Source organism: Salvia splendens, chromosome 14, assembly GCF_004379255.2.
Source record: "Salvia splendens isolate huo1 chromosome 14, SspV2, whole genome shotgun sequence".
NCBI classification, from domain to species: domain Eukaryota; kingdom Viridiplantae; phylum Streptophyta; class Magnoliopsida; order Lamiales; family Lamiaceae; genus Salvia; species Salvia splendens.
The window spans coordinates 30,897,800-31,025,470 of record NC_056045.1 but is presented as its reverse complement, the minus strand read 5'-3'; the positions used below and the strand labels follow the sequence as shown (position 1 = coordinate 31,025,470).

General features: G+C 37.7%; 20 protein-coding genes, 1 non-coding gene and 1 pseudogene across 38 annotated transcripts; 7 read left to right on the top strand and 15 right to left on the bottom strand.

The window, feature by feature from the left end:
• Window positions 1–5,863: 5,863 nt before the first annotated feature.
• LOC121765368 (protein ASYMMETRIC LEAVES 2-like) lies at window positions 5,864–8,543 on the bottom strand. 2 transcript variants are annotated; one of them, XM_042161492.1, is made up of 2 exons: window positions 7,943–8,543; window positions 5,864–6,623 (listed from the first exon to the last, which is right to left on the bottom strand). In XM_042161492.1, the coding sequence occupies exon 2, from the start codon at window positions 6,601–6,603 to the stop codon at window positions 5,998–6,000; it is 606 nt and encodes a 201-aa protein (XP_042017426.1). In that variant the 5' UTR covers window positions 6,604–6,623; window positions 7,943–8,543; the 3' UTR covers window positions 5,864–5,997. The 2 variants fall into 2 exon arrangements, with proteins under 2 accessions (XP_042017426.1, XP_042017427.1); XM_042161493.1 differs by lacking the exon at window positions 7,943–8,543 and adding an exon at window positions 7,794–7,933.
• A 3,574-nt stretch (window positions 8,544–12,117) lies between these two features.
• Window positions 12,118–26,875, bottom strand: LOC121765356 (brefeldin A-inhibited guanine nucleotide-exchange protein 5-like). The gene is made up of 34 exons (XM_042161472.1): window positions 26,716–26,875; window positions 26,426–26,634; window positions 25,084–25,159; window positions 24,112–24,364; window positions 23,690–23,811; window positions 23,549–23,607; window positions 22,862–22,919; window positions 22,667–22,751; window positions 22,354–22,545; window positions 22,158–22,216; window positions 21,904–21,973; window positions 21,750–21,818; window positions 21,412–21,534; window positions 21,268–21,321; window positions 21,060–21,142; window positions 20,772–20,868; window positions 20,594–20,692; window positions 20,253–20,453; window positions 20,023–20,133; window positions 19,754–19,938; window positions 18,393–19,016; window positions 17,535–17,952; window positions 16,740–16,979; window positions 16,539–16,662; window positions 16,297–16,445; window positions 15,840–16,196; window positions 15,123–15,289; window positions 14,674–14,924; window positions 14,399–14,574; window positions 13,728–13,847; window positions 13,409–13,545; window positions 13,062–13,323; window positions 12,715–12,810; window positions 12,118–12,588 (listed from the first exon to the last, which is right to left on the bottom strand). The coding sequence occupies exons 2-34, from the start codon at window positions 26,535–26,537 to the stop codon at window positions 12,520–12,522; spliced, it is 5,298 nt and encodes a 1,765-aa protein (XP_042017406.1). The 5' UTR covers window positions 26,538–26,634; window positions 26,716–26,875; the 3' UTR covers window positions 12,118–12,519.
• Window positions 26,876–28,160: 1,285 nt separating this feature from the next.
• On the top strand, window positions 28,161–33,655 carry LOC121765362 (sterol 3-beta-glucosyltransferase UGT80A2-like). Of its 5 annotated transcripts, none has more exons than XM_042161481.1 (14): window positions 28,161–28,561; window positions 29,675–29,847; window positions 29,929–30,168; window positions 30,322–30,433; window positions 30,971–31,141; window positions 31,323–31,386; window positions 31,519–31,576; window positions 31,650–31,827; window positions 31,942–32,072; window positions 32,362–32,464; window positions 32,529–32,605; window positions 32,743–32,790; window positions 32,872–33,021; window positions 33,256–33,655. In XM_042161481.1, the coding sequence occupies exons 1-14, from the start codon at window positions 28,420–28,422 to the stop codon at window positions 33,433–33,435; spliced, it is 1,827 nt and encodes a 608-aa protein (XP_042017415.1). In that variant the 5' UTR covers window positions 28,161–28,419; the 3' UTR covers window positions 33,436–33,655. The 5 variants fall into 5 exon arrangements, with proteins under 5 accessions (XP_042017415.1, XP_042017419.1, XP_042017416.1 ...); XM_042161485.1 differs by having other exon boundaries at window positions 28,435–28,561; window positions 29,688–29,847; XM_042161482.1 differs by lacking the exon at window positions 28,161–28,561 and adding an exon at window positions 29,322–29,507 and having other exon boundaries at window positions 29,688–29,847.
• Window positions 33,656–34,090: 435 nt separating this feature from the next.
• On the bottom strand, window positions 34,091–36,937 carry LOC121766120 (probable UDP-arabinopyranose mutase 5). Of its 2 annotated transcripts, XM_042162462.1 has the most exons (3): window positions 36,644–36,937; window positions 35,474–35,603; window positions 34,091–35,399 (listed from the first exon to the last, which is right to left on the bottom strand). In XM_042162462.1, the coding sequence occupies exon 3, from the start codon at window positions 35,310–35,312 to the stop codon at window positions 34,266–34,268; it is 1,047 nt and encodes a 348-aa protein (XP_042018396.1). In that variant the 5' UTR covers window positions 35,313–35,399; window positions 35,474–35,603; window positions 36,644–36,937; the 3' UTR covers window positions 34,091–34,265. The 2 variants fall into 2 exon arrangements, with proteins under 2 accessions (XP_042018396.1, XP_042018397.1); XM_042162463.1 differs by lacking the exon at window positions 35,474–35,603.
• A 734-nt stretch (window positions 36,938–37,671) lies between these two features.
• LOC121764772 (probable serine/threonine-protein kinase PBL25) lies at window positions 37,672–40,473 on the bottom strand. The gene is made up of 5 exons (XM_042160795.1): window positions 40,120–40,473; window positions 39,619–39,812; window positions 39,364–39,547; window positions 38,894–39,282; window positions 37,672–38,652 (listed from the first exon to the last, which is right to left on the bottom strand). The coding sequence occupies exons 1-5, from the start codon at window positions 40,238–40,240 to the stop codon at window positions 37,996–37,998; spliced, it is 1,545 nt and encodes a 514-aa protein (XP_042016729.1). The 5' UTR covers window positions 40,241–40,473; the 3' UTR covers window positions 37,672–37,995.
• Window positions 40,474–41,013: 540 nt separating this feature from the next.
• On the bottom strand, window positions 41,014–43,886 carry LOC121764547 (annotated as a pseudogene).
• An 896-nt stretch (window positions 43,887–44,782) lies between these two features.
• LOC121763397 (U-box domain-containing protein 9-like) lies at window positions 44,783–47,248 on the bottom strand. The gene is made up of 2 exons (XM_042159407.1): window positions 46,857–47,248; window positions 44,783–46,029 (listed from the first exon to the last, which is right to left on the bottom strand). Exons 1-2 carry the CDS (start codon window positions 47,139–47,141, stop codon window positions 44,962–44,964), a joined length of 1,353 nt encoding a protein of 450 aa, XP_042015341.1. The 5' UTR covers window positions 47,142–47,248; the 3' UTR covers window positions 44,783–44,961.
• Window positions 47,249–55,061: 7,813 nt separating this feature from the next.
• LOC121765177 (putative late blight resistance protein homolog R1C-3) lies at window positions 55,062–63,456 on the bottom strand. 4 transcript variants are annotated; one of them, XM_042161222.1, is made up of 9 exons: window positions 63,247–63,456; window positions 61,390–62,761; window positions 58,063–58,535; window positions 57,860–57,892; window positions 57,244–57,500; window positions 56,607–56,683; window positions 56,384–56,515; window positions 55,867–56,247; window positions 55,062–55,445 (listed from the first exon to the last, which is right to left on the bottom strand). In XM_042161222.1, exons 2-3 carry the CDS (start codon window positions 62,566–62,568, stop codon window positions 58,395–58,397), a joined length of 1,320 nt encoding a protein of 439 aa, XP_042017156.1. In that variant the 5' UTR covers window positions 62,569–62,761; window positions 63,247–63,456; the 3' UTR covers window positions 55,062–55,445; window positions 55,867–56,247; window positions 56,384–56,515; window positions 56,607–56,683; window positions 57,244–57,500; window positions 57,860–57,892; window positions 58,063–58,394. The 4 variants fall into 4 exon arrangements, with proteins under 4 accessions (XP_042017156.1, XP_042017158.1, XP_042017159.1 ...); XM_042161224.1 differs by lacking the exon at window positions 58,063–58,535 and having other exon boundaries at window positions 63,247–63,455; XM_042161225.1 differs by lacking the exons at window positions 61,390–62,761; window positions 63,247–63,456 and adding an exon at window positions 60,007–60,182 and having other exon boundaries at window positions 58,063–59,911.
• On the bottom strand, window positions 55,979–57,450 carry LOC121764546 (nucleolin-like). Its single transcript, XM_042160555.1, has 4 exons — window positions 57,389–57,450; window positions 56,607–56,683; window positions 56,393–56,515; window positions 55,979–56,247 (listed from the first exon to the last, which is right to left on the bottom strand). The coding sequence occupies exons 1-4, from the start codon at window positions 57,448–57,450 to the stop codon at window positions 55,979–55,981; spliced, it is 531 nt and encodes a 176-aa protein (XP_042016489.1).
• Window positions 63,457–67,009: 3,553 nt separating the features above from the next.
• LOC121764545 lies at window positions 67,010–68,875 on the top strand. Its single transcript, XM_042160554.1, has one exon. The coding sequence runs from the start codon at window positions 67,010–67,012 to the stop codon at window positions 68,873–68,875; it is 1,866 nt and encodes a 621-aa protein (XP_042016488.1).
• LOC121766215 lies at window positions 67,022–67,128 on the bottom strand. The gene has a single exon (XR_006042944.1). It is a non-coding gene; the product is annotated as a small nucleolar RNA R71 (small nucleolar RNA).
• Window positions 68,876–77,627: 8,752 nt separating the features above from the next.
• Window positions 77,628–80,271, top strand: LOC121764767 (probable RNA-binding protein ARP1). 4 transcript variants are annotated; one of them, XM_042160790.1, is made up of 5 exons: window positions 77,628–77,859; window positions 77,961–78,123; window positions 78,219–78,418; window positions 79,221–79,452; window positions 79,930–80,271. In XM_042160790.1, exons 1-5 carry the CDS (start codon window positions 77,671–77,673, stop codon window positions 79,953–79,955), a joined length of 810 nt encoding a protein of 269 aa, XP_042016724.1. In that variant the 5' UTR covers window positions 77,628–77,670; the 3' UTR covers window positions 79,956–80,271. The 4 variants fall into 4 exon arrangements, with proteins under 4 accessions (XP_042016724.1, XP_042016727.1, XP_042016723.1 ...); XM_042160793.1 differs by having other exon boundaries at window positions 79,906–80,271; XM_042160789.1 differs by having other exon boundaries at window positions 79,218–79,452.
• Window positions 80,272–84,027: 3,756 nt separating this feature from the next.
• On the top strand, window positions 84,028–85,629 carry LOC121765941. The gene is made up of 2 exons (XM_042162239.1): window positions 84,028–84,348; window positions 85,344–85,629. The coding sequence occupies exons 1-2, from the start codon at window positions 84,130–84,132 to the stop codon at window positions 85,455–85,457; spliced, it is 333 nt and encodes a 110-aa protein (XP_042018173.1). The 5' UTR covers window positions 84,028–84,129; the 3' UTR covers window positions 85,458–85,629.
• A 121-nt stretch (window positions 85,630–85,750) lies between these two features.
• On the bottom strand, window positions 85,751–87,431 carry LOC121765940. Its single transcript, XM_042162238.1, has 3 exons — window positions 87,089–87,431; window positions 86,096–86,429; window positions 85,751–85,922 (listed from the first exon to the last, which is right to left on the bottom strand). The coding sequence occupies exons 1-3, from the start codon at window positions 87,391–87,393 to the stop codon at window positions 85,857–85,859; spliced, it is 705 nt and encodes a 234-aa protein (XP_042018172.1). The 5' UTR covers window positions 87,394–87,431; the 3' UTR covers window positions 85,751–85,856.
• Window positions 87,432–91,211: 3,780 nt separating this feature from the next.
• On the top strand, window positions 91,212–92,821 carry LOC121764004 (LOB domain-containing protein 1-like). Its single transcript, XM_042160099.1, has 2 exons — window positions 91,212–91,422; window positions 92,324–92,821. Exons 1-2 carry the CDS (start codon window positions 91,237–91,239, stop codon window positions 92,654–92,656), a joined length of 519 nt encoding a protein of 172 aa, XP_042016033.1. The 5' UTR covers window positions 91,212–91,236; the 3' UTR covers window positions 92,657–92,821.
• An 867-nt stretch (window positions 92,822–93,688) lies between these two features.
• Window positions 93,689–97,159, bottom strand: LOC121764003 (calcium-binding mitochondrial carrier protein SCaMC-1-like). Its single transcript, XM_042160098.1, has 7 exons — window positions 96,300–97,159; window positions 95,292–95,709; window positions 95,051–95,192; window positions 94,763–94,881; window positions 94,600–94,678; window positions 94,284–94,517; window positions 93,689–94,131 (listed from the first exon to the last, which is right to left on the bottom strand). The coding sequence occupies exons 1-7, from the start codon at window positions 96,748–96,750 to the stop codon at window positions 93,838–93,840; spliced, it is 1,737 nt and encodes a 578-aa protein (XP_042016032.1). The 5' UTR covers window positions 96,751–97,159; the 3' UTR covers window positions 93,689–93,837.
• Window positions 97,160–97,968: 809 nt separating this feature from the next.
• On the bottom strand, window positions 97,969–99,618 carry LOC121763650 (F-box/kelch-repeat protein At3g23880-like). Its single transcript, XM_042159715.1, has one exon. It carries the CDS (start codon window positions 99,357–99,359, stop codon window positions 98,193–98,195), a length of 1,167 nt encoding a protein of 388 aa, XP_042015649.1. The 5' UTR covers window positions 99,360–99,618; the 3' UTR covers window positions 97,969–98,192.
• An 819-nt stretch (window positions 99,619–100,437) lies between these two features.
• LOC121765832 (protein IQ-DOMAIN 1-like) lies at window positions 100,438–102,927 on the bottom strand. Of its 3 annotated transcripts, none has more exons than XM_042162088.1 (6): window positions 102,667–102,927; window positions 102,298–102,437; window positions 101,858–102,199; window positions 101,479–101,706; window positions 101,276–101,395; window positions 100,438–101,184 (listed from the first exon to the last, which is right to left on the bottom strand). In XM_042162088.1, exons 2-6 carry the CDS (start codon window positions 102,370–102,372, stop codon window positions 100,603–100,605), a joined length of 1,347 nt encoding a protein of 448 aa, XP_042018022.1. In that variant the 5' UTR covers window positions 102,373–102,437; window positions 102,667–102,927; the 3' UTR covers window positions 100,438–100,602. The 3 variants fall into 3 exon arrangements, with proteins under 3 accessions (XP_042018022.1, XP_042018023.1, XP_042018021.1); XM_042162089.1 differs by having other exon boundaries at window positions 102,704–102,927; XM_042162087.1 differs by having other exon boundaries at window positions 102,298–102,927.
• A 920-nt stretch (window positions 102,928–103,847) lies between these two features.
• LOC121763368 (protein PHOSPHATE STARVATION RESPONSE 1-like) lies at window positions 103,848–108,472 on the bottom strand. 4 transcript variants are annotated; one of them, XM_042159374.1, is made up of 8 exons: window positions 108,209–108,472; window positions 106,004–106,680; window positions 105,725–105,923; window positions 105,521–105,637; window positions 105,361–105,418; window positions 105,142–105,211; window positions 104,425–104,770; window positions 103,848–104,222 (listed from the first exon to the last, which is right to left on the bottom strand). In XM_042159374.1, the coding sequence occupies exons 2-7, from the start codon at window positions 106,553–106,555 to the stop codon at window positions 104,435–104,437; spliced, it is 1,332 nt and encodes a 443-aa protein (XP_042015308.1). In that variant the 5' UTR covers window positions 106,556–106,680; window positions 108,209–108,472; the 3' UTR covers window positions 103,848–104,222; window positions 104,425–104,434. The 4 variants fall into 4 exon arrangements, with proteins under 4 accessions (XP_042015308.1, XP_042015307.1, XP_042015310.1 ...); XM_042159373.1 differs by lacking the exon at window positions 103,848–104,222 and having other exon boundaries at window positions 104,252–104,770; XM_042159376.1 differs by lacking the exons at window positions 103,848–104,222; window positions 108,209–108,472 and adding an exon at window positions 108,035–108,131 and having other exon boundaries at window positions 104,252–104,770.
• Window positions 108,473–113,950: 5,478 nt separating this feature from the next.
• On the top strand, window positions 113,951–115,030 carry LOC121764544. The gene has a single exon (XM_042160553.1). It carries the CDS (start codon window positions 113,951–113,953, stop codon window positions 115,028–115,030), a length of 1,080 nt encoding a protein of 359 aa, XP_042016487.1.
• A 1,809-nt stretch (window positions 115,031–116,839) lies between these two features.
• On the top strand, window positions 116,840–120,459 carry LOC121763435. The gene is made up of 2 exons (XM_042159445.1): window positions 116,840–117,181; window positions 118,499–120,459. Exons 1-2 carry the CDS (start codon window positions 117,070–117,072, stop codon window positions 120,082–120,084), a joined length of 1,698 nt encoding a protein of 565 aa, XP_042015379.1. The 5' UTR covers window positions 116,840–117,069; the 3' UTR covers window positions 120,085–120,459.
• Window positions 120,460–120,609: 150 nt separating this feature from the next.
• LOC121764543 (protein CHROMATIN REMODELING 20-like) lies at window positions 120,610–126,489 on the bottom strand (the record flags this gene model as incomplete). Its single annotated transcript, XM_042160552.1, has 22 exons — window positions 120,610–121,103; window positions 121,256–121,597; window positions 121,681–121,884; window positions 121,965–122,191; window positions 122,280–122,329; window positions 122,416–122,530; window positions 122,610–122,904; window positions 122,988–123,043; window positions 123,130–123,279; window positions 123,365–123,506; window positions 123,590–123,756; window positions 123,993–124,112; window positions 124,220–124,405; window positions 124,469–124,553; window positions 124,634–124,890; window positions 124,987–125,064; window positions 125,148–125,261; window positions 125,424–125,631; window positions 125,718–125,908; window positions 126,061–126,153; window positions 126,239–126,334; window positions 126,415–126,489. Coding segments are annotated over 22 exons (3,642 nt in total), but the record flags the coding sequence as incomplete, so codon positions are not given.
• Between the last annotated feature and the right edge of the window lie 1,182 nt (window positions 126,490–127,671).

Here is a 127,671-nt window from a genome sequence, read left to right as displayed (position 1 = left end):
GAGTATCATCTAGTATTACATAATTTACTGTATTATTTAAAAAAATTTATTTACAAAAAAAATCTAACTAAAATTAAAACATAAATTATTTCTATGATAACTATTGATAAGTATTTTAATTTATCATTCTAATTAAATTTAAAATAGTTATGAATTAAATGAAAATATAAAATAAATATATTATATAGTAGACTATAGGTCAATTTTGGTCCTTAACATATTGCGATTTTTTTATTTTGGTCCAAAACATTATCTTTTGAATTATTCGGTCTCTCACAAATAAAAACGGGTCACATTTGATCCATTTTGGACGGTTCCGTCAAATTTGACGGAAATTCCCCCCTCCAGCATCTCCGCCATACCATCACCTTCGGTCCTCCTCCACCCTCTTTCTATCTCTGTCATGTCCTTCTCTCGCTCTTTTCTTCTCAATTAGAAGTTCCAAATTGAAACACGGCCTTCTCGGTGTCATCCCCCTCTGCCTCAGAATCGATTTCGTGGCACCCTCATTTCTCCTCGGACATGCCGGCTTCCGACTCCCGGTGGTCTGCCGCTGCTGCTCACAGTCAAGTCGTCGTCTCGCCTCCTTTCCCTCTCCCTCACCCTCGACCCCTCCATCGACCACCTCTCCTTCGCCCTCGCCGTCGTCCAGGCACCCTCAGCTACGGCTGCCTCCCCGCCGCAGTTCCACCTCCTCCTCTCAAATCGTGGCTGCGGCAACACCGGAAGGCGTCGTCGTCGCTAATTTCGCTGGAGATGAAATCGATCGGATACACCCCCGATTGCGGCACCTGCAATTACCTATTTCTGACTCTTTTGAAAATCGGTCAATTTGGGGAAGCGGTGGAGGTGTTGAAGGGGATGGGGAGGGCGGGATGCGTCCCCGATTGAGACAGCTACCGGGGATTGATTGTTGTGTTGAGCGAGGCCAGGAAGGTGGACGCCGTGGCGGAGGTGGTGAGGGAGATGATGTAAGGAGGGGGTGAGGCTGAGGGATGAGACGGTGACAACGGTGGGTGAGGCTGAGGGATGATGGAAGGTGGACGCCGTGGCGGAGGTGGTGAGGGAGGTTTGGGTTTAAGGTTTCCTTCAAATTTGACGGAACCGTCCAAAATGGACCAAATGTGACCCGTTTTTATTTGTGAGGGACCGAATAATTCAAAAGATAATATTTTGGACCAAAATAAAAAAAAAACGCAATATGTTAAGGACCAAAATGGGTCTTTAGTCCATATAGTAATAAAAATGAGAAAGACTAAAACACCCTTGGAATAACATTTAGGTTAAAAGTAAGGGAGAAAAGGGCATAAAAGACTCGAAATAGTGAAAAAGGGGTTTGAAATGATATTATTCCCATGCACATAGCGGCCCATTCTCAGCATATATACCGGCTGGATTATGAATTTTCTTAAATTCCAATGCCATTCTGTTACAAATTTTATTAAATTTCCGAAAAATAGAATGTAGAGTAATAAATATAGTCAAAATTTGTTAGTGATAGAATTAGCATGTGGTGGTGGTGCACATGAGAAATTAATATTTGGACATATTGAGACAAAAGAAAAGAAAAGAAAAGAATAAAGAAGAATTATATAGTGAGATGGGGGAGTATATTTATGAGTGGGGGCAGAGGAAGGTGCATGGTGTTGGCACTGTCCAATAAATGCAGACTGAATGGGGCAAAACGGATGTAAGTAAATAGTTTGCATAGGATGTAATGTCATGTCTCTTTTCTTTTTTTTTTCTTTTTTTTTCTTTGGTATGTATGTATGTATATGTGGAGAGAAAGGGGAGGGGAAGGGAAGGGAAGAGATGAATAGAAGAGAGAGAGAGAGAGACTGCAATTGCAAATTTACAATAGCAAATTTATTATTACAATGCAATGGAAAAAGGAAAAGGAAATGAAATGCAGAAGCGTCACAGAGGGACAACCCGAAATAAATGCTACTACTTTTGCCTTTTGGGGGTTTGGCTTCGTAAGGCGTGCTTCTGTCGGGATATCCCCCTACCCTTCAAACCGTCCCTTTCACTTCATCTTCAACTTCAAATCATGCACACACCCACACACCTCTCTCTCTCTCTCTCTCTCTCTACACTCACATTTATTAATTCAATATGCTGATTTTCCTTATGCCCTTTATTAATTCACTATTATCAATATTTTTGGCTTTTATTGTCTATACATATCTCACTAATTTTATCAATATCCATTGTATAAATCGGGATGAACGATGCAAGTGGACATCAACCCCAATCTTTACCATTGAAGGTTGAAGCGAAACTGTTACACTATAGGGTCGGCCAGATCCAAATGTCAAATTTAATATACTTAATCGATCCCACTTGAATTCATGTTCACAATATGAATTAGTCGAGTTGGGTTGAGGTATGTGGTTCTGTGGATCTATTCGCTTCTTTTAAGGCATCATACTCAGCAATTTCTCACCGCCTAGTCCCAAACAACAATACCTTCTCGCTCTGCCTCGTGTATTTACTTAGGACAACCTAATCTTCTCTTGAAAAGTTAGGTTTGATAAATTTAGACTTATAAAAATGTTTTCTTGTGTGTTAAAATATCATGTTGTATTTTCTTTTTGATGAATAAGAATGATATCAAATCATCTAAAATTGAACTTTTATAAAATTATATCCCAATATAACATATGGTATTAATTTTTTACTTTAATTTCAATTTTGTAATATTTTTAATTTTGTACTTGTTCTGAAGAATTTATTGTACTATCAAATTAGTGTATATAATTATTCTTTTAGAATTAATTGTCACTCTTTATTAGATTAAAAAATTATTACTATCGTTGATAAATTTAAGGACAAGCCATGACAAATGAGACACAAAACTAGGATATAATCTCATCCATTTTTTCTCCCCATTCTCTTTAATTATTTTGTTGGGTTGGGGCCCCGACTTTGGTTTAGATTTTTATCAACACATTTGAATTGTATTTGTATCAAACATTAGATATATGTGTGACATTTGAGCTACCACATATAGTCTCGATCAATTATTGCACGTAGATATATAGCTGCAATAATTCACGGTGACATGCATTTAGTATATTAGCTTAGTGGTTAATATTAATGGATACTTAATCGTTACATATAATAATTTTTTTACTAGTATTATCTTTTTCCAATGGAGAAAATTTTAAATAGGGAAAATCATTATTGGACGAATAACGAATTAATGCTCATCAACTTCATCAATTGGTCGGTATTAGGAAGTACTTGATCAATTAATACATCCAATCAAACAATAATTACACTGTTAAACACATAACAAACTGAATGAAACCATTTAAAGGAAAATAATTGATAAAAGCCCAAGAAAAACGAGTAATATATGAACAAGTAGAAATTGGTCCCCTACATACTAAAAAACAGGTAATTTAAAGCTACCCAATATATAATTAGTACTCTACTATACTTTTAACTAATAAATTCTACTTGGCAGTTTAGTGGTATTAATTTATATGGTATGGTTAATAATTTCGTAAAATTGTCGAATATCTCTTATATGCTTTTGTTTCACGCTCTTAATCGAAATTTCCGATTTTTCAATAAAAGAAAAGGAAAGAACAATTTAGCAAAGTGGAAGAGCCAAAATCTTCTCTCTCCTTTTCTCTTCAGTAACATTCGCTGACCTAACATAATAATAACACCAACCACCTATATACAAAATGGACTCTTCATGTTTGCTCTCTTTTAATTCCTTCTGATCATAAATCAGATCAATGAAACTCGTGCACCAATAATATACACACATATATATATATTCATATATGCAAGATTCACATGGGTTGGGGGTCAACTGACCTCGCTATGATCCAAGAGGGCCGGAAAACTCTGTTAAATTCCCGTCTTTTGAACTCACCTCTCCACCCCTTTAAGTTGAGGTTCACTCCCGCACTTCGTAGGGCTTCCATTGCCAATGAGACCAATTGGCGACGACCTTCTTCACTTTGTATGATCACACAAATTTCATTTATAGGATCATTCAATATGTACACATGTGTGTGTAAAAACTATTGCCTTTAAAAGAATTATCCATCCTAGTTTTATATGAATTCTCTGTCTATATAACTCTGACAAAATATATAAATTAAGTTAAAAAAATAGGAACCAAGAAAAAAAGTGAAGGATAATATACAGTAACACATACTCCATAAAGTTTATGTGGGACTCAAAATCATTGAGAAAATAACTATTTGGAACAAAAATGCTTAGAAAAGGACCAAAATCAAAATGGCCCCCTACATCCTATATATATGGCCATACTTGCATTTTTCTTCCAAACTAATTAATTATTATTGTAATAATCATAATTTTCAATATATATTTCGAAATAGTATTTACAAAAGTTCCCTCCCGTGTTTTTCCAACCTTAATTATGTATTGTGATCATCATAATTTAGAAAATATAAAATATTTGCTAATTAAAGCTCATTATTCATGTTATCTATATATACTTTTCATTTTAATGTATAGATATATAGATATATATGAAGTATGAGAAAAAAAACGCAGAACACACAGTGGGAAGCAGGTGGCAAGAAAGAAAACAACGCTATGTGAAGAATTAATGTCTTGAACATAATGGGTTGAAATAAATAAATGCTAGTACATGATTAATAGTCCATGTAAATAATTATAAATATGTACATATGTGAAAAAACACAGAACACACAGTAGGAAAGAAACAAATACAAAGATGAAGCCTGAGCAGTACCTGATGTACATGCATAGGAGAGTCCCACTGTCAAACGCATTTAAAGTTGAGGCTATCATTGCACGGCTACGTCATCATTGTCCATCCATATTTTTTTTAAAAACCATTTTTTAATTGGTGTTACTACCATTTTCTATTCTTTTCAAATTAATTACTACTCCTACACATATGTACAATACTCTAATTATTACTACTGTGTAAATTCTTTTTCTAAGATTTGATGATGAGCTGAGTGCATGGATGTCTTAATACTAGTAATTAATTATGGATGTATTTATCTTGTTGATCATGGGATAATTAATAAAAGGGATTTATTATGTGGTTTTATATTTTAGTTGAGGATTTTCAAGCTTCTTGAATTATACCCACAATGTACAGTTATTATTTAATTACGAGTATAATTTCTAAATTGCATTTGCTTTAATGTTTCGTTACTGTATCTTCTTACGGTTATATTTAATAAATTATATTTATAATAAAGAAAATTAAACTAATATGCATTTCGTGATCATTTTGACTCAAGAGTGTACTATAAATATAATACATGATGGGGGAAATTAAATAAACTAATTTCTTATCGTTGAAGAGCATTAAATTTTGTAGTCACGTCTAGTTGTTAGGGTCTCATAATGAGAGATTGGGTATCTCAATGATGCCATTTATTTCCTAACAGTTTCAAGACAAAAATTCCGAATTTTGAACAATAGTTAATGAGCCATAACAAAATAACATAGTGTAGATAATATTCTCTTCTAAAATTATTAAAAACCAATAATATTTTCAGATGGCAATTTCATCTATATGTATTGTATAGTAGTATTTAAATTAATTTTCTTGCATCATACATTGTCTATAAGAACATTTTTTAATTGTTTCATAGTATCATACTATATGTATCTCAAATATTGCTCATATTGTTATAACTATAAATTAAACATAATATACACATGAATTTTGAATTTCATGTTTTAAAAAATACAAAACAAAATTCCTAAATATCATAAACAAAAAAATAATGTCACTATCAATACGTAGTAACCAAGACAAAGATATCACAAAAAAATAATAATAATAATAATAATTAAGTTCAGAAAATACACAAAAAAACAGCAACAATTAATAAAAATAAAACTTAGTTCATGTGATTTCCTTTACCTCTATATTAATAATAATAATAATAATATAACTAACATTCCTCTCTCATAAAATCCTCAACAACAAAAAAAAACATTATCCAAACCCTAATTAATTTAAGACGGCTCGACCGGCGTGCGCCTCCCATCCGTCGCCGGCCCCGCGGCCCTCGACTGCTGGAACCCCCCGAGCTGCCCGATGCTGGCCGACATGTTCATGGAGAGGAGGCTGCTGGCGTCGTAGCCGCTCCCGCCGTCAAACGCCCTGATCATCTGCTGGTTGGTGACCGGAAAGAGCTGGTGGTGGAAGTGGTGGTGGTCTCGGGCGAGGTTGGTAATCCCCTGGTGGTGGTGGAGGAGTCCGTGGCCGGAGATGCCCAAATTCTGGTATTTGGAGAGCTCGGATTTGGCGCAGCTGAGGTCCATCTGGAGCTGGCGGAGCTGGTGCTGCAGGAGGGAGATCACCCCCACGCACCCGTACACCGGGTCGCGGAGGCGCATGTCCGCCTCGTACGCGAGGGAGTTCACTGCGTCCTCGCGCTGGTGGGGCTGGAGCTCGTTGAGGAGCTTTGTCACGTTGCTGGCGCCGAATACCTTGTGCACGTTGGCGAATTTCTGCGGCTGGTCGGGCGGGAAGTAGGGCGCGAAGACGCACTCGGGGAGGCATTTGCGCCGCAGGAACTTGCACGCCGCGCAGGGCGAGGTTGTTGAGGAGGATGCCATTTCTTCTCTTTCTTTTTCAGCTATATGAAAAAAAAATGTGTTTTATGGAAAATTAAAAAGAAAAAAAGGTGTCGATATGATAAATTGGTAAAGCACGAGATGATAATAATGTTACGCCGTTTTGTGAGTGAAGGAGAAATAGGTAATAAACATAGTGGTGAAATTGATCAATTTTGAGGGAAATTGACAAAACTAGGTAGTTTGTGATGAGATAATTAAAGACGGAAGGACAAATTATAATACAATTGATGGAGTATAAGATGAAAGGTTGAAATGAAGACCTAGTTGCTAAAATTCATGAATTTGGAAAAAAGAAATTACAGTGTTGTTTCAGAGCGTTATTGAAGCAGACAGCTTTTAATTTAAGACATAAAATTAGCTTGACCACCAAATCATTGACAGCTTTTAATAGGTAAAATCAATAAAGTTGATTGAAATCAAACATGGAACACAAAAACAACACACAGATTTTTTAAAAAAGAAACTATATCTGGAAATTGAAATCCCATATACCTGCCCTATATTTTCTACGCCTCCTAGGATCTGTCAATTCTTTCATCCATATAATTCCATTTAATCAATCAATACATTCATAAATACATACATACATATATATGCAGAGAGAGAAATGGACAAATAGAGAGGGGTAAGTAATTATGTTTATACCTATATTTCCTCCTGTTCAGGGCTGGTGATTTGTGACAAAATATAGATAGTAAACACACAAGAAATTTTGAATTGCAGATTGTTGAAATCTCAAACACATTTGGGAGAGTAAAAGATTTCATTTTTATTAGTATGTGGGAGTGTTAAAGATTTCATTTTTATGAGTGGGCTTCTCTCAAAAAATAAACCAGAACCCTACTCAAGATTTTCATCATGCTATTTCTTGATTGAGAGAGAATTGGAGAGAGAGAAAGAGGGGGAAGCTAGCTAGTGTTTTAGGGTTCTATTTTAGTACCTAAATACATAAAAAAAAAAAGTGGAAGAAGAAAGTAAGATTTTGGAATTGGATCTCGTGAAAGTGAAGTTTTTTTCGTTTTCTTTATATATTAATTTTGCTATGCCACTGATATCAATGTTAGTCTTTTGTAAACAGATCTTGCTTAGATCTCATCCAATTTTCACATGTGAGTGAGTGACTAATAGCCAAAATCTTCACACATACAAAGAGGTGACTTCAAAATTACCTGTGAAAATGAGACTTTTGAGAAAAGCCAGTTGTTTCCTCTACTGGGATTGTATTATATTTTGTCACACACACACACATATACGTATATGTAGTGAAAAAGAAGCAAGAAAAAGGAGAGAATGTGAAAAGGGATATGAAATAGTATACCTAGGCAGAATAAAAGTTGTTGACAACCCGTCTCTCTCTCTCTTTCTTCTTCTTCTTCTTTGACAAATCTAACGTGCCTCGATTTCTGCGGTCAAAGATCACTTTTTTCAATTCTTTTTTTCTTTCACCCCTCTTTTGACAAAACAGATCGAATTCTAGAGTGAGAGAGAAATTGTGATGAGTGATAGTAGTTGTTTTTGTGGATAATGAAATGATGATATAATCCTTTTAATGGGGGTGCAAAAAGGGCGTTTCTTTGAGGTGCAATCTTGAAATGTGAAGTGCATATAAAGATGGTGTTTCGGAAGAGAAGGAAGAGAGAGAGTGTGTTGTTAGCTAATCTATATATATATATATATATAGAGAGAGAGAGAGAGGAGAGAGAGGGAGGTGAAGGCGGAGGAAATTCCCCCAAGGCCAGAGGCTATGGAAATGGGGGAGAAAAGGCAGAAAAGTGAAGTGAAAATGTTGCTAAGAGAGTGGAAACTTATAGCATTAGGGAAATATCACTCACTCTCTAATAGTGTAGTAGTGTGTGTGAAAATGTGTGTGTGTGTGTATGTATCACCCTGAAATTGGAAGAAGCTTGTGAAAATTGAATTATTGTAATGCAGAAGGTGGGTGGGTTGGGGGGGGGGGGGGTAAGGGGAAGGAAGAAGGTATAAGTATAATCACTATGACTATCTTACAGAATTCAGAGTGCAGAGATTTGAGAGCGAGTTGTCTAGTGTCGTGACATGACCTTTCCTTTTAATTCTTTTTAATTTTTTGTGTTTTTTGATGTTGTAATAATCTTGGGGTGGGGGAGTTAATATTTATGGGATAATTCCCATAGTTTTAGGGTCATCTGCCCTATCCCTAATTGGCTATTTATGGTAGTCAAGTTTTGATGCTAAGCTATCTCATTTTAGGGTTTCTAGCGTGTGCTTTTTTTTGGTTTAAAAAAAGGTGTTCTGAATCCGCCTTCGGCGAAATTGGATTAATCCTGCTCGACCGGGCTTGCGGATTAAGGACGAAAGTCTCACAGCGGGTGGTGGGGTTTGAACCCGTGACCTCAAAGTCACCACAGCTCCGCGCTCCCAACTGCGCTACAACCCGTTGGTGTATTTGATGATGTATTTTAGAAGATGTATTTGATGTGTTACATGTTACTAGTATTTGAGAGTATATATTTTGAGCACTATTTTTATATATCGTACATTTTATTTTTTTCAATTGCTTTTAGTGCCTCATAAATTGTGACCATGAACATGAGACTACAAGTTTGTGGTTTTTGTAGGCAGTGCATCTAGCCTAATGATTCTGTAGGCATGTGTATGTATAAATTTAACGGATGCTATATGTCATTATTTTTTTTGGTAAAAAGATTCATTATCTAAAAAAATTGTAATAATTGAAAAATGATAAAAAAAATTATTAAAAAGATGTAAAAAATACTTTAAAAAATATGAATGCATTACAAATATAAAATATATAAAAAAATCAAATATATAAAAAAGAATTAAGCTTTATAATAGAGTGAATATGGTTAAATTCCATTATGTGTGTTCTTGATCTTCAAATTTATATCATTCAATATCTTATATTTCTAACATTAGTATAAAATATACGTGTAGGTTTGTATTAGTTGCATTACCAAAGTGTGTCATGTAATGGTTACACACAAGTAAAGGCTTTAACACTTTAGTTGGCAGTTGACAGAAAAATACTACTACTAGTTATAACTTTGAAAGCACAAAATTGGCCCTTAATTAACCTACAACTTAGGTCTTGCACTATATTCCTACCCATATTTATTAAAAAAGGCTTAATATTTTATATAATTCTTGAGTTTCTTGGACATGTACGATTAACTCCTTGATAATTATGCTACATATGTACGTTACATAGCTGCATTACTAAAGCAAAATCAATGTAATTTTAGTTTGTGGAGTAATTATTATGAGATAGGAGTCTTTAATAACATAAATAGCTTTCAAGATCTTTGGTACGTGAGTAATTCTAGTTTTTCGGATTAATTTCTTTATGTTATTGAGCCTTTTAAAATCAAATAATTTTGTTTAGAAATATTATACTGTGTTTCACGATTAATGCGTTATTGACTAAGTTTAATTAATTAATTATAAATATGGATTATAATATTATGATCAGCTTTAATCAAACAACATGTGAAAAATAGTAAGCTCTTTATATTTTTGCAAATTTGTAATCATATTAATTTATAATGACAGAATTTGATTTGTACGAATCAATTATCGGACAATAATTGTATGACCCACTTAAGGCTTGCAAATCATATTATTCCTTTTATTTATCGATAAAAACAATAACAGAAAACATGGGGTGGATATAAAAATAATTAATCAGATCGAATGAGATGATAGAAAAATACCTTTTTAATTGTTGAATTTACATACTCTTATTTAACACGCCTTTCATACATGAATAGGAGGATGGATTTATATTAGAGTAATCCCTCCATCCTATAAAAATATGAGCGATTAATATGGCATGAGAATTAAAACAAAATTGGTAAAGTAAAAGAGAGGATGATAAGAGTAGTTAAAGTAGTGTTAGTGCATAGTAAGATCCGCATGATTAGTGTATAATGGTAGTATAAGTTGTAAATAAGTTGATTTATATGTGTTACTCCCTCCGTTTCATAGTAATGGAGACGTTTCTTTTTGGCACGGAGATTAAGAAAATTGTGTTAGGTGAATTAAGTAAAGGGAGAATAAAGTGGAAAATGATAAAGGTAGAGAGATGAAGAGAGCATAAAGTAAGAGAGAGTAAAGTAGGTGTGGAGAAATGTGTTGACTTTTACTAAAAAATGAAATGACTATATTATTATGGAACGTACTAAAATGACAAAATGACTCTATTACTAATGAACGGAAGGAGTATAAATTATGATAACTTTCCAGAAATGGAATGCACATATTTTTGTGGGGCGGATGAAAATTGAAATTGCACATATTTTTATGGTACGATAGAAGTATTTTTAAGTATACACTTTTGATAAACGAATATGACTTCTATAGCTGTATTCTAACCCTAGTACCACATCAAACTAATTTGTAGTTGCGTATAATATGTAACTAATTAAAAAGATTCTAATACTATTTTTGCAGAATAAAAATAAAAAGGTCAAACTCAAATAATTAAATATTGTCGTCCAATTTATTTTCAGCCTAGCTAAGTCCACCTTAATATATAGGGTAGTTATATTTCCTAGAATTTAGGTTAAATTCAAGTGCTGTAGCATGTAGCAGCTTGACTGGTCAAATATATTTGTATTGGACCAATCGAATACTCTGCAGTCAGAATTATTTAGACAATTCAATTTTAAATGCTCTTCTTTTAATAAATGTATTTATGTATTTTTTTTAGACGTTAAGTGTTAAATATGTTAGCTTCAATGAATGGGTTTTGAAACTTAAATGAATAAAGCTACTCAATCACAATGTAATTAATTATAATGAAAATAACTTTCAATTCATTTATTTATTACTCTTTTCATAAGAGAGTGCCAAGAGCTGTCATGATAGAGATTGGACTTCGTGCGTCGGTCAATCCTCAATTAATTACATTCTAGTATTTCCAGTGAGAATTTTATTTTTTTGGCCTATTGTAGTGTTTGAATCGCTGGAACAATTATGTTTAATTTAATGGATTAGATAAGATTAGTCTCATAATATGTTACTCATATAGATGGTCTTGGTCGGAGACTTAATCTCGAGATAATGCCGTCAGATTAGCCATACATAGTAAATGTTGGATTGCTTCCTGTGACAAGACTAATCTTGAATAATCTTCATCAAATTCAATCTCAAAAAATGTCACACTAATTTGATCTCGAGTAATTGAACAACTTTGCGGCCTGAGTCACTGTTACTGAATAGGCCCGGCCCATGTTTGTAATAGAGCTTCAAGTGCATAGGCCCAAAATCTAATTTTGTGCAGAAAATAAATCACAAATTGAGATGGTAAGTGTGTGTGTGTGTGTGTGTGTGTGTGTGTGTGTGTGTGTGTGTGTGTGAGAGAGAGAGAGAGAGAGAGAGAGAGAGAGAGAGAGAGAGAGAGAGAGAGCATCACAAAACAATCGTTTAAATCTCCTTATAAACGTTTTTTTGTAACTTAATAATTACAGCATCACAGTATAAACAACATCAAAATGATAATAGATGTACTTTATAAAGAAATCAGCCGGAAATTGTGTAGAGCAGAGTGCTATTTTTCATCATTCTACAAAATTATACAAATGAGAGTCAAAATAGGTATAACATAAAAAATGAGGCGATAGTATGTATCTAACTCCGATTTCTTCCAAAACTATTTAGAGTGCAGACACAACCAACATACAAGCCGAAATATTGAAGCAAAATAAGCCGCAAAGAAAAATCCATCAGAGACGAGGAGACAACCCTCTGATCTTTATCTACAACAAGAACCGCACACCTTGGAAAGGATCGGTAAGGCACCACGAACTTACATATGAGGAAAGGGCTCGTTGCACGAATGCTAGAACACTGATAATAGCATCAAACTGTAGGGACTAGACAATTGATATCGCTCTTTTAGCTGGCTGGTAGAAGCGTTCCCAATTGCATCTTGAAAAGATCAGTGATGGCACCACGAACTTCCATCTGTAAAAGGGAATTTTTTTTTTGTTAATAAGCTTGGCAGACATTGTTGGGCACAAGACACTGAATATCACCTCTCTCTCTCTCACACACACACACACACTTCAGAACTAGCAAAGCTCAATTTACCCGGTCACAGCAGACAAGTTTCGTAATCAAAGGATAGAAGTCTCTCAGGTGACTTCTGAAAACCCGCGCATTCATTTCACACATTCCTTGCAGGACCTGGAATACGATTAATCAAGCTCAGTATGTGGCAGTTTGAAAACCTATCACCTTGGAGGGTGATATATAAAAATCCTCAAATGAATTTGAACACTGTTTGAGACATATTGAACACATGATAAGTAATAAAAACTCATTTTTCAAGATATAGGCACCGATATTGTTGACCAGCCTCTTCGAGAACTAAATGCAAGAAGCCGTTACATTGACAGGCATATTTCCTCGCATCTTATACATTACACATGACATACCTTGATAATGACTGGAGATCGAAGTTCTAGAACTCTATGAACATCCATGTTAGATGCCTCCTCCATGCTAGCCAGAAATTCAGATGCCTCTCTCAGCACCTGCTCACAAAAAGACACAAGCTTTCCTTCGGCAATTATTTCAATTTCATCTTCTTTGATAGCTTCCTCTTTTTGCATATCAGCTGCAGATGTCGTCTTTTGTAGGATATCCAAATAGATACAAGTTCCAGCCAACTCTTGACGGAGAAGATTCAGTGGTGGTCTATTCAGGAAAATTCACACATTAATGGATCTGACCAACTTAAGGAATGACATTTATTTTTGAAGTTGAGGCACAATCAACCAACCTTTCTGCAGGAATTTGGTGCATTCGCAATTTGAGATTACTAAAAGAATTGTAAGAGGCAGCAAAATCCAAGATAGAGAACAAAATCTCCATAATGGCGATCTTATGCTGCATATTCAACTTGTTCCAGAACTTTTTCTGCAAGGTTAACATTTATAAGGATAAGGACTTGATGATACTTCACAATTTTGCAAGTCTGCTAGAGGATATAGCATTAAGCAATTGATACAGAAGCACAGTAGAATTAAAAAATCAATGGCAATGAAGAATAAGGACATCATTATTCTAAAATAGAATGCTCATGAAACAGATTGTAATACCTGAATACTATCGATTGCACCTAACAATAACAACTGTGTGACACATTTACTCCTAATTTTTCCGAAGATAGGACTTTCTTCGTCATCTCTGGAATCGGACTCCGTAATAGAATCAGGAAGCTGCAGGTCATGAAAAAAAAGTCAAAGCCAGATATTTATCGTTTAAAGTGTCCACAAGTAAAAAGGATTCAGTACCAAGATGATGCAATTTTCATTTATTTGGAAAGCTGATACAATCCAGATAGCACCAAATAGCAGCAGAGTTGGTATTTGGCAATTTTGTGGGAAATGGGTAACGAAAGACAACAATAACTCATGATATACCAGGTTACTGATAACTTGAGCACACAATCTTCAAAGTAAGAAATAGGCTTGTAATGGAAATCTTGGTAGAAGAGTTAATTGTGATCAGTAATATTCCATTGCATTAATGAGTTTGTGACCAAGTGGCATTAACCATAAAGATCTATGTCATGACTTATGAATACAAACAGAACAAATATGTTCTATGCTCCATTTTCTTAATTTAATAAGTTGTAACTTCTTTGAAGTAGAACCAAGATATGCTTACTTACAAGCCCCTATAAGATATATTGCCAAGAGCACTCAGTTATCAAATGACACGTAACTACATGCATACCTATAATAAAAACTATAGGTGCAATACCAACCTTGGATGGAGAAGACGGTTGTGATACATCTGGTGTATGGTTATTTGCTTTTGAGGTAAAACTTCTAATAAATAGGTTATCCATCATATTTCCCATGATCTTTTGTCCTAGTGTTTGATTCCTTTGAATGACTCCACCATCAGTAGGTCTGGTTCGTCCAGAGGGTGACGCTGTGCCTACAGAAAGCCATGTCAAACATTCAGCTTCTGATACAGGTAATATGCCATCTCCATATGGTTATCTAAGAAAAACAATATACACTTCAAGATGCAAACCTTCAGATCCTTCCATATCCATCGCTCGCACTATTTCTTGATTGGGTTCCCTTGGAATTCCATTAGCACTGGAATCTCTTCCAATCATATTCCCATTTTCATAGACAGCATCATGATGGTTGGATAAATAATTACCAATAGGTACTCGTGAAGGGCTGTCTAAGTCTCTTATCAATACGTTATGATGCTTGGTGTTCTCGAAACCCACATTATTGAGAAGCTCAAGGGGTTGAGTAGTGTACGAAGCATCCCTGATTAAAATCAACGAATACATACCAAAATACCATCATCAATAGAAGGAATGGAGTTGACAAATTATCAATCCATGTTTGACCATCTATTTATATGTGAGAGCAGTGGGCTACATGTGTATGTGTATGTATAATTGTGTATGTGTGCATGCGTTTTCATTTGTTACGGAAAGAGAGGGAAATAGAATGTATGTGCACCTTATACTTTTTAACAAAGTATCCCAGTCATTATCACTGAACTGATGACCTCCAACTTCAATAAGATGCACTAATGCACCCAGAGATATTGAGACTACTGACTGATCTGTTTTCTTGGCACAATCCAACAGTAAGCTCAGCAGTGGAGGCAGCATAAAACAGACATCCTACATATAAAAGATCTCAATTGTCACAAAACTGTCATAGATAAGGAAAAACTTTATAATTAATAACATAAACCGACCGAAGTATGGACAGATAGGGGACAAGGTGGCCAACCAATCCGAAACAAAAGAAAACTCTATTTTCTGTCATTTATTAGAAAAAAAAAAACCCAGAAATTCACTATTGCTGGAGATTCACAATGCTACTTTAATCGTAAATCCTCCCACATCGAATTATTTTCATTGATTCTCTTACTTTTCAACTGAATTGACCAGCAGAATACACAAGAAGCAGATACATTCACACGGTTCACTTCATAAAAAACATAATCTTCATTGCATGGGTGGCATTTCAGATTAACAAACCTATTTAAGTTACCACATGATTAAATTCAGCATCGGACAGTAACTTGTTAATCACTAACAAACATAGAAATAATACACAGATAGATTTCTTAGAAAAATAAGCATAAATTTAGGTCCGTGTAGGAAAACAAGACAGACACCACAATATAGAAATAATATTTTCAACTGTTTATTGTACACAGGCTACCTTGTAGAAGGTGTTGAAAAGATTGCATAACAACTGTAGTGAATGAACGATGCTTTCTCGAATCCATTCATCCCCAGATGACATAGAGCTCTCTTTTCCAGTATATCTCACGTTATCAAAGATGGGAAACAAAACCCGATGAAATATATTCTCCCAAAACGAAGATGAGAATTTGCTGCCTCTTTCATTGAGCAAATCAAATAAAACCTCTAGTGCGCAATTTCTGACCTCTGCTCTTGGATCCGAAGTCAGATCAGAGAGACCAGCCAGCATAGGGAACCAGTAATGCTCAGTAACATCACAAGTTTCATCTGCAGTTGCATCAATAGGTTTCAGAGCACCTCCCGGTATAAGGCCCTAGTACAAGAAAAGATATAAGCAATAAAATATTGTCTGTAAGGCCAAAGGGGAGAAAAAGAGGACTCTCATGACCAAATATGTATATTATATGGTGTACCTCTGCAAGGCGATCTTCACAAATGCGGAGCAGAGCAATGGCCTTCAAACTTATACGATGGGATGTTTTATTATTGGCAAATCCAATCAGGCAGTTGACACAATCCATAAAGCAATCCCCAACAACCTGATCGAAGTGTTCCAGTACAACTGCACCATTACTCAGAGTCAGATGACTTGTTGAAAAAAAAAATAGAACTGTACTGTAATTTCAATATAAATAATGGAAAATAGAGTTCCCACCTTGCTCCACATTCTCAAATGCACTTTCAACTATGGGTTCCAAGTCATCATCCGCAGCAGCAGTGAAAATCATGAAAACACTCCGCCAACCGGATTTTATGCTTCCCACTTTTGATTTTATCATCTGTTACCCCGCAAAAAAATGTTCATACCAAACAGCAGTAAAGCTAAAAAAGACACAAAGAAGATAAGCAGACATACTTGAACAATGCAATCAACTATAAGCCTCCGTATAGAATCACTTCTGCTACTCCGAATGAGAACCACAAATGGCTTTAAGATATCATTCTGGAAAGTGAAGTTTGCAAGTTCTGCACGCTCCAAATATTTCATAGCTAGTTGCCGAAGAGAATCAATGGCATACATGGCAACTTTTTCATCAGGATGGCTCCCAGCAAATATAAAATGATGGGACAAGACGGACCAAATTCTAGCCCAAACCTGCATATATTAAGTAAATTAAAATGGTTACAGAGACGAATTAAAAAAAGTTACGTGCAAAGCTGTAATTGGGCAGCAACTGTGGAACTTTATCAGTTACCATATGATATGGTTACATTCTTGAGATGGTGAGAAACAAGCTGATATTGATGGAAGTACTCCAGATGGAAACTCAGAAAGTTTGGACTCTCAGAGTGCTTAAGATGAGAATGTATAATGCTTAGTATAGCAGACAAAACATGGATGCTGATTGTTTACAACTGCATAGGAGTATAGGACATAACAAATTGCATTTCCACACTATTTTTCTTTCAAGAACGGTGTTTCAAGTTATCACCTTAGCCAGTTCTATTAAGGTCAGAATTATGCTGTGCGGACAGGATAATATTAGCATGCTGATACAAAGCATCCAGATACTGAAGATATTACTGAACAAGTGGATAGTATCATAGATAAGTAAACTAATATGGATAAGTAATACCCAGAAAGAGTTCAGTTGACCCAACAAAGTAGCAACTACAAGACAAAAGTAAGTGAAGTAGGTGAAAAAATTACCATGCGTATACGAGCCATATTGTAATAGCTAATTTCAACAACTTTTTGCAAGCTAAAAACACGAGCTGGAATCTGTTTCAATTCTTCTGCAGATACACTACACAGGGCAGTAAAAAACTCCACTACTGTCTCACTGGGCAATTTGACACTATTAACAAACACTTGCTCAGTTGGTTTTCCAGATAGCTCTCTCAGAGATTGAATAATAGCATCCCTAGAGATCTGATTTGATCCTTGCATAATAGTTGCAGTCATAGCAGGCCATGATACTGCATACTCAAGCCGGGAAATGCATTCTAGAATGGCAAACCAAGAGTCTTGGAAGGCATAGAGCTCTGTATCACATAAAGCAAGTAGAGTGCGGAGAGCTTCCACATTTTTACCAAGCATATCTCTTGGTGCATGCAAGAAATTATACCTACAATTCATTTTCAGAAGCATTAGCCCATGCTTAACAAACCCTTTAATGCCAAATTGCATAGTAGAAATAATACAGGTGGTTACAAAGTTAAGAAACTTCATGGTTAAGACAACTTGTTCAGCAGCTTATCGCATAGCCAAAATCTAGCAGCTTTTCTTAACAGACATGTACAGCCTCATATTATTCGATAGCAAATTCATCTGTTATCAAAATCTGTGTTTGCTGCATGAGGGTGTGGTCTCCAAGTTGCACATCTGTGCGCATGGCAATTGGTGACTTATAGAAATGATATATTTCCAATATAAAGAGAGTAAGCATGACAAATTCATAAGAAGAAAAAAAGATCCCTGCATAGAATATAAAAAGATTTAAAAGAATCTAAGAAATTACAAGTCACAATCTACAAGCTGAGAAATTCATTGTAAATTAAGAATTACCTAATCAAAGATGTCAAAAAGGCATAGCGCATGGTGTCCATTCCAAGAACATGTGTAATATGTATACCTTCCTTGAATCCCTCCATACAAAGGCTAACCCTGGGCTTGTTATCTATCTCACCCATGGTAACAGCAAAAGTAGCAAGTAACGGCCATCCAACAGCTTCAACCATGAGCTGCACAAGTTCAATTCTTTGTGAAGTGTAAAAGACACCTCTTTTTCCTCCATTATCCTTTATTATAGCCTGAATTTGCTTTAAAACTGCATCATTCTCAGGCTTAGGGCCAGTTGAAGAGCTTATTTTGGGTATGGCCAGATTGAGAATATTGATGAGACCTCTGTCTTCAGCTTCCAGTTTTTGCTTACTGTTTTTCAAAACTCCAGCAGAATCATCTTTCATTTTTATTTCTTCCTTAACAATGGAATCATATAACTCTTCCAGGAGTTCTGGAGAAGCAGATTCCTCGGAATTATTCATGGTATTCATCCGTACAAAATCAGTTTTAGACATTTTTGGCCAAACCATTGGGTTATGAGCATCGGTGTTCAGCATTATAACAGCATAAGCAAGGACATATGCGGTGTCTGCATTCTTGAATATATCAGGATTGTCTGCACAGTAGCTGTCAAAAACAATGCAAGGTCAATACTAGCTCCTACTAACTCGGTGCAATTTCAATGTGGAAATGCAATATGTCAATACGTGGAATATGAATAAATCATTCTTAAAAATAAATCAGTTTCTGTAATTAAAACTAATAATTTCCAATCAAAGAGCAGTCCTGATGTTCTCAATCAGGTTAATTAAGTAATTAGAAGCATTAGTTAACATTTAAGGCTGTAATGAAACATCAAAAAAGCAACCTAGTGGCAGTGAATTAGAACCATGAATTTGCAAAAATGTTCTTTCAACATAAGTGAAATAACAAAATGATTTGATCCTAAATATATTTTGTATAACTCTCTCAACATTCACCATTAGGCATGTAGAATTATTAAAGGTTTCTTGCAAAAGAGATCTTTCTACTGTTTTACTAAAAATGGGGGTGGCATGAAAATTATATTTAAACACAAATTGGAAATAACAGGAAAGATTCTTGGAACTGAACATGCAATGCTTTTTTATCTAATGGGATCAGTTAAAATGTAAGCATGCCGAGCATCGATTAAGTAAAAAGAAGAGCACCAAATAAGTGTGTCAATATGCATATGTCGGGGCACCAAGGAAAACCCATGCGCTTGTGAGACGGCACTATCTTGACTTTTTTTTTTGTGTTTGAAGAACTTCTCCTTTGGCAGGAGGACCACATGCATGGTTTATGCTTCTAAACAGGAAAATGGAGCAACAGAAAGTACGTACCGCTCTGCAAATTTTTCCATTATGCGGTCAATTTTCTGAGCTTCCCCTGGAAGTCGAAACCCTTTAAGGAACTCGCGGATTGCAACGTCAAACTTCATAGAAGAGAAGTTCATGTAATCCACATATGCATGCATAACAGCAAGTGGAAACTCCTCATGCTGACCTAAGTAATCCCCAAGCATGGCCTGGAAGTACGAAACAATTAGATACCTCTCTGCAAACTTTTAACCCATAGAATCACAAATTCCAAAAGAATAACATGATTCCACCTTGTCCAAATTAGGAGTATCTCGCAGAAACTGAGCAACTGCAGCTGGAGTTTTTTCCACCAATCCACTGGATATTAAATGTTGTATTCCCTTACCTGGATGTCGATTGAACTGTGGAAGTTCAACACGAACAATTAGCGGCTAGTAAAAGAGCTCTATATTTCTGAGACATCACTGCTCATACAAATGACCTCATCTAACAGAAACAAAATAATAGCATGTTAAGACACCTCAGAGACCACAGCTTCAATGGTGGATTTATGAGCCTTCAGCTTCTCAAAGTTGCTTGATGGATCTTCCCTAGTTTTTGATTCATCAGATCCTTTAGTTGAAACTTCTTCCTCAAAAGACTCCTTGCCCTTATTCTGCTTGTCCGACTCTCTGTGAGACTTTTCCCAGACCACCAATGATTTAAGAACATTCACGAGACCCTAAAATCATCAACAATAACAATCAGCAAACTTGAATCAGTGATGTTAAAGACAAAATTCCCATTATTAACTTAGAAACAAGCAAACATACACACACGGTACCACAAGGCCTCAAAATGATCTGTAAGGCCCAAACATACCTGTATAGAAGATGTTTTTATGGATCCTATCTGGGTTGTGGTGGGAGCCTTTGGATCGACATTTTGAGTACCTTGAGCAATTTTGGATAAGGTGGCAATCTAAACGAGAAGAGATCATAGAGTTAGGTACATGGCATAAACTATAAAAAGTTATACTATTTTCACGACATAAACATACTGTTCTTTCAAACAAATTTGGTGCTTCAAGATCACAGTCGTAATTCACGTATAGGTCAACAAGCATCTGAGAATCCTTGCACACTTTCTCCAACATCCTGGCAATTAGAATGGATGAAAAAATGTTAGCATTTATAATAGAACTTCTAAAATCAAAATGCTAGGCTATTATATGTCAAAGTAGTCATCATCTGGGTAAAGATGCCAACTTAAAACTAAAAAAGCTCCCTGATTAAACAAATTATGATCATGATAGAAAACTAAAATTGCTTAAAAAAGAAAATCATACCTAAGAACAGTAAATTTCTGGTTAAGATCTGAGCCATCCAAGGAGCGCAGAATAATCACAGGAAAGAAAACCCCAATTTCAGCCTGAAATGATGAAATCCGCTCAAATAGGTTCGAGTGAAAAGCAATCCTTCTTTATATATATATATTGATTGGAAAACTATTGTATCTGTACTTACAATTAGAAGAAACAAATAAACCAGTCATACCTTGAGACTTTCTCTAAACTGCAACAAAAGAACAGCAAAAATTCCCGTTGCATACTGCAGTGGGACAGGGACAAACCTATTAGTACTGCAAAACACATTTCAACATAGAAAATAAAAAATTTCAGAAATAAACAACTACAATACCTGAAATATTACAGGAGACTGTGACACTGACGCCCGCAACAATGCATATGAAAGGTGAGCTCTGATCGAGTCAATAAATTGAAAATTTCTTGAGAATGAGTTACTAACACCTTCCAGCAATCCCTGGATCCATTGTAAAAAGCACATATAAATCATAAACTAACACGATACCCCCTTATCCTGATTTTTATTGCAGGCTATCGGTAGAGAAAATCACTGTTGCTTTAAACTAAAAAATCCAGGCAATACATATTCACTGTGCAGTATGCATTAACAAGTACTCCCTCCCACAAAAATAGGGACAGAAAATCAATGTACAGAAGATCAGCAGAACTGACCTGCAGAAGCTCCAAAGACAGAATGCGTGTTTTGATAGTAACTTCATCATTATCCTCCCTCATGCCCATCTGCAAACATCTTGTATAATTTGATCACTCTGGTGGTATAGACAACTTGGAACTATAAAATATTGAAGATGATAGAAACACGAACCTTACAAAGTGTACGGAAAAGGAGTAAAGCATCGCGTTGTCCAACACTCATGTTCTCTTGGACCATCCCTCTAACAAAATAACCCTTTTAAGTTGCAGAATTGAAATGTTCTAAGTAATGTATAGAAGATGCAGATAAATAATCAAGGTTGCTCACTGCAAGCCCCTGTCTGAGGGTTCATATAGTGAACAAATTGGACAATTATACAGCTTGTCTTCAAACTATAAAACATCAACTTTGGTATGTCACCCTACCTTGTGGCCTTTGCACTGTCTTCAAGGTTCACAGCCTTCTCAAGAACAGCCTCTAAACCCTACACCAGAAAATTAGTATAACACATATGAATCTGATAGAAGCTCGGAAACTGGAAACAGTAACATGCAAAATCTTTGGTGAGAGAAAATGAAGGTTTGTATTGGCAGGTAAAGAGTAATATGAGTACCAGCCTACCTTTATATCAGTGCCATCTGCAAGATTCTGCATTTCTTGAACAGAAGCAACAGCCGTACTATTTATCTGTTTCATGGATAGTGTTTCACCCAAAGTAATAGTTGGCTCATTATGATCTCTGGATGACACTTCTTCAACCACTGTCTTTGACTCATCCTCAGAGTTAGCTACTGCAGTCTCATTTAAAGACACCTGCATCACCAAAGAGAAATTATCTACAATAAACAAATACTTCTTCTCCATCTCGTCCATAATGTGGAAAGTTAAATAAAACAAAAAAGACAAAGATCCAGGAGAAACTTCTGCTGCATACCACATCTGCTTCCATCCGTCGAAAAATTATACTGAGCATCTGGGTTAGCATGGCTTTTGATGTTGCTTGGTTTATAGGACTCTTGCTAAAGAATTATACATAAAAAAAATGTCATGGTCACTGTATAATGGATCAAATGGAATTGTGATAATGGTCACTTTGGAATTGTGATAATGGTCACATCTAAAAGCATACCTATGAAGAGCAATGTTGTAGCATATTTTGATGACTGCCAACAGCAGTTCCCCATGGACTGCAAAAAAACAGATCCAACTAAATACAATGAAACATAAAAACCTGTTTCTTAATTAACAATAGATTACAGTGAATCAGGTAGACCTTTACAAAAGAATCTTCGCATTAGAGGTCAAACATAAACATAGACATGAGTCAGGGTTGAAAGTGAACACGAGTATTCAAACTGTTTCGTGATTCCTTTTTGGAATGTTGAAATAAAGATTGAGTGGTCCACGCACTGACCTGTATTATCTATCAAGGCTATTCCAATATAATTTAAATAACCAAAGAACCAAATGGGGGGGGGGGGGGGAGTGAAGCTGGGGTAAAGAATAAGATACAACAAATACGAGGGGTTCAAAGATAGAAGAAAGGAGAAACCAGCACCAACTCAAGCTCTTTGAAAATAAAATATTTGAAGCTATGACTGTTGGAGCAATGTCTAACAATTAGACCACCAATTTATATCACATCCCTTAATTTCGGCAAGACAAGAACAACAATGAGTTACTTAATATTGTTCTTATTGTTAAAGGGGAAGAATATACCACAAAGTTCATGCTTAATTTTCCAGAGCTCAGCAGACGAAAATATGCAATGATGGGTAAAAACTACACAATAAGAAAAACAATTAAATCGACATACCTCGCAACTTTGTTGATGCGACAGCAGTTAGAAGCACTTTCAACACTTGAAGAGTGGTACTGCATTTGTATTTCCTCATAGGTTATACTCAGAAAATGCCAAAGGTTCAGACAATCAGTTTAAATCACCTAACTAGCATACCTGTCAGGTGATGAATTATCCACAGTCCTGCAGACCATGTTGAAAATGTCTGTAAATAACTGTGCATCTTTTCCACCATCAAGACCAGGATCACCTTCTAGGTGGTTGTATTCGATGAGTTTCTATATTGAGATGAGAGGAAAAGGAAAGTGCATGAAGCATGATTTCTAGCTGCTTGTAATACATAGAGCATGGCATTCATGATTAATAAGACAAGATATAAAAATGGGATCATATTTCTTCTTTTTTCATTTAGAGGACGTAAAATGCCAAATAACATGCCTACAGCTGAAATATAGAAAAGCTCATTGTATATGTAATGTAGAAACGAAAATACAAGAGACACAAGCAGTGGCAGTATTAATTTGTACTCTAAATGGGACTTAAGTAAGTCGACAATTATGCAGAAAATGACAACATACATGAAGGCAATCCAATGCAAGCTCCACGACTTTAGTGTTTTTGGTTTCAAAAGCAAGCCTTAGTGGATTCAGAACAAGCTCAGCCTCAGTTCCAGATAAAGTATGTCCTGCATTTGCCAAGACCATCCTGACCGATACATTACTGCTTGTAGTTCTTCCAACAGGTTCTATCTCCTCAACAGAAGATGGAGTTGTATTCGACTGCTTAGTTCCCAGCTCAGATTCTTCAGCCCCAGTATCAGACTCAGAAGAACTATCCAACAAGTTTATTGCAAAAAATATTTAACCATATAAGAATTGATTAAGAGGCAGTACTGGAAAAAAGGAATTTTATTCATCATATTAGTTTACATTCAATGCAGTAAAACGAAGTTGATACTTGCAACATTAAGATCCATGACCATGAAAGTACTTCTGCTTCATCTAGTTTAAACTCTAGAATAAAAGTAAGAAACCATGCTCTCATCACTGAAACACATATCTACTCATTTCTAAACAAATTGAACATGTTATCAGGATAAATATTTGATGATTGACACAGAATAGAGGAGGTCTCAATCGACTTTCCATGCTTATCCAATACTATAACTGTATAAATTCATAATTTGGCTTATGTCTACGCCACACAGTACATGGAGAGATATATGACATCTAATTCTTCCTTCACATTAGAGAAACAAAAGAAAACAAGTTATAATGCCCAGTGTGTATGTATGTAGATATGTCATGACAGCATCTACATTGGTTTCAGTACTCTGTTATTTCCATCATAACTAAATGTATGTTGTGCCATTCTAAGACAGCATATCCTTATTATCTCTCCCTCTCTCTCTGCTTTCAGCTCCCACAGTACAATTGACACATGGTTAATTCACTTATTCTATGCTAAGTATTATTTACGATAAGTTGGAAGAAAGTTCAAATTTGACATAATAAAGAGCATATAGATTATTCTCACAGTAGTTAAAACACCTTTTCTTGGAAGTTGCTGGTTGAGCTTCATTGGTCTCACCAGTGTTTGATTGTTGATCAGATTCCTTCCCATTGTCTGAAATTTAAAGCACATGAAACAATGACCATAACGTTTTAGTCTCTAAAGAGAGTAATACATTTAAAAGAGTAGAGACAAAAATTATAATCCCGTGCATCTAGTTGTTTAAACATAACTGTACTCTGAAAAAAAATATATTGATTAAAGAATCAACAGAAGCCAATAACCATATCTTCTCTGTACTAACATACCATCATTAATTTCCCACCAAAAGCAAAATAGGACGTACTTGCACAGCAAAGCTCCAAAAAGGAAAATGCAAAAATTGGATTGCAGAAAAGAAATGGGAAGGTGATGATTGTAATGCGCCCACCAACTCAAGATAAGGAAACCCACGAAAAGGGAATGGTCGTTTGTTCTTCATCCTACAGCTAACTTTTTCCTTCTCCCACACATGATAAAACATCAAAACCTCAGATCGCCCATCCATCACATCATTCTTTAATAAAACTTTGTATCCATATCATCAAAGAAACAAATCCGTCTCTCACATACATCCTCGTATCCCCAAAGAACCCAAAATACTTTTCACACTAATCAAATTTTATGTAGTTGTCTATTAGGTTATCACTGATACCCACAAGACCCTGCATACTTCAGATGCTTTGGTTGCACAAGAACATGGAAACCCTGTCGAAAAGTACTAATCTTCTTTCATATGAGTGTTGAGATATTAAACCAACTCTAAAGTTAGGTAACCATCACCATAAAATGTGTGTGATTATATCCTTATGGACTATATTCCCATGATTGTAATTTGTAAGTAAGTACACAGCCATCCGTTATTTAGCCCCACACACTGAAAACTCACACAGCCATCTAGCCCCCTCCAATCATGTTAGTTTATTTCTCAGTGTTACCTATACTTAACAGACATTGCCAACTACATAAGTATTTACAATCATAATAACCCAGCTTATAAATTAATAGCTTCCGGCAGAACCATGGGAAACCACACTACAATCAAAATATTCGATTATAAGTCCTCCTTTAAGTAATCAAACCAGTATATCCGAGACACGAGTGAACTCACTTAAAAGCAATCCATTTGAAACTTCAATTTTAAATCCAGTTCCAAACAAATTCTATAATGCGATAACTAAGAAAACTCAAGCAACAAACAGAACTACATTCAGTCAACCGGCCATCAGAAGCTGCTCCCCCCTCCACTCACTAACAAACTAAAACAACAGACACTCGATAAAAACAGCATCAAATTCCAAACTACTGCAGAAACGATCCAAGCTCTTCACATGAACTCACCTATATAAGCCTGAATGGCGGCCTGCAGATCAGTGTACTTCCTGAGAGCACACTCCTTGAGCATCGACTCAAATGCTCGCGTCACGAATCCACCCGCTGCGGCCCCCGCCATTTCTTCAGCTCAACTCAGTTCAACTCAATCCCCTGCCAAAAGAGCACAATAATTTGTCGCCGGATCGGTCCGGATCAGTGGCGGAGAACTGCCAGCACTGAATCACGCCAGTCGATGTGAGATCTCAGCTCGAACAACTAAAATTGAATGAAGTAATCGGGAAGAGTGCCGATTTTACCTCGTTTTGCTCGCGAACCGGAGATAGCGTATTTATCTTCACTAACAGCAAATCAGAGATCTGCCATGGGAGAATTAAGAGTGAGAGAGTGTGTGTTGGGAGAGAGAGGGAGAGAGATCTGTTAACCGATAATGCGCCTTTCGTTTTAGATTCGGCTGCGATATAAGTCGTGTTGTTTCAACTTTTTCTGGAAGCAACTTTGGCTTTTCTACTTGAGAAAATACTTTGCATTAGTTATTAGTAATTAATTGGCTAATTAATATTCTATTCCTTTTTTAAAAATAAGCTTGTCAAAGTTTTATGAACGTGATTAATTAATATTATTAATAGGATTTTATTAAGTAGTTTTATGGAGAGGATTTGATTCTAAATTAGGAAGTTCTATGTAAATCGAATTTCAATTGTTGGAATATATTAATATACAGTAATACATTTTGGTCAACTTTGACTCTGGATAGTTTGTTATATTTTAATAATAAGTGATAAATACATTAAAAAAAATTCAAATTTTAGTTGTGCGATTTGTTTTGTTATAATGGGTGGGGATTGAGCACTAGCTAAGGTAGTTATGACATTTTCATTATAAATTGTTATTTAAAATTTAAATATTCAAATAGACCGACCAACTTTATACTTATGTTAGAACAATTTGTGAGTGATGTATTTGCAATGTTTTATACTTGCAAATTTGAATAAATATCATGCCACTTGCATTACACTAACCCTTTTTAATAGGTCAATTACACATTTGATTCAATTGAAAGGTTCAAATATCGAGCTACTTTTTTTTAATTTCGCGTAAGTGAATAGTATGAACATGTAGTGATATAAAAATATACTGCTAGAATTCAAATCTCAATTGAGTAGTGATCAAGTTTGCATGGGCCAGCCCATATAAATGGGACGTTACATTTGCAACAAATAGCAACAATATGTTGAATCTTTGAAATATTGCAACAAATAACTATAGAAGCCTGGAGATGGTGTTGTTACTTGTTACAGTTGGTGGCCAACTTGTCCTCGGGAAAAATAACTCAATTATTTTAAAACTTTTCAAAATATATAAATGACTCTATTAACATTGAACAATTGAATATAAGAAATATATGGCGCGGAATTCAAATCCGAACATGAATAATAAGTTTAAGCTTATTTGATGATAATACGAATATTTTAAGCATTAAATAACGTTATACTCCGCACTACATAGTACTAGATTATACTCTGTTACTATATTTTTTAAATATATTCAGTTAAATATTCAATCGATATGGAGTAATATTTTTCATTAAGACACAATTAATGGAACATTCAAATCGTGAAATTTTCATTTTGATCTGTAATAAAATTTGTAAAATTGACGTGACATAATCGACACTTGGATAGCGACACGTGTGCAATTTGTAAATCCAAAGGCACCGACTTTCTTCACATCCAAACAACAAGAATCAAACCACCTTCAACAAACAACACAAGAATCAAACTTTCTTCAACTCATATGCATTATAAAACAATTCTCGAAAGCAAAAAGAAGAAGGCATTAGCACGTTTCCGGGCCAGGCCAACCCCACATTTTCCACTTTACTCCCATTTGCATGCATGAAAAAATGGCCAAGGCATCCTCTTTTTTCGAGTGAATGAAGGATAAAAAGTGTTGTTTTCCCCAAAAAAACTGAAGTTTCAGGGTTGAATTCTGGAGCTGTAATGGCGGAGGTTCCTGTCGACTTTGAGGTGGAGATAGAGAGAGATAATGGAGATGGGAGAGAGGGCAATGGAGCTGATGGATTGAAGAAGAGTGAGGGCAGCAATGGGGTTTCGAGGGATCATTGCAGGTTGAGATATTCAGGTAATACTCATTGTTTCAGAGAAGAAGATGATTTTTTGGCTGAGATTTTGTCTAGGGATTTTGTTTGTGTTTTGGGATGTACAACTTGCCGAAGCTCAGGGTACAATGCCTGTTGAGTGTTGAGTATATGTATCCCCTGCTACTTTTATTCTTGAATTTCTTGAGTTTTTAGATGATTTATTCAATTAATCATAGATATTAGCATTGTTTAGGAGTTGAGACCAGGCTTAAAGGTATTTAGTTAGGGGTAGTTTGTGACTATGGGATTACGTCTCTAAGGCGTTTTCAAGCCAGAGATTTTTAACTTTATTTTCGTATACAATCAAAGGGGACAAGTTGGCTATTTATAATGGAAAAAATGGCTCTAATCCGAGCGAATGTGTGGACTAGATGTTCAGTACTTTCAGACTCCATAAGTTAGCGTTAGCTCGTTGTCACTTAGCTTCGGGTGACTTGCAAAAGCTGGACTACCCCGAATTATTGACCATTTCCTGTGACGCAAGAAAAGTTTCATGAATTTCACATTTTGGGGATTTTGTAAACCTATTGGCTGCTAGTGATTTAAGTCTACTTTGGAAGCTATTAATGCAAGCTATTAATGGCATTGAATTAGATGGAAACTGAAATCATGAATAACTTTTAAGAAGACTTTCCCTTTTTAAAGAGTCCACATGGTCTGTGCTGGTTATTGTACTACTTCAATCCTATTAGTAGTTGCAATACCAGAAATATGAAGGTAGGTGTAACTGTATTGCTATCACCATAGGCCGGTTTTAGGCCTTGAACGGTATGTGAGATGAGGGTATAGTGAAAAGGACTAGACAGTCTCAAGAAATTGAGGGGAATGGGTGTTTTCAATAATGGAGATGCTGCATATTAGGGATTTGGAGCTGACACTTCATTTTATGCTGTATAATCATTCATGGCCACGAAATCGTTTGGAACTGTATTATTGTAATTTATATATCCTGAAATTTTCTTGAATTCCTTCATTTTGAGTTATAGATTACTGCAAAATATCCCATTTTATTTTCTTAGTTTTTTTTTGTGCGCTGTGTTTGAATGAGTTTTTTGTGCATCCATTTCCTGTTATGTCTGATCTGCATTGCTTAGGATCGGTTGACAGGAATCTTCGCAGACAGAAATCTGGACGTATGGAGAAGTTGGCAGAACAGCATTCAGATCCCACGTCCAGTCAGCTTAGCAAAATTGAGAAAAAGAAACATGAGCACACTATAGTCTTGGCAAAACAGTTTTTCGATAAAAACGTGCTTTCTAAAAAGAAGGTTGATTCTTGATTGTGATATGAGATTTTTGTGATATCTTATTTCATATTTTAATTTCAACCATTCAAAAATATTTGACAGCTCAAAATGTTGAATCGGCTGGCCACCGTTCAAAAAGACGGAACTGTAAAACTTGACGTTCCCGGAGACATTAGTGTTAGCAACCAACATCTTGATTTTGGTACCAAAGAAACGTATTGTGGAGATGGAGATAAAGAAGCTGGAGATGCAATATTGCTACCTCCTCTTCAGATTGTAATGCTAATCGTTGGGACAAGGGGAGACGTGCAACCGTTTGTTGCCATTGGAAAACGGTTACAGGTGCTGGAAAGATTCTCTTACTATGCATGTCTCCATACGAGTTCTTACCTCAACCATTCTTCTAGCTTATAGTTTATTAATTTCATCTATTTTTCTCCATATTTCCCCCGTAGAAGTTGCCTTTGAACAATTGACGCTGGATTTTTTTGGCAGGCAGATGGTCATAGGGTTCGACTTGCCACTCACTCGAATTTCAAGGACTTTGTGTCGACATCTGGATTGGAATTTTATCCTCTCGGTGGAGACCCGAAAGTCCTTGCTGCTTGTGAGTTCTTGATTAGGAATATATTCATTTCTCGCCTTTCTCATTATCGGCTCTGTTGGTTGGGGCTGCTCCTTTTCTTCTGATCAAAGTTAACTTCTCAACAGCAGTATGCTAATAAGGCTGAACTTTTATATGAATAAAAACTAGAGGATTTGAAGATAATTTTACTCGTCCAAAAACCGTTGGCTTCAGATCATAATCAGATAAGGGTGTTGCGTTCAAACTAGAATTCTTTTGGCTTACTTCTTAAAACACGAGAATTTTAGGTGGGATCTGGAAAATTTTGCCCGTCAAGCATAGCAGAAAATGCAGACAAGAAATCAACAAATCTGATTTATTTTTGCAGTCTTATACATGCAAACTAGATAGTTTGACCAAATGCTTATCCAAGACTCGTCGTTTTTACATCAGGCAATCAGGATTTAGAACTACCTCATGTTGATGAAAAATCAGAGGAGCTTGACTTTGTCTCCAAGTTGTTTATGATGGATGGTTTTCGTATCAACTAGTAACGTACACTTGTATTCATTTTTGCAGACATGGTCAAGAATAAAGGCTTCTTGCCATCGGGACCTTCTGAAATACATATTCAAAGAAGCCAGATAAAAGAAATCATTTTCTCCCTGCACCAAGCATGTCAGGCTCCCGATCCCGATACCGATATCCCTTTCAAGGCAAATGCGATAATTGCCAACCCTCCTGCATATGGTAAGATACAACGCATATCCCATTCAGTTTAGTCTCATTTATTTTTTCTTGGATACAGATAAACTGTTCAGGCTTGTTAACTTGGATTGAGTCGATGATGCTTTGGTTACAATGATTCTCATTTCTCACAACACATTTGAAAGGCATATTTATCTTATCAAGTGCAGAACTTCTTTCTCAGGACACACGCATGTTTCCGAGGCACTTGATGTACCGCTGCACATAATTTTCACTATGCCATGGACGTAAGTGTGTCGTGCATTTCTTTATCCTCAGCTCCCTTCATTCTAGCAGTTATGTTGCACCAAGTGTGGGAGGTCATTCCGGAAATTATCGATATATGATTCACTGTATTTTTCCCCCATGCTTGCACACAGACCAACAAGTGAATTTCCACATCCTCTTTCTCGTGTAAAGCAACCGGTTGCATATAAAGTGAGCTAGTAGATCATATACCTTCCTACTGATCCGACACAATATCACAAACTAATTGGCTTTTTTCTTGCAGTTGTCCTATCAAATTGTCGATGGTTTAATCTGGCTGGGAATACGTGATATGATAAACGAGTTCAGGAAGAAAGAGCTAAAGTTGAGGCCAATTACATATCTAAGCAATTCGCATAGTTCTCCTCCTGACATTCCTTATGCATACATTTGGAGTCCCCACCTGGTTCCTCAGCCAAAAGGCCAGTTCTCGCTTTCTCTATTCTCTATGCATATGTTTGGAGTGGAGACTTTGTTTTTATAATACTCAGCCAAAATGCCATGTGTGTATCTTGCTTATCTCTCTGAGACTGCAGACTGGGGGCCGAAGATTGATGTGGTGGGCTTTTGTTTCCTCGACCTTGCTTCAAATTACGTACCTCCAGATTCACTAGTGAATTGGCTTAATAATGGTAAAAAGCCTATCTACATTGGATTTGGAAGTCTTGTAAGTCTCTATCATGTTGTTTTCTGTTTATTTTGGTTTTTGCATTCTAAGGAAAGAGGACTGCCATATTGCACGTCCATTTTGTCATTTTCTCGTCAGTTTAATGGTCGATTTCTTGGCTTCTAGCAAAGCAATGCCCTTGGTTCAGTCATTGTTCAGCTTATTGAGGGCTGGGGCCGTTTGAGATCGCTTATCTAAAATTATTCAAGAAATTATGCTTAGTTCTCGAATTCTCATGTTTATTACTAGCTAATATCTATCAAAACTCCTCTGTTTTTCTGTCTGTCAGCCTGTGGAAGAGCCTGAAAAAATGACTCAGATAATTGTTCGAGCTCTTGAAATCACCGAACAGCGTGGCATCATTAACAAAGGCTGGGGCGGCTTGGGAAACTGTATGTTCTCTTTATGTTCCCATAAACAAAATGATCTTGTCTGATATTTATCTTTTTCTCTCAGTGGCAGAGACGAAAGACTTCGTCTACTTACTGGATAACTGCCCCCACGATTGGTTGTTTACTCGATGTGCAGCTGTGGTAAGTAATTTCATCTAAGTTTCTGCATTGCTCCCATCTTCCCAATTTGCATATGTTGTGGCTCTCCCAGATCGTTGGTGCATATTGATGGCACGACCCTAGGCTATCTAATTTGGCTTTTGTTTCGCGTATTGAAGGTTCACCACGGAGGTGCTGGAACAACGGCTGCTGGTCTTAAAGCTGCTGTAATTGCATTCTTTCTCACATTACTCGAGAATTCGTGCATTTGCTATTCTTTCTTATATGCTTTTCTTACTGCCTCGTAGTGCCCAACTACGGTTATACCATTCTTCGGAGACCAACCATTTTGGGAAGAGCAGGTGCATGCCAGAGGAGTGGGTCCTGAACCAATCCCCGTCGACCAATTCACCTTGGAAAAATTGGTTTCCGCCATCCGGTTCATGCTAGATCCCGAGGTATCAAGAATTATTCTCCGTTTACTGTAGTATCTAATTTCGCGAATCTTGATGGTTTGTCATGCGCCACTAGATAACCACGCCAGGCATATTCGATTAGATTTTTGTTTATAAGCCAAAAAGTATAACTGATTAACTTAGTTGGTAAAGTGACGACCTTATGATTGAAAAATCCTTGTTCGAATCATACAAAAGTGAACCGATCCATTCCAAACAATGTGTCGTTTGGCGCAGGTCAAAAGGCAGGCTGAAGAACTTGCTAGAGCGATGGAACACGAAGACGGTGTTACAGGAGCTGTGCAAGCTTTCTATAAACATTTTCCACGCGAGAGTTTGGAGGCGAAGCCTGAGAAGCCCCATCCTCGTTCTCGCTCGTTTCCTTTCAGGAGTTGCTTCAGTTGTTCGACCACCTGATGCACCTCACGCGAATTGTCCCAGCTTCACACATGAGAGATTATGATTGCAAATAGTGCTTCATCTGCTCGTGCTCGTTGGCAGTAGGCGGAGTTCTTATAAACGTGAACATTATTGAAAAATCGAGGCTGCCTTTCACTAGCTATGGATACGATGCCAGTGTTATTGATGATGAAATAAATATTGTCTGGAAATAGTATGTCTTTGTTGATTATGAATGGCCATATTTCTACTACACCAAAACTAATCTTATTTTTTTATTTTTGAATAAAAAATATCTATCCTTAGGTTTATATTAAATCAAAATAATTTTTTAAAAAATTTTGTGAGTAAAAAATGCATAGTATAGAGAATATTGTTTCTAAGTTTGAGTTTTGTGTAAATAGTGGAAGGAAAATCATATTTGATGTGACATTTATACTAAAATGGGTTTGAGTTTAGCGTAGCTTCCCCTTCTAATATAACTAGTTCAGAATTACTTTTGAAAACTAAAAATAAGCTAGTTCAAATTGAAATTCTGCTGTGAAAATTTTGACTATGCAATATTAAAATAAGAAAGAATAATCGCTACATTTTTTTTTGTCATGACTTAAAAAAAAAGTGGTGTTTAGTGTATGAAGTGGAGTATTTAAAATACATATAAGAGGTAATAAAATAAGAAACAATAAAGAGTAATTTTTTGACATAAGAAGAAATGAGTTATTTAGGTTGGGACATCCTTCAACAGTGGAAAACTAACATCATTATCCCAGTACCTCAAATAAAACAGAGTTCAATTCATCGACACAGACACAAACACAAACTCCGAGCAATGGAACCACATACCACAACTACTGACCTCGCACCCTCTTCCACAGCTTCATCCACTCCACCATAGTCGCCGCAGCGCTCACGAACTTCGGATTCACAGACCCCAGCCGCTCCTTCACTGCCGCAGCAATCTCCGCCACGCAGTCCTCCGCCGTCACAGACGTCTCAGACAGCCTCAGCGACTGGAAGAACGGGACGACGTCCTCCATAAGCTTCACCCCTTCCCACTCCTTCTTCAAGCTCTCTATAGCGTTGCCTCGCTCCTGTCTCCACACGTACGGGATCCCACTCTTCACGCCGAGCCTCAGGTGGTCGCAGATGACCTTAACGCACATCCCGGTCCATATATCCTCCACTGTTTCCCACCTCAGGTTCCCCTCCTTCGCCAGCCTAAATGCCGGCGTCAGTGCAGGCCCCACCAGCTCAGCGTTGAAAGCAATGTTAATCCCGCTCACCGGCAGCATAGACCTTGCTGGCACTGTCAGAACTGCATCGACGTACCGAGTATTCTTCAACGAAGGCTTCAGTGCCTGCGTAGGTGCATCAAAGTCGGCCAGGTTGAGCCACAGCCCGCACGAGAGGCCGCATTCTACTCCACTTCGTAAACTGAAAGGGTAGCCACGGACAAAATCAGCCCCCTCGCAGTAAGGATCGTAGAGAGTGTTGAAGAAGAAAGGAGTGGCTGGGGTCGAGAGATTGATGATATGCTGCGATATCGGATCAATCAACTCCCCGCTGCTGTTCTTGGCAGGGACACAGTCATCATCAACCGAGATGATGTATTTCTTACGCGACACAAGATAGCCAAAGTAGCGGCAAGCATAGCCAGCGAAAGAAATACTACCCGCTGACAAGCCAACAACTCTATCAATGTCGGACTTCGTATAGACGTGCAGGTTGAATCCACCAGGAATCTTGAGTTCCTCTTTTAGTTCGGGATCCTTGACGACTATTAGGTGGAAATTTGAAAAGAACGGTCTCCATGCTTCCATGAATGATGTGAGATCAGACTGAATAGCGCCAATGACAATGTCCACCTCGTCATTTTTAATGGTAACCTCAGACATGTTTCAGGATTCTAGTAGAGCAACAATCGAAGCAATATCTCAGGTAAAGGCTAATTTTCAGCTTTCCTCAAAATCTCTCAGAGCATCCTGCCAGGATCCGGGAGATAAATAAATGCACCAATTGAAATCAAAGGGCATGATTTATTGATGAGATAACTCACTAGTTGGAAGAACAGGAACCAGAGGTTGTCGGATATTAAGTGACTCAATGAAAGAAAGGACTTCTTCTTTACCCGTTGCGATGAATAACTTCAAAATCTTCTCATTCAATTTTCCAGCTATTAATATCCTCTACCAATTAAAAATAAGTTTTAGCCAAGATGGTAGAAATCAGATGATCACGCATAAATGTTTTATACATTAAACTCGACAAAGAAGAAAGTCATCATAGGTTCCATTATCGGATTCATCGAGTTGTTTCTCAACACTTTCCAAAAAGTTGATTATACCAATCAGGAGCCAGAGATGGTGAGTGATAGAAAAGAAAATAATACACACATTACACACAGCCGTACATGAGCTTGAGAACTGAGGCTATTTCCTATCATGTTATGCATCAATAACTCTCGACTTCTACCAGACTCATTGCTGATGTATCAGAGCAAGTAGAATTAAGTCGCAATGGAACAAAAGATACGAGAAATGTAAATCTGAACTTTGGCTAGTCAACACATGCACTACACAAGCATACACTCCCGAGATTTCTTAGCAAAATCTCATCACATTTTCAAGAAATAACAAAGGGACAGCAATGTACACACACCAAACATTTCTAGTCGCACGCCACATGTTATTTCAGTGAGTGTTTCAACACAATACTTAGAAATTCTTTAGATCATAAATAACCATTTCAGCAGTTCTAGCTCTAGAATTTCAAGAATGATCATAAAAATCATTGAGCTAACCTAACCAATTTGATGCTTTGCATTTCAACATCACTACTCTTTGAAGCAGAATTCGTAGCTCAAAAAATAATTATTCTTATTGCTATTAAAAATTTAAAACCACCACAGATAACAATATTCCACAGCTCAAAATCAAATTTCACCTTAAGCTAACTTCATCAGCATAATCAAATCCATTTCCATTCCTTCCTAATAATCTTATTTAACTAAAAATCCCAATAAATACTCAAAACAATCCTCACAACAATTAGACCCAAATTCATACACACACATACAGAAAATGATCAGCAAAACTCAACACACAAAACTAACATCCAAAACACTTCCATCTAAAAAAACCCCCCAAAAAGATCAAATTTTTATTTCTTCGGAATATCAAAAAACGCAACGCAGATACACGAAATCCGGACAGATCATACACAATACCTCGAAGAGATCAAGAAGAATATGCTCGGGGACGAAGGAGAGATCGGAAATTAGAGAGAAATTAAGGACAGCAGAGTCAATTGCGAGTGAAAGAAGAGTGGGCGGATTTCTCATTCATATACCGATTCTCCGTCTCTTGCGCTCTCAGTTTAATCGGGCTTTGATTATAAAAGATATGGCTTGAGGGAGAATTAAAGGTGCCATGTTTTCACCGTCACCCTCATGAATCGACAGATCTGTAAGAAAAAATCAAGAAAATGTTGAATATTGGGCCGACCAAAGCAAACAACATACGGAGTAGTATTTTTATTATATAATCGTATTAAATAAAACTAATAGGAGTATTAGAAAATGGTGGTGTTGAGTATGTTGACATATGATGTAAGTAGAGTAGATTTATTCATTTTTTGATAAGAAAAAAAATGTTACCACTGTCAATGAATAAGGTAATCTATATTTGGCAAAATATAATGTAATGTTATTTTTAAAAATAAATTTGGCGTACATGTATTTATGTATATGGTTAGACAAAATTTCATGTTATTGTGTAATTATAAGTGGTGCATTTGCACTATTAATTAATTACTAGTATAAATACACGTATTGACTGTGGAAAAATATTGTGAACTTTGATCCACATTAAAATCTATGGTATGGGAAAATTTATTGTTCAATTTTATTAATTTGATTTTATCACCTAGTAAGTACACAAATTATCGAATAGTTACTTTAGATTTAAGACCCCTCACAATACGGTCGGACCCGGATGTCGGGGACCCTTAGAGTTGGGGTTTCAACCTTTTTTGTACGAAGACTTGATACACTAAAATAATGTTTATAGTATATGTTTTGGAGATTTATAATTTAATTATACAGAAGTATATATGTGTTTAAATTTGATTGTTTGTGCAGTTAATTTTCAGTGACATTATAAATATACACATGACACGATTTTTCAAGAAATAATCGAACTTCGTTTCAAACCATTACTATTATAATAAAAAAAAAGAGCATGCTTCAAGCTGCTGAGCATACTACTGTAAGGTAATCCACATATTATGATTCACATTATACAGTGGAATAAAAATAGTACTTAAAAAATAATTACTTGCATATTTCACTTGAAAAAAACCTAGTAAAGCTTTAAAAAAGGAGAGGAGAAAAAATGTTGACTCTTGATCATATACCTCAATGCCCTATACATAAGTGTGTGGACATCTTTAGGTTGAAGATATCTTGGATCTTCCAATGGTGAACATAAGTGTTTGATGAAAAATGATTCACCTACTTGATCTCCCAAAAAAGCCATTTATGAATAAGATAAGATGCAATCTCCATATTGTTGCTTCATTTCAGTGGTCCTCGTTGTTGTGGGGGACGCCGTCTTGTCCGCCATCCCAGTTCTCTTCATCACTACTCGAGCTAAACTGGTCGAGGTCGAGGTTGAGGTCGTAATTGGGGTATTGTTGAATGGGAAGAGGGAGAGGCAACTCGTCATCATCTGATGACGAATAACTGCTTCTTGATTCCACCTTCCCCGCTTTCTTGTTTTCCACTCTCGGCTTTGCTGCCTCTGCCTCTGCCTCTGCCTCTGCCTCTGCCTCTGCCTCTGCCTCTGCCTTTGCCTCTGAGCCAGAATAATCCTCGTCGGAGCTATTATCAGATTGCTCGTGTTTTATTGGTTCGGCTTGCTTTTGTTCTTCCTCCTCCTCGCTTTCTGAGGAACTATCCTCATGTTTATGGCCGTCTCCACCGGCTTTTGATGGGGCAGGAGCCGCTTCTTCTTCTTCTTCTTCTTCTTCGGGGAGAGGTGTCTGAGGAGGCGCCATGGCGAGGAAGCTGATAGCGGCTGATATGTCGCTGATCGAGGGCCTTGCTATCGGCTCCTCCTGGAGGCACATGGCCGCCATTCCGATGGCTTGGTTCAACCCCGTAACCGGGAACCCTTTCCGGAGGAGAGGATCGGCCATATCAGAGTACTTGGACGGATCCTTGAAGAGCGGGTGTGCCTGTTCAATATATACCCGGTTAGGTCCGGTACGAGTAAAGTTTCGTGTTACCATCTCGTATTTCACTCTATTAATATATAAATGTTTCACCATAGGTGTCAAACATGGCCTAGGCCAACTTCTGGCCGTGGGCCGTGTTTATTCTGGCTCGGCCAGATTTGCCTATTTGGCCGAGCCAGTCCGATAATTTGACAGCTATAAGTTTCTTATAACAACATTAAAATAGTATGACTATACGTACCCAAGTAACCAAGCTCTGCTCATCCTGTGGGAGCGAGGTATCCAAGGCCATACGCCCCGTGATGAGCTCGAGCATCACGACTCCAAAGCTATAAACATCGGATTTAATCGTAAGCTCCCCATTCTTCTCGAATTCAGGGGCGCAATATCCATTGAAACCCGTCATCACGGACATATGCATCTTGTTTTCGCCCGCAACGATCTTGGCAAGCCCGTAATCAGAGAGCTTAGGGCTCTTGGTCTCGGTGAGGAGCACGTTCGAGGATCTCAGGTCGCGGTATACGACCGCGGGGTCCGCCTTCTCGTGCAGGTACTCGAGCCCAGCTGCAATACCATGCGCAATCTTCATCCTCTCAGACCAATTCAACGGTTTCTGGCCAGCATGACGGTCTGCACGAGCACAACGAAAAAAGCACTCGTTTCAGTCTATCCTATCACTCAAAGTAAACGCCTCGTGAACAATTTTTTTACCAAATAAAAAGCTCTTCAAAGAACCGGACGGCATGTACTCGTACACCATATGCCTCTGCTCGCCTTCGCCACAGTATCCGACCATCTTCACTAGATTCGGGTGGCGAAGGAGACTCAGATTCGAGATATCGAACACGAAGTCCTTGCCTCCGGTGTTCCTCTCAAGTTGCCTTACAGCAACGACCTATTAAGACAGGAAAGCTAGTATAAATAGGGGAACCATTATTGATCATCTTTCAAAATACAGGCCTTTACCTCGCCGGATTGGATCGTCCCCTTGAATACTTTCCCGAACCCTCCTTCGCCCAACAGGCATTCCTGGCGGAAGTTCTTGGTGGCGGTGGCGATTTCGCGGAAGGTGAAAGATTTAACGGTGCTATTATCTTCTTCGAGTTCTGCATCATTTCTGATATCTTCGAATGGATCTTTAAAATCATTGCTATTATTCACTGCAACAAAATAAACATAATTCCATTCCTAAATTTCTTCAACTATTGAGCTTCTTTTTTTTCCCTAAGGAATAGTATTATTCATTTAAACCATCAAATTTGATTAAATTCTAGTCAGTCTTAGTAGTAGTAATTTTTTTTTTCAATTGTTTCACTCATATTCAAACAGCTTGATAATGTTAGTATTTAAATTTCTTTATCAGAAATTGACAAAACTTGATTATTGAAATGACTATTATTAAGTATTGCAATTAGTTTTGAATGCAGTGAGTTTAGAGGTGAGAACAAAAGGAAAAGGAAAGGATACCATCAGCAGGAGGGTTGGATTGTGGGGTGAAATTCTTAGGCTGAGCAACGGGAATGTTCTTGGTATCCTCCTCCTCCTCATCGTCGTCGTCCTTGTTTTGAAAACATGGGAAGCAGCTCATGTCGTCTCCTGACTCTCAAAACAAATGTCTGCTCCTTTTTGTCACGAATCAAAGGAGCACCAAAAATGATACTACTAATGTTCTCCCTCCAAAACACACGCAAGGCTTCCTCCTCCGGCCCACAAATATTCTTGATTAAAAGATTAGATTTGAAGGAGTGGGGTTATGGGTCCTCCACACCAGAGATGAATGAAGGACCCCGAAGGAAGGCTGTCGTGGGAAGAAAAGGTGGAAAGCTGGAGGAAAGAAAATCATTTGGAGAAGAAGAGGAATTTGCTGGTTTATTGGGAACCTGCTTTTTTGGTTGGGTGGCAAACTTTTCCTTCCAATTTGCTCATTCAACACCAGAGATATTTTTGGTCATTTCTGTGGCTTTCTCTCTTCCAACTTCTCTCTCTACTTTCCTATTTTTCACCCTCTCTCTCTGCTATGGAAGTAATGCAAATCACAAAATTTATACATACTCTATTTCATAGAAGAAAGAAAAATGATACATTTGGAATTAAAATATTTCTTCCTCAAGCCTATCTTTCACCAATAGCCATTGTAATTTCCTTTTTCCTATGCAATTATAATGCATCGACTTGGTAAGGGTTGAAGATAGTTTTCGAAAATAAAAATATAATTGAAGTTAAAAAGCAATAAATAAAGGAATTAAGTAAGATTTGAAAAGATGGATAAAAGATTTCAAATGAGGATTTGTAAACTATGAGACGAACTAATACAAGACTCTTAGCATCACCACGAACATTTGAAAGTAAAATCAACGTATTTTAAGTCGAACAAGTGTTTCTCCAAACTCTCTCCATTTCATCGCAGACCAAGTCTATGGTGGGACGACCTCGGCTCGAACTAGCAGTGCACAGCACTGCAATTTGCAAAATGGATTCCAAATCTAAACTGTTTACATCTCCCATTCGAGCATCTTGGAACTCAGATAATGGCCATAATTTCACGTTCACATCCTTCGCCTGCAAGAATTTCAATACATGTCGCCAGTCAGTGACAGTTGCAGAAATATCACTTCCCGAAGAAGTAGTAGTAGTACTAATATATTTTATGTCCTAAAATGGTTGAAATAAAAAGTTTATGGCTCCATCATTGCACATTACTGACCTTTCTTGTGAGTTGGTCCCTGGCGGCGAGGTCAAGGTCGAAGACTCTCTGTCCGGACAACAGCTGCAGTATGACGATGCCGAAGCTGTAGATGTCGCTAGAACAAGTGAGTTTGGCACTGACTATGTATTCGGGGTCCATGTAGCCTATGGTTCCTCGAACATCTGTGAACTCTCTTCCATCCCCAACATTTTGGCCAATCCGAAATCCGAAAGCTTTACTACTAGATCATGACATAAAAGAATGTTTGTCAACTGCAAGAGGAAACACATGATACTGAGTTAGGACTAAAAGAAAAGTGAGAAAATCTACCTAATTTTGTTCATGCATATACTACCATTGTGGCAAAATGTGACATAGTACTAGAATTTGACCAAATTTCGCGATTTGAATACCTTAATATCTCTATGAACAATGCATCCACTCATGTGATAATGCAAATATTTGAGAGCAGCTGCACAATCCCTCAAAATTCTGAACCTCAATTCCCAATTCAGGACACAGTCTTCACCTGTAAGAAGATTCCTCATTAAATAGGACACTATCGCAAGACACACAAAAGATTCAAGAAAATCATACTCAAGAGATGCTCAGCAAGATTCCCATTGGGGCAGTATTCATACACCAAATACTGCTGTTCACCATCGACGCAGCAGCCAAACAAACAGACGAGATTCAGGTGTCGAACCCTCGACAGGCCGTCGATCTCTCTCGCGAAGGAGCCGGTAGCGCTGCTTCGAAACAGCTGCTTGATGGCGACGAGCTGCCCGCTGGGAAGCTGTCCGGCGCCGCCGCGGCCGAGGTACTTCCTCTCTGGGGTCATGGCGTTTTCGATCTCATCTATGGAGAATCTGTAGAGGCCTGAGCATTGTGTGGCGAGTTCTTTGCTTAGGGCTACATTCTTCTTCTTGTTGTTGTTGTTTTTCCTCTTCCTCTTTGATTTCTGCCTGACGCGGTCGAACACAGCGGCGAGGCCGAGAGCCAACAGAATCGCTGCCACAAGGGCTGCAGCTACACCGTCTGATCATGATTTAGTGTATTAGGGTTTAGAGCTGTGAATGGTGAGATTTCATAATATATATGTGATTAAATTGACGTGCCTTTCAGTTTTTCGTATTAAATTTGAATATCCTTCAAAATATGAGACTGAGACATGCAAATTTATTATTTTAGGGAATTTTTGTATTTTTTTCTTATTTTTTCTCTTTTTAAAAAAAAATCTTTTTCCTCACAAAATACAAGAATGGAAACTACTCAATGAAGATTTCACTAGGCATACAAACTTTTCATTTGAGGGGATTTTTATATTTTTTCCTTTTTTTCTTTTCTTTTCTTATTCTATTCCCTCAAGAAATACAAGAATTGACCAAATTATCCAATGAAAATTTTCAATTTTTTTTTCTTTTCCCTCACAAAATACAAGAGTTGACCAAACTATCTAGCATGGGATTTCAGTAAAAATCTCCTAAAATGAAAAGGTTTGTATGCCTCGATTGGGTGGGTGAATTTAATCCCAAAAATTGAAAGGCGTTCAAATTTAATCCCAAATTCTGAAATATCTCTTATATTTATAACTAGATTAAGAATATTGAATAAGAATATATTTACAAAGTGCTGCAAGCCTGCAATCAAAGAGTAGATCATTTTATCTAGAATTGATCTGAATTGCTTTGAATGAGAGTTTTTAGCTTACAATTGAGCTTGATAAATTTCTCTGGATCTGCAGAAGATAAAAAAGGAAATTAGATGAGATTTTTAGGTTGATTCCAATGTAAATTTCATAAAATCAATATTTTCACATTAATGCCACGTACAAATAATGAAATAAAATACGAGATTGAAACATAGATATACCTGAGCCACTCAAACCTAGCAAGCACCTCTCGAGATCACCGCTCTCAATCCCAACCGTCCGATTAATCGTCCCCGCCATGATAGCCACGATGACAGCCACACGGCACACGGACTCTTCCACATCATTCCTTTCAGCTTCCAAATCATCCAACAATTTCCCAACTTCATTCGCAATGGCAGAATTACAACTCCCACACGCATCGTCAAACGAGGGGGGCCCGAAAAGGGAGCACCGGTCCACGGCGTTCTTATCAGCACGTGTCAAGTGTAGACTTGAGCATTGTCTGCTCCCGTAGTAGAAGTCGTCGAACCCGCACGTGTGGATGGACACGGCCGGCTGCAGCGGGACATGCCCGCTGCAGTCGCTCCACTGAGATTGTGGGATGAAAATGGCGCCAGACGGATCCCTCACTGAGATTAATATATGTCTTCGTCGTAAAATATATATTTTTTTTACAAGTTAAAGAAATTATGACACATAATTAACAAATTAACATCACTTTGATCTTATGACAGAAACTAAACATTAAAAATAAAATAGTACTATAAAAAGTGAAAATATATGATGAATAAAACCTGGATCTCCTGGTGATGGAAAAGAATAAACTGCAGCTTGAAAGAGAGAGATTGGAGGAGTAAGACAAAGGAAATTGAATTTTATGTATCTTTCTTCCATCTTACTAATCATATCACAATTATGTACTGTAGTAATTATTTATTAATGGAAAGCATTTTCTTTTTTATTCAAGAAAACTATAAATTCATGCATTGAACTTATATACTTATATATATAGAGAGAGACTGGAGTATAAATTTACTGCTTAGTAATTTGCTCCTGAAGAAATCAACCTAGGAATCATCAAAACATTTGGAAAAAAAAAAAGATGCACCCCTTTACTGAAATGTGGGATCTATACGTGTTTCGAATTTATCAAGAAACCACCATCGATGGTTTGTAACAAATTATTGTAAACTCAGCATTTTGAAATAGGGATCAACTTAAATGGATTTAGTTCAAGATTTGAGCTATGTGGATGATGATGATTCTTACACAATAATAATGGATAAGGATCGATTTTACGGCGGCGGAAAATGCAGCGCCAACTTTATGATAAAATTACTCACTAGAGATATTTTTGAAGTATTTAAAAATTATCGATAATGGTTCCTCATTTTTATATGTGACTAGTGAATCGGTTTAAGCCATATTTCATCATTAAAATATTTGAGCTTTTATTTGTTATTAATAAAAGTAATAATGTCAATAATAATATAAAGTGTTATAAATCAAATAAACAAAACAAAGACTAATGCCAACATGCATGATTAACCAAAGATAATGATTACGTACATAAGACATAATATAACAATATTTCTCAAAGTATCTTTATGTCAGAAGCCCAAATATAAAAAATATTAACCCAGGCCCAAGCCCAAGCCCAATTCTCTTGTTTTTCTGTGAAGCAATCCCAACACACAAATAATTACTGCACAAGCCCAAAATACTCTTCCAACCCAAGTGCAAATTCACAATAATTCAAGTATACCCTCTAATTCAAAATATTGTTAGGGTGAAAAGAAAAACAAAATCTGAAATTATTGTTGCAATTACACTCTTTAATTGAATGGTCATTAACATATACTTTCATTTACACTTTAGGAGATTCGCAACTTTTTCTTTACAAAAGATGATCAATAATGGTTTCCTATTTACCCATAAATTGACTCGAATGCCCGAAATTGACCAACTTCTACATAGTGTGTAAGACGAAAGCGAACCTATCTAGCCTCTCGAGAAGACCGGTAGCCTTCCTCTTTGCCCTCGACGTCCCGGTTTTCGCTACACGAGAGAGAGCCTCACGTTCGTTTATCATAACTAGCTTCCTAGGATCACTATAACACATACTATGCACAATGGCCACACAATTTTCCTTACAACGTTCACCAACATCTTCTCCTAATATACTAAGTAGACACGACACCATACCGCGCTCTTCCATCTCCTCCACAGCCTTCCGGTGGCCGGAGAAACGTGCGAGAATCTCGAGCATCTCATCGACGAAGACACGAGCAACGATCTTGTCTATGACAACTGTGACCGCTCCATGGGAGAGAGCTCTCTCCCTATTTTCAACCAATGTGCACAAATTAAGGATAGCAAAAGCAGCATCTCTTGAAACCAATGGATGCCCTTCTTCCAAGAGCTTGATCAGCCGCTTGATCGCATCCGATTCTCCGATCACGGCCTTGTTTGCATCAAGGGTCGATAGGGTGGAAAGGGAAGCAGCGGCATGGCCTCTCGTGTCGCTGTTCTTACTCCTCAATGCATCCGAGAGGAATGAAATTACGGCCGATGTGGTCGTGGTCGTGCTCCCTTCCAAGATCTTTGTCTGGCACGAGTGATCAACCGAAATGTTCAAGATCGTTGCCACCATATCCTCGTACAATGCGGGATCGGAGTAGCACCTCTCGATCAAGAATGGAGAGAGGAGTCGTGGTATGGCACCGTTGATCTCTCCAACGAAGGCACGGGCTGAGGAGGAACAGGCTGTGAGGAGACGGAGCTCTCTCACAGAGGCAGGCAGATCCGGGAGAGTCTCGAGCAGCTCCACCAGATGTTCTGTAGTTGGGTTTGGTCTGGGATCATCTGCACGAGTAGGGCGTGCGTCGCCTTTGCCAGTGGTGTTGCGCCAGCTGGTGATCATGTTCTTGATTGTGTGATTAGGGATCAGGGCAGTGTGAGGCAGTAGTTGATGAGTCGTTGGGCATTTTGTGTTGCCTTCTTTAAGCCATTTTCGAATTGATAACTCGTCATATGTCTGCAAGAATTCAAGATTGAAGTAATTTGAGATCAACTGATTGTTGATATAACTACTTGCAACATATTAGGCATGAGAGAGAGAGAGAGAGAGAGAGAGGGAGGGATTCATGTTATTCAAATTCAAACAAGTTCAGTTACAATCATTCATAAGAAGCAAAACCAGAGTATATCTCTTGAAACACAGAGACACAGATTTCACTGTAACTGCAATTTTGAACAAGATGAAACACAACAATCTCTCTATCCCTATCCATATAAATATATATAGTTTCCTATTCAGCCATTACAAACAAGTCCAACCAAAATCAAATCCCACAACATAATTCTTATATAAACACGCACACACACACACACTTATACATCAATTGCAAACAAGTTTCAACAAAATCAAATCCGTAAACACACAAACAAACACAACTCTAGCTCTCTCTCTCTACTGCAATTGCAAATAAATTCAAGCAAAACCAATTCATGATATTAATTGAAAAAAAAACACACACAAACAATCTCTTCTCTCTGTTTAGTCCCAATACTTCAATTTTGCAAACAAATTCCCACAAAATCAAGTCCTAAAATGCAAGATACAGATATTCATTGAAACACAAACACACAGACTCTCAGTATCTCTACACAGCAATTGCAAACAAGTTTCATCAAAATCAAATCCTAAAGCACGCACACACACACACTCCCTCTCTATTAGTTCCCTATACTTCAATTATGCAAATAATTTCCCTCAAAATCAAATCCTACAATGCAAGACACAGATAACCATAGAAACAAAGACTCTCTCTCTCGAAAGAGAAGGGGGAATGATAGTCTAACCTGACCAGAGGCAGCAACAACAGGCTCATTCATCAAAATCCCAGAAATTGGGCACCGGAATTCCTGAGGCGGCTCTTGCAATTCCAGATTCTTCAGCTTCACAATCCCCTCATCAAAATCACTCCGTTTCAGCTTCAACTCCTTTAGGGCACGCAATGTCTCAATTGCATGATCAGTAACCCCCAAATCGCCATCCTCATCATCATCCACCATCAAGGCCTCCGTCACTCTCCGCAGCTCTTTCTTCAGCTCCAAAACCCTCTCCGTTCCTCCAATTTCCTCCATTTCTTTACCCCTTTCTTGAAAAAAAATAAAAAATCACACGAAATCAGAGAGGATTTGATGGAGTGGCGCTACTCGCATTTGGGGAGTAAAGCATTTCGGTGGTTACGTTTGGCATGACTCCAACCGTTTTTTATTTTATTTTATTTTATTGGTTTTAATACTATAATTCCTCTCGATTAATATTAAATTATAGTATAATTTAAAAATAATTTATGACCAATTATATTATTAACGACTGATTTTCGATTATGCCACTAAAGAAAATGAAATATTTTATCATTAGTCCATTAATTCGTTTTATTTTTCGTGTAGTATTGTTTTGGAAATGTTTAATACCCTCTCCGTCCCAAAAAAGTTTAGCCGTATTTCTTTTTAGTTCGTCGCAACAAAGTTGAGTCATTTCCTTTTTTAACAAAATACAAAATATCTAATCACTCTTAATTTATTCCTTCATTTACTTTAACTCTTGATGGAGTACGGACTAAACAAGCCCAATAGCAGTGACGGCCCATCAGCCCAAAGCCCAAGGAAGAGTATGAGTTCGGCATTACCAAAGAGTTCGGCCTCAGCCTACAGCTCGGTAAAAGCCAACCAATCAAGCTCTGCTCTCAGGTCGGCATCAAGCTCTACTCTCAGATCGGCAACCAAAGCAGTTCGGTCTCAGTATTCGACCGAACAAGGAGTTAGTGGACCCATACAGGATTTCCACAACTTCCAACACACCCACTACCACGTGGTGTCAACTCAGGCCACGATCGTAGGCCATGACCTACGCTACATCCACGATCTTAGGCCATGACCTACACGACATCCACGACTTAGGGTGGTGATGCAAGCCACGATCTTAGTTCAATATATAAATAGAACTTAGATCTGATAGACGGGAGTTAAGTTCTCTAGAGATCAAATATCAAATAGCAAGTCTGTATTGTAAGCTGTAGAAAACAGATCAAGCAATACAATCTTGCCCTCCCTTCTTCCCGTGGACGTAGATTTACTTCAGTAAATCGAACCACGTAAATTCATTGTGTCGTAGTCTTTATTCTCTACCAGCATTTACTAACATCAGAAATTCGCGGATTCATCACTGGCGCCGTCTGTGGGAAACAGAGAACCAAATTTGTGATAAAGCGAATTTTTGACCCTTTTTCCACCCCAAAAAAAATGCATACCAGATCACACACTACCCGTAATACCGTTCGTGAAAACCATGAGGAAGCTAGTCCAGCCCGCAGGTCCGGAAAACAGCCTCGGGAGACATCTACTTCCAGTTTTCACGATGAAGGAACAAGCCGCTCAAAAGGTCCACACACCGAGTCTTCCCAGCAGCCTGATTTGAATGAGGCTGTCAAGCTGTTCTTGGCTGAGAAGCAGGATGAGTTCTTAGCCTTCCTGCAAAAGAGCCAAGAGCCGAAGACGAAAACGGTGGATTCTCCTTACTCATCCAGACATGAAAGTCACTACCGCAGTAGTGCCGTGTCTTCCAGGAAGAAGAATCCTCAACCCCGACATGTTCCTGTTCCTCCTCGGTACCGGAATCACAGGAGATCTCCATCTCCTCCATACCGAAGAGATGTCGGGTTCGCCATGTACGGAGCATTGAAGACTCCGTTCTCGGACGATATCACCCGAACTCCCCTTCCACAGAACTACCGAACTCCGTCGATGACTTATGACGGGTTGGTGGATCCTCATGACTTCCTGGGACGCTATCAGTATAACATGGCGAACCAGGGTCTCAATGAGGTCCATATGTGCAAGCTGTTCCCCGAGCTGCTTATCGGGAACGCGAGAAGGTGGTTCGATAGCCTCCCCCAAGGCAGCATTAGATCTTACCGAGATCTAATGGATGCTTTCCACAGAAGGTTCTTTCAGAAAGCGGAAGCCCGGATCACTTCGGCTCAGCTGCTTTCTATACGTCAAGGTCGCGACGAAAAGATCAGCGACTTCATGACGAGATTCCACAAGGAATGCCTACAAGTAGATGATCTCAACGATCTACTTGTCATTTCGGCATTCCAAAATGGAATCCTGCCCGGAGCTCTCTACAGAAAGCTCGTGGAATGCAGTCCGCAAACAGCTCAAGAGATGTGGGACATTGCGGACCAGTTTTCCCGTGCGGATGAGGCAGACCGTCGAAAACGGTCTTTAGACAGCTCATCCCGAGAAGAGAAAAAGAAGCCCGATCAAAGCGGCCAGGTGCTTCCTCGCCGAACTCCTTTTGAAAGAATTCAAAGGGCACCGGTACAAGGCAGATTGGGACCACGTCTCAATCCTGAGAAGCCGCCCGCTCAGTTCGTACCCTTAAACAAGTCAAGAGCGGAAATTTTCGAACTACATTCCGATATGTTCGAAAAACCAAGGCGGATGACGAAATCGGCCGCGCGCCGACCTCAGGATCAATATTGCTCCTTCCATCAAGACTACGGTCACGATACCGAGGAGTGCCGACATTTGGCTGCAGGTATTGATGCCCTTGTGAAAGCAGGGACGTTAAAAAAATACCAAAGCAAGCAGCCGAAAAAGAACAAAAAGCAGGGAGGTGCGAACTGCGCTCCTCAGGATCCGAAAAGGCAACAGGATCCCGAAGACGATAACGAGCCGCAATATGATGGAGTAATCCTAACTATTGACGCTCTCCCTGCCGGGAAGACTAAATCGTCTCTGAAGTCATAGAGCAGAGGTTTAAAAGCTCGGTCTTCCACCCACAAGCAAACGGACTGAAGCCGTGATTCCGGTTGAGATCGGCATACCCAGTCCCCGAACTCAATTTCTCCTCAGAAATGAATGGTGACGGACTGAGAGCCGAACTAGATCTTGCCGAAGAAAGAAGAGAATTGGCCTGCATAAAAGCAGCCAAGTACAAGGAGCAAGTAGCCCGGTATTATAACCAAAGGGTGAAAAAGCTGCAATTTCAAGTGGGAGATCTCGTCTTGAGAAACAACGAAGTAAGCCGAGCAGAAAAGCTGGGCGAACTCGAACCCACATGGGAAGGTCCATATCGGGTGTCAGAAGTCCTCGGCAAAGGGTCTTACAAATTGACCCACGTGTCAGGAGCACAAGTACCCCGAACATGGTACGTTTCCAACCTCAAAAAGTTCCATTTGTAAGAGACAGTCCGGTCAGTCAATCTTGAGTCCTGTTCGGTCAATGTGCTTTCTTTGGTTTGCTTGGTCTTTGTTTGTCTCTGTGCGTTTTGTCTGTGTGTTTTGTCTGTCTCTGTGCGTGTCGTCTCTTACAAATGTTACTGAGGTATCTTGTTCTTCGAAGGCTGATCCCCTTTTTAGAACATATATAAGCCTACGATTGTGAGTCCAAGCTTCTAAGGAGGATACAAGACCACAATTCAGCTTAAACAAGCAGTTCGTCTGAAACGAACTGCAATAAGCCAACGATTGTGAAGTCAAAGCTTCTAAAGAGGATACAAGACCACAATTCAGCTTAAACAAGCAGTTCGTCTGAAACGAACTGCAATAAGCCAACGATTGTGAAGTCAAAGCTTCTAAGGAGGATACAAGACCACAATTCAGCTTAAACAAGCAGTTCGTCTGAAACGAACTGCAATAAGCCAACGATTGTGAAGTCAAAGCTTCTAAAGAGGATACAAGACCACAATTCAGCTTAAACAAGCAGTTCGTCTGAAACGAACTGCAATAAGCCAACGATTGTGAAGTCAAAGCTTCTAAAGAGGATACAAGACCACAATTCAGCTTAAACAAGCAGTTCGTCTGAAACGAACTGCAATAAGCCAACGATTGTGAAGTCCAAGCTTCTAAAGAGGATACAAGACCACAATTCAGCTTAAGAATCAAGCACTTCGTCTGAAACGAACTGCAACAAAAGTCCGATTCACGCGATAAAACTTGCCTGAATTAGGACAAGGGAAAGTCCGATCCACGCGATAAAACTCGCCGAATTAGGACAAGGGAAAGTCCGATCCCCAAATTAGGACAACGGAAAGTCCGATCCGAGCAATAAAACTCGCCAAATTAGGACACAAACCAAGTCCGGTCAAAGATGTTTATTTCATCAGACCAAAGACGAGTCTGGTCAAAGATGTTTATTTCATCAGACCAAAGACGAGTCCGGTCAAAGATGTTTATTTCATCAGACCAAAGACGAGTCCGGTCAAAGATGTTTATTTCATCAGACCAAAGACGAGTCCGGTCAAAGATGTTTATTTCATCAGACCAAAGACGAGTCCGGTCAAAGATGTTTATTTCATCAGACCAAAGACGAGTCCGGTCAAAGATGTTTATTTCATCAGACCAAAGACGAGTCCGGTCAAAGATGTTTATTTCATCAGACCAAAGACGAGTCCGGTCAAAGATGTTTATTTCATCAGACCAAAGACGAGTCCGGTCAAAGATGTTTATTTCATCAGACCAAGGACCAAGTCCGGTCAAAGAAGTTTACTTCATAAGACCAAGGACCAAGTCCGGTCAAAGAAGCTTACTTCATAAGACCGAGGACAAGTACGATGAAATTTTTTCGCTAAGCTGTAAATACACAGTGTTAGAAGCGAAAACAAAATTTCATTTTTCAAATCTTGTTCGGCATACAACTCCGCTACCCTACAAAATGGCCTTACGCTATTACAAAGGACTATTCTACTGTCCGGGGTTGCTAAAGTTGAGCCACCTATTCACAAAATCCTCGTGAAGCCGAGTTCGGGCGTTCTCGGCAGCTGAAGAATAAGCAGGTCGACGAGATGCTCTAATCGACCTACCACCTCTTCCCTGAGCCCGGGAAGCTCTAGCACCTCGGCGGCGAAGAGTCTCTTCACGAAGCATTTGTTGATCTTGCTCACTCATAATCACAGCTCCTCTACGAACTTCAGTCCGTCCTTGTCTTGACGTTTCCGGCTGTTCCTGAGTTCGTTGCTGACTTGGAGTAAGGTTTTGAGCAAGTGAATCAGGGGTTTGAGCTGGAGTGTGACCATCTGTTGACGGGAAATGCCTAAGGAATCTCTCGATTGAGGGACGCCGGGAAAGAATGATGTCGTACCGAGAAGCCCAGCGCCGCAATGATTTCACGACTTGTTGGCAAGCCGAGCTCTCCAGCGCATTGTTCCTCCGGAGTACACGATATTCCTCCCACAGTTCGTCAACTCGTTCCTGAACTTCAGAGATGGTCATTCCCCCACGCCTGCAGATGAAATCCTCATACGCAGTCCTCTCAGCGACGGCAGTGTTCAGCTCGGCCTCCAGATCCTTCTTTTCGGACTCTAAGTCCTTATTATCGGCCTCCAGCTTCATTGAACGAGCCAAGAGTTCGTCATTCTTCATCTGGTCAGCTATAGCTCTTTTCTCAGCTTCGTCTAAAGCCGAAGAGTACAGCCGCTTCCAGTGAAGTACCTCCAGCTCCTTGAGAGTTAAGAATACAAAGCAGCTACGTCAGTTCGGCATTTCAGCTTACCGAGCAGGTAGTAAACCACAACAGGAGTAAGAGAGTACGAAAGGCTATACGAAGACACAAGAGCAGAAAGAAGAATTTTTTTCATTCATAAGAAAAAAAATTTTCTACACAAGGGCTTCAAGGCCGTTAGAAGGAAGATGAAATCATACTCCGCTAGCTTCGTCTCCGCCTTCTCGGTGAGGTTCAGCTTCCTTCTCCTCGTCTGCTTCAGCTTCAGCCTCCCCCGTACCTTTATCCAGAATGCCGAAGTGACTCGCTTCGCCGAAGTGATTCACTTCGCTTTTCGGGGGGGGGGGTAGTGATGGAGTACGGACTAAACAAGCCCAATAGCAGTGACGGCCCATCAGCCCAAAGCCCAAGGAAGAGTATGAGTTCGGCATTACCAAAGAGTTCGGCCTCAGCCTACAGCTCGGTAAAAGCCAACCAATCAAGCTCTGCTCTCAGGTCGGCATCAAGCTCTACTCTCAGATCGGCAACCAAAGCAGTTCGGTCTCAGTATTCGACCGAACAAGGAGTTAGTGGACCCATACAGGATTTCCACAACTTCCAACACACCCACTACCACGTGGTGTCAACTCAGGCCACGATCGTAGGCCATGACCTACGCTACATCCACGATCTTAGGCCATGACCTACACGACATCCACGACTTAGGGTGGTGATGCAAGCCACGATCTTAGTTCAATATATAAATAGAACTTAGATCTGATAGACGGGAGTTAAGTTCTCTAGAGATCAAATATCAAATAGCAAGTCTGTATTGTAAGCTGTAGAAAACAGATCAAGCAATACAATCTTGCCCTCCCTTCTTCCCGTGGACGTAGATTTACTTCAGTAAATCGAACCACGTAAATTCATTGTGTCGTAGTCTTTATTCTCTACCAGCATTTACTAACATCAGAAATTCGCGGATTCATCAACTCTCTCTTATCTTTCCTACTTATTTCATCTCTCCTATTTATTTAATATAAATTCTTAATCTTCGTGTCCAACAATTTTATCTCAACTTTCTTGGGACGAGGGGAGTATATAAAGAATTGTATTCCTATATATATAAGAAAACTTTACCTTTTCCCTTATAGAAGGGGAACTTTATTGCTATGACATTTGTTGTATCAAATGATAAACATTTAGAATTTTAATCACAAATTAATACACGTATCGAAAAGGTATACTTATTTATTTTCTCAATTGGCTGCTAAACTCCCACGTTGGTTTAATGAAAATGACTAAACAATAATTCCATGCCGACACATTTAAAGCCCCTCTCCCTTTCATTTTCATAAATTAGTGGTCAATTAAAAATATTGAGTTTATGTCATTTTTAAAAAGGAAAGTAATGTAGGAAATGGGATTTTGATTGGACAAAGCTTAAAGAGATTCCATTTGATTAACTTGTAGATAAGGCCAATTTTATATGTACATATTTTGGATGATTGAAATTCAAATTTAGATTGATTAGTGCTGACAAAATTGCTTTGGTCATTTGTGGCCTCCTATGAAAATGAATTTTTGGTGATCAATTTTGTCTTTTTTAAGTATCATACTAATTGTAGTGGCATAATCTGAAATAGGGATAGAAGAATATATCATAATTGAAATATTATATGTTTGGATTTAATTATTGTCTTTCCAAACAAAGATATTTGTATGTATTAATAGTATTATTGTAAAAGAAGTTTGGATCTATTATACTAGTAAAATTCTTTTTTAATTAATATTTTGTTTGAATTAATTGGGCTTGTAAGAGGGTTCAATTAGCCCAAATATATCAGCCCGGCCCAAATTTTATATCAAAAGATTTACTTAATACAATAATCTCGAAAGTGAGATTTTATTCTCATCACGTGGGTGAAAAATAGGGAATATGTGACAAATATAGTTGTCCATTTTGGAGATTGTGGTAAAGTTAAATTTGTTGAATCTTGAATTTCACGTGATAAATTTTCATGGTTACAACAAGTTGTGACTGGTGATTGTTACAAAATGAATGTACATAAGTCTCCCACCGTGACAAAAAAAAATATAAATTTAATTATAAAATAAAACCCCAAAATTCATAGGCTACCATACCTTAAAAAAATATATATTAAATTGGGCCTAAGTTTATTTTGTAAAGCTCAAATTACAAAATGGGCCCTTATGTATAGTTTTTCCTTTGCTAATAGTCCAGCCTCAATTCAACCCATAATAATATTCAATCCTTACTTAATCCACTCAAGTTACAATGGGAGTAATGCTGATTTTTATTGTTTCATGATTGATTTTCTTTGCGAATAATTCTGATGTACCTTTGTTCTAAAAATTGATGAAATGTTGTAATTTTGTTTTTCTTTTCAATTGGGTTTTATGTGGTGTGGAAGTTGTTTCTTGTTTGGGTTAAATAGTACTAGCTGTTTAATAGATTCAATGCACACTCTCACTTATCACTAAGCACTGTTTTACTCTTTGCTAGATAGTTCAACATAAGTTAAATCAGGTCACAATCCAATAATAAAATACTGATTATTCAATCATTGGTAATCATACCAAAATAATTTGATATACTTGAGAATGAGTTTGTAGCAGCAGATTCAAGTTCTCCTGCAAATCAAAACTGGATTACATCTTTCAACTACTAAGAGGAGTTACATCTTTAGCTGAATACTGAAAATAAAGAAAAATATCCCTATAAACTCTTGGACATTGGCATACAACGCCTACCATCTTCTTCAACACTCCTCTGCCAAAAAAAACAACCAAACACATTACAAAACAAACAATAGAATCTAAAACTCACATACTCCTAGACGTTGGCGCTGGCCTCGGTTTCCTATGGATCATACATATATTTGTCGTCATTCGCTTCCTCATTCTCCTCATCCGTATGCCCACCGACGCCCTTGCCTGCATCCTCAACATTAGTACCAATTTTTTTATTTGAGTATGTTTAAGGTACTGAATTTGAGTATGTTTAAGGAACTTATAAATGTAGAAATGCAACCAAAGCAACTTAAAAGGTCATTGTAGTCATCAAACGGCCTCAGGTCAATCTGTATCCCTAATTTCTCTATGTTAGGAATTCTTCTGGAAAGTACCATGGTGGTACGAATGTCGGCATTCACACCTACAAGTGTTTTGAGCATTTCCAAAGAATTCCCAATATTTCCAAAGAATTCCCAATATCTCAATATGCTCTAACTTCCTGATTTTATAGAAACATGGGGCCAACTTTCTTAATTTTCCACAACTTCAAAACTGAGTTCAAATCTTTCTAGTATATTCCTGAGCTCCCTACAAATTATTGTAATGATTTATAATTGCGAACCTTTGCTTCATCAGCTTGAATTTTAATAAGTTGATTGAATGCTCAATGAAATGCTTGACTGGGACTTGTAGGTTATAAAATCTTGATCGCCTCTGTATGATCTTCATAATCTTTACCACTTCCTTGTTCTCTTCATCTGTACTGTATGCTCGGGATCTTCTTCACCAGAATCCTCTTCAGAATGTTCTTCACTATCACTCTCTTCACTATCTTCATTGTCTGAATCTTCTTCATCCTCAGTATCCTTATAATCTTCATTTTCCGAATCCTCTTCCTCAGTATCCTTATAATCATCATCGTCCGAATCCTCTTCCTCAGTATCCTTATAATCCTCATCATCTGAATCCTCTTCCTCAATATCCTTGTAATCTTCACCATCCTCTGTATCCGGCAGTTAAGATGTGTTAATTTGATGCATTAATAACTTATCTTGATTTAGATTGTTAAGTGTAAAAATGGCTTTTAGGCCATCAGGCTAAGTTAATTGACCAAGATAACTCGTTTATTTTGAACTCACCTACTCAACCGAAGTAATCTTCATCATCGAAATCATCTTCCTTTGTATCCTTATAATCTCCATCATAATCCTCTGAATTAGACGAATATTCATCATCACTCTCTTCACCATCCTCCTCATCTGTATCCTTGTCTATATTCTCAAAATTAGTGCAAATTTTCCAGAAACAATTTTAAAAAACGATAAGTGTGCAATATCTCCACAGCATTCACGTGTATAATACCTTCACCATCCTCTCCCCAATTGGCCATTTCATCAAAATCATCCCCTTTGTCTGTATCCTCATCGCCTGAGTTGGATCTGCAAAAATGAACAAGAATCAATAGCCTATGTGTGTGGGATCATTGAACTTTCAAGACGAAGTTTCTAGTCTTTTTGATTTACATGTGTATCACTTTGCTGTGGCAGCTTGGCCAAATTTGGCACGACGCCATGAGAGGATTCGAAATGCGTTGAATTGTTTCGACTTTTATTTTGTTGTGCATTCACAGTCGAGAATTCATCCTTTATAAGGAGTTGAATGTGTGTGTGTAAGGAAAGATCAATATATATATCTACACAATTATTGCATGGATTAGATTATAAATCATAGCTTCAATATTTATCATGATTACCAGTAGCATTCCCCCTCAAGTTAAGTAACGTATCATGGCTTCAATCTTTATCATGATTTCCAGTAGCTGATTTAGGATAGGTAATTTCCATGGTCTACACATGTAATATGTAGAACAACAATTTGAAATAGAACACATTTTCTAAGCCTATCATATGTATCATCCTCAACATTAGTACCAAAATTGAAAAGAAGATCATTATAAAAAGCACTCTTAATTGCTCTTCATCACTCACACATAGAATACCTTCTTCATCCTACTTGGTTGTCAAATTGCTCATCACAATCCTCTTCTTCATCACCCTCGCCTATATCTTCCGTTTTTCAGGTAGAATTTATAAGATGATCATTGATTGAACAAAGTAGCTCCAAAGCATTCACATGAGCAATACTTCACCATCCTCACCCCAATTCGCAATTTCTTAAATATTATCCTCTTTGTCTGTATCCTCATTATCAGACATATCTTCATCATCGTTCTCCTCCTCAATTTCCAAAATGGATCTGCAGAAATGAATTTGAAAGAGGACAATTGTACCATGTTAAAAAAAATTGAACAATAAACAATATTTTTATGTTTTCAGCAGTCACATCTTTTTGGTATAAAGGAAACAAGAGAAAACTTCTGTTAGCAAAGTGATTTGTATGTTGTCCTTGTTCTAAGCCTCAAAGGAAAATTTTCAGTTGATTCGAAACAAGAGAATGTGTAACGAAATTAATTTGTGATGTCAAAACAAAGCGAAAATCAGGCATAACCCAAAAAAAGATTATTGTCTCACCTTTCCAGCTCAAATAATAACAATTTTTAAATTCATGCAACCTAATAATACAACGATAGATTTTTCAATCATGCGGTATCTCACCTTTCCAGCCCAGATATATAGTCCTCTCCATCCCTGAAAATTAATTAATAAATAAATATTCAGAAATTATAACAACCTAAAACACTTAATTTGATATATTATACAATGGTGAGCAAACCAGAACTTGAATATCTCGTAGCTTTCTTGAAATATCTATTATTAAGACAAAGACAGATGATTTGATTTGCAGTTGGAGGACTAACCTTTCACTACTGAAAGTTGTCGGTTTCTCATAAAACGAAGAAGAGGCAATAACACGAAGCTTAACATCATTAGTTGGTTGTAATTGGCTGGCCCAAGTCAAAGCTAAAGGATTGCAGTCCTCCAATTCAATCTCTATGATCATACGTCCAAATTCTGCGTACACGGAAGCGTGCCTGTGGATCTCTTTTAGTTTGTAGCAATGTTTCAAGCTTAGATATTTAAGCTTAAGGAAGCTTAGGTATCCTGGCTTCCATTGCACCAAATCACTCTCTTCAATTAGAAGAAACTCGAGACTCGAAAAACTATGCCCTTTTGTTTTCCAATGCGAACCCTAAAAGGCGTATGATCGCAATTTGAGCACTTTAAGACTCGGCAATGAGCCAATGGCATCCATGTATTCCCAGGGTAAACTCATGCCACTCAAATGCAACTTTTTCAAATTACGTGGCAACCTTAGTGACCCGGGAGTCACCTGGAAAATATGACCATGGTTGACCACAGGATTAGTGATACTAAATTTGAGTGTCTCCAAACTTCCAAGTGTTGAAATGCAACCAAAGCAGCTCAAAAGTTCGTTATGGTCATCATAAGGTGTTAGCTCAATCTGTATTCCTAATTTCTTTATGTTAGGAATTCTGCTGGAGAGTTCCAAGAGAGTACAAATGCTAGCATTCATACCTACAATTGTTGAGAGCTTTCTCAACGAAGCCACATGAGATGGAGCAACAATGCTCTTTCCCAATATCTCAATATGTTCCAACTCTTGCATGTCCCATATTTGTATTGGTACATATGATGGAGCTCTACAACGTGTTATATATTGATGTGGATGGATAATCAAGACTTGAAGGTTGAAAAGTTTGGATATGGTTGCAGGGAGTTCCCCGTTGCAAGTTAAAGCAAGGTACTTTAGTTGAACTAGTGACAGAATTTCTATTGGGAAAGTATAGAAACGTTGTGTAAGAGCATCTATTTCCCTTAGCAACTTGAAACCGACATCTATAGGGTTTGGATATTGATTGTAAGGACCATAGCAAAAGAGAGAACGTGTAGAGGATGCACAGTTCAATCTCACTAAATCGCGGAAGTCTTTGATACCAAATAAAATGTTATTTTCAAGACACAAGCCACGTTGACCTTCTTCTTCAGCATCATTCAACTTATTTAATACATGATAAAACTTGTTCTTACTAGCTTCTCCTCTACTCACATGTCGCCATGAAGAATGAAGCCAACAAGTTTTAAAATCACTAACAGAAATCTCATGCGAAGATTTTAACACGCTCTTCAAGCTGCGTAAAACAAGACTGTAGTAGAAAGCCAGTTCTCTGAAACATTCCCGATCATACCACAACCCCTCAATGGTGAGCATAATGATAATCTTCGAAGGTGGGTGATACGAGACCCCCGACACCAGACGCAACAGCAGAGCAGCATGCCGAGCTGGAGGCGACAACAGCCGAGCAGCATGCCGAGCTGGAGGCGACAACAGCCGAGCAGCATGCCGAGCTGGGGGCGACAACAGCCGAGCAGCTCGACGCAGCGCTTCCGGAGCCGAGCAGCACGACGCAGCCGAGCAGCACGACGCAATGCGTGAATGACCGAAGTGAAGAATTGATTGTGTCGAAGAGATCCTTGAGGCCGAGAGACAAGCTCAAGGCGCCGAACAAGTTCAAGAGTTAGCCGATTCTTTTTGTTTCCTTTTTATTTCTTTCCTTTTATGTTTTAGTATTTTTGAAACATTAATTTACTTACTGTTGAGTCGGGCCTGATTTATAAGCCCCGTTCGGGTTTTCTTTGCGGTTCTTTCCCGGATGAATTAGGATACGTCGAACCGCCCTAGGGTTTCTAGTATAAAATAGGGTATTTCATCAGCACATTATTTTTTAATGAATGAAATATTTTCCCTAAACCTATCTTGTGAAACAAGCAATTATCCTTACGTTTCTTGTTGCTTTGTGGAAGACGTCCACCAAATCAGCAGGGGTTCGATCAATTGCCGCGAGTTTGTCGTGGAAATTGCTCGTGGTTCCGCCGAGAAGGAAGATCACGGAGCCGTTGCGGAGAACGTCCGTAACATCTGGTGCTTTCATTGAGAGTCACGATGAAAGCACCAGTTGTTACGGACGTCCTCCGTAACGTGACCGGCTATCTATCTTCTCGGACGGATAGGGTGATCAATCCTTCGACAAGCTCGAAGGAAGGCTCACGGATTTGCTGAGTCACAGACGTTCTCCGATCAGCAGCAAATAGGGAACAATAATTATACTAGATACTCAAGACAAGTTTAGGGAAAATATTATATTGATTGAATGAATAAAGTGATAACAATAACTCCTATTTATAATGCTACTAACTTAATGAACAAGAAAACAAAGATATAGAAAAAGATATGCAAATCCCTAATATATCTAAACTAAATATTAATAGTATAAGACTCGTATCAACTATTTCGCGCGTGCTGTTACGGACGTTCTCCGCAACGGCTCCGTGATCTTCCTTCTCGGCGGAACCACGAGCAATTTCCACGACAAACTCGCGGCAATTGATCGAACCCCTGCTGATTTGGTGGACGTCTTCCACAAAGCAATACCCCCCGACACCAGACGCAACAGCAGAGCAGCATGCCGAGCTGGAGGCGACAACAGCCGAGCAGCATGCCGAGCTGGGGGCGACAACAGCCGAGCAGCTCGACGCAGCGCTTCCGGAGCCGAGCAGCACGACGCAGCCGAGCAGCACGACGCAATGCGTGAATGACCGAAGTGAAGAATTGATTGTGTCGAAGAGATCCTTGAGGCCGAGAGACAAGCTCAAGGCGCCGAACAAGTTCAAGAGTTAGCCGATTCTTTTTGTTTCCTTTTTATTTCTTTCCTTTTATGTTTTAGTATTTTTGAAACATTAATTTACTTACTGTTGAGTCGGGCCTGATTTATAAGCCCCGTTCGGGTTTTCTTTGCGGTTCTTTCCCGGATGAATTAGGATACGTCGAACCGCCCTAGGGTTTCTAGTATAAAATAGGGTATTTCATCAACACATTATTTTTTAATGAATGAAATATTTTCCCTAAACCTATCTTGTGAAACAAGCAATTATCCTTACGTTTCTTGTTGCTTTGTGGAAGACGTCCACCAAATCAGCAGGGGTTCGATCAATTGCCGCGAGTTTGTCGTGGAAATTGCTCGTGGTTCCGCCGAGAAGGAAGATCACGGAGCCGTTGCGGAGAACGTCCGTAACAGTGGGATACCGTAATCTTGAGGGAAAACTCCCATAAACAGAAAAGGAATTTTAAGAGATTGAGGTAAATAGACGTAACTTGGGAAAAGTACCTTTGATATTTTATTATAAGCATCCGTGAAGACTGAATTTTTCTTTTCTGCTACATTCTTCCAGTAGGTTGGGTTTCTATTCTGCTTAGATTTCGATAGGATGTCTGCAACAGTAACTATCAAGAGAGGGAGACCTTCACAAAGCTTGGCAATTTTGATGGCAGATTTGTGAAGTTGAGGAGGGCAAATCTCATCACCAAACACCTTTTCACATAGTAGGTCCATACTTTCTTCGTCTTTCAAAAACCGCACCTCATACGAATATTCATTATGCATATAAGCATTTATCAATTTTCGATGTCGACCAGTAAGCAAGACACGAATACATCCATTTGGGATGTCTAGTAAGGAATCTTCCAAGAAACTCAATACACGTGTCTCCCAAACATCGTCCAACACAATGAGGCAATTCTTGCCATCCAATCTTTCTTTCAAGCAGTCGCCTATTTCTTCATCTCCTTGTGTAATTCCACAAAGTTGAGCTAGAATGCCATGTGAAATTTGACTGATCGGTTGAGGTACTCTGCCTACAGTGACCCACGTGTGGCACTCATATTTGTTCTGAATTTCTGGATCTTCATAAATTTGCATAGCAAGAGTGGTCTTCCCAATGCCTGCCATTCCATAAAGTGTATAGCAACTGTGGTCTCCCCAACCCATATAATTCCAGCCGCAAGATGCTCTCATAAGATCAGCTTTGAGTTGTTGGAATTGGTCAGATAATCCAATCATCTTCGAGTATGTTCCATGAAAACCAATTAATGAGGAAATAGATTCTTCTTGAGGCATATTCTCTAATTCATAAATGTACTCCTTCTTCATATCGTTGAGCGTTTGGATCAAGGAATTTACATCATTTTGCAGACTCTGCAGACTAATGGAGACAATATCTGGAATACTTTCAAATTGTAAAGGAATCTGTTGAACGAGAAGGGATTCCAATGAGTCTTCAAATTTCCATATTGCATCTTTGATTCTTCCATCCAGAGCATTCACCTTCTTCCTGCTCTTGCTTGGACTTGTTTCGTCCAATCTTTCCAGAATTTCTTCCCAAGGCTTCAACTCACTGTACACACCTTTTATGATTTGTTGAGAGGGATCAACAAGGCTAAAACGAGAACAACAGAGAATATTGTTAATTGTATTCCTAAGAGAAAGAACAGCACCAAAAGCTGTCATTCTTATGATCTGAAAGTTTGCGGTGGCAGAAAGAACAATGTTGCTGGTGGTGGAGTGGTGGCGGGAGAAACAAAGTTTCTGGTGGCGGAGTGACTGCCGGAAGGAACAAAGTTGGATGTGGTGGAGGCGGAGTGACTGCCGGAAGGAACAAAGTTGGATGTGGTGGAGGTTGAGTTATGTGGGTAGAATTGGCCTGTCAAAAAAAAGTCTCTCATTACTGGCCATGGAATGTCATTATTCACCAATTTCCAGCAAAAGTCATGGCATAGATTCCTTTTTTTACATAAAAAAGTATGCCTGTTGAGATATTTTCTTCTATTTCCTTTGTTAATTCCTACTTCAACCATCTTCAACTAGTCCCAAATACACCCATTTACACATAGATCAAACCTTCTCAATTTTCCTACTATAGTTTTCAATCAACGTTCATGTTTATACACGCATTAATTTTTATTGCAATTTCACACACCAAATCACATTCCAACAATTCAGACAAAATCACTAAATTGGAAGCTCTAAATTCTTGCTCTATATCCAATTCCTAACCCAAAATTGGATTTTATTCTGTGGCTCATGATCAATTCATGTTTTTTGAAGTCAAATCCACAATCAAATTAAGGAAATACAATAAAATCACTAAATCTTAATCAAGTTAGCTTAGTAGGATATGATTCTTACCTATTTTTGTAAGAAGAGGTGGAAAATCTTTGAGTTCTCTCTTTACTGGGAGGGGAGAAGAAACTGATGAAGAGAGCATGGAGCCACGACGGCGACAAGCTCGTGGCGGCGGTGGTGGCAGAATCACGGCGGTGGAGACCAACTAGATATCGGGCTTCATTTATTCTTTCTTAATCCACAAAATTTTATCTCCAAAAATCTATTTCATCAAGATTTTGATAAATTTTAATTTATCACCCAAACTTGGTGTCATCACCCAAATTTAATTAAGTATTCTGCATAAAAATAATTTTATTTTTCAATTTTGATATGTTTCACAAAATTATTCATTTTCTATATTAGTAAGTACTTCATATTTTTTGTTTTATATAATGAGTCTCATTTTTCAGTAACAATATATTTGATCAATGTTGCATTAAAACTCAGGTAGTCTTTAAAGTCCTTATCTTTATGGAACGGATGAAGTAATATTTTTTGAACTTTTAAGTAATTCGGGCTATCCATAAGGGCCAACCAAAAATGACAGGCCGGATAATAATTTATTTTGGACAAATTAAATGGATTGGGTGTAAAATTCTTATTAATATTGGTGAATTCCAACCTTTTTAAAGTTAAACCGTTTGATTATGATGCTACACTTGATGAAAAATCATTGTGTATAATAGTGGTCGACTACTAAAATATATTGCCTATTTGTATGTATACGCAAACATCGTATGTAATGCTTGTTTCATTCTATGAGGGTTTTATCTTTGCTGCGTGAAGTCAGTAGTGTATGGTTATATCATATGTTATGAGTGTGTAAATGATTAGTGAATAATGGAGGAGTAGCATTTTTTTTTCTTTGGGCACGTGATCTGCACGTCCAGTGTAAAGTGAACATGTGAGGGTGGTCACGTGATTGATTTGCTAAGGGTGAGATTAATAACTTGGTGTAACCAAATTGGTAGAATAATATTGAGAGGGAGAAAATAGATTATGAGATGATTAACAGTTGTGATTGAGATTCTTTTATGTTATGACACACACACCTTCTTCCTCTCACGTTGCAGCCATCATTTCATGCTAGCACGAGCTGCCAGCTATTTATAGTGTGTGTGTGTGTGTGTGTGTGTGAGAGAGAGAGAGAGAGACTGTATGTGTGCAACATAATTCAATGTTTTTAGTTGCACCTTTGTGATTATAGTTAGAGTAAGTTGAATAAAGCTTGGATTAGAGTGTGAATGTCTTTAATATAGTAGTACTATATTCTATGGCCTATGCTATAAGCCTATAACCACCCCATTCTCCATAAATTTGGTTCGAAATCTACCTAGTTATTCATGCATATATAATACCCTTTTATTTTGAATACGAGGTTTATACATTGCTACGCTTACAAGCTTACAAGGTAATGAGAAATAACAACTATAGATCTAAAGCCATTCTAATAAATAACTATCTTTTACTGACGATTGTATGTAAGATAACAAGGAAAGACACAAGTTTTCCCGGTAACTGATGTGAATCAAATTTACATTTTTATTCCCATAACTTTACATGATTTTTATAGTTTGATGCTTGCAAAAGTGTGTTTTATGGTGTAGGAAAATAAATGAATGATGAAAAGAAACAAGGAATGAATCTCGGATGGTGAAAAAGTTGTGCAAAATTTTCAAGTTGACAGACCGGGCAGAAAGTGCTCAAAATGAGGCACCCGGCCGGGTGTATTTTATGCCTAATAATTCCACCCGGCCGGGTATGCTGTTCAAACTACGAAAATTCCAGCAACTCCTAAAAAATGGCCACCCGGCCGGGTGAATTTTATGCTTAATAATTATACCCGGCCGGGTGAGGCGTTTTCAACTGCATTTTAGCAGTTCTCGACAGTTTTGAAGAGAGAAAAAGAGGGACGGATGGGATGGGTAGCAGGAGGTAGAAAAGAAAGAAAAAGGTGAAAGAAAAGGGGGGCTGTCAGGGAGAGAGAGGGAGGTGACGTGAGGAGCATTAATTATTTCAACAAAAATTGTGGGAAGAGAGTTGACTTAGGAGGCGAATTTCAGAGAAGTTTCGACCGTCATTGCGACGCTCCGTTTCCGAATCTCAATTCCACTCAACGAGAGCATGCTTCCTACGGTTTTTGTTGCATATTTCACCATGTGTATAGGCTAAACTCCCTTTGTTGCTCCGAGTTGTAATCTAGGCTTGTGTATTTGTTTTAACACCTTGAATCGTATGTTTGATACCAACAATGTGTTTGATAATTAAAATGCTACGTTTTTGGCTAATGATGTAGTGTTGTTAAATCTTAACTATTGTCTCTTTAACATAGCTTAGGATTGATCGTTTGTTGGTATGCTTTCGATTTAGAACTGTTCAGGGGATAAATTGATAGTGGATTAGGTAAGTGATTATAGTAGACGACATTTATTCCCGCGCATCCGCAGGAATTAAATGTCGTTGAAAGTTGGTTCATGGAACAAGTGTTCAGCTGACTGTGAACTATACGTCGTAGACATGTTCAGTGCACGCGATTAGGTTGATAATTATAATCCCGTCGTATGTTTCGTTGTAAATGGTGTAAAACAACGCAAGCTTAGTGAGCAACCTGGAGTGACTTGTCTTTCTCGTATTAAAAATCTCGTTTCAGTAGTTTAAGTTAGTTAACCATCTCAAAATCAAAACAAAATATTTTTATGCTTTGTGTAGTCTTATTAAGCGTAAGCAATCTCGCCTCCCTGTGGATCGACACTTGAAATACTACTACGATACTGTATTCTTGCAGTAGTGTAGTATTATTAGAGTTAAAATAATTAAACTTGATAATCTTTATGCTTTGATTAAGAACTCTAAAATATCACATCAAGTTTTGGCGCCGTTGCCGGGGAGGCAATAGCTTGTTTATGCTTAATTGTTTTAGTTTTTATTTTATTTTGTTTGATTTTTCTTTTTGAGTTTTATAGGTACTTTGTTCGTGTTCTACGGTGTGATAGCCATCTACCACGTCCGGACTTGAAGACGAATGAGTGTTTTTTTTTTTTAGGTAATTTTTAGCTAACTCTTAGTTTAGTTTTTAGGTAGTTTAGTTTTTCACTTAAGCACACACTTTTTATAGTACTTACCCCGAAGTTGTCGAGAGGTCTCGCTTTCGGTAATTAGGAAATATATTGTGCTTGTGCTTGGTGTATTTTCTGTTGTGTAGATAAAATAAAAAAAAAAAAAAAGAAAGTCGTGAATGCACACGAGATCTCAGGGTACACCGCCTTTCGGATTACTCTGTTATCAAAGAAGGAAAGGGTCAGGAAGTTCAGCCGGGTTTGAAATTCAACAGGATTCGCCGAGTCCAATCAGAGATAACCCATTGTTTGAGAATAGTGACAGTGATCTGGAAGCTGAGTCGATGGCCGACAATAATAACAACAACGCTGTCCCACCACCCGTTGTGAGGTTTGGCGACACTCTTAGATCGGGAATTGAGTACCCCGGAGAGTTTGCTTATGCGAACAACAACATCAACATTCCACCTCACTACATTAGTTTGGTGAATGGGGGGAATCTTTTCCATGGACGGGATGATGAAGACCCGATGAGCCACCTCAATGCCTTCTACGAGTTGACGAACTCTCACAGACCCCCGAATGTGGAACACAATCTGATCAAGAGGGTCTTATTCCCATTCTCTCTGAGGGAGAAAGCAAGAGCTTGGTATGACTCTATACCGGGCTACAACATTGAAACATTCCAAGAGTTGAAGACGTTGTTCCTCTTAGAATATAATTCCCCGATGAAGATCGAGAAATTGAGAGAAGAGATCACTTCTTTCCAACAAAAGTATGATGAGTCCTTTGCAGAAGCTTGGAAGAGATTCACAGACTTGATAAGGAAATGCCCGAGCCATGGTCTAGCTCCGGGGCATGACCTTTTGAAATTCTACAAGGGACTCAACAATGAAGGCACGGGACTAGTTACTGCAGGCTCTAATGGAAACCTGGATGACTTAACGCATGAGGAGGTGAGAGCCTTATTCCAAAGGTTGGCTAACAATCAACGGAACTGGCACAACCCAAGGAGAGCAGCGGAGAAAGGAGGAGACACATTCGGTGCTACAAAGGATGCAGAGAGAGTATCTGCAATTGAAGCTCAATTGGCAGATATAAGCACCCAGATGTCGTCGATGACAAAGGCAGTGAAATCGCTGCAACTGACTCCTCAACCCCAAGCAGTGGCAGTGATGAGATGTGGATTGTGTCAAGGAGGGCATCATACTGATCAATGCTCTAGTCTTCAAGGACCACCAATCGAGGATGTGAACTACATTGGCAACAATGGCCAAGGGTTTAACCAAGGCAACCAATACAGCAATCAGCAGAATTGGAGGCCTCAGCAATCGAACTGGAATCAAAGTGGTCCTAGCAACAACTCGGGGAACCAATGGAGGACAAACACTCAACCCCCGGGTTATGAGAAGAAGCCATCGGTAGAAGATCAATTGGGACAGATACTCTCCTTCATGACCAAGAGTCAAAAGGAGAATGAGAGCTTCAAAGAAAGGACGGTAGAGAAGTTTGGTCAGATGGAGGCTACGTTGAGGAATCTCGAGACTCAAATTGGGCAGATTGCTACAGCATCTCACACAAGAATTCCTAATGCTATCCCGAGTGATACGGTGCCCAATCCTAAAGGTTTTGAACAGTGCAAGGCAGTTAAGTTAAGAAGTGGAAAGGATCTTGAGTCTCCAATCATGCTAGATGCACAAAATGGCTCGAACATCTTGCACGCAGGGGCGGACAAGTTGTTTGGCTCACAAACCTCGCACGCAGGGGCGGACGAGGGGATTGAGTGGGCTACTACCGAAGCTAGGGAAGGTCAACAAGAAAAAGAAGAGTCAACCATGAGTGATATCCACAAGAAGAATCCACTAAGTCCGGCAATGGACCCGAAGTGTCCATTTAATTTTCCAGATTTTATCCCGCCACCACCTTTCCCAGTCGAGAATAAGAAGAAGGGTAGGAAAATAATTCAAGAGAAAGGACTCGATTGTATGATGAACATTATCAGGAAAGTTAATGTAGATGTGTCCCTGGTGGATTTGTTCCTACACTTTCCTAAATTCTCCAAGTTTTTTAAGGATCTTATTGCGAAAAAGGAGAAGATACAAGACGATGGTGTGGTGATATTGAGCGCATTTTGCTCACAATTTGTGAAGGGAAAGATGCCGGCAAAGAGAAGAGACCCTGGAAGCTGTGTGATCCCATGTGAGATGGGAGATAAGGAGTTCCCAAAGTGCCTACTTGATCAAGGCTCGGGAATATCATTGATGGCTCTGAAAACCGCACGGTCAATCGGTCTAGAAGCGAGGATTGAACCAATCGACATTGACCTACAATTGGCGGATCATTCAATTGTGAAACCAAAAGGTATCATCGAGGATGTCTTGGTGAAGGTTGATAGATTTGTACTCCCGGTTGACTTCATTGTCCTAGAGATGGAAGAGGACAAGGATATGCCTATCCTATTTGGTAGGCCATTTTTAGCAACCGGTGATGTTGTGATAGAGACCAAGACAAATACGGTCATGTTTCGAGTAGATGGAGAGAATGTGGTGATCAAGCAAGAGAAGGCGGGGAAGCGCCTATTGGAGCCTGGATAGAGGTAGACAAGGATGAGGAAGGTCGAGCCAACGACTATAAACAAAGGCGCTGATTGGGAGGCAACCCAAGTTTTTTTTTTGTTTTTATTTTTGATTTCATATGTTGGAGGTTTTGTTTGCTCAATTCTTTCCTCCAACATTTATTTTGAATTGAGTGTTTCTTTTTGTAGTTTTTTTTTTTTTTTGTAGGAGCAACTGGGAGTTAGGATTGGAGCTTAGGAGGAAGCACACCTGCAAAGGATTTTTACACCCACCCTCCCACCCGAATGCACTATGGACGTCATGCCAAGTTTGGGGGAGTTTCCTTTCCCTTTACTTTATTTGTCTTCTTTGCATGCATTGAGGACAATGATGCATTCAAGTTTGGGGGGTTATGAATGATTTGTGATGTATGTTTTTTGGGTGTTTTGCGTGATAAAGATGTTTTGAATCTATGTAGTTGACGGGTGCATGCTTTATCTTCGGCTTTCTGGTTGGGAATTCGTGCTTGATTTTACTTCATCTTTGAAGCTTAGGATGAATGGAATGGGTGCATGAATTTATTTGAAAGAGCATGTTGTGATTACATCCGATTTCTTAAGTTGAGGAGAGTATGAAAATCGCATGACTTGTGGAAATTATTTTGGATTGATTTGCTTTATCGAGTGAAGTGCTTGCGTTCGTTTGTGTTAACGATATGGGAGGACAAGGCACTAGGATGAACTCCATGGCCAAATGATCACATGCCTAGTCCATCAAATGATCCCCTAGAAGCCACCTTGAGCTTAATTTCTTATTCTTTGTGTAAACACTTAGCCACTGAAATAAGCCTAATTTTAGCCTCATCGAAAGACCTTGCTACTATTTGGGTGCTAAATACTAGTTTGAGCTTGGTGGTTGAATGTTGAGTGTTGGGTGGTGTATTGCAAAAGTGTAGACATTTCTAGACTTGATAGAAGGTGAAAAGAATGAAGTTCTAAGAGAAAAAAAAAACAAGAAAAAGAAAAAGACGACCTCCAAATTCACAAAAGTCGAGGTCTTTACAAAAAAAAAAAAAAAAAAAAAAAGAAATAAGTTGATGAAATAAAGATAGAGCTTCTATGTTTGTTTGTGTAATCTCGTCTGGAATAGATCTCAAGTTTGGGGGAGTGTGGGTTTGGTTGTAATTTTTCGTTGGTTAATCTTTGGAAGGAAGTTGTAGGAGGGAAGAATTTGGCACTCAAATGTGTAGCCTTTGAGCTCACTATCCATATTTATCCTACCTCATCCCTAGCCCCATTACAACCTTGAATTAAGACCTTGGACCTTATTGTTGATGCTTGTGGATGCTTTGTAAATAACTTGGTAGAGTTAATGAAGTTTGATTTGAAATCCGCGAGTCTATGTGGTAAGTAATGCTTGACGAGTCAATGATGACGGTTTGAGTTGTATGATCACATGCTTGGACTTATTTTGAAAAGCACCTTGACTTGAAGTTCTAAGTTGATAAGTGATGGTTCATGAGAGTGGGAGATCTTGATTGAAATTGTTGGGGGTTTAGACTTTGTCATTCATGTCTCTACGTGATTCATTCTTTTGAAAACTCTTGGAAAAAACTTTTGTGAGTTGAGCTTCAAAGTGTTGTGTTTTATATGATCTTGCCCGAGGACGAGCAAGTAAATAAGTTTGGGGGTATTTGATGTGAATCAAATTTACATTTTTATTCCCATAACTTTACATGATTTTTATAGTTTGATGCTTGCAAAAGTGTGTTTTATGGTGTAGGAAAATAAATGAATGATGAAAAGAAACAAGGAATGAATCTCGGATGGTGAAAAAGTTGTGCAAAATTTTCAAGTTGACAGACCGGGCAGAAAGTGCTCAAAATGAGGCACCCGGCCGGGTGTATTTTATGCCTAATAATTCCACCCGGCCGGGTATGCTGTTCAAACTACGAAAATTCCAGCAACTCCTAAAAAATGGCCACCCGGCCGGGTGAATTTTATGCTTAATAATTATACCCGGCCGGGTGAGGCGTTTTCAACTGCATTTTAGCAGTTCTCGACAGTTTTGAAGAGAGAAAAAGAGGGACGGATGGGATGGGTAGCAGGAGGTAGAAAAGAAAGAAAAAGGTGAAAGAAAAGGGGGGCTGTCAGGGAGAGAGAGGGAGGTGACGTGAGGAGCATTAATTATTTCAACAAAAATTGTGGGAAGAGAGTTGACTTAGGAGGCGAATTTCAGAGAAGTTTCGACCGTCATTGCGACGCTCCGTTTCCGAATCTCAATTCCACTCAACGAGAGCATGCTTCCTACGGTTTTTGTTGCATATTTCACCATGTGTATAGGCTAAACTCCCTTTGTTGCTCCGAGTTGTAATCTAGGCTTGTGTATTTGTTTTAACACCTTGAATCGTATGTTTGATACCAACAATGTGTTTGATAATTAAAATGCTACGTTTTTGGCTAATGATGTAGTGTTGTTAAATCTTAACTATTGTCTCTTTAACATAGCTTAGGATTGATCGTTTATTGGTATGCTTTCGATTTAGAACTGTTCAGGGGATAAATTGATAGTGGATTAGGTAAGTGATTATAGTAGACGACATTTATTCCCGCGCATCCGCAGGAATTAAATGTCGTTGAAAGTTGGTTCATGGAACAAGTGTTCAGCTGACTGTGAACTATACGTCGTAGACATGTTCAGTGCACGCGATTAGGTTGATAATTATAATCCCGTCGTATGTTTCGTTGTAAATGGTGTAAAACAACGCAAGCTTAGTGAGCAACCTGGAGTGACTTGTCTTTCTCGTATTAAAAATCTCGTTTCAGTAGTTTAAGTTAGTTAACCATCTCAAAATCAAAACAAAATATTTTTATGCTTTGTGTAGTCTTATTAAGCGTAAGCAATCTCGCCTCCCTGTGGATCGACACTTGAAATACTACTACGATACTGTATTCTTGCAGTAGTGTAGTATTATTAGAGTTAAAATAATTAAACTTGATAATCTTTATGCTTTGATTAAGAACTCTAAAATATCACATCAGTAACCAACCACAAACCTTAACACTCTCCTTGACCAAAAGGTTAGACTCACACATAAGACTCCAACCTACCGAACACGAAGTTTAGTTGCTCATACACGAAATCCCTAACATTTACTTAGACTCTCACTTCTTCGAATCTCAAGCCACATATAGGGTTGAGTCCTTTATCCGTATTCACAATCAGCTTATACAACCCAAAGGATTGTTATTGTAAAGATTACTTTCTCACGGTCACACATAATATTTTTCAGATAGAGAATGGAAGAACGAGAGAGGAAGACGAAGGAACATTCTGGATGACTCGGAGAAGATAAAAAAATTCAAAATGAATATGTATCTCATATGAGCCAATCGGGTTGGGAGACCGGGTTTCGAGGGCGGGTCATCCCCAATGGGTCAGCTGGGCAGGATGGGGCTATTGGGCTTTTAGATCCGGCCAGCATCAAGGTAATGGGCCCATTAGTTCTCACATTGAATATATAATTGTGGACACTTTATATTATTGAATTAAATGTTAATATGATCTTACAGTTTGCAAGAAGTTGAGCTGTTTGATATTACTATCGAAATACTCTCTCATCGTTTCATTTTAATCAGCCAATCATACTTTGGACATCTTATTTATAGCTTATTTTATCTATTTTCTATTTCAGCTTATCCCAAACTACTTACACTATTTTATCATTTTAGTAAGAATTGATGTATTCAATTAATATATTAGAATTAATTAAATATTTCCTTATTAATTGATTCCTCATTACACTTAAAAGACTAATTTAATTACACTAACAAATCAATCGACCTAATTTAAAATGAAAATTGTACTGTATGACTTGCTTTATCTCTATTCATTAATTTATTAATCATTTGTTTCTTAACAATAATGTTGGACAATATAGCCTATTAAAATAGGACGGAGGATAAATAATTATACCCACATCTAAAAAAATTATAAGTCGCTTACTTTTTCTCTATTAAAAGGGGGATAATTTAAACATTAAACTCAAAAAGGGAATTATATTTGATTATATTTTTAAATATATATCTTATTATTAAAGGCTGATTAGGTTTGTCCAGCTGCAAGTTTAAATAATAAGATCGCTGGTCTTAAATAAATTTGATTAATTATATAATAAGCAATAACTTATAATACTAGATAATGTATTAATTATTAGTAAAACAATGATGCTTAAGTAATCCACACAAAAAACAGCTGCAGTTCCAATCACACTATTGTCCCAATATCACCTGTGAAATAAATAAAACAAGCTAGTAATATTATTCACACTTTCATTTTGCTGACTTTATTCAAAAAGTATTAATGAATCCGCTCTTTTTCTTCACGATGATAGAAATATGAGAAAAAATTCACTAGTCAAGACAGACCAAGGTGTCATTATGACATGGTATGTCGACCCAATAATTATTTGAGCCAAAATATGGTAACACCTTGTGAACTTCCTATATAAGCAAAATATGCATCCATGTATGTTCACATAATTTCGTGATTAGTCTTCTGAACAAATTCATTGAAATTATTTTAGTTAACTTAATTTTGTTAATCTTTGAGATATTAATCATGATGTAAATTATTTTAGTTAAGACTTAATTTTCATATGATATTACTGTAATTAACTTAATTTTTTAATTTTCATATGATATACACTTTAGTTACTTTTAATTAGCTTAATATTATTAATTTTCACATGATATTAATTATGATGAATTTTTTTGCGCATATATAAAGTATATATGGTTTAGTTTAGTTTTTTTTTGCCATTGCACATCATTAACCATATGAATGATTAGAACATTATCAAAAAAATTAATATTATTACATCAAATATATTTATATGGTATGAAAAAACTCCAAAAACAAAATACAATAGATCTACTCATGTAAAAATAGAAATTACATTCAAAATTGAAAATAATTAAATTAAATACTAATCGTGATCACATTAACCCTTTCAAAATCAGTATTTAAATATCTGTTTACATCATAAATGAATAAATATCCAAACTTAAAATTATGATAAAAGTCTTTCAAAAATATTTTCTTAATATATACGTTATATATTTCTGTGCATAGAATTTTTCCAAATAAAGTTAATGTCCTATTAGGTGAGATTAGTTTAGGTATTAATCTATTTTCATTTGTCAAATAATTACTGGATAGACATACCATGTCATAATGACACCGTGGTGATACCATGTCATAATGACACCGTGGTGTGTCTTGACTAGTGAATTTTTTTCTCTAGAAATATTCTTCTTTTTCTACTGGATCTAATCTATAAACACAACCGACTTACAATAGTCAATAAATTAAAAATTATAGTCATTTTTTAGATGGCCAGGTAAGAATTAATCATACTTTTGAATTTTGATACTAACATGACCATATCTATAAATTTTATGGATACTAACATGACCAATTGGCCATATCTACAAATTTTGTTCCGTTATTAAATCTTGACTTTATTCTGTATTCCGATATAGAATATTCGTGTTAATAATCGAAAATGTCAAACACAAACGTCGTCATTCGAACTGAACACCCTATAGATATTTATGTTACTACAAGCCAACTATGTACTTAAAAACATCGAGTTTAATTTAAATTCGTAAGTAAAATCAGTCTAATCTATCTTCGAGTGGAAGGATTTAAGATCTCAAATCTCAATCACTAGAATCACAAATATTCAGCACGGGAAATGACGAGTATACCCTCACCACTTTGCCAACTAAGATTTCCAGCTAGCAACACCATTTATCCCTCTGCATGTCTAATTCCAGCACTGATTTTTTTCTTTTTTGGAATATATAATATCATAATTACATTTCTTTTGAACCCTCAGTCAACAGTCAAACAGAAATTTTGTAATTTCCAAAAAAGCCCTTGGCTGGCATACAGCTGGCCACGTTACATTTTCGAGGAGACAAAGCATGGATGGAGCATATTGTTCTCACGTGCCCATTTCCATAAAACATATACTCCTACTATCATTTTAAAAATAATACTCCCTCCGTCCCGCACTACTCGCACGTTTCATTTTCGGCACGGAGATTAAGAAATGAGTGTATAGCAAAGTCAAATATTACGGCTGTAGGTGAAATTTTTTACTAAAAATTGAAATAGTGCAAATAACTTGGGACGCCCAGAAAGGAAATAAGTGCAAGTAGTCCGGGACGGAGGGAGTAATAGTGATAATTTTTAATTAAATATTTTTTTTTTACAGAAGATTGATTTTCATTAGCATGAGACCGTGCTATTATTCTGTTTAACACATTCTATAATTATGGATTAGTATATTTGTGTGAGAGTCAAGTTGACCCGACGATATAGTGAATAAATGCAATCACTTCTTAATCGAAAATTATTGATTGAAAGGCCAATTTGAATGGTTTGGCCCATCTTAAAGATTATATTAGTTCATGGGCTGCCCTACTTGTTTCGGGCCATAGCCCAACATTATCACATCCACATCCCCTTAATTAAATATTAATAAAAATAAATCAAAACATAATTATACATTTATTTTTCCATTTCCTAACATTAATTCATTTCAATTAAATACATCATTTCGCAATATATTACCGTTCACACATTAGTTTATTTACACTTTTGTTTTATACACTCGTAACACTACCATTTTCTTTACTCATAATATATTTAAACTAATTCAAGATTAATTTTTTCTCAATCAATTTTATTTACCCTTGTATAGTTGTATTACAATTTTTTGCTTATCTTTGGGACGTCAATAAAGATAATACGGAGTATTTTTTAAAATAAGGTACTACAAAAAAATGGGCAAAATCAGTGATAGTAAATTGGGTTACACGTGGAGCAATAATACGCGTACCTCACAGCCAATAGGAGACAGCTAAAGTGTGCCGTACCATGAGACGACATCGTATCGTACACAAACACAACAACGTGAACGCCTTACAAAGCTCCATTCCATCATAGATTCTCCACCGGCATCAATTTGATTAATTCTAATTATAAATTCCCAAATTTTTAAATATTCTTTCTACTATTTCCTAATGTATTTTCCACATTTTTTATTTCCGGATGTGTCATTTATTGACTCACGATCCCTATATCCGAAATAAAATTTAAGAGACCTGTTTATAATAAGTTAAACGCAATGTCATAAGTCGAATGTTTGAATCACTACAAATAGTGGAGAACCATCTTCTTTTACTTATGTTTTTTTTCTTCTAATTGTTCAATGAATATTGGATTTAATTTGAATTTCTTGTATTGACTATAAAGAGGGTGATTTCATTTCCATTAATAGTCAAGATAATACCGTGATGGGATTAGAGGATTAGAAGGAATCCATGTAATATTTGACCAATTTTTACATATATAGTTTTTGAAGAATCATGCTGAGTTGTTATTCAATAGTATTATTGGATTCCTAGTCAATTAGTCAAGGTAGAAAATGAATAATACTTCGTATATATGAAGAATAATATTATTAAAGATAAGATAATTAAGCCATATGAAAATAAGAGTGCAGTGCACATACGATGTTGCATTGCATATGTGCTCCCCTCGTTCAACTACTTACACAAAATAAACAATCAAATAAATAAACAGTACTTTTTGGATGGACTGATGAAAAAAATAAAATACTCTACTTAACAATCTGCAGAAATCGATAACATAATTTTGAAGGCATAATTTAATTAAGTCTAAATAACTTAGGCATGTTCATTTTCATAGGCTCCTATATATAGAAAAAGGGTTATTCAACTTAACCCTAATTGGCCTTAATTAGGGTCTAACTCTAAGACTAGCCCCGGTGTAGTCATACTTTATTTCTCATTTATCTTAATTAATTAATTGATTACCTTTGATACTATTTACAATATAATTTATTTAATTATTGAGAGTGTATATGATCTTGTACCAACATATTACATATGTACAGGTAATTAGTAGTTGAATGCAATATTCACTATATACACATATTATATTTAGTAAACGAATTCAACATTCATCAAGTAAGATGCTAGTCATATCTATGACAAACGAGTTCAAAATGCCTATGAATACTACCAACGAAATGACATCGTCCTATTAGGCTATTAGACACCTCGTATCCATTCTATATAAAGCTTTATCAACATAAATAATAAATTAAAAAATGCATTTGTCAAATACTCTATATTCGCTTTACGTAAAGTTTTCTCGAAGTAAAAAAAATGAATAGTTACTACAATAGTTGTAGTATTCCGTAAATCTCAATCACAAAAAATAATCTTTTAATGCACGAGAAAGAGAGGAAGAGAGCCCACACAATTAATTAGCAATTATGTACGATGTTAGGTTTGCGTTTTCAATTTCTAGTAAACGAATCTTACATCCGGTCACTATTCAGACAAACATCAATACCAACCAAAAAACATCGTCCGGTCGTACACCCTAAATTCTTCACAAAGCTTCATCAAGATAATTTATAGTACTACTATAAAATATAATTACTACAATCACCATAATTAATTAATAATATCACAATTACAAAATCAATAAAAAAAATAGTAGTAGTAATATTTTCAATATTGTTAAACCATGAGAGAGAGAGAGAGCATTATAGTGTTCATGTTGGCCTCAACCCAAAATCCATCTGTCAGCCCCTCTGTCACTCCCCTTTATTATATTCTCATGTATCCCTACATCCCTCTCCACATTACTTATATACTTCTATTTCTCCTCCTCTTCACCACCACCACCTCCTCCGCCGCCGCCGCAGCAGCAATTTAATCAATCCACCAATGACAATGATGACCGCCGCCGCTCCTCACTCCTCCGCCGATACCTCCCTCACCAAAGTCTTCGTCGGCGGCCTGGCCTGGGAAACCCCCAAGGAAGCCATGAAAGACCACTTCGAGAAATACGGCGACATTCTAGAAGCCGTCATCATCTCCGACAAGCTCACCGGCCGATCCAAGGGCTACGGCTTCGTAAGCGCCGCCGCCTCATCCATCCATCAATTTCACCGATCGCCTCGAATTCCGATCGGAATCGTAATTTCTGATTTTATCTAATTTTTCCTAATTTCTAGGTCACGTTCAAGGACGCCGATGCGGCGAAGAAAGCGTGCGAGGACGCCACTCCGATCATCAACGGCCGCCGCGCCAACTGCAACCTCGCCGTCCTCGGCGCGCGCCGCCCTAGGTCCTCCTCCACTGCCGTCGCCGCCGCCGCCAATCCGCCTCCTCAGCAAGGTAACTTAACTCTTTACCTTTTTTTAGACGTCGATTCCGAATTTTATTAATTTCGATTTTTGATTTTGTGAATTTCGATTTATTGTTATACATAGGTGTGAATGTTGGGCCGAGAGCAGCAGCATCAACTCCACCGCCGCCACCTCCGCCGCAGCAGAATCATGTGCAGTGGTATTATCCGGCGGCGACGCCAGCCACGGCGGCGCCTTTCCACCACCACCACCACCATCAAGCTGTTCCTATCTATGGATACTCACCAACCTATATTTCACCAGCTGACATGAACTATAATCATGTACGTATTTTTTTATTAAAAAATAATTATTTTTGAATATTTAGATATACTTATTTTGCTATTTATATAATAATATGTTTAGATCGAGACGAGTCGTTAAAATTTCAGTTGCATAGTGCTTTTTTACATATCATGCTTTTTTGGAAATTCGTTCATCATATTTAAACATAAAATATTTAGTACTATTTCTTGTGTTTTGAGAGGAAAAAGATCTTTATTCGTACTTAAACATCTGTAAAATAGGTTAAGTAAATCTCGACTATTAATTTGAGAAATATATTAACTTGATTTTGATTTTATTGTTTTTGTTAGGAAATAATAATAAGATCTGTGTCATATGTACTCAATAAGTTGACAGGCTTTTTGCAATGTATTTTTACAGTAATAATAGTAAGCATGGGCTTTTGTAATTACCTTTTTTAATTAAAAATGTATATTTTCTATGGATAGTAAATGCATATGAAACACAGTTTGGGAAAGAAAAAAATATAGATCTACTCTTTAAAATAGAAAATTTTGTGCAAACATTTGTATATTTATTTTGATCAATTATCATGTTTAATGTGCGTATATATCTCTGTTATAAGCAATCTATATTTACTTAAATTACGTATTTGGGAAGCAATAAAATCATACTAATAGTTAGATATATTTACATTATCATTAATATCTTTATACTTAAAATACATTTATTGTTGAAAAAATACTATTGTAAATTGTAATAAACCATTTTCCTTTATTTATCATTTTTATGATTTGAAAATAATATTAATAATATTTTGTTTATATTTTTATTCAGCAGAAGGTGGGATTTACTGGTGGGTCCTACATGAATGGGCATTTCGGTCAAGTACACCCAGGGCAGGCTATGGTGGGTGCAGGTGCACTGATGCCGGTGTACCCTTACTACCATTTCCACCAATCACAGACAATGGGCCTCCCTACCCATTTATACTGTCCAACTGCAGCAGGCCCAATTCCAACTGTCCCAGCTCTCATTTCTAAGCCCACATCTATTGCTCCTCCTAATGCAGGTATATATTTCTTGATTTTGGCCCATTTAAATTATTACTGTTAGTTCGTGACTTTAGAAGCAGTTACCCCTTAATTATATTGACCCCTAATTTATCTAGTGATAAAGCAAAAAAAAAAAAGAAAAGTTCTTTACTAATTTTATTTATCATATAGCCAATTAAATATAGTACTATATGAACTTAGATTAGGGTGGGTTGCATGAAAATAATTTGATTAACAGCATGCTTGTTACCTTTATATAGTTGGTTGATAAAATAAAGAAGGAATCAGATCAGAGGAAAGAATCTTTGAATCACATGTTTCAAAGTGTTACCATGTGAGATAACTTATGGAATCATTAGATGAAATAGTAATTTATATGCAACTTTTCTTTGAATATTGCTGATTTACAATTTGTGATTATATTATTGCTTTTGGATTATACAGTTGTGAAATGATATTATATGTCACAGTTTGCCTGGCTGTGGAATAAATAGGTGCAACAATTGGCCAAAAAATCTGAAGAAGTGGCAGATAGAGATGAAGAAAAATAAAATGACAAAATATGGGAGAGTGTTGGCTGCTCAGAACAAAATTTATTATATCATCTGCAGTGGCTCAGCTTTTCCAATTTTATTTTTATTTTTATTTTTTGTTTTGTAATTTTAGGAATCTAATTCATTCATTATTGTTACTATTCTTATTATTACTATTATCTGTTTTTCTAACCTGCATGATGCAATCTCAACTAGAGAAAAACAATGTAACCTCTGTGAACATGCAATGATTCTTTCCATGTTTTATGAGATGAATGTTCACATGTATTAATTGAGCTTAAACATGCTTAATAGTACATAGTTTGGGGGCTAATTAAGGGATCTGATTCATAAAGATGTCTACTTCTTACTATGAGATGTTATTTGAATCCATATTGTTAGGACATTAAGCACAAATACAAAAAGCAAGAAAAACACCAAAGCTAGAATCGGTTACACAATCACTCTATACGAGATGACGTCTAAGAGGATCACAAAGCTAGGATCTCTTCCGTAGAGAATCTCTTATGAATATATTGTGAATTCTTCAATTATAATGAAACTATTCAACAGCATTAGAAACCCTAATAAACATAGTTTATTTGACTACTACTACAATTTATCCAACATTAAATTCAGACTCCATGAATCAATAATGCAATATTTTCATATATGCAATATTTATGTTGATATGTCATACAATGATAGTATAAGATTTCATATGATAGTGTGAGGTCTCGTCGTGATAGTGAAGTATGAAATAATGACAAATCAAATAAAAAGGATAAAGACAACACATAACTTTACCGTAATATTTCCATCATTTATTATGTATACACTAAAAGAGTGAAGAAATTTCAACAGTTTCAATCACAATATATAGAAGGTTTCAACTTAAAAAAAATCATGATATGCTTTACTTTTTTTTTTGGAAGAGGAAGATGTGCAAAAATCTATAAGCTCTTTATATACATATGTATTTTCTAGAAAACCCATGTATCGATTTATAAATTATTGTTTTAATTCAAATTCATATAAATATATTATCAGTCACGAGTCTCTTAAATCAACAAATAACGCCACATCACATTTAGTAATGAAAGGGAAGTATGAAATGCAAAGGGATGCATGCAACAGAAATAAAATAAATAAATAAATAAATACGATATAATTAATGTTTTATTAATCTGATTACGCACCACATGATCATGTGAGTCCTAGTCATGATGACAATAACTGAAATTTTATGTCATAGAATTTCACACGACTGAATTTTATGTCATAAAAATTCACATGAATTAGTAATGATTAATCGGCAACAAATTCTCAAGGATCACTTATTAATCCTTGTACTAAAGCACGACGATGTTGGTACTTTTATATCATTAAAGATCTCTAAATATCACATTAATTAATAAAATAAGTACAATATTAAATAACGAAACCAACTCACTAGTGGTACAACTAAGACGTGAACAGCATGACCTAATCAACACGTTACAAATTCATATTTACACACACACACACACACAATTAATAATTTCCTCTATTTTAATTGGAGCTAAACATTAAAGAAGTAGCGGGCCAGTAAAGGAGTTTAATGGCCCATTTAGCCTTACTTAGAGTGAGTCCAAGACCAATGAAAAGTACAAAAATATTGGTCCAAAACTTTCAAACCTTCATTTTATTTATTTTTAGTTCAACAAATGTAACTTGACATTTGATTCGTGATATATATTGATGCATATATAAGGGAAAAAAATATAGGGATATGGACAAACATTAGAATTGAAATTGGTAAAAGTAATTTTGGTTGATTTTTATATGAAGTCTCAAACAATAAAATGAAAACTGTGAATATAGTCATCCTTAGTGAAAAATAATAATGAGATAAGTGAAGATGAATTTTGTCTAAGATTAAATCAGTCGCATGAATAAGTGAAATGCATGATCGTGGAATGCAATGTAATTTTGGCACTGTAAAAATAGATCGAGATACATTGCTACGGGACGAACTTTAGAAGGAAATGACAAATCAAATAAAAAATAAGAATAAACATAACTTATAATCATGAACAAACATGACAATCGAATGACCTGAAAGTATCAATGTAGTCTTACCAATTAAGTTGCATGTACACAGCATTTAGTTTTTAATCGAGTTGAATTGTTGCTGTTTGTTTTATAAACTAGTATTGTCACATGTGGTATACACGGGTCATATGATTTCCAGTTAATGAATACAAATTTTAAACAATTTAATAGAAAGAATTAATATTATTATTATGTACACTTTACATAAAAAGAAATATATACTTCCTAAGTCTTACTCTAAGTGAAGCATTTTCTATTCGACATGAGATTATATGCATATTTATTTTGTATTTTGTGAGTTGAGTAGATAAAAGAGGGATAACATGGTGATAATGATGTTTTCATTTTAGTAAATTATTAATTAGATTGAGCTCCAACTATTTACATAGAACTCAAACTAAAAAAGTGGAGTACTATTTTATATTTATCTATTTATTATACTTTTTCACTCATATCCATATATTTTATCTAATTATAATAATGAACAATTCATATTTAATTAAATACACACTATAATAATCAGATTTGCTTTTGAGTATACTCCATGTAAATAAGAATATAGTATGATTTGTTAAATAATAATTATACAATTTTAAAAATAAAAATAGATTAAAAAATTCAAATACAAATTATTATTATAAATTATGTACATTACACATTAATATCGCAAATCATTTGCGCAAATTGATAAATTCACAACTTACGTGATAAAATGTGCTAGGTAAAGAAATGAAAGTTGAGATTTATCAATAAATACATTAATGCTAATGGGCTATAGTATATAAGTAAAACAAAATTAAGACAATGATAGAGTCATAAATAATTATATAAACCACATAGGGAGGGAGCAAGTACTCTATCTTACTATTTGCCATCGTCGACTTATACTATTATAGTGTTATTCCCTATCTTCCACAACAAAGTCGTCGGTAGCCACCGCATCAACGCCGAAGACATCGATTTCAAGTTGAGCCACATGATTTCCGACCTACTTTCCCATCGATACCTCGGATAGGGCGGCGCCTACCCTGTCCCCGGCGTGGCATCCAACAAGTTGAGCCACATGATTTCATCAGCTTCCCAAATAAACATAATGAATATTAAAGCTCAAAATATTGGGAGAGAACATATTTCACAGAAAAAAAGGCAAATTAGGAGTAACTAATATAGTAGTATTTATAATGGAGTAGTTCAAGCTTTGTATAGAAGCCAGTATAAAAACAATTTTAAAAAAATACTCATTTCAACTACTTATTTCTCAGGTAAGAAATAAAACAGAGAAGGAATGAAAATCATTGGACCTCACATAAATATGTGTCAGCTACTAAGTGGGAGTAGCGTGATTTATTCTCTCCTTCTCTCATGTTTTTTTGGTAATATCTCCTTTTTTTTTATTTTTATTGGTATTCTCACCGTTTCTTCATAATTGAGATAAAACTTTTTAGCATGGAGTTTAAAAAATGAATGCTGAACGTGTTAAGTAAATAGATAAAAAAAGTAAGAGATGGAATAAAGTAGAAAGTGAATAAAGTAAGAGAGAGTAAAATAAGAAAGAGAAAAAAGTTAGGGAAATAATTCAACTATAAGAGAACTTTCCAAAATGAAAAAATGACTCAACTATGGAGAAACGGCGGGAGTAATACGCAAAAAGAGCAGCGTGCTTTTTCTTGGTAATAGCTAAATTATCTACTTCAGAATTGTTTTTCTTGGTAATATGCAAATTGTACTGCAGCGTGGGCTTTAGAGAGAAAAGTGATAAATAAACATGAAAAAGGAATACACTTTCACCTCCTTATCATTTTCCCTCCAAAAAGAGCACAATACATTTTTCACCAAACTGGTCTCTAAAAAGGGCACAATAGACTTTTTATCCAACTGACCTTTTAGATTATGATAGAAAAAATAAAATATAGTCCACTCTTTTAAAATTGAATAGGAAGTTTTGGGCTTTAGAAAAATACAATACGTTATAAAGCTCGAGCCCAACAATGAAGACAGCCTCTAAATTCTGCAACTTTGCAATTTTGAAGAGAGAGTGAGAAGAAGAAGAAGAGTGTGAAAGCAGAAATGAGTCCGCTAATGGAAGTCGCGAATACAGCTGCAAAAGCTGCTTACAGAAGCCTTCTCAGAGCGGTGAGGAAACACGTTGGGGAAGAAGCCCACAAATCTCATTTCACGGATTTCATCAAACACGAATTCAGAAAAAATGCCAGCTCCCAAAATCCCCAAAATTTGAAGCTCGCGCAGGATTACACCATCTATCTCAACAGCGTGCACCATCAGAAGGTAATTTTCCTTTTCCTTTTCCTTTTGCTCCGTTATTGATACTGTGATCGTGAATTCAATTTGTTGAGTTTCTTTTCTTCTTTTTATTCTGTTTGGGCTGTAAATGTTTGTACGGAAAAGTGCAATTGTTTGATGCGAGGAGTGATTGCTTAAATTAGGCTTTGGTAATGAAGTTGTTCTCGGTGGGGATTAGAGCAATTCTGTGATTAGGTATTCGGAGAAATAATTAGTCTATTGGGGTATAATCTAATCAAATCGAGCTTAATGTTGAAGCTTTTCGAGTTTGATTTCATTATTATCGTCTGGAGCTCGAGCTTAATTTATTGATAATATTGATGATTTACCCTATATTTGAAGCTATGGCTTTCTAAATTCTTACACTATTCGTCACCTCTTTAGAAAATCTAATATACTCATATGCTGAAGTCTATGACTATCTTATAGTAGATTTTACGAGTTAGCTCATGAGTCACGAGCCTGTAATTATCTTCTGTTCATGAGCTAATAAGCCGAGAATTGGCAAACTCGAGCATGACTTGGTTATTTGTTAACGAGCTTGAACAACCTTTTTGAAGCATGGAGCTTCAAATAACTCTATGGCTTATTTTGGCACGATTCATTTGAGTATTACTGCAGAAAATCTAAACTTCAAAGGGTTTTTATGGTTTGCTCGACTTCAGGTTAACTTTCTTGAGTGTTAGCTCATTGGAGTTGGATTTGTTATCTGCCATTGTGTCTTTGTTTGAAAAGTTCGTGTAGACGGTATGTTTTGTCATGTCTTTCCTGGAGTGTATAAGGAGTAGGAAATGGTTTGGTTCTGTTTCTATTTAGCAAATGCACTCATCATTGTTTTATTATTATTAGATGGATTTGGTTTGGCTTTACCTCAATCGAATAGTGAATACTACTACTTAAGACGATTGAGTAACATAGAAGAAGTGCAACTTGTTCTAATACTTGGAACTCTTCATCTAAATATGATGGTCGATTTACAGGAGTTGCTCTTCTCGTACAATATCGCAGTGGATAGATCTGCTGAGATGAAAAAAGTACTGGGAAAATCTGCTTCAAGTGTAGGTCTTCAGCTGCCTGAAGTTTATGAGGCTTGATAGATGGTAAGGATGTCACAGTTGTCTGAATATTTCAAATTGTTAGAATAATCATCCTTCACAATCCCTGTTGAACATAGCCGCAGAGATTGAAATTTTAGCTTTCTGAGCTGCAGGGAACCTATTAGCCTTATTCATAACAGCGTTTAGTTACTTCTTGTCTACACACAAATCCGGTTGGAAAGTGTTTCGTGGAACATATGTTTGCTCTTTTGAGACATTGTGAACTTTTTAAACCACCTTTAGAAATTAAGAATTTTTTTTATACAAATTTGAAAGGAGGGACAGAGATATAGAGATCAACTAACAATATAAATATAGGAGCCTGGAATTTATCTTCAAATTACAAATCAATGATCTCTCCGAGTAGAAATCGGACGTTTTGATTGAAGAAAAAGGCTACTCATCAAACACGAACACTGCGTTATTCTTCTTTACAAAATTATGCGTTGTATGATCAACCACCTGCACATCAACAAACCCCACACTTTTATTCTCCAAATCAATCAAGAACATGCATTAATCTCAACCTAGGACAAGGCAAGCAATACACACACATACAACAACAAACTCCAGCTCAGTTGTTCAATCACTAGATTAAGAGTTCGAGCCACACAAACAAGAGTTTAGGTGCTCACATTGGTGTTGCTGAGCTCCAAGTTATAGAAGTCCATCGTCTTCTCAAGAAACAACGGCCCGGCGTGCCAAGTGCCCCGGTCGAGCTTCAAGAACTTGGGACCCGAGATCTTGAAGACGCGCACGCCATCAACGGCCGGAGGGACGTAAGAGTGCCCGCAGTGTGATTTCACCGCATTCTCCGCTCCGGTTTCGCCTTGATCGACGAGGGACGGTCTCGCGACTCCGAGGTACCAGAAGTGGCCCCCTATGGAGCCGAGGCACTGGGTCACGCTCGCGTGATGCGTGATCGTCGAGAACCTAAGAGGTCTGTCCTCCAGATGCATGATGTAGAACCTGATCAAGAAGAATCCATGCCGTAAAAATTGAATTAGCCCTTTGCTTGTGGATGATGATGGACAACGAACCTATAGTTATGAGAAGAAGAGTAGATCTATTAACTTTTTTATAGTCCATCCGGCCACGACCGATAATCTCGTTTTTCCATTTTAATCCGTATGCGAAAATCAATCACCTTCCACCCATTATAAGTTTCCCACAATACACTACTCCAATACATGTATTTCTTTTTCTTTCTTTATACACTTCAACGAACACTTGCTCTAACCATTTTTCTCAATCTTTTCTGCTTTATAAAAGTTCAAAACTCATGTTATCTACCGCCAAAGTTGCTTCAACTAACAATAATTTAGCCATATTTTTCTCCATCTTTATTGTTTTACCAATTTTACATATATTATCACTAATCAAATGCTCCTAAGTTCAAACACAATCAAATTCCCTTTTACCACATATTCACTCAAATTGAGTAGATAATGTAACCCAAAATTCAAGGTATGTAAAAACACATTTTCATTTATAACATGATTTCCATTCCTTGCCATCAAATTAAAGCATCAAACACTTCTGCAGCCATTTGAATATCACAAATCCCTAAAATTCCAATTAAATTGAATTAGAGAGAGAGAGAGAGAGAGAGAGAGAGAGAGAGAGACCTAGGGATGCCACGGGACAGGTCGAGCTGCGCGTCGAGGGGGCCGAACTCATCGCCGTCCGGCGACGCCTCGATCACCTGACCGAATTCGCGGAAGCTCTCCGGCGTTGCTTCGATTGGTTGCAGCCTAATCTCCGCCGGAGAAGAAGAAGGCGCCTCGCTATCGCCGGTGGCTGTCGCCGCCATCTGCCGACTGTATTTAAGGGGATAAGATCGGCGGCGGGCAGGGGAAATTGGTGGTGGGATGAAGGCGGATTTGGGCGGAGGGAGGAGAGTTGTGGAAATGCCACCTACTTCATACGGCATTTGCCACCACTCATCCGATTAAACTATATGCATTTTCCTTTTCTGTTATTTATTTTTTATTTATGTATATTCATGAAAAAAATATTTGAAATATAAACACCTTTTAATCCCAGTAATCCCAGCATCACACAAAGGAATTTTTATTAAAAGGTGTGAAAATGAAACTATAGTCTTGCAATCAAATTCATTTTCAGCCTAGCCTAGCATGGATTGATTTTTTTGGACCAACAAAGACATAGTCTAATCCATCCATTTTTAGGCCCAAATTTGACAAATATATCAATTTGTAATTGTATAAAGAGTTTATTTGATTTAAGGAAAACATCCATGTTTGCTTCAGCACCTAATAGCAACCCTAGCTAGAAAAAAGAAAAAGAATTCATACATAATTAAAATATGTACAAAAGTTGTTGAAAATACATGACTCATATGTTTATTTGTCTTAGCATCAAAACCAACTTTTAAGTTTTACTTTTAGAAAAATTAAATGTGAATTAGAGGTTCATTTAGCAATCAAGTTTTCTTGCAAAAATGCTGTCATTATTGACACAAGAATCTTATACATGAATAAAGTGAATGAGATTAATAACATGCTCTCAAACTAATTCATGCAATTGTTCAATCAACCTTCAATACATAATAATTTCAAGAAAAACAACTAAGTATTTTGACTTTCCCCAAACTTTTATCTTGATCCAAAGGAAAAAAATTGTCCATGTTCATAGTATATATACAATTATCCATCTCCAAGTATATGTTTGTGTTGTCAATTATCCATGTTAGTTTGGGTAGTATTTTGATACTATTATTTATAGTAGAGAATATTTTATGATACACGTGAATAGTTTGAAAGATATTTTCGATGACTTTTCCTCTTAACAATTTGATCTAATTCACAACAAGGGTGAAAGCATTAGAATTTAATTTGGAAACCATCATTCATTTTTCTATTTCCAACAACCAACCCAATCAAAAACTAGTGGAATTAATTAGCAAGTGAGGTTTTGTGAATATGCATCATTTAGCATCATACATGATATTATATCTAAATTTTATTTTAGATAATTTATATGCATCAATCACTTCAAATAGGTAGTATTATATTTATTACATTAACTATTAACCAAACCACAATAGACTAATTTAAGTGTGAAACAAAATAAAGTCCTATTTATCTATTCATTGTAGAGATTTTATGGTCACCAATCAATTCAAATGGATTATTTGGGCATTATTATGCAGTAAGATTAATTTTCTACGTAAACATAGAATAATTTAAATATGAAGCAAATAAAAGTCTACATATTATCCTTTATATGGTTGAATTAATGAGCTAGTTGTCGATCTAACTTTATTAGACATTACGAACTTAAGCATATATTTATCTCGACAGATCGAAATATAATCATTTAGGTCGTGTCACTTTCATATTGATTAGTTAAACATTTTTTGTTTTATGCTAATCAATATGGAGTAGCATATAATTTGGCCATGCCAATTCATAAAATAAAATGTCACATTTGAATTGAATTGTCGTTTTCACTTGGTTAGGAAATGATGAAACCATGTTTCTCACATTGGCACTATTTCGTTGAATGAGCCGTTCAAAACTTAAAGAAACGTTCAATTTGTTTCAGAGGAAAGTAGCTATCGATCAAATCAATTAATACTATTATTTCTATTTTGATAGTTATAAAATAGTACTCCTATCACTTTTTTTGTGATGAAATAATATACTCCATACTCGTTTCGTCGCAATTATGTAGGTCGCTTCAGATTTTTATTAAGAAAAATAATCAAGAAAAATGATTTTTTCAATGTATATCTATAATTATTTTAAAAATAAATATAACTAATAGAATTAAAATATATGCAAAACTAGTAAATAAATTAAAAAAATATTTTTTCAATAACAAGCCTATAATATGGGATATAAAAAACAAGATCTAGAATAAATATATGCAAGAATGATACTATTAAGCAGCGTTTGTTTGGTACTTCCTCCAACAAATTTTTCACATTCTAAATGATACAAATTTGAATCAGATGGTTGGAGATTATGTGAATGGCGAGTATGATTTTCACTATAAATGAAAAATGACAATATTATATAGAAGAAACGAAGCAATATTTTGACATACGAGCTGATGTGCAGTACTTACTAACGGTGAAAAAAATGCTTCAACAATGTGCGTTACTATTAACAAATACGGGATGTCGACTCTTATGTCACGAAACTATCAAAATCGAGTCATTTCTTTTCTCACGTCAAGGTAGAAAATGTGGAACTTCTATTTACCAAATTCTATAAGAGTTTGCATTATTAAAAGAATAAAAATGATAAAAAAAATACTGATTTTCCATGTTATGAAAATCAAAGAAAATTATAAACATGACAAATATTCGTAATTTAAATACAATTATTATTAAAAAAAATATGTTGGCTTTCACGCCCAACACGAGCACCGGCGAAGCTATAGTTGTTAAATAGTGACCACGCTTTTCCTTTTTTGTCGCTGCACGTGAACAGTCGTGTTTTAAGTCCGATTAGGGCAGCTGGTTATGCCACGTGGGACATTTATATACTGTGATGTTCAAATAATATACTCCACATATAATGTGATAATCCAATATTCAACAATGTAATCATTCTCCAAAATTTAATTGTACTGGGATTTGTTGAATATTTAGAAAAAACTTCAAATAGAAATGAAATCATTCTCCAAAATTTTCTCGTGTACTCGGATTTGTTGAAGTATTTGGAAAAAGTAAAAACTCAAATAGAATTTTGAAGTGACACATAAATTGATACGATAGTATAAAGATATTCACGGTACAATGTTAAGGGCATCCACATTGGAACAGACTCCATAACATGCCCTCTGCCCTTGTACCAATTTATAGTTCTCCGTATCGGTATTTTATTATTTTATAGTTATACCCATTCACTTGTAATGAGGCGGGCTATAGTCCGTCATATCTTTTTCAACGACTATTTTGCATTCATTTTTTATTTTTATGTTTTCGAATATACTTCCTCCGATTCCAATAGACATCTCATTTTGTCATTTTTCATCTGGTCTCAATAGAAGTCTAATTTCCCTTTAACTATTTTTTTTACAAATGAATCTTACATTCTACTAACTCATCTACTTGAAGTCTAATTTAGTTTATAAATTTAAAGTTAGCCTGGATGATACAGAAAAACCATAATCATACTTTCCATGAAAACATGTGCAAAATTACATGCAATCATAATAATATGTTCAAAATTACATGGGAATTCTACTATTTTCAGTCATTCCTATATTTTTTCAGTCAACAAGTATTACTATTATTTGGATGCTTTTGATAATTTTCACGCATAAAGCAAATTTAAAGTCCATGGCTTTTGAAACAATAGCACATATAAGGACAATATAATAATCAAAGTTAGTTGTTGTAGGAAAATATATAAATATTTTAGCTGTGCATTGACATTAGCTCACCCCTAACATCTAGGTTTAACATATTTGCTAAAAATTTGATAAGCATCATGCTTTTAGTTCCCTAGAATATATATAACCGCACAAAATAGAAAATTAAATTTAGCATACATGTTAATATAGTACAAATATCACATATTATTCCTTTATAATCATTGATAATTATAACATCTATGAAATAAGGTTGAGTTTTTCTTTGTAGCTACATGCCCATTTAGATAAAGGAAAGTAGAAACCTCTCAATCTCTCATACACACACACATATATATATATATATAGTACTCTATATATAACTCTTGCTCTTATTATATACTACTACTACTACTACTCATAATAAATCCAAAGACAACCCCCTCCGATGCATCGCCCCAACACCATCTCCGCCACCATGGCGATCCTCACACCTTGCGCGGCTTGCAAGACCCTCAGGCGCCGCTGCGCTGATAAATGCGTGTTGGCGCCTTATTTCCCTCCCAATGAGCCTCACAAATTCGCCATTGCTCACCGGATATTCGGAGCTAGCAATATTATTAAACTGCTCCAGGTAATTCATTTGTTTATTGGTGTTTTAATTAAAAGTGAAAATTTTGTAGTTTTAAGCAAAACTTTGTTGGTAAGACTCTTCTCCCCTGTTTAATAGGGCGGGAGTTTGATATAAATTACGATTTATAGTGATAGTTTGGAGCTACATAATCATTAATACATGTAGCTAGGCTAACTAAATGTTATGCACTTTATTTTCATATGTTGATGTTCCTATCTAATCTTCAACTAATAATCGCTAATGTGTCTCAATATAATTATATACTATAATACTAACATGCATACACGATAATATGTGTGTATGAATATTAATTTGATTAAATCTCATGATACTTAGAAATAATTATTTCATGAAGAATCTCAATACAAGTATATACTACTAATACACGATAATATTGTGTGTGAATATTAATTTGATTAAATCTCATGATACTTAAATAATTATTTCATGAAGAAATAAGAGATAATATTCCCATGCCAGTTGACTAAAATTTGCTTAAACAATATATATATATATATATATATATATATATATATATATATATATATATAATTTATGTGTAGTATGGTATCAACAAAAAATCATGATTTTGTCATGGTCAATGGAGTTGGTACCCAACTAAAACGACACAAGATTTCTGTAAATTCTTACCATCAAATAGTACAAAATGAACCCAAAATTCAACTCTGATTTCATACAAAAGACAAAAAAAAGAATAATTACTACATATTTCGAAAAAATTAGGTACGACGACAAGACACGCACATATTTGTATGGGAGTATTATAATGTCATGCAAAATCTTGATTTGAAAATGCTTTCAACTCGTGATAAACACTTAATATTTAAATTTATTCTAATTAAAATTAACATAATTTTATTCAATATTTTGGTTAAATTAGGAAATTCCAGAAGATCAAAGAGGAGATGCTGTGACCAGTATGGTCTATGAAGCCAAGGCTAGGTTAAGGGACCCAATCTACGGGTGCGTTGGCACGATTTGTCATCTCCAGAAGCAGGTCGACGAGCTTCAGGCCGAGCTAGCCCGATCACAAGCTGAAGTATTGAACATTCAATGTCAAAATGCAAATTTGGTGGATCAATTTTGCAAAAACATGGAAACTAAAGAAGTTAATGAGAATTCATCACCCCTTGATGATGAAATGCAATATCATGGGAATCCCACATTGTTTTTTGACGAAGGAATAATGGGGAATTCGCCCCTTTGGACATGATAGATATAGGAGAGGGTTTTATTCATATATTCAAAAGAAGTAATTACTACTAATAAAATAACCTCAAATGAGTAGTTTGAGTGTTATTAACTGTTTATTTTCCCTTTTTATAATGGGTAGCAACTAGATTTACAAGTTTCGTTAATTCTAATAAAAAAAATTGAAGTACAAGGATGGATTTACTACTAGTATCTTTCGTTTTTCCTATAAAATAATTCAGACAATGCATATCTTGGTTCGGATATAGCAACTGCAATTGAATTTACTAGTATCATTAGGCATAGTTTGGTAGGTTTATAAAATTATCATCCATATAGATTATCTTAATAATTTTCCCAATAGAATAATTCATATAATATAATTATAGTTCGAGATGTAGCAACTCCAAGACTAGATTTATGTTAATTTTCTCTATAAATAATCAAATACTGCAAGACTGCCGAATTTACTAATATAGTTAATTTTTCCTATAAAATAATTGGGACGATAAAAACTTTTAGTTATGGATGTAGCAACTATAAGACCGGATTTACTATTAGTATTTCCTCTAAAATAACATTAACTTACTATTAGTAATAGTATTTCCTCTAAAATAACATTAACTTACTATTAGTAATAGTATTTCCTCTAAAATAACATTAACTTCCTATTTCTGGATGCAGAATCAAGACTGTGTGGAGCCGAATTGAAGTAGGAGTAGTCATATGAAATACAACCTAATTTTTGTAAAGGGAAAAGAGGGGATGGGATATATCATATCATTACATTCAAAAGATTAGTCATATGATATGATGTGAAAATATATTTAAGAAAATTGTTGTGTGGGGTTGCCTAATTCTATCATTTCAAGAATCTTTTTGCTCTTATTATTTCCTCGTCAAATTTAGATCGCCGTTGACCATTTGAACCTCTATTTTTCTTTTTTGAAGTGATGTTTATCATGTGCATGAAGTTGAATCCCAATTCGTTAGTTATCTATGATTTGATGTTTGGAAAAAATAATTTAATTTAAATTTACCCTGAATCAATCAATTATGGTTAAGAATTAAATCTTGATTAAACTTTTATGTAATTGAACTAATGACCAAATAAATCATTATCATTTGATTCATATCTAGTTTTAATCATCAACCAAATCTCAAAAACATACTCAAAGAAAATGTATAGAGAAGGGCGTTTATTTAGCCCATGGCCTTTCTCATGAGCTCGTAGCCGGCGAAGTTGATGGCCCCGAGCGGAGCCACCCAGAAGAAGCGCGGAACGGCCCCTCGGAACAACCCAAGGGGCCCCTCATGGCGCAAGATGGAGAGCGCAACGACAGACATCGTCGTCGGCTCTCCTTGGAGAGCCGTCATCATCCTCGTCTTGATCACGTCAAACGGAGTCGTCATGACGGCGGTTAGTCCGCCCGATACGGCTCCGACCACGACGGTCTCCCAAGCCTCCAGCTCCCGTCCCAGAAGCTTCTGGACCGCCTGAAATGTTCACCACGGGAGCGTCTAATAAATACGCAACAACCAAGCCGAACAATACTCGGCTCGTTTGATAATAGACCGAACACCTCTTTCCCTAGTCGTGATGCGAAAAGGCGGGAAAAAAACATCAAACTTGAAAATAAAATCTCTACCTTCTTCGATTCGGCATAGAGGCCGGATCCAGCAACGTAGAACGGTAGCTCTCGACAGAGAGTCATGCCAGTGCCGCGAAAAAAGCCGCCTAGACCGTCCTGCTGCCAGGTTCCGACCAGAGCCTCCCCGACGTGGTTGAACTGGCCCGCCTGTAACCTTTGCTTCAGCACCTCACATGGAATTCGCATCGTTGTTCCCAGAAAAGTCCCCAAGAACGACCCCGCAGATTCCACCTAAACGCCACGCTCAACATTAAGCAGACGAGATTCTCTGTTCAAGAGTCAATCAAGGGTATCGATCGATGAAGATTCTCACCTGTAATTCTGGAAGTGAAGGTGCGACGTTTATCAAGGCGATCTTGGTCACTTCGCAGATTCCAGTTCGCAAGCCATGGCTGCGTAGCTGAGTAAATTTAGCATCCAGAAATAGAAAGAAATCGCGTAAAAACTAATGGAGAAAAACTAGCTCGAGATTATACCTCAAAAATTGGCCTACTATAGCTGGGATGGATCCCAAGTATAATCCGCGGAGTCCAAGCTGAGGGAGCTTCGACATAATCTCTATGAAGGATAGTGCAGACGAAGCTTGAACTTGCGTCTGTTCAAACCAGTCGGAACCAAGAATTCAGAAAATCTCTAAAACACAATGACAGTGTACTGACCTAACAACACTCTACACAAGTGACGGTTTTAAGGGGAAAAAATAGTGTACCGTGTCAATGATAATAGTATGAATATACGTATATATAGGCAAGAACAGGCAATACCTTAACCGTATCGATGGGATGCATTAAAAGCGTAGAGAATGAACACGAAATTCCTCCAGCCAATGCTGTTTTGAAAACACTATCCCTTTGTATTTCAACTCGAGGGGGATCAAAAGCATCAGCTCTTGTGGAGCTGTTTCCTCTGTAGATAATCGTAAAGCATATTTTAGTCGTAAGCCATCGCAAAATCAAAACCAGTCGAAAATGACTTTAACAAAGAGCGCAAACTTATCATCACTACCGTGGCTTTTCTGGAAGATCATTCGAAGGGAGCAACATTACGAAGCTTCGAAAGTGTGCGTAGGATTTAGATTCTTTGTTGTTTGCATTCAGATAATGCATCACGGCTGTAGCATTATCTTCAGTAGCTGAAAGTCCTGCATTCTTCAGCGACGTCAAAATCTCATCTTTCTGGGGCATCCCGAGTTTGCTCAAGCGCAGGCTTGTATAAGTTCGAAGAGAGGCTGTTTCTTTCTGTTCCATCACGGATAAGAATTCGTCCCATCCAAAAGATTTTGAGAACAGACAGCTCCTAGTATGCTTCATGAACTCCTTTGCGTATCTCCTAGGCAGGTTTCTGTTTGTCATAGCGATTTCGAGATCTTCCAAGGTAACTTTCCCATCGCCATCTCTGTCCAGCTCGTGGAATAATCGTTTCCCTGTGGAAAGAGAGGTTCGGGATTACAGCTGTTGCACGACTGCATAAGACATAACATCGGTAATCACTTGTTTGTGCTAAGTGCTAACTTAACGAGACAAACATGAAACATCACTTTATAGCAGAAAGTATGTGCATTTATCTAAAAACGTCCCATGCTTTCGATAACAAGACATAGCACCTAATACTAAGTTAACTTGGTTTCCAAATCTAAGAGGGGTCACTTTTCCGGTACCAAAAGGCCGCGATAGATTTTAAAAACGACGTAAATTTCGTTAGGAATTTATCTGTCATAATCGAAATCTTGGAACATTCCCCAATGAAACGCATCAGAAAGTGATATTCAACGAAAGCTCAAACACAACTAATGAGAAACAGGGCTCTCCAATCCAAACTGCTAAAGTAAAGCTCATCCTCAAGAAGATCATCAGCTCGACAGCTCTATTTCCATTAACTAACATCACGAGCCCCTAATCGACACTATAATGTAAGTTGAGCAACAAGCAAAGCAATAGACATATTGTATCAACACAATCAATCAGAAAAGTAATTTGAATCAAGCAAAAGACGAGATTGAAACAAATGACATGCCTTGAGCTTCAGTGTATCTGAAGAAATGCTGCACCGAGAGAAGCTCCTTGTCGTCTGGATGATCTTCCTTGGAAAATCCCCCTATTGGAGGTGAATGCTCAACCAATTCTTTCAATGTTACAAATTTGAAACAATTAGCTCTCAACAACTCATTCTTATCAACGTTGTCACTACTTGTACTACCACAACATTCCTCTCCTCTCACTCGAGAAAACCTCAAATTCGCAAAAAATCCACCCCCGCCTGCTCGTCTACCCTCTGAAACCTTCAACTCATCCTTGCACTTGTGATCTTGAGCAAACACATGGAATTTTGGGAAATGGCTCAAGAACCTCATCAAATGCTCAAAAGGGAAATCTTTACCTTGTTCGACATTCGATTTCTTGGGCTTAATTTCACCAAACACCATCTCTCCCACTAGAATCACCAATAAAAGAGCTATCTTTACCATCAGCTAAATTCAAATTCAAATTCAAATCCAAATCAACCCCTTTCCTGTCATCAAAATTCATGGCTAAGTTCTGAAAAGGGACTGCAATGGCAATGGCCCACCACCATGACTCAAAATCAAAGCTCAAATTCACCAATTCCACATAAAACTCCTCAGCAAAATTAACCCTTTCTTTACCTCAAATCAAGAAACCATCAACATCTCAAGCCAAAGGGGGCTGAAGCAGCTTTGAGAGAAATCTGAGATGTAGTCAACGATTGACAGTGGGACTAAGTGTAGTGGGTGAAATTAATGAAATGAGCGCACATGGAATTAGATAAAATGAAAGAATCAAATGAGTGCACATGCGGCGATTGGCCGGCCAGGTTCTTGAGATTCTACATTTCGTCACGACTTTCATTCGTTTCAAATTAACCAGTAATTATATTATTTCAACTTTCATTCGTTTTAACTTTCAGCTCCACTCTAAACATATCAAATGTTAATATGTCGGTCCCAATAATGTTTTGTTTTATGGAAACAACAATTGGAATAAAAAATCCTACTAATTAAAATTTTAAATAGTACTACTAGTTATAAGCTGATTTCTAAATAAATAACTGTAGAGCCACATAAAAATAATTTACAGTGGGAAGTGAAATTGAAATATTATAATCCCAAGTAATTAGAAAATATGGTTTGGAGTTTGGATCGTAATCCCGTGACCACTTTAACAAATCCAAAATTTGAACAATTTAAGTATGCGATTTAGTATTTGAGTATTTGCAAATAGATAGATAGTATCATCATTCAGAATAGTATCATCAAGGATGGGATCCTGCTTTTCCTCCCAAAGTCTGCCCATTTATAAACCAATTTTTTTTAATCTTCCAACATTATGATTTCCAAAATCACAGCTGTTTTTTTTCGACCATTACAAATTCTTGAAATAACAACTTATTTGGTTTTATTCATTGCAAAATTACTATTTTTTTCTTTTTTCCTTTTGTCTATATAATGTGAGAAATGTCAATATATCGTTCGATAGAGTAAATTCGTCCTTAATATTAATTTTGGGAGTAGTGTCAATCACTTTTTCATGTAAAGCCCAAACATTAACAACAAGGAAGTCACAATTTAGATGAGAGTTCTGTTATTCATGATCTCACCATTTTTTTATTATCATTTATTTCAAAAATTATATACTTGAGATTTCAAAACTTATATAGAGTACTTGAGTTTTTAAATTACACGATAATGTCAATAAATAAGTTAAAAAAATCAAAATCAGTAGCTATTGATGCCATGTGGCGCAATCGGATTGGCCTTTGTCGTTCAGTATGGACCTGTCGGCGATCCCCATTGGTCGCCCATACACATCTCCTTGCCATTCCTTTTGCCACGCCACAGGCAATAGATTGCTCCCGCTTATTTACATTATTTCAACTATTTTACAACTTTAGCTAAAGATCAATAGATACTAAACTTTCAACATATACATCAGCCTCAAGAAAAGTGTCGATATTCCTAATCTTGGGACGCCTAAACGAACCCTCTTTCACGTCATACACAACAAAGCCCGACCCATAAACCAACAAGATCTCACCCTTCCCTCCAACACACAAAGGTGTCGAATAGGGACCTTTCCATGGATCATCAAGATATGGAATCACCACCAACTTCATCCAAGAATCACTCACCCCATACACCTTCAAAACCCACACATCCACACTAATCTTAGGGTAATCACACATCACACAAAGGCTGCCCCCAATCACCCCAAGAGATGGGACGAAACCTCGATCCAAGTAGCTCGGTTCATTCACAATCCCACGAGATTCGTTTCCCAGATCAAAAGACACAATCTCCCACTTGGAATCCACCCCAAACCTCCTCCCCCAATGAAGGCTCCCACTCACAAACTTGCCACTATCATCAAAGGGCAAACCATCCTTAAACACATCAATCATTTTCCAAGAATCAAGCCTCAAGCTATAGATCTTCACCACACTCTCATACCTCCCACCATTGCAAAATCCAGACAAGAATCCAACAACCTTATAATCATCGTTAGCTTCAACATATCCAAATCCATATTTAGTGATGAACAAACCCCTCTTCAAATCATCATCCGCATCGGGCAACTTCCGATACTTTCTTGTGGAGGGATTCCATATGAAGAAATGCTTGCCATTGACGGCGATGCAGACGAGCCCATTGCAGCTGCCGACGACGCGGACCGAATTGCGAGGATTCTTCATCGGATATTCTAAATCGGCGGCGTCCGCCGCCGCGCCGGCGATGAGGGAATGGAGGGAGCAGTGCTTCAGGGTGTAGAACGGCAGGAGCACGGTGGCGATCGCTCTCTGGCGGGAAAAGATCGGATCTTTGGATGAGATCAGGAGGTGTGCGTCGATGAAGTGGCGGCTGGAGATGAGGCGGCGCCATGACCGGGAGACGGAGAGGAAGCGGAGGAGGGATTTGACGGGGAGGCGGGAGAGGATTTCGGCGATGATTTCTTCGGGGAAATTGGGGGTTTCGCGGCGGATTTTGGTAGGTCTGGATTGGATTTGATCGGGGGTGTGGATTGGGGATTGGGTTTGGGGATTTGATCTGGTTTCTTCTTCCATTGTTTGTGGAGAGGGGTAAAGTGGACTGGTTGGTTGATCGGAGCTGAATGTGATGAGGATTTTTGGTGTTTTCGAGGTGAGATGAGATTGGTTGAGTTTAGAATATGATTTTTGGGCAATTCGATGATTTGTTTTTTTGGAAAAATGACAATGAGATGGAATTTGATTTGTAATGAAAAGGATAATGTTAGTTTATTTGATCTGGAAAAACCAAGCTACTTGCGTTTTATTCAGAGTTTAACTCGAAAAAGATTGTTTAATGGAGTTTGTTAGCTCTTCACATAAGTTGAGTATGGTGATATTCGGTTTATTAGCTCGTTAGGTGATTTAATTTGAAAATATGAAATTATTAACTAAATATAAGTACATATCTTCCTTACACCAAATTTAAATATGTAGCTATTTTGTTTATCTTAAGTAACCAAAGAATATATTGTGAGTTTCCGAGATATTCGATAAACAAAGTTTTAACTTAGCTTGATACTACTACACAAACAAGCTCGAGTACGATGATAATCGGCTTGGCTCGGCTCAATTTGAGTACACTCGTATCCAATATGGATCTATGAACCTGAACTTGTAGGGTCGAATACAACGAAGAAAGTCGTTGTCGGTGTCAAAAGATAGAGGGGGTGCGAAAGAATGCAAAGGGTTAGGGAGGAGCTACCCTATTCTTGGGTCGGGGACTCGGCGCCAACTCTAAAGTCTAAATTTTAAAGAGTTTTCAATTTCACGAGCCAATGATGGGTTGGGCGAACATCTTGTTCAATTTCAATTGCCCCTACGTAATAATATTATTTGTATGTTGAATAGTATTTGTATTTGAATTCGGCATATTTTTATATGAGAAATTGATTTTTTTTTGTGTATTAGAGTTTTAAGACACGTAGATTGTGATCAAATTAAAGTACAAGTTCAAAAGTATAAAACAAAATGAAAGTTCAAATAATAATAAAAAAATATATAGTTCATGGGATACCTCATGTGCAAATCAATAATTTACTTGGCTACAATTAGCAAGTTTAAAGCACAAATTTCACAATCAAAATCTCTACGTTCTACAGGAAAACACGCATCATAAATTAGTGGAATTATACTCACACTACAAAGGGAAACAACACTTATAATCAACACACAACAATACAGAAAGAAACACAGAGTTTTGAGTTAGTTGTTAACAACACTTGCACACACATACAAAGGAAAACAAAAACACCGAACCAATTATGAGTTCCCAATCATGCTAGCTAGCACCCGACCTCGTGGGAGTCGAATGCCTCCTAGGTCGAGCAGGGGAACCGGAGAAAGACAGTCGTTTCTTTGCAGAACCGCCCGTCTCCGACCCCTGCGGGCTAGGCAACCGTGACCTAGCCCGTGCGGACTCCGTGTAGGCCATGTAGCCTGGAACTGCAGGCGAGCTACCAAGGCTCTCGTTGTCTCTCAACGATGAGCCAGCATAGCTACTCCGCCTCCGGCATTGCTCGGACTGGGTGCTATTCAGGCTCCTCGAGTCATCATCCGTGACAAGAACCTCCCTCGGGCTCCAAGGCCTAATCCTCCCTCCGACCCTCGACTTGGGAGTTGATGGTGACTGCCTACCGGGAGGCCGCCGGCCTCCCTGGGCAGTCAGAGACTGGACCTTCGTGTCTCCACGAATAGCAATGGCGCGGCCCGAGGCTGCCTTCGCTACCGCTTCGTACTCGGCCACGTCGCCCTTCTCCCACGGCCGCGCGGACATCCACCTCTCCAACCAGCTCCATCCCCACCCGGGATTGATCGGATCCACGAATGCTTGGTTCGTGGAATCCGAAGGATTTTTAAGTGTCTGATGACAATAAAACAACACACTCATCAAAATGCACAATTTCACAACTAAGTATTGCAAGAAACTAATACAACAAATACATTATATATACCTGATGTGAATATGCATAAGCTAAGGCTCTCTCTCTTCTTCTAGCAGCTTCCTGCTTATAATTCATCTCTGCCTCAATCTGCTCTTTAGATCGACAACTTTGATCCCAATTTTCCCCTTTCTGATTAAAAAACACACACACAATTTAGCCCTATTTACTAAAATTCTTGAAGAAATTAACCCTTTAAAGGCCAAAAAACATACAAATGCTCTGGACTTATCGAGATCATCGTCACGAATCCGCCCGTTCTGTTTGTGAACGGACGGATTCTCCTCCAACAACAAGGTTCGCCTTGCACGAATCTCAGATTGCAGACGAGCCATCGTCTGCATACACTTCAAGCTCGCGGCCGCCTGCCTCTCGACCGACTTCCCTCCCACCACAGTTTTCAGCCTCATTAGGCCTCTCAGAGCCCTCAAAACTCTCCTTGCCTAAATTCACACACAAGGTTAGTGTTTGAGGCCAACTATCTCGAGTTCGAGTCTGTTCTGGCTCTTTAAAATTGAATGTTGCAATTAACAATAATAAAAAAAAAGACTAATATCCAACACTAAAAAAATTCATTCATTCATTCAACCATACCACATAACCTCGGAAAGCTGCCTGAATCTTGATGGAGGCCATCTCTTCCTTCGTCTCGCCCGAGCCATGCGCTGCGGCTCTGAGGCGGACGACCTCTGCAGCAGCGTTGGCTGCTGCAACGGCCGCCTCAGCAGCCATGGCAGTCACGAGAGCAACAGAATAGGCGTGCCTATTCTGTTCGCTCTCCGCCTCGTGCAACTTCTGTTCGCTCTCCGCCTCGTGCAACTTCACCTCCTGCGTTGGAGGTGGAGTTTCTCGAAGGACAACGGCCTTCTCCGCACCGACAGCCTCCATATTCACGCTCTGTTGCCTCCTGAAACATCCTCTTCCTTTCCTAGTCCTCTTGAGTTAGAAAAAAAAAAGAAAAAAGATAAAGATCATCAAATTTATTAGCTAAAAACCTTCAAATGATGAAGATTTTTTTCCCTTTAAAATTTTACCTTTTCTTGTTTTTGTTTGGATTGGCAAGTAATAGCTTTCTTCACTGCTGAAAACAGAAACCTTCTCTTCCCCATTTTGTTATTGGAACATCAAATATGCACTTGTTTTCTAACCAGTTTCTTCACATATAGTACAATTACTGATTTTTTGCATGGAAACAGGTAAGAATTAATAAATTTAAAAAGCAAACAAATAATTTATTATGATCACATTGCAAAATTCTCACTCTCCCCCTCTCTCTACATATCAAGAATTGCTCTATAGATAAAATGCACTATACTTATGAAGATGAAGATAGTGAAATGGTAATGCAAATGCAATTAAATCCTGTCTCTCTGTCTCTCTCTAACAAGATGAATTAGAGATACCTGAAACTGAAATTTTGCGAAACTATCCAAAAACAACCTTTAATTAATTCTAACAGGAAAACATATGGTTCCATGCGTTTGTCTTCAACAACCCTCCAAAAAACAAAAGGTTGAAACATGCACGAGTTTCCTCTGAAGTGAAAGAGAGAGAGAGAGAGATCCCACTTTGAGTTGTAGAGAAGAACAGGCAGGGGCAATATGGGAATTTCACAGCTCAGGTAATGGGGAGGGGGGACTGCTTATAACAAATCGAGATGGGAGTTGTGCGGCCCACTAAATATGATGTACTTAATTCACTCCATAAAATAAATGACAACGTCAGATAAAATCTTTGTCCATTCAGAATATCCAGCTATACGAATTACTAGTAGTACCTTATAAAGTTCAGAAAAAAAATTTAATAAAAAACAAGAGAAGAAATAATCAAGTCAACTTAAATAAAAATGTGTATATTTAGATAATACTCCGTATAATAGTCTGAATTTGGTTATACATTATCGTAATATATGTTCTTATAGGAGTACAATTTTTCACATTTACTTCATATTTATTGCATTAAATCCTCCACATTAAAGTAGTAAAATTAAGTGCTTTAAACAGTGACAAGCTTGGTTGGCAAATATTAATGTTATCACATGTTGTACCTTACCAATATTGTGCTTTCCATCCTATTCTGAAACCTATATATACCCAATATAAGTGACAAACTATCTAATTATAAGAGAATTTTTAATTTTTCTTACCAACATTTTTTTGTGATTGTAATTTGTGGATGTTTATTTAATTAATCTTTTTCGAATTTGGCAAATCATGACAAAATTGAGTGTGAGAGATCACTTTCAAGTTTCTTTAAAGGGCATAATTGTCCTTTTGTCCCTATTCAATTTTGTTATATTACAATTGAATATATGAGTTGGAGAAAATGACTTGAGACCCATTCAAAATTATTATTGCCATTAAATAGAGGGCACCTCTCTAACATGATAATCACTACTTTGGATTATAATTTTGTAATAGTGACCTCTCAACTATTATGCCATGTTATTTAGATATTGGACTTTTGTTTTTGTTTCATCGAAATCGAACCACCAAACTCACTCTTATTATGTTAGTTATATTGATTTCTCAAACTTATAGAGTATGTTTTGTCTTTTGGTCATAATATTAAAAAAAAAGGTATAAGATTGTAATGAAATGTATATAAAAAATTACACTGAATTTCATCATAGTTGAAAGTTGAAACATATATAACAACTATCCTATTTAAAGATGAATCTACATGACTCCATTCAAGGTAGGGACTAAAACCCTGTCATGTCCTCGTAGTTAAGGGACGAGGTGTTGAACCACCACGCCATTCATGTTGGTTAGATTGGAGATTTAATTAATTAATGCCGGCAAAAGAATATACAATCATAGATTCAGAGTAGAGTAGTTAATATATTATTTCTCTATTGTAGAAAAAATAGGACAGGAGTTGAGAACGCAATCAAACCGAGTTCTTTTGTCTGAAAAATTCGCATAATACACGTGAATACCGAAAGCAGTGGATTCACCTGCAAGATTTGATTAAACCAAGAAAACAAATCACAAAACAAGCAAATATTTCTTCTGTTTTGTAATCAATTGCTCACATTGAATTGAATTACAAATTCTGTGTATCATTAGACGGTCACACGTGAGAATCAATTCAATCACAATCTATAATGACTCTTTCATTCTACACAAATGGAAACAGATTCTGATTCTTGAAAATACCTCAAAACATTCAGATCATGACATCAACTGATTTCTTGGGAGATTCTTCTGTCTCTTCGATCTTGGCTCGTTTCGTCGGGGGGCTGCTTTCGCCACCTGCATTCGCCTCATGGTCCTCGGAGGACTCCTTTTCCGAATGCTCGAGAGGCGAGGGCACTTTGGCGCTGGATTCTGCGTCAGTTTTACCAACACAAGGTTGTGTTTCTGCCATCGGTGATGGGCTGTTATCGTCTCTATTTGACGATGAGGCGTTCTGTTTATCTTCCTCCATCTTCCGTTGCTGCTCGAACATCAACTCGAGATGCTTCCCTTGTTCTTCGATCCGAAGCTGCAGATTTCTTTGAATCTGAAGCAACATAGATTTCAATCAGCAAGTAAATTCTAAATCTAGAAAGAATATTTGTTCCACTAACCTACACGAGCCTAGCTTGAACTCGACACATTAAGCATTAACAAGTCGAGCACGTTACGAGCTGCCCTACATCTTAAGCTCGTAATCAAGCTCGAACGTATACAACAAGCAACTTAATCGAAACCCCTTACATATCAATTTCAAAAGCTTGCCCTTGCCCTTAAGCCTTACCAAAAACATTCATTTTTTTCCCAAAAAAGAGTATTGTATTAAAGCAAACACATAGGAGTCTAGGGTTGTAAACGAGCCGAGCCATAAAGAAGTACGTTCGAGCTCAACTTATTGGTGGGACTCGAAGAACATACCTCAAGCTGGTCATGAAGCTGCTTCTGAACTTCCATCTGCAATCTGAGCGCTTCGGTTATCTCCATTGCACTGCCATGGGAGAATATCATTAACGAGAATGCACGAAAACTCGACTTTTACAATGGCGATTGTAACATGCCATGGCATATTTGCCTCATATAGATAGACATCAATAAGAAAAATCTTAGCTCAGACAAATGAAGTAAAAAGAAACGTACGTCTTCAGGTCCAGAGATGCCGTTTCAGCAAGATTCCTCGTTTTCTTTTCCGGTGTTCCTACATCCAAAACGAACAAACATAAGTTTATCAATACATGACAGCAATGAACACGAGGATTATGATATATGGAATCAAGACGAGTATAGGGGAGATTCCAACCTTCAGAGGACTCCGGCTTGTGCCTCGCGGTTCTGTATTTCTGCAAGTGGCTCTTCACGTGGTAGATTGTGAGGCCTTCAACGTTCATGAGCTTCAAGACGCCTTTTGGCGTAGCTCCTGCATAGTTAGTCTCGTATTAGTTTCTGCTGACGGACTTTTATAGTGGTTTCAGTTCTCTCTTTATGCTGATTGTAAGACACTTACGTTCACCACCACCTAGTTTCTTAACAGCCTCTGAGAAAACTTCGTGCAGCTCAGGCGTCCAACGCATCCGTGCCTTGGTTGCTGGCGAAGGACATGGAGAGGCGACCGCAGGAAGCGTCTGCGCAGTAGAAACTGTAAGAAGGCGACGCTCCTGGATCTGAGGTTGGTGCGTCGCGAAGTTTGGTGGCAATTCCAGCAGCTGTAAGTCAAGTCGAGTCGAGTAAAACTAAGCTCAAGCTTGACTCATTTAGCATAAAATAACAGAGTTGAGACGCAAACCTTGGCATCAAGATCTGGAACATTGACATCAACGAGAAGATCACTCAAGTTCAAATCAAGCGTGTCGTCCGGTGTGACTAACTGATCGGCCCACTCCCGCCAGTCTGTTTTCCTAGCCGAGTCATCCGATGGCACCACGCCTCTGTGGTGGGGAGGAGGTGCATCCGAGGTATCTATAGTCCACGAAACGTCTTTACTTTCCGGCTGGCCATCTCTAGCAACAGTAGGGGAGGATTGGCTCGAGTGGAAAGATCCCCTGTCGTTCAATGCCTCGGAGATGAAAGGGGGAACTCTCAAACGGCTTAAGTCAGGCGAGAAGGAGGAGGAATGAGTAAGACTAACAGAGGCCGATGAGAATGAATGCCCGGCTGTTCTGGTGTCGGATGTTAGTAGGTCAGTGGTCAGTTCGTGCGTTAACGTAACCTGTGGCGAATCAGGAAGCTTGGGGTACTTTTCTTCAGAGAGTGCAGGTAGAACGTGCAGAGATCTCGACAGAGCTCCAGAGGCTTCGACTTCATTTGAACGCTTTTTCTTGAATAATGCAGGAGCCATGTTCAATGATCCATGAACAGACTGAAAATCGAAGGCGTTCTGCAATGATTCGAGCTTAAAAGAAATCCGAAACCACAACCATCAGTTCGAGAACTGCAGTCAGCAAGCAGCAATAGCTCATCCATCTGGAAAAAAGAAAACAGAACTAGGAATGTCAATGCAACACGAAGTGGTATGATTATAGCATAGTCTTGTGAAGAGATGTTTCATAGCTATATTTTCTACTCTTGGTAACTCATTCCCTCTCAATTCATCGTTTGAAGCCTAGAGCGAAGAAACGAGAGGTTTGAGTAACAGATGGCTTGAACTCAGTCATGATGACGGTTTGAGGCTCGAGGTTAAGTCAGTATAGGCCTTGAGCCTCGAGTCATGGATGACTTGACTTCAATTCATGTTTGACCTAAAGAAACACAAAGTCTACGAACGCCATCCACAAGGGTAGAAAGGCTCAAAATGGCTAAGGAAGCATCTCTTTCCGAAACATGGCACTCTAGCTAACTCATTCCCCCTCAATTCAACTTTTGAACGAGGCAAGATCCAAGAAACTAGAGGCTCGAGTAATCAAATGCCTTCGAGTCGTAATGATTTGAGGCTCGAGGCCTAGTCACTAGGCTTTGAGCCTCGAGTCATGTATGACTTGACATCAAGTCATGTTTGAGCTACAGAAACACAAAGCCTAATGAAAGCTATCTACGAGGGTCGAAAAATGGCTAGAAAACATCCTTTCACACAAACCAAATGGCAACATAACACAGGTCTGCATTATCACTACCAATATTGAAACATTCAAACATACGTAATCGAATACAGACTAAAAACTCCAAACCATACAACAACAACAACAACAAGTCAACAATAGCAAACCTCGAGTAGAAATTTCCTCAAATTATCAATCTAATCATCACTGGATTTTGTTCAGAGTTGTGATCATTTTAGCCACCAATGCTAGCTTTCAAACAAAACTAAATCAAAAGATACAGCAAAAGAAAGAAAGAAGAGAGGCAAGATTCATTCAATGAGATAAAGATAAACTCAATGTTTCCACACACAAGCATCCAATTTTCAACAATTCAAGAAAACCAATCATCAAAAGACAAGTAAACAACAATATCACTTATTAATCGTACTACTCAAATTCCTTATGGGAGTTACAAATATATTCACGTAACTCCAGATATTCAAAGTGGGCCCGCACCAATTATCCTCACTTGCAAAAGGAAAGTAAATTTATTTTTTTTTTAAAAACATTTTTCTGGGAAAAGCTAGCTCGCTATCAACAATTCCTCCAACAAATTCAAGTCGAACCCATCAACAAATTCAAGAATTCAGCAACAAAACGAATACATTCGACAAAACAAAACCAAAATCCAAGATTCTAAGGTGCATTTGAGCCAATAACTCACAGCAATATTTATTTATTTTATTAATTAAAAAAGCAATCTTTTTTGGGAAAAGCTAGCTCATTTGCTCAATCCTCACCATCAACTATTCCACAAACAAATTCAAGTCGAGCCCATCTCAAAAACTCAAGAAAAACCCAAGATTCAAAAGTGCATTCAAGCCAAAACTCACAACAAAGATCTTATTCCATTTTTGACCAAAAATAATCTTCAACAAGCAAAAAAAACCCAATTTATTTAAAGAAAAACTCACCATGACAAAGAAGATCAACAAAACTAGATGATTTGAAGTTGAGACAACATCATCTATGCTCTGATAGTCTGATTGAACAGGAAAAATCTGGCGGCTGAATAATTAATTTAACAGTGTTTAGGAGTAGTTAATTTATGGAAACATTTTCCGAACTAGCCGACTTTCTAAATCAAGAAGAAATAATTGGGTGATGTGAGTGAATATGCAGGCTGTCTAGACTGGCAACTGAATGATTATTGGCCGTTGATAAATGGGTAAAACTATTGGTTTTTGTTTGATAGGAATCCACACGGTTGAATTTTGAATCCACAATTTACCATGAGTTTGGATTCCTTTAGTAAATAAATGGATAATCGATGTGTAATACTTGTAGTTACGGATGATCGATTTGTGTTTGGTCATCCGCAAAGCTAAGTACTGTAAGCACACGCAACATAATGCTCAATTTTTTGTTGAGCATTTCGTATAGTGCGCAGATCAGCAAAGTATATTTGTATTTATTGATGAGTGATATGTGTTTGGTCATCCACAACGTTAGTGCTAAAAACCTAAGCAACCGAATGCTCAATACTCTATTGATGATTTGATATAGTGCGCTGATCACAAAGCATATTTGTACTTACGAATGATAGATATACGTAAGGACATTTTCTATGTTCAGCAATGGAGCGCATTTAATAGTGTAAAACCACATTGAAGTGCATTTAAGCTAATAAAATACCTTCTATTGATGAAAATTATTAATATTCACAAATAATTTAAGAATTTTTAAGAATTGAATTTGGTAGATTTTATTTTTTAATTAACATAACGTAATATGTTTGATCATTTATAAATGCAATAGAAAATAATTACATAATCCAACATTCCAACTATAGGGTGTGGAGGTAAAAGTTACTTTTGACTTTTGAAGAATTGGAGATGATTTTCATTTTCCAAGTGATTATTTTCTTAAAGAATTTATGGGGTGGTTTATTTATTCAAAAGTGTTGCCAAAATTCTAATCAATAACTTTTCAAATATTAAATTGATACCAACCCTTCGTTTCGTCGATTAAATACATAGGGTGGGTGTAAGAGTTTGTTTTTTCTTCAAGTTGACAATAATATATGATTTCTCTATTATATATGATAAAACAGGTTTATGGGGAATTGTATCACTAGTTCTTATTGACTATAATGAAGATGTACATGCCCTTTTATAGGCCCTCAAGAATAATACAATTAAGGTAAGCCTCATTACCCTAAACCTAATTTCCTATACAAGGTAAATATCAATTGCTAATCTTCCTATTAATTGTGATTGTAGGAAATCAACATCTTGATTCTCCACGATCTTTTCCTTCCAACACTTCCCCTCAAGTTAAGTGATGGGATCACCAATGCTTAACTTGTCCAATACACCTCGAAAAGAGTGCAAGCTTACTGCCTTTGTCAAGATGTCCGTCAATTGTTCTTCCGACTTGACATAGGGTAATTCCACTACCTTCGCATCAATCGTGTCCTTTATGAAGTGTCGGTCTACCTCCACATGCTTAGTTCGGTCATGCTGAACTGGATTTTTCGAGATACTAATGGCAGCTTTGTTATCACACAAAATCGACATGGTTGCGTGGATTTGAGTTCAAGTTCGGTCATTAGTTTTCTGAGCCAGAAGTGGTTAGGGACTTTGGATTCAAACATCAAAGCTCGGGTAATTTCGAGGATGGTTCTGTTTTTTCTTTCTGCTACCTCATTTTGTTCTGGTGTATAAGGGCAAAAGGTTTGATGGATCAGGCCTTTCTCGGTAAAGAAGTTTGTCATTTTTTTGTTCACAAATTCCCTCCCATTATCGGATCGAAGGGTTTTTATCGTGGTTTGGAACTGGGTTTGGATAAGGTTAAAGAAAAGAATGAATTTGACAATCACTTCAGACTTGTGTTTTAAAAAATATATTCATGTCATCCTAGTGCAATCATCTACAAAAATCACAAAATATCTCAAACCATTCCCCCCAACAATAGATGCAGGACCCCATACATCAGCATGAACAAGGGAAAAAACTGAATTCATATGAGTATTTGTAGGTTTAAATGATTGTTTGTGGCTCTTGGCCAAAACACAAGTCTCACAAGAAAAATATTTCGGAATAGAGAGTTTGGGAAAAAGTAAACTAAAATAACCAAAGGAAGGGTGTCCTAGTCGTTGGTGCCAAAGCCAAATCTCCCTTTTCATGGACCCACGAGCCAGCATCGCATTGCCTTGTTGAGCTATCTCATCCACGTAGTAGAGTCCTTGGCTCTCAGTGCCACGCCCAAGTATCTTCCTCGTCCAAATATCCTGCAAAATACAGAAGTCGGGGTGCATTAGCAAAGTACAGTTCAATTCTTTCGTTACATGGCTTATAGACATCAATCTCTGGGACAAAATAGGAACATAAAGATAGTTTGATAATCTCAAGGTCGAGGATATCTCAATAGTGCCTGCCCCAGCCACAGTAATCAATTCCCCGCTAGCAGTCTGTATGTAAGTTTTAGCAATATTACTAAAACTAACGAAATCACTTTTATTGGGAGTCATGGTGTCGGTGGCTCCACAATCAAATATCCAACCCTTTTTCTTACCCCCATTGTCCCGTTTTGTTGTAAATGCAGCGGAAATATGGTCCAAGGGCTCAAATCGATTTTTAAGTGAAATGGGATTAAATTGCACATTTTTCAAACAATCAGGAGGTTTTCGCAATAATTTATAATATAGGGGTCATGGTGTAACTCATCATAACTCTGGGGTTCATGTTGTAACTCATAATAAGTCTAGGGGCTTTCATGCAAAAAACGGGGTTTGTGGCATAATTTTGGAAAACCTAGGGGAGGGTTTTGAGAATATATGAAACTTGGGGGTATATAAGAAAAAATAGGGTTAGGGTTATCAACCCCTAACCCGTTACCTCCATTGCTCGCGCCGCCTTCCCCATATCGGCTCCGTGTCTTCCCGGCAAAATTGCCGGCGTCGATCACTCCACCACCGTTCCCGCCTCCGCCGGGAGCTTCTAGATCCTCCCTCTGTTTCCCCCGTCCGGTCACCATGTTCCGATTCCCAACCGCAATTTTAACCTCCTCATTTCCGGCGGAAATTCCAACCGCCATCTTGGCCTTCGCCGTCTGCCTCTCCTCCCACCATTCGGGATATCCGTGCAATTGAAAGCACGTTTCGCGGATGTGTTTTTGCATCCCACAGTGGGAACACCAAAGTCTTGACTTGTCCACAGGTTTGTTTCCCGGGCGGTGAGCGGCGGTGGTTTGACGTGGGGCTCCGCTTCGGTAACCTTGTCGCTGTCCTTGCCGCCAGTCCGTGCCCGATTCCTTGTGCGTCTCCCCCACCGTAACTGTTGGTGATGGCGTTTGGGGATTCCGGTGGCCCTAGTCGCCGTCGGGCCGCCTCCTTTTTAACCCACCCATAGGCGGTTTCCAGCGGAGGGAGGGACACTTCTTCGAGGATGTCTCTCCGGACTCCCTAGTGTTCGTCATTCAGTCCCACTAGAAATAGGAGTAGTCTTTTGGTGTTTGTGTAGACTCTGAATTGATTTACTCCTTTCTCGCAGCAATCGACCGGTTGATATTGATCCACATTCTGTGGATTTTGCGGTATTATGTTTCCAGATCCATATTCCCATGTTTAATTGTGTTTGCCTTGTCTTCCAGGTCATATACAAGGTAGAGATCGGCCTCACTCTCGTATGTGGTGGCTAGGTTGTCCCATATTACCTTGGCCGATTGATGATGAGCGAAATCTGCAATAATATCGTTTTCGATATTGTCCACAATCCATGAGAAGACGATTAGGTCCGTCTCCTCCCAATCATCATACTTCTTGCTTCCCGGCAATGTTGGAGCCAGTTTTCCGGTTATATGGGAGTAGCCTCCCCTACTCCCTATCGCAACCTTCATCAGCCGCGACCATAGTGGGTAATTTCCCCCGTTGAGTTTGAACGCCACTGTTACGTTCTTACTCGCTCGTATCTTACTAATTGATGATTCTGATTCTATCGCTGGTTTTTCTTCGTCTGTCATTTTGGGTATTGATTTGAATTGTTTGCTCACTGGGTTTTTTGTTGATTTGGCCGAGATTGGTATGGGCAGTGATGAAAGAACAATCTGAGCCCTATTTTAAACTTGCTCTTGATGCCATGATAAAACAGGTTTATGGGGAATTGTATCACTCGTTTTTATTGGCTATAATGAAGATGTACATGCCCTTTTATAGGTCCTCAAGAATAATACAATTAAGGTAAGCCTCATTACCCTAAACCTAATTTCCTATAAAAGGTAAATATCAATTGCTAATCTTCCTTTTAATTGTGATCGTAGGAAATCACCTCTTGATCCTCCACGATCTTTTCCTTCCAACAATATAATGTACGTACTTCCTTAAAGTCTTATAAGAACAAGGGTTAAATTTCGATTTTAAAATTTCACCATATTTTTAAAGTCGAGTTCGAGAATAGAACTTGTTTTTGTACACAATCTAAGTTTTTATGTGTTTTGGATTATTATATTCATATAATTACTTAAATTTATAAGACAGATTAGAATTCGATCAAAATATTTGATTTAAACATCAGTTATCCATTTATTCTTCTTCTTCTAAAGTTAAACTTGTATGAGCAATGAGATTATGTCATCCAAAAGTTTGATTTATTTATGAAGTAATGTTGAATCATTATAAGAGTTAGCTCATCAAAATTGTCTTTTTCATGAATTATTTAACCCTCCAATAATATTTAAGCCCTAGGATTCATTTGGGGTCCACATCCACAATATTTTTTTATTGTTTATGGAAGAAGTCATTTTTAATACAAGTGCAAAAAAGAAAACAAAATAGTATCTACAAGTGGGAAGAAAAAGAGTAATGATTTGTTTGTAATGTGACCATATATTTTTTCTCCTTATTTGGGGTTTGCTTTTAAAATCTATCAATGTCAATCGAACAAACCACCTATTTAATCATATTTCTCAACAAGCAATTATGATCTTTATGAATTATTGTATGTCTTTCCTTCTCAACTTGTTCGACTATGAATGATGATGATGGGTTCAAGTGTGTGACATAATTAAACATTTGCAAAACCCCTAATTTAATTGGTCACTTATTAGCTGCGATAATAAATTACAAGAACTTAGTGTCAGCTTCAACATGATATTTCCATGCACCCTATTTAGAATACTTAGTTTTTCTTTTTTTTATGTACTCTACCATTTTAGTTTTATTTTAATCATCACAACGAAAAATTGACTTAACATTAATCACAATTTATATTGTTTTAGCTTTAATTTTATTTGTCAATGTTTAATGAATAACTAATTTTTAAGGTAGATTATTTCATACTACTTTATTTATTTTAAAAATAACTACCAATACTTAAATCGATTGATTTGAATGTCAATAATTTTTTTTATAACATTACATAGTCTTTGATACAAGAATACAATAATGATAAAATTCCGCCCCTGAAGGGAGATATGTGTACATCATCAAAACTAGGGCTGTCTAATTTTAGATAGGGACTTGGTAAATTAAGGCCAACCAATTTACGAAAAATTCAAGCTTCAACAAGAAATCAATGGTCTAAAATCATGGTCAACAACAGAAAATAGCCTCCTCAATAACTTGCAAAGTAGCCTAGCATTTCCTCAGCCTCTCTTATTCGTCTCCGTCTCCACTTCGTGACCCGCGCGCATTAGAGTCAGTGAGTCACGAAGGGAAGATGGAGCCCCAAGCGCCCAACACGATCGGCTCTTCCCTCGTGATGGAATCGTGCATCTCAGGCCAATCTGCACCGCAACTGAAAAACTCTTATTCGTTGGAGATTAACATAATCTCCGCTCAGGACTTGGCTCCGGTCTCCAAATCCATGCAACCTTATGCGGTATCATGGATTTACCCTGATCGTAAGAACATTACCCAAATCGACCAAGAAGGCCAGAAAAATCCTAAGTGGAACGAGAAATTCAACTTCCGCCTAAAAGATGGCATGCCCGAGGACGCAACGATCACTGTGGAGATCTACACGCTCTCCTGGTTTCGTGATGTCCTGGTGGGCAATGTCAGTGTCCCAATCCGCGATCTCATCGCGCCATTGGCCCAAACGTCAGCCAACTCCAATAAAAACACGCGTTTCGTCACGCTCCAAATTCGGACCTCGTCTGGCTCCCCGCAGGGCATACTCAACATCGGGGTAACCCTGCGGGACGGCGCCTCCATCAAAAGCTCGCCGCTTAACCGGGGTCTCCTAGAAGAACACGGAAACTCGCCGATCGATGAACATAAAAAGGAACTAATCTCCAAAATCGAAATGTGGCGATCGATGAGCACCGGGTCTGGCCCGCAAATCGAGGACTTCACACTGAAGCCTGGCTCCATCGTCAACGGCTCGATGTGTGACAACGGCTCCGAGATATGCTCCGACATCGGGCCGTCCGCCTCCGTGGTGGCGGCGGAGATGGCCATGAAGCTAATGCCTCCCCCGCCACCACCGCCACGGAGGAAACGCGGCGGCGCCGGCGCGCATAGCGACGATTCTAGCTCGATCCTAGGGGATATGACACTTGAGCAAGCCAAAGCTAGAGGGTACCAAGTCATGACCAAAGATAGGTGGCGGAGGATGGCGGCGAACGACGGCGACGACTCGGAATTGTCGGTCCGGCACACGAAACCGGGCCGCGAGGGCAGCCTATTTTCTTGCTTCGCCGTCGGCATCGAGTTTACGATAGTCTGCGGCTCTAGCAAGAATCCAATCAACAACAAAACGAGCAGCAAGAAGAAGAAATCCGGCGACAAAAAGTGAAATTGCAAATTTTAAATTGAAGAGTAAAGACCAAAACTGGTCTTGAACATATGCCAATTTTTTTCTTCGGAATTAAAATTAATGGTGTTTAATTTAGCAGCCATTTCTTGTTTGATTGATCGGAAGATACTCTTTCTGAGATTTGAGGTGTTGTTAGAGGTAGACTGAACTATTTTTTTCAGAAATTGGTTCGAATTTCGTATTTTTCCAATCTCTTATTTTCTACCACGTTCCAATTCCGTTGCTTATATTATAAATGCATCTGATCAATGTATGTAAGGATTTGTATGATTTTATTTGACGTGGTAAATTAAATAAATATATTATTTTTTTGTCTCTCCCTCCTTTTAATCTTCAGTTGATGTTTATTCATATAATTACTAACCAAACAAATGTTGGTATATAATTATGATTCCAAGGTGGTACTACAATTTCAAGGTTGCGCTTTCAAATAGAAAAATTACTAACAAGTTTTTGACAATGACTTCCAATTAATATCTACTATGACAATAAGCACCGAACATTTAATACGTACATTATTCTAGATTTTAAACTATTGATAAATTATTAAATAAAATACTAATACAATTATAAGAAAGAAATTAATAATCATATTTCTATTCATAATTGGTGGGAAATGGTATTCGAATATTAATTTAAAATATGAATTCATTATAATTATTTCACAGTTAAGGAACAATAATGCTCATAAAAAATGAGACTCGTGTTTCCACATACAAATTTGTTGATTATTCACTTGAATTCAAATAAGTAGTACTACTAGTAATTGTTTGATTAATATATATATTGAAGGTGTATATAATTATTTTAAAAACTAGATTGAAGTTAAATTGATATCAAATCATATAGTACTAATTTTGCACTCCATATTTTTATTGTGGGAGGATAAGATGGTATCTTAGAGGAGCATAACAGCATATGCCTCAAATTGTCACTTTCAAGTTGCAAATACATAGAATTGGAGTTGTCATATTTTTTATTCATGTGGACACTAAGCATTGTCTACTAATTGACTTTAAATATAACGATCTTATTTATGTTCCGCACCAAACCTATAGTCCAATTAATAGTGTTGTCTTCTTTTGTGTTATTAAAATAATATCCCATCTAATACTTTCCTTATATTCGATAGCATGCTCTGAAATTCGATTAGAATTATTTGGATAATAAATATATATTTACATAGTAAATTTTGATTTTAGTTTCACCACTATCACTTAATTCTTAATCGAATCGCATAGTTCTACGTTTTTCTTACACACACCTCCTACAAAAAATTATGTTCCGACTTAGATTTTAATTAAAATGCATTTAAAAAGCATGTTTCTCTTAATTCATTTTTAGTTACCTTCTCCAATTTCATGCCATGTTTTCTAACTAAAATTAATTTAATATAATTACAAATGAGGTCACAAGGGCTCGAACTCATCACCTCATACAATAATATCTAAAATTATTCCTGCTAAGACAAAGGCTCTGAACTAATATAATTACAAAGATGCCTCTATATATAACTTTGAATTCGTTATCTTAACTCAATCTCAATGAAACCTTCATATACTTGGTTTTATAATGTAACCACCATAATAAGAAAACAAAAAAAAAGTAGTATTGATTGCTTCAACTGCTTTTAATTTTAAAAAAAATATATATTTTCGAGAGAAACATAAATTCTACTCTGCTTTTCTAATTATCTGTGTTTTTCTTTACATGGCTTTTTGTGCAATTTAAAATTTATTTTCTTTCTCTAAAAGTGAATCATCGTCACTTGCAAGCCTCTTTTCCCTCTCTTACTCAAGCTGAATAAAAAGCAAAAACATCCAACTTTTCACACAATTATTTTATTTTTGTGGCCTACTCCAACTTCTAAGCATTTTTGCCTTCTAAGCAATAACAAATTAATTAATTAATAAAGGAATCTCCTTTTCTTCTCTATATCACAATTCATAACTGCAGATTTTTCTTGAGAAAAAGCAACTGCTGTGCTTATCCAAACAAAATAAAACTGCAAGTGAAGAATGTTTGGGTGGTTGGATTGCTGCAACTCACATTCTGAGAGTTATTGTGAGGAATTTGCAGAGGAATTCGACACTTTCTCTTTGCCTTCACCCCTTCCGCAATGGCCTAAAGGTGTTTTTTCAAATAAAGATTCGATTTTTATCTCTTGTTTCTGCTTCAATTGGTGTGATTAATTATGATCAAATTCTGCTTCTATTTTTATAATCTTTCAATTTTTATCTGTGATTTCTCTTTCATTCAGATCTAATCAAATTCTACTTCAGTTTTGACTTTGTGTTTTGTAATTTTGGGAATCCCTTTTGTCAGCTGAAATTTCTTTAAATAGAGCTAATTTAATGGGGATTCAAAGTCTATCTGCATGATGGTTAGGCGAATTTTTGATGGTAGTAAATGCAGGTAATGAATATAGATCACGACACAAGGAATTACGTGGTTCGATTTACTGAAGTAAATCTACGTCCACGGGAAGAAAGGAGGGCAAGATTGTATTGCTTGATCTGGTTTACAGCTTACAAATACAGACTTGCTATATGTTATTTGATGTCTAGAGCCCTTTCCCCTCTTTTTCTCCTCCCTAGTCTATCTGATCTAAGTTCTATTTATACATTGAACTAAGATCGTGGCTTGCATCACCACTAACTAGGTCGTGGCTTACATCATCACTAATTAGGTCGTGGCTTACATCATCACTAATTAGATCGTGGATGTCGTGGAGGTCATGAGATCCAGCATGGGTCCACCACTAAATAGATCGTGTAGTGGAGGTCGTGGAGGTTCTGCATGAGTCCACTATCTCCCAGTTCGGTCGAATACTGAGACCGAACTGCTGAACCATTGCCGAGCAGCTTTTGCCGATCTGAGAGTAGAGCTTGATTGGTCGGCTTTTACCGAGCTGTAGGCTGGGGCCGAACTCTTTGATAATGCCGAACTGATACTCTTCCTTGGGGACCGAACTGCTGAACTATTGCCGAGCAGCTTTTGCCAATCTGAGAGTAGAGCTTGATTGGTCGGCTTTTACCGAGCTGTAGGCTGGGGCCTAACTCTTTGGTAATGCCGAACTGATACTCTTCCTTGGGCTTTGGGCTGATGGGCCGTCACTGCTATTGGGCTTGTTTAGTACGTACCCCATCACTGCACATATTCAATTTGATTTCCATTTGTGGTAGAAATTGTCAGTACTTCATTTTGCATCATTCCATATATACTGCATCAATTCACCATTAAAGAAAATAACGGAATTGCTATCTACATAAATACCATTAAAATGTGTGAGATCATATTTTAGCTAACGTGTCTGAATCTCGTATTTCATTTATTTAATGCACGCCATGTGTTTGAAAAAACGATACGTTTGAATAACAAAAAGAAAGCAAATATTTTGGCAAGCTATAGTTTCCATGTCTCTAAAGATGAATATATACTTTTCAGGTAAAGATTTTGGTACGGGGAAGATATGCTTAGGTGAAATCGAAGTCGTAAAAATCACAAATTTTGATAAGATATGGAGCTGTAATCCTTCGCGTGGGAAGGCGAAAGGGGTGAGTTTCTATAGACCCGTTGAGTTCCCGGATGGTTTTTTCAGCCTCGGTGACTGCTGTGAGCCGAGCAATAAGAAGTCGAGAGGCTGCTATGCTCTTGCAGCCAAATGTGCCTCCTTAGATGCAACGGGATCGCTAGAGTCTTCGCCTCTTGAAAAGCCTCTAGACTACACTCTAGTTTGGAGTTCAGAGTCGCATCGTGATGATGGATGTGGTTATGTTTGGTCTCCCAATCCACCCGAAGGCTATAAAGCCATGGGGTTTGTAGTTACGGTCGAGCCTAATGAACCTGACGTTGAAGAAGTGCGATGCGTCCGGGTTGACCTAACTGAGAGTTGTGAGATTGGTGAGGTTTTGTTCGATAACAATTCACTGCTGTCGAGGGATCAATTCTATGTTTGGGAGACGAGGCCGTGCGAACGAGGGATGTGTTGCAATGGTGTCCCCGTAGGGACATTCTTCTGTAGTCGAGATAGGAATTGGAACGATGAGCTGAGCGTTTCATGTTTGAGAAATCTTGATCCTTCGCTGCGTGCAATGCCGACTCTGGAACAGATTCATGCGCTCGTCGAGCACTACGGCCCTACGCTTTACTTCCACCCGGATGAGGTCTATTTGCCATCGTCCGTCTCTTGGTTCTTTGAAAACGGAGCGCTTTTGTACCAACAGGGGAAGGAGAAGGGCTTAGCCATCGATTCTAAAGGCACGGTTTTGCCCGGTGGTGGGGAGAACGACAAAGAGTTCTGGCTCGACCTACCCGACGTTGACGGAGGCGGGGACTATGTGAAACGTGGTAACATCGAGAGCGCCGAGCTTTACGTTCACGTTAAGCCGGTTTCCGGAGGGACTTTCACGGACGTCGCGATGTGGATTTTCTGCCCCTTCAACGGTCCATCGTCAATCAAAGCCGGGCTGTGGAGCTACACGTTCGACCGAATTGGCCAGCACGTCGGCGACTGGGAGCACTTCACCCTCCGTTTGAGCAACTTCGACGGAGAGCTCCAAAGCGTGTATTTCTCCGAGCACAGCGGCGGAGGGTGGCTAGATGCCTCCGAGCTCGAGTTCGCCGAGGGAAACAAAGCGGTTGTGTACGCGTCGAAACACGGGCATGCGAGCTTCCCTCACGAGGGATGCTACATTCAGGGCTCTAGCAAGCTTGGAATCGGAGCAAGGAATGATTGTGCTAAGAGCAAGTATTCCGTAGACTCGAGCACCCGATACCGGGTCGTGGCGGCCGAGTATCTTGGAGACCGAGTCGTTTCGGAGCCATATTGGCTCCAGTACATGAGAGAGTGGGGCCCTACGGTTGTTTATGACTCAGCATCTGAACTTGAGAAGATACTCAACCACCTACCCTTTTTCATTAGGTTTTCCGTCGAAAATCTTATAGAGCTGTTTCCGACTGAACTCTACGGCGAGGAGGGGCCTACGGGGCCGAAGGAGAAGGACAATTGGTTTGGGGACGAGAGGTGTTAACCGTCTTCTTCTCTAAATTCGTTTCTATCGGGAACGAAGTTTGGGCACTCAGAGTTCGATGTTCAAAAGGTGAACCGAACGTCGAACTCTGAGTGTTTGTAGGTATTAGATTGCAGCGTGAAATGGCAATCTTGGACATTGTTTCTGCCGCTAGATTTTGATATAGTTTTTGATACAAAATTAGCGGCCAAAGTCATTGGTGTGTGTTGAGTGATGTGAGAATTGAGTCCTTTTTTTTAAATGTAACATATAAGTAGGTTTCACATAGAATTTCAAAATCTGAATTATACTGTATAGTAGTACTATACTTGCTCTATAAATGTTGTAATTTCTTCTAGACATCTTTTTAATTGACTTAATATTTTTATTGTATGATTCTATAAATGTCACGCTTTCGATAATGTTGAATTTATGAATATACTACTGAACTTTCACCAAATTCTAATTTTGCACACTATTATAATAAATTGTTTGATTTCAATTGAAAAATAACTTCTTATGCCAACTTGCCTTAAAGGCTCAAAATATGGTGTTTCCACAGAATGTAGTATGCTTATATCCATACACAATTCAAAATGACTGGACAAGTAAAAAGGCACCAAAATACACAGAGAGATTAATGAAGAAGTTATACACCCAAAAGTTCCCAACTTACTTCTTGCCCACATTCTTCACAAATGGTGCTACAACCTATCTTCGTGCCTTGACTCCTTAATGTTAGTTGATGCATCACCTTCGTGCACTTCCCGTCGCAGCTCGTGTCCCGTGCTGTATCGGATGAGGAATCCACTGGCTTCGACTCAACTGCAGACACAACCGCTGAACTCTGCAGTACGAATTGATCGATGGAGACCTTATGCTGATCAGTTGAACGATCGTTTGGAGAAACGCGCGGGACTGCCCCCAATTCGAGCGTCTTCCTGTACACTTCCCACGCCGAATCTTGCTCCTCTTTCGAGAGCTTCTCATCTTCGTTCTCTTGCAAGAGCGCCTCGTGCTCGTGATGACTCAAAATCCATCTAAAATTTTGTTTCATTAGTTAAAAGCGAAGAAAGAAATATGACTCAACTACAGTGGGACAAAGAGAGTATTTGACGACAAGATTTGCAATTTCCACGCGAGTTAATTATAAAGTCACATAACAAATGCACATTCGAGTATCGACGACTACCTGGGCTGATGTTTGCTGAGCAAACTCTGCATTACTTTGTCCGAAGAAGCTCCAAGAGAAGGCGGCCGGCGCTGCTTCAACATATCCCTCACGCGACCCGCAGTATCCGGATTATCCACGTCCCCCTCGTGCCCCAAATCGCACGATACAACAGCACTCTCATCGTCTGCAAAATCAAAAAAATCCACCATTTCTCCCCTAGAAATGGCCCTGTGGACTTGCTGCTTGTCGACAACCCGCGCTGCAAGGCCTTCCTTGTTCACCTGACGTTTGTAGATCTTCTCCTCCAATGTCGCTTGAGCGATCAAACGGTAGGCGAAGACCGGCTTCGTCTGACCATACCTACACGACACAAGAATTCAAACATTCGACGTTTTGGGACTAACTTTGCCATACTTCAAAAGGATATGATAACACATACGAACCTCCAAGCCCGGTATATAGCTTGAAGATCATACGTCGGGTTCCACGAGCCATCGATTATGATGACTCGATTAGCTGCATAAAGATTGATCCCCAGAGATCCGGCCCTCGTAGAAATCAATACACATTTCACCCTTTCGTTACGTGCTTCGTTGAACCTATCCACCAACTTCTGCCTCTCCGAGCTTTCCATTTTTCCGTCTAATCTGCACTTACCTCGAACAAATTAGACGATACTAGCCATATACGAAAAAAATAGACGAGTTATAAGGTCGTCCAGACGAACCTGTACCAGTCCTCCCCCTTCGTCCAACATCTTCCGCTCTCTCCAGGTTGAGGCAATCTCGAAAGATATTGTTCGATTAGGTCCAAAGTCGACAAACTTTGGCTAAAGACGAGCGCCTTATCGCCCATATCCGAGCACATTGTGAGGATATCAAATAGAAACACCATCTTGCCACTGCAATCGACCTCATTGAGAGTCTTTTCTGGCAAAAGACCACTCCACCACTCCTATAAAACAGGCGAAAATCGAACTTCTAATCAAAGGCATTCATAGCTCATAAGATTGGAAATGGAAAAGTTAAGGGAGTTCACTCACTTCATCATCATAATCGTTGCTACGTTTCTTGTGAGGATTATCTACCTTCTCTGCAGTCGAAATAAACGTAAACTGACACAACAGACTACTTAAACATATAAACAAATATCTTACTTCATGACTAGTCGAAAGGTACCTTTCGATACCATGTTGCATTCGATATTCTCATCACCCGAGCCCTCTACACCGTCAAATTTGCTATGGTCTTTGTTTTCTTTCCTCAGTTGCAGAATGCCGGGATGGTTCAATATCTGAAACGCGACACAAAAACGATCAGATTCAGTATGCAGAGAGAGTGTTCTGATCTTAATATGCTTTGAACATCATCACCTGAGCTAAGGCTTGGTAGCCCGCGAAGAAAGATTTCTTGACGCCAGACTCCTTGCCCTTCGTGAAGCCATGAAAGTTGAGGAAGCCTCGATACAGCTTCCTCTGGAGAGTAGATAACTTTACCTCGATGACAAAAACGGTTTTGGGGCATAAGTCGTTTTTGACAATGCTGTCTCCCATCCGATGCACGAATCCCTTCAACTGTTCGTACAGAATGTACGATCTTTGGTTCATTATCTTGACATCCTCCGATGTAGCATCGCTGTGCTGGCCGTTCTCAATGGGATTTTGGAAGCTGCAAAGCGACACAACGGAGTTAAGGGGACGTGTGAGCGACGAAACTCAAGATTAGAAGGGACAGAGTGATGAGAGCCTTGCCGGTTCCTAAACTCGGTGCAGGAGCCAAGAAAGCCTTCTCTAACAAAATCAACCATCTGTTCGAGATACGAAAAGCTTTAGAACATTTAGTCCAAGGACGACTTGTCAAATTCAGAAAATGGTTCGGAATCGAAGAACATACGCAATAGTACTCCATCAAATTGTTCTGAAGAGGTGATCCGGTCAGTGCAATCCGTCTCTGGCATTTGACTTGCTTGAGGGCCTTGGTCGTTTCGGCCTTGGTGTTCTTGATCGTGTGAGCCTCGTCACACACGAGGATGTCCGGTCCAACCTAACAATTTGCAGCTCTTTCTCATATCTCATCACAAACAGAGATGGAAATGGTGAAAATCGAGTCAAAAGTAATGACGGATCACCTGAAGTGCGTGGCTGATTTCCCTCCCCATGTTCGGATCCTTGGCATACTTCCCGGATGATAAATTACGGAAAGCAGAGTAGCCGATCAAGAAGACCCCACCCTCGGTTCTCCACTTCATTAGCAACTCGAGCCTCTTCTCCCTGAGCAAGTAAAGCAAGGAATATCATACAAATGAAAGAATCTAAGAAGGATGTTTTGGCTTGAATAGAGACGAAAGGGGAACCGTGGAGCATCTTTAAGCATGAAAATACGAAGAGGTCTCAGCTCCGATGGTATCCACTTTGAGAACTCGTGATGCCAGTTATGTAGCACGCTTACTGGAGTCACGATGAGTGCTGTTTTCAGCCCAAGGTCCGTGCATCTCATAGCCGTGTAGAGAAACGCAACGACCTGTATCCATAAATGATACCATAAAGAATAATGTTATGTATCCTCAGAGTGAATATACATTTCTAACATCACTGCACTTTGATCTATATAGTCTATAGATATATGAAAACTGAAAGGCTCCAACTTTAGGCACGGATAAGAAAACATCTTGCCGGGATTAAGCTCTATGAAGGTAAAACAACAAGTTTGATTTCACAGGAATGGCTCGTGAAATGAATATAGATTCGAACTTGTACCTGAAACGTCTTTCCTAACCCCATCATATGTGCAAGAATGCAACCAAGACCTTTGTCTCCGGATCTGACTTTCCCCACTGACTGAATGATATTTTCCCACAAGAATCGGATCCCTGAAATCTGTCATCGCGGCACAAACTAGTCGTTATATCAGTGTACGATACGAGAAACAAACCTGATGGGGTTTTAGTTTCGTTTAGAAAAGGCGAAAGAGTTGAGTAATAAACCTGATGGGGTTTTAGTTTGGTTGAGATGCTCGGAGGAATCCTCACAGCCTCTTCGCCTTCCTCCCTCACCAAGTTTATTATGTGGCCCGAGGAGGCATTGTCCTGGGCTTCATGTCCAGCTCCAACGCCTTCTCCAACTGTCACGAATTCGGTAACCTCCAAAGATCGAAGGCGCTCTTGACGTTCCTGTAAAAGTAACATAGATGTAACACGAAGTTCTGTGATACTCGTTAACTTGCCAGTGTTTACCTTTTCAATTGCGATTTTCTTCTGTGTCTCCTCCCCCAGCTCGCCATCATCGAGGATTCTCCGAATCTTTTTCCTTGTCTTAACACTGATACAGAAACATGACAGTGAAATGAAAGTAGAAGAACAAGGGAGAGAAACATAGACGGATTTGCAATCAAGATGCACCTGGAGTTGTCGTTGGCATCCGCATATGAATCAGAATCAGAACTTGAGATAACAACAACATCAGATTTTCTCATATCCCGCCTCCCGTTGACATTGGCTTTGTTGCCTGAACCAGATTCAGAACTAAAGCATACAACTACTCCATTCCTCTCATCAGACGAATCATGCAGGTATTCAACCGCATCCTTAGTAGAGCCATCGTCATGAATCATGAAGGCATCCATACGGCTCTCCTCGTCTATCGAGGTAAGCTCTCCCTGAACAGAACCATGATCACAAAAAATTAGCATAACTTGGAAAGAATGGCTTTGCTGAAAGAGGAAACCAGAATAACTGAAAGCTTGAAAGCAGACCTTTCTGCTTCGCTTTTTACGCATCGTTTCTTTCCTACAGAGCTTGAGATCATCCTTAACATCATCCTCCTCTTTAATCTGCCAAACATCATAGACGAAGATTAAGAGTAAAGATTCGTATGAGTCCCAAGAGATGGTGTCGAAAAAAATCTAAAATCAACCTTTTTAAAATTTCTGATTTGGTTAAGAGTAAGACTGAGATCCCTTTCGTTTGCTATAGCTTCTACAACGAATGGATCTCTTGAAGCACCATCGACATCACCAATCTCCTCCACCTGACCAATAATTCACCATATCATTTCTGTATTCTTGAAAATGCCATAAAACTATGATTTCGATGATACATTGCATAAGAATCAAAGGCTAAACATCATAGTCATTGCATATCAGTATAGAAAGATACAAAAAGGCAGCCAGCAAGTGAACTCGGGTGTCACCTCATCAACTCCAGCAGATTTTAGGCCGAGTTCAGCAGCCTGCATCGGGGTGCTGGCATGGTAGACAGCAGCCCAGTGCTTGCTAGACGCCGTTTCTGAGCACAATATGTTAAAAGCTTCCCAATCTTTATTCAAGCTTTCGTCTCCACTTGCACTACCATCACAGTTTCCAATTTTCTTCCCGAGGAAGCCACTTGCGCCTTGCCATCTGCTCCACAACGACGACTAACACTTCAGAACAAGAAATCTAGCTCATGATCATAATAAACCACTTCACGCGCTGAGAGATCTAACCTTCTCACAGGCCTGTGGATCATGAGATACTCCTCCGCCTTTTTGACTGATCTTGTAGCTTCCTCTGATATCTCAGTCCCAAACCAGTGAGTCCTCCCTCTCCATGCTTCAGTGCGGCAGCTGTTAGGAACTTCCTTCTCGATCCACTTGTACAAACTGGAAAGATCGATTCCAGCACCATCAAGCTGCTCCTGCTTGGACAAGCACGATCAGTGTAAGTATGTTCGTTTGCAATAATTGGTAACGTGTAGCAGAAAACGCAAGACAATGAAGCCTAAGTAAAGATTCAAAGTGTACAAGACCAAAACAAGACAATTTAAAACAAAGATTAATGATCATATACCAGTAGATAAGCACTCTCTTTCTCGAGCTCATCGAGCTTCAATTCCCACTCTTCTTTGTACAATGACATCTCCTCACAAATAGCCTTCTCCAACTGCTCCATCCATATGAAATACTATGTCACAAAATGCAAAAGATCCATAGCTACATTGGATCAGAAAAATGAGGATTTTACATACTTGATCACCAGAGAGGGACCGGGCTAATTCTTCCCTAACATCCGCTTCTACTTCGACCAGAGGCTCCTCTTCCAGCGCCTCTTGCGCCTCGGCAGACTAAAGGTGAGTAACAGAGTCAAGTAAGTAACAACTCTTTGCTTGTTATTATCAGACAGTGGGGAGACTTAAAAGCTCACTCTTTTCTCGATTTCCACAAGCTCGGCTACGAGATTTTCCAACTCCTCTTCAGACAGGCGCTCCTGAGATGATGAAAGGTGAAATCAAGATTTTGATATAAAGCAACTAAAATCATAAAAACATTGAATTGAATACTAAAAGAGCAGAGTGTTTGTAAAGATGCTTGAGAAAAATGTGTGAAATTGTGAGAATGATCAAAGGAAATGTTGCATTTATACACACACACTCAACTGAAATACATACATACACACAAATGACACACACAGCGCACCACACACAACACACACAAAGAGATACATAAGACACAAATGGGATAAGAAGTTCTTGTAGTAAAAACATAGTCATGAGCTATAATGAAGTATAACAGCTGCAATGAAATGGACAGCGCTGTTACACCTAAAGCTTAAGCTTTCCTTAAATGGGAAACCATGAAATAAAGACAACATAAATGCAGAGCTAATAAAGCACATAAAATCTTAACAAAAACAAAATAAAACAAAGCCCACAAAAAAAGCTGCAATCTTTATCACACACAAACAAACACATATATATATGCCTGCAAAAATGATGGTTCGTCTTCATAAGACTCAGAAATTATTTCATTTTCTTGATATTCATCGTCGGAAGAACCATTCTCCATTTCTTGATTTTTTTTTTTTGCCAAATCTTTTGTGCTCACACACTATAAAATGGAGTGTAATAAATAAGTGAAGGTTTGAGGAGAGAAGGACGTGGGAAAAGTGGACGGAGAAATGGGGAGGCGAAGTGTTGTCACGTCAGCTCATTCGAAATTTCTTCCGTGGCGGTAAAGTGGTCATCGCTGTTTTTTTTTTTTTGCTTTCATTTTTTTAAAATTTTTATATTGCTTTCGCGTTTGTTAATTAAAAAATGCGTAATTTAAGAGAAATTATGCCTTACATAATAATACTAAGATTTGAAAGAATCCGAGATTTTTTTATGTAAGATAACTGGTCTAATATATGAAATAAATTATATGAATGAAATACTATTCTGAGATAACACTTATAATTTCGACTAGTGGGATTGAAGATCTAATCGTTTTTTAGTAGATAATTAAATGAAAAAGGTCAAAATAAAGTTACCAAATGTGACTCCTAAAGAAATACAGTACTACATGCATATTAAACTAAAGATTATTACAAAATCTAATTTGATGCAAAATTCATAACAAAAATTGAAATAAGTATATAAAAATTTAATTATTATTATTCTAGTAATAATGTTAAATATCACTC

What these genes read in the sequence shown, in the direction of transcription:
- LOC121765356 (XM_042161472.1), bottom strand. Translation starts at nt 26,537, where the DNA reads ATGGCGGGGGCCGCAGCGGGTGGATTCGTGACGCGAGCATTTGAGTCG. An exon ending in ATACTCCTAATTTGGACAAG is followed by an intron (nt 19,939 to 20,022) that starts GTGGAATCATGT and finishes TCGTACTTCCAG; the next exon opens with GCCATGCTTGGGGATTACTT. An exon ending in ATATGGCTCGTATACGCATG is followed by an intron (nt 16,980 to 17,534) that starts GTAATTTTTTCA and finishes TAATATATGCAG; the next exon opens with GTTTGGGCTAGAATTTGGTC.
- LOC121765832 (XM_042162087.1), bottom strand. Translation starts at nt 102,372, where the DNA reads ATGGGGAAGAGAAGGTTTCTGTTTTCAGCAGTGAAGAAAGCTATTACT. An exon ending in CCAAACAAAAACAAGAAAAG is followed by an intron (nt 102,200 to 102,297) that starts GTAAAATTTTAA and finishes TTCTAACTCAAG; the next exon opens with AGGACTAGGAAAGGAAGAGG. An exon ending in TCGATAAGTCCAGAGCATTT is followed by an intron (nt 101,396 to 101,478) that starts GTATGTTTTTTG and finishes TTTTTTAATCAG; the next exon opens with AAAGGGGAAAATTGGGATCA.
- LOC121765941 (XM_042162239.1), top strand. Translation starts at nt 84,130, where the DNA reads ATGAGTCCGCTAATGGAAGTCGCGAATACAGCTGCAAAAGCTGCTTAC. An exon ending in ACAGCGTGCACCATCAGAAG is followed by an intron (nt 84,349 to 85,343) that starts GTAATTTTCCTT and finishes GTCGATTTACAG; the next exon opens with GAGTTGCTCTTCTCGTACAA.
- LOC121763368 (XM_042159374.1), bottom strand. Translation starts at nt 106,555, where the DNA reads ATGGCTCCTGCATTATTCAAGAAAAAGCGTTCAAATGAAGTCGAAGCC. An exon ending in TTCCAGATCTTGATGCCAAG is followed by an intron (nt 105,924 to 106,003) that starts GTTTGCGTCTCA and finishes CTTGACTTACAG; the next exon opens with CTGCTGGAATTGCCACCAAA. An exon ending in GCATCTCTGGACCTGAAGAC is followed by an intron (nt 105,212 to 105,360) that starts GTACGTTTCTTT and finishes CTCCCATGGCAG; the next exon opens with TGCAATGGAGATAACCGAAG.
- LOC121764544 (XM_042160553.1), top strand. Translation starts at nt 113,951, where the DNA reads ATGGAGCCCCAAGCGCCCAACACGATCGGCTCTTCCCTCGTGATGGAA.
- LOC121766120 (XM_042162462.1), bottom strand. Translation starts at nt 35,312, where the DNA reads ATGTCTGAGGTTACCATTAAAAATGACGAGGTGGACATTGTCATTGGC.
- LOC121763650 (XM_042159715.1), bottom strand. Translation starts at nt 99,359, where the DNA reads ATGGAAGAAGAAACCAGATCAAATCCCCAAACCCAATCCCCAATCCAC.
- LOC121765368 (XM_042161492.1), bottom strand. Translation starts at nt 6,603, where the DNA reads ATGGCATCCTCCTCAACAACCTCGCCCTGCGCGGCGTGCAAGTTCCTG.
- LOC121764003 (XM_042160098.1), bottom strand. Translation starts at nt 96,750, where the DNA reads ATGGTAAAGATAGCTCTTTTATTGGTGATTCTAGTGGGAGAGATGGTG. An exon ending in CAGATACACTGAAGCTCAAG is followed by an intron (nt 95,710 to 96,299) that starts GCATGTCATTTG and finishes CTCTTTCCACAG; the next exon opens with GGAAACGATTATTCCACGAG. An exon ending in ATAGTAGGCCAATTTTTGAG is followed by an intron (nt 94,679 to 94,762) that starts GTATAATCTCGA and finishes TCAGCTACGCAG; the next exon opens with CCATGGCTTGCGAACTGGAA.
- LOC121764004 (XM_042160099.1), top strand. Translation starts at nt 91,237, where the DNA reads ATGCATCGCCCCAACACCATCTCCGCCACCATGGCGATCCTCACACCT. An exon ending in ATATTATTAAACTGCTCCAG is followed by an intron (nt 91,423 to 92,323) that starts GTAATTCATTTG and finishes TGGTTAAATTAG; the next exon opens with GAAATTCCAGAAGATCAAAG.
- LOC121764545 (XM_042160554.1), top strand. Translation starts at nt 67,010, where the DNA reads ATGAAGATCGAGAAATTGAGAGAAGAGATCACTTCTTTCCAACAAAAG.
- LOC121763397 (XM_042159407.1), bottom strand. Translation starts at nt 47,141, where the DNA reads ATGGAGGAAATTGGAGGAACGGAGAGGGTTTTGGAGCTGAAGAAAGAG. An exon ending in TTGTTGCTGCCTCTGGTCAG is followed by an intron (nt 46,030 to 46,856) that starts GTTAGACTATCA and finishes GAATTCTTGCAG; the next exon opens with ACATATGACGAGTTATCAAT.
- LOC121765177 (XM_042161222.1), bottom strand. Translation starts at nt 62,568, where the DNA reads ATGACAGCTTTTGGTGCTGTTCTTTCTCTTAGGAATACAATTAACAAT. An exon ending in CTTATAATAAAATATCAAAG is followed by an intron (nt 58,536 to 61,389) that starts GTACTTTTCCCA and finishes CATATTTTCCAG; the next exon opens with GTGACTCCCGGGTCACTAAG.
- LOC121765362 (XM_042161481.1), top strand. Translation starts at nt 28,420, where the DNA reads ATGGCGGAGGTTCCTGTCGACTTTGAGGTGGAGATAGAGAGAGATAAT. An exon ending in ACGTGCTTTCTAAAAAGAAG is followed by an intron (nt 29,848 to 29,928) that starts GTTGATTCTTGA and finishes AATATTTGACAG; the next exon opens with CTCAAAATGTTGAATCGGCT. An exon ending in CTGGGGCGGCTTGGGAAACT is followed by an intron (nt 32,465 to 32,528) that starts GTATGTTCTCTT and finishes TTTTTCTCTCAG; the next exon opens with TGGCAGAGACGAAAGACTTC.
- LOC121764767 (XM_042160789.1), top strand. Translation starts at nt 77,671, where the DNA reads ATGACAATGATGACCGCCGCCGCTCCTCACTCCTCCGCCGATACCTCC. An exon ending in CTGACATGAACTATAATCAT is followed by an intron (nt 78,419 to 79,217) that starts GTACGTATTTTT and finishes ATTTTTATTCAG; the next exon opens with CAGAAGGTGGGATTTACTGG. An exon ending in TATTGCTCCTCCTAATGCAG is followed by an intron (nt 79,453 to 79,929) that starts GTATATATTTCT and finishes TGGAATAAATAG; the next exon opens with GTGCAACAATTGGCCAAAAA.
- LOC121763435 (XM_042159445.1), top strand. Translation starts at nt 117,070, where the DNA reads ATGTTTGGGTGGTTGGATTGCTGCAACTCACATTCTGAGAGTTATTGT. An exon ending in CCTTCCGCAATGGCCTAAAG is followed by an intron (nt 117,182 to 118,498) that starts GTGTTTTTTCAA and finishes TATACTTTTCAG; the next exon opens with GTAAAGATTTTGGTACGGGG.
- LOC121765940 (XM_042162238.1), bottom strand. Translation starts at nt 87,393, where the DNA reads ATGCCGTATGAAGTAGGTGGCATTTCCACAACTCTCCTCCCTCCGCCC. An exon ending in CTGTCCCGTGGCATCCCTAG is followed by an intron (nt 86,430 to 87,088) that starts GTCTCTCTCTCT and finishes CTTCTTGATCAG; the next exon opens with GTTCTACATCATGCATCTGG. An exon ending in TGGAGCTCAGCAACACCAAT is followed by an intron (nt 85,923 to 86,095) that starts GTGAGCACCTAA and finishes GTTGATGTGCAG; the next exon opens with GTGGTTGATCATACAACGCA.
- LOC121764546 (XM_042160555.1), bottom strand. Translation starts at nt 57,450, where the DNA reads ATGAGGATACAGACAAAGAGGATAATATTTAAGAAATTGCGAATTGGG. An exon ending in ATTGGGGTGAGGATGGTGAA is followed by an intron (nt 56,684 to 57,388) that starts GTATTGCTCATG and finishes TCATTTTTGCAG; the next exon opens with ATCCAACTCAGGCGATGAGG. An exon ending in TTGGGGAGAGGATGGTGAAG is followed by an intron (nt 56,516 to 56,606) that starts GTATTATACACG and finishes TTGAGAATATAG; the next exon opens with ACAAGGATACAGATGAGGAG.
- LOC121764772 (XM_042160795.1), bottom strand. Translation starts at nt 40,240, where the DNA reads ATGAGCTGCTTCCCATGTTTTCAAAACAAGGACGACGACGATGAGGAG. An exon ending in ATCCAACCCTCCTGCTGATG is followed by an intron (nt 39,813 to 40,119) that starts GTATCCTTTCCT and finishes ATTTTGTTGCAG; the next exon opens with TGAATAATAGCAATGATTTT. An exon ending in GGACGATCCAATCCGGCGAG is followed by an intron (nt 39,548 to 39,618) that starts GTAAAGGCCTGT and finishes CTGTCTTAATAG; the next exon opens with GTCGTTGCTGTAAGGCAACT.